Genomic DNA, 123,922 nt, shown 5'->3' with positions numbered 1-123,922 from the left:
TGTTTTATGGTCATTGATAAGCTCATTAGCATGTTAAGTAGTGCAATACATGTGTAAAATCAAATATAGTTTCTCAATTCCTAGTTCTCATAAAATTTAAACCTATTTAGGTTACTCAAACTAATAACACAATAAACACTTTACATTTCCTAGGTAATTTGGAATTTGGTTTTATTGCACATTCCTGAGTTAATTAGCACAGGGCTCAATGTTATTTTCAACTTATTTTCAAGACATTAATTTACCGTCAACAAATAGTAATTGTTACAGAGAAGTAATAATTATATTAAAAACATAACATTATTCTTGCTCCTTAAGGAGTCTTAATTTTAATGTCCACAGATTAAAAATTGCTCATGGATTTCATATATTTTTATGAATAAGTCTTTATATACAAATATATAAATACTCCTCCATTTATATGGTATGAGTTAAAGTGCAACAAACCACAGACAAAGGGAATAGATGATGTGTTTGAAGTCAGAATACTTTAGCCCTGCTTGTGGTGAGTGAAGACAGGAAATATCATGAAAAATATATTTTAGATGTAATAGATATCTATTCGTCTATATGTTACATTTTCAGTAACAGAGTTGGTAATCTTTCATAAATAAAACTAAAATTCAGTGATTTTCATAAGTTTGACTAGACATTCACAGCCATCTTTGGAAAGTTTGAGGATGGTAGAATTAGTTCAGGAGACATCAGACAATTGTATAGTCCAGGACTCTGCAATGAGGGATTCTGAACAGATATACAGCAAACCTGCTAAACTTCTCTGTTTTTTTTTTTTTTTTTTTTTTTTTCTAAAGCAGTCTAGCAGTCTACTTTATATTTTTACCAACTTGCTGGCTGAAGATTTTGTTTCATGCTCAACACCACATCTTTTTCTTTGGAAATTATACCAATTTATTCTGCATAGTTGTTGAATCTGAATAAGAACAGCTGAATTGCTGTGGAAAACAGCTGGTTACAGTCCTATTTATAGCAAGTTTAACGCACTGGAAAAAAGTGATCCTGTTTTCTTTCTGTCTTTTTAGAGTAATCAAACTTAATTTCTTCATTAATCGTGTTCTCTAAATCTCTAAGTGTTCTTGCTACTCTCATCTGGATTGTCCCAAATTGTCCACCTTTTTCTTCAAGGATTACTCTGGACTGGACCTAGCGGAGGCCTTCCTTCTTCTGCATACACTCAAATACTCATTTGTTGTGCCCTGAGTTGGATGCTCTGTTAATACAACCTAGGAAACACATGATTTTCTTTCTTTTATTTGAAAAGCTTCCGTGGGTTTACCTCAGCTCGCTGCCAGCTGCTCTCTCACTCCCCTTCCTCAGCAAGACAGAGGGAGTAAATATGATCATAGAACCATTTAGATTGGAAAAGACCTCTAAGATCATCTGGTCCAACCTTTAACCTAGTACTGACAAGTCCACCATTAAGCCATGTCACTAAGCTCTACATCTACGTGTGTTTTGAAGACCTCCAGGGATGGTGACTCAACCATTTCCATGGGCAGCCTGTTCCAATACTTCACAACCCTTTCAGTGAAGAAATCTTTCCTAATATCTAACCTAAACCTCCTCTGGCATGACTTGAGGCCATTTCCTCTTGTCTAATACCTTGGTGCTTGGGAGAAGAGCTTGATCCCCACATCGCTATAGCCTCCTTTAAGGTAATTGTAGAGTGCAATAAGGTCTACCCTGAGCCTCTTTTTCTCCAAGCTAAACAACCCCAGTCCCTCAGCTACTCCTCATAAGACAACATAAAGATGGGGAGAGCACTCACCAGTTACCATTACAGGCAAAACAGACTTGACTTGGGGAAGATTAATTTATTGCCAATTAATAACAGATTAGGGTAGTGTGAAATAAAGTAAAAAACTCCTTCCCCCCTCTGTTCCCAGGCAGGGTTGCTTCCTTCACATTTTATCATTCCTCTCTCACAGCTGTCTCACAGCATTTTTTACCCTTTCTGAAAAACACTTCCCAGAGGCACTGCCATCTTGGCTGCTAGGCCCAGCCATGCCCTGCAGTGGGGCTGTTGGAGCTCGCTGGAGCTGGCTGTGTCCTGCAAGGGGCAGCCCTGGCCTCTCCTCACAGAAACCGCATTGCAGCACCCTCCCACCAACACCTGGACACATAAACCCAATGCAACTTCATTATTACTTCTGCCTTGTTTCCTTTAGGAACCACTAAAACCTCTGGATCTTGCTCTACCAGTCTCTACCCCCTTTTTTCCCCCTCTTCTTGTGGCTTGCAGTTTATTTTTCCTTCCTGCTTATCTTGTATTGATCTTTGCAGATCATTGCTCCGTTTCAGCATTATTTTGAATTCTAATGTGGTTGCAAATCTTCCCAGTCTACTGTCACACACTCATTTTATCATTATCATTATCACTCCAAATCTAAGTTAAAAATTAAAATAATCATCGGATTGGGTGCCAACAAATTTTTGTCAAATCTTACGGGAAATGTTCTCCAATTTGATTACTACTTTTGAGAAAAATTTTCCATCATTCTATACCCATTTCTAGGTTATTCTAACTAGATCATATTTCCTTGGTCTTGTTATGAAAATTATATACTGGGCAGTGTCAAAAGTCTTATTAAAGTTGAAATGTACTGCTTTCCCCTATGCATCTAGTCATCTACGCTGCCAAAGAAGATTACACTAACTTAGGAAGACATCTTCTGGAGTAATTAATTTTGACTACTTTTTATTCCTCCTTTATTTCTGAGGAAGTTGCAATTTTATATTTATTTATATTTATTTATTTTTAATTCCAGATTCTTTCTGAAGGTAGGCTGTAATTACTCTGGCTATTGTTTTTTCATTTCTTCAAACAGTTGGATACTTTAACATTCTCTCACAGTTCTCAGGAATCTTCACTTTCCTTGGTGACTTCATAGCACAATAAAAATATTGATGGTAATATAGGGCAAATTGAAAAGATTGGATACTAAGAATAAATTAGCTTTATGAATCTCTAATGAAAAGTAGTGAAACATTAGCATCTCTACAAATTGGAACTACCAGGTGGATTATCACTTCAAAATAACATTTGCACATCCAGGAAACAACTTGAAAGAAATACTAAAAAATGACAAGAAGAATCCCAACAGAAGTGCAAAGAAATTGGCCCTTCTAGCCTAGGACATCTGTGCAACAAGGCTTGCTTATGCTGTCTCACATACTGAAGAAAAGGGAATAGGAGACAGCATTGTACTCTAATACTCTTTATGTATTAGTATGCGCATTTTCATTGTTTACTGATGGCATCCTATGCTAATATAGATTAAAATCTCTCAGATAAGGCAAAATTTGCTATGAATACCCTCAATGATGATGTCTTTTTGCACAGATTATAATTTCCCAATAATCTGCCCTTTCAGGCCTGCCAGATACAATGACAAATTCAAGACTGTAGTTTAAAGTAAAGACATGTAGTTGTTTTGTTTGCATTTGTAATCTCCAGCTTCATGGCCTTTTTGTGCCTTCTCTAACTGGATGATGGCACACTTGATTTCCCTTTAATGTTGTACAGCTGAAAATGAGGTGGTGGTGAAATATTTGCTTAATTTCTCTCATTTTTGATTAGTTCAGCATTTTTGACCTTTTTTTTTTTTTTTTTTTGTGGACTCTAGTCAGCTGCACTATTAATTCTGTACTGTAATCCTGATTCATACTACATGTTGACTAGAATAGAAGTTCTGAGAAAGTATACAAGAAATCTAAGCAAGTTATATTTGCTCGAGACTTAGTCTATGCTGTTCAACTTTGGCTGAGAATCTGGCCCTGAGCCACTGTACAGCTGTTGAGTTGTATTACAATTCTACTTTAGACCCGTAGGAAATATACAGCATTTTAAGTGTATTATCCATTTGCAAGCTTACTATTTTCCTTGAACTGGCTGTTTGTGTCTGATGTGAAGATTTTTAATCTTACAACATCAGTGAAGATGTGAGAATTATGTTCCCACTTTTCTGTTGTGTACTTTAGAAGTTACCATCTGGAAGAGAAAGAAGCTGAAGTTCATGGACAAGTCCTTTACCAGACATGATGAGGGAGGTGTTGAGAAAAGTGGCTTGAAGTTAGTGTTCTGCTTCCAGAGCTGAAAGCCAAACCTACTCCTGGCATGTCTTAGAACAGCCTGGGGGATGCACTGAACAGTTCTGGCTTTGTGCCTGCTAATGACTCATGTAAGCATTCTTATCACAAAGGGACTTCAGCAGAAGCCAAAGATCAGACCTTATTTGTGTATCTATGTGAGTGATAGCAGAAGGAAACGAAGCAATTCTTCATCTTCTTTTTCTGTAGGTAAATGCTTATCTTGTTCTTCTTTAATGAAATATCTTGTATGGGAAGCAACTAGGCATCAGCTATTCTTAAAATATCTTTGGAGTTGTAAACAACTTACATATGCAAGTCTTCTGCAAATGAATTTGTGAGAGTTGAGCAGAGCATGTCATTTTGGAAAGAATGTGGACTTTTTCTAAATGGGAATTATTAAGCTTTAAGCCATAAACCCTTAAAACTCCTTCATTTTAGCATGTGTTGGATATTGCCATACCCAAAAGAACGAGAGTTGAAAAAAATAAGCAACGTTGCTAGACATATGCAATATTTTGTGTCATCATGTTGAGTATGAAAAACCTGACACATCATCTGGAGCTAAGGAAAACTAGCAGTATATACAGAACAATTTAGCCTGTTCTCAGAACTACATTTCTGAAGCAAGATAGGACAGTATTGCCTAGAACATGGGTTTTAAAGATAGGCTTAAGGTAATATTAGTTGTGTATGGCAAAAAATATAAACATAGCTTGAATATAGTGACTTTTTGTGATTCTATTACTAATTTGAAGTTCAAAATTGGAGTCTAACAGCTTGTTTCTATATTATTTTGTTAAAGTAACTTGCTATAATCTAGACTATAAAAGAATACCTTTTTTTTTTTTTGAAACACAGGCCCCATATTTACTTTATTTTTCTTTTCATGTTGTTTTAATCAGAATAAGCTGTAAAGTCAGCTTCTTCCTATTATAATCAAGATTTTAGTTTCCGAGAGAACAATTTTCATTAAATTCTTATTTTCCTTGAAGGAAAAGGGAATGTTGAGAGTAAATATAGGTTAATGCTTCTTAATTTTAGTGGTGAATGAGAACTAAATATGGGGCTGATTGCTGTATAGATTTTTTCCAATCACTTATTTTTATACTGATTTTTTTTCCACTTGGTCTTTCAGAAGGGATGTGATACATCTGGAATTATGTTGCATTTATTTGGAAGATGAACTTCAATTTCTATTTCATATAAAATATAGACTATTTCTTTAGTTGCTTAACAAAAGCAAAGCATTTCTATTTTATTGCTATCCAGCAATGACCTCTGACTGGGATAAGTTGAATGACTCCAAGGAAGACCATGGGTCGTCATTTTCCAAGACCTTGAAGGAAGTTTTTTTTTGAGGCAGAGTTAATGCAAGTCTCAAGCTACAGAAACAGAGGGAAGGCAATGCTGTCTCATCTTTTGAGTCAGAAAGTTGCATGAGAAGAGGAGGATATTATGGAAGCCAAGACTTGGGGAGTGAAAGTCATTCCAGTCCTTGACAAGCTTCTGTGAATCTCTGGGAAGTTAACAAAGGTGAATCTGTGTGCCAGCAGACCTTTATGTCCTGGCTTAGGGTTGCAGTTCTGTCTCTATTGTCTATCTCTATAGTCTGCCAGTGTGGGTTTTAAAACTTTTTTTTTTTTTTGTAAAAATCTTTATGTGTTTTGTTTTCTATTTTTCTGCTTGCTTTTTAAACAGTCTATGAAAAGGCATCATATGCAAGCCTTATCATTTTTTTGGGGTGTGAAAGTAAGTAAATGGCTGTGAGTATATACATTACGTCAACAGAGAGCTGCCCTCAGTTTTGCACAGTCCTGTAGATTGTACTATTAAGAGAACACGAATTGGTATTAATGCTTAAGAGACCTAGACAGATGAAGATTGCCAAATGTAATTTTCAATAAATAAAAAATTGTCAGTGTGTTGATCAAGAACACTATGTATTTTCTGGAGGTAAAAGATGACCCCAATTCCACATCACATAAGACATACTGAGAAGAAAACTTCAAACTTGGACCTAAGGTCACAGTATAGACATTTGCTTTTAGGCTTTTAACATTTAAACACCTTCAAATGACACTTAAAAAAGATTTAAATCAGTCTTCAGTGCTGATTTGCAGAAACTTCTTCATACACTATGGATTCTTTGAATTGATATATTAAACTTCTGTTCCACTTTTAACCAAATGTTCTTCATGTTGTGAGCTAGTTTTAGCCAGATGCCTTACTACATTGGCAGTTTAGTTTTATGTTAGTGATGATAGGTTATAAGGAGTTTGCAATGTGAATGAGAGAAGGAATTGGCAAAACATAGTTTGGAGGTAAAAGAAGGAAAATTCTCCCCTACAGGAGTTATGTTACTTTTATTAGGATAACAAAACCAAAAAACTTTACTTGTTTGTGCATGTACAAAAGACAGTAGACTTGTCAGTTGTTGCAATATCACCTGTGGTGGTTACAGTGTTTTATCTGTAACCAGAAATAAATAAGGAGAAAGAAATAAAGAGAATGAAAAGTAAAACTGACTGTGTAAATAGGCCTCATGTAGTGATGTATAGTTATTTGGAAGCTAGCTTTGTTAGTCTTCTAATTGTGCAAGTTAAAGGACACAACATGTATGATACTGATTAATAATAAGATAGACATTTGGAACTTAAATCTCTGATAATCCTAATTTTATTTCCTATGTCCATTATATGAAATCCAAAGGTTCTGTGTAATAAAAAGAGAGAAAAGGCTTTGGCTTATAAATTAGAACATAAATTTGCTGAAGGTACAAGAAGTTCACTGTAGTTCGAATGTCATTTTACTAGATGTTTCAAGTTGGTTTTATTGGTAGTTCTGTGGTAACTTAGCCTGCCTCATACCATTATCATTCATAAGATTTTATAAATATTCTGAAACTCTTGTTTCTGGTAGGACAAAAATTTTAAATGAGAGAGCACTCTCCTTGTCTTATGTATATTATGAATCCTTTTCCTGTTTCTGCTTTTCTGCCTTTATTGTGGTTAATGGTTAAGATTGCTGTCTGAACACAGCAAAGTGATTAATTATGAGGTTTTGCTATCAAGAACAACCCCCACACACACTCAAGAGCAACAATGTAGGACCTGAGAAGTGGTCAAGGTAAGTAATGCATGTTTGATGACTTGTGTTCCTCACGAATCTGAAAATGCGTTAGTTGAATGCTAGCAAATTATATCTCATTATATCAAGTGAGTTTATGGGATTAAATGAATTTTTTTTTTTTGGAAAAGGAAGCAACTCAGACATTGCCAATAATTTTCGGATACAATATAAGAAATGCTATTAGTAACTTGAAATCTGAATCAAGTAAATTTATGATATTCATTGAAAAACTTTTCTGAACCTTCATTTTTTTTTATTATTTTTTTAGCATTTTGTTCATCTTTGTTTTCTGCTGTGCACAGAAACACACTGACTGTAAAAGGGAAGGAATCTCTGAAATTGCCTGCTAAATGGCACAGTGACCAGTAAAGTAATGCACTCAACTGCAGACATAGGTGATCTGTGCTCAGTAAAAATCCTTTTTTAGTAAGAGTTAGTAAGAGGCAAGGGCTCTAAAGGATGGCATTCTCACTGTCTGCTGCAGAGTCACTCCAGTTGGCTGAGAGATGTTCTCAGCATAAGGTCTGTGAACATTCTGTGTATCTGTGTTAAATAGCAAGTTTGTGTCTTGGTAAGTGTTAAAAATGACAGTATATTGACCTGTTAGGATAAGATTACTGTGCATTATACCCAGACACCCAGACAACATATATATATATATATATTTTAATAATTTTCCCTGAGGGACAAGGATATCTGCCAGTTTTCTGTTACTGGGATAGGGTGTTTGAAAGCAGAGCAGAAATACACTCTCAGCCAGGGGGCAGCTATTGGTGGCAATGTCTGCGATGTGGAGAGGGAGAAAGGGAGCACTGACACTTTCAGACAATTTCAGACAATGCCTTTCTCTGCTGTGGCTGTGCTGCTGCAGAGCTTGGAGGATTGCAAAAGCAGTCCTGGAACAAAGAGGTGGGGTGATGTCATCGCCAGCTGACCAGCATGGCTGCGCTACTGTCTCTCAGGGAGGGAACACTAGTGGGCTATGAACCAGGGACACTAGTACTTCTCTCATCTTTTGATGAGTGAAGCAATACAGAGAAAAGAGAAAAGGCAGCAGAGCCTCCTCTAGGAGAGTGGAATGGTAAAGGAGTCTGGGTGTGGCTAAGCTCAGTGTCTGCAGCCCTGGAGGTTCCTCTTCCAGTAGCTAGTGACTTCCAGATGGCTCTGGTCATAGTTTTCCTGCAACATTTTGACATCGCTGCAAGACTGGGCAAAAGGTGTTTGTAGTATGAATCCATACCAGGCTTCCATTTGAGTTGTTGAGTGAAGACTGAGATGTCAACAGGATAGGAGAAGGAAACAGATTAAAAAGTTATCATAAGAGATGGAGATAATCATCAACATATTCTATAAAAAAATATTTTCCAAATTAGAAAAAAAAATAATCAGAGGAAGTAATGTCTTCAGAAAATTAATTTATTGGGAAAAATGACATTTTAAAATCATTGTTGGCATTTTTAAAAAATTAAATTTAAATGCAAATAAACTTAAATACAAATATTAAAATACGAATATGTACAAAAATTTATTATTTTTGGTATAACAGAGGACAAAATTTTTGAAGGACTTTGAAAGTGTCTTAAAAGTATATCTCTGAGCTATATTAAACCCAGGTAATGATTGTTCTAATAGGTTATTCATAATTTAAACAGAAAACTGATAAATATTTTATAAATATTTTGGGAGGAAACTTGATGACACCTTGCAAGCTTATATACAAGTTTATATATAATTTCAATAACAGTCAAGAAGCATATTACCATCAGCTGCAGCCATATAGCACTCTTAGAACCAAAACATTTGAGGTAGCATAGTGCTGATTTTTTAAAGTTAGAGCTGTTGAAGAAAAAAAAAGTAATGAAACATTCTTCTAGACATGTTACACTTAGTTACAGCTAAAAACTGCTAGATAAAAATCCTTGTTTGGAGCAAGATTGTTCTGCAAATGTTATGTAAGAAAGCTGTGCAACAATAAATAGAAGAAAACTAACAAAATAAAAGGAACCAAGTTCTCCAAACTGTGAGCAGAAATACAGTTGCTTACAATTGCTTGAAGGAAAATACCTTTAATACATTAGCACGTTCGTAAAGTTTGATCAAAGCTGTTTGTCAGTAGTAGAATCAGAATCATCTACGTTGGAAAAGACCTTCAAAATGACCAAGCCCAACCATCAATGTAACCTACTGAGTACCATCACTAAACTGTGTCCTATAGTGCCACGTCCACATATCTCTTAAATACCTCTAGGGATGGGGACTCCATCACTTCCTTGGGCAGCCCGTTCCAATGCTTGACAACCCCCTCCATGAAGAAATTTTTCCTAATATCCAGTCTAAACTTCCCCAGTGCAACTTGATACCATTTCCTTGTGTCCTATCACTTGTCACCTGAGAAAAGTGACTGTCATCCTCCTCACTGCAACCTCCTTTCAGTAAGTAAGTAGTAGATACTGATTTTTAGTAAAGGAGGATTAAAATATTATAGTTCATTAACAAGCCTGCTTTGCTTTGATTTACTTCTTTGATTTGGGTTTGCTTCTGGAAGTGAAGTTTTCCATATGTATCTGTTAACTTGGTTCTCAATTTTAGCTATGGATTGTGTAAATGCTCCTTCTGGTATCCTTTGGAAAACAGTTATAAGAGCTAAAAAGCATATCTGTATAACACTCCTATAATTTTGGTGATTAAAGCTGGAAAAAATAATTATTATTCCGTGCTTTATACGTCCTCTTGAGTTATTAAATACAGTGGCTTCAACTGATTTATATATAGATTATGTGTTTTGCTGTGCATATCACAAGCATGCCATTAATTTGAAGACTGTACTTCAAAACTTCTGCCAGTACTTGGGGAACTCTGCAAGTATCCTTTTTTTATTGCAATGGCTCCCTAAGTGCCAACAAAATCTGCCAGTGAGCATGCCTGGTTGGTCCTGTGGTAATTGCTTCAAGTTGCTTGATTAATGCTGAGATGATGCTCACCAGATAGAGTGAGCTGTCTGTGCCTCATATGATTGGGCATAGATGCACTAGTTGATAGCTCATAGATACTGCCACCTTTTGGGAAACAGTATGTATCTATCCTTGGTTTTAGAGAGGGCTTACATGCCCATGGTTAATGGCTCATTCCCTTACAAGTGGAGCTTCTCGGGATGTCCTTGTCTGGAAGTTTTTCAAGACCTTAGGAGTCAAACCATAAGGTCTGAATTCAGTGCTGACCTTGCTTTGAGCAGGGGTATGGACCCCTTCCCACATCAATGAGTGTGTGATATGTAGGAGGGGACACTGAGCTGTGGGTCCTTAGAGATTGTGACAGCTCAGTTCTGGGGAGACATAGGATGCAAGATACAAGCCATGGTATACAGTCATACTTGCTAGATCCCACTGCTTCCATCTCAGCATTGAGGCTTTTATGGGTCTCATTCTTGGATGCATAAGTCATCTCTTAACATAATGAACTGGAGTAATTTATGACCAAAAACTAACTAAGTCAACATAAAAATTTTCACTTGACTAGTGAGACCCAAGAACGGAGGACTCATTAATGCAGTTTGAAAAACTCCGTGGCTAGTCTGCAAGAATTTTTATGACTGTTTTATGGTAAAGATGATATCACTGAAACTTATTTTGGATGAGTCATTCAGGTGAGGTGGGCCAACATTTGCTTTCCTTTTTTTTTTTTTGTTCATAAATTTTATTTAATGGATATTTTATCTGTCTTATTTACCTCAGGATATTTATGTAGTATTTTGGTATCTCACCATTACTTACAGATTTTATCTTTCTGTCAAGAGAGAAGAGAACAGACATCATAGTAAAGAAAAGGAACAGAAGAACATGGGTAGATTACATGACCATAGCCTCACGTGATGATCAGATGGGAAAAGTTACCTTAATCTCTGAAAAACCATTCAAAAAAAGGAGTCATAATATGAGTGAGAACCTGCCTATCTAACATCCTGTTTCTGACGATCAGTCATATCAGTTGCTTTAAAAGAAAATATGGAAATCTGATTTATAACTGTGGAAGATTGACCCAGAGAAGTTTCACCTTAATCCATAGCAGTTACATCTTTGCTTAGCCTTCTAAAATATTTTTTGGACATTGATAGTTACAGTAACTCTTAATCTATATAAATATCTGCTCACTGTTTCCTGTTAGAGAATAAGAATGTGAAATAATTATGAGGAAATCCTGAAGCCAAACAGAAGACCTTGACTCCCCCAAGTCTCATGGAAAATGACAGTGGCATTCCTTATAATATATAGATATGCACAACAACTTTCCCAGTACATACTTATTTTAAGATGCCACTAGTACCACTCTAAGCAATTTAAAGAAATACAGCTATTCACAACTTTACGTTTTTCAGTTTATGCATTTTTCTCTTGTGTAAATAGATTCAGGTGAGACCAGAGCATCTATACATACATACCTGTATACATGCACATGCACACCTTTTCCTTAAGACTAAATTTGCTGATTTTCCTGTTGGAACTGACAAGCATCTGCTAAATATTTTCTCCTCAAATAGAAAGGAATGGAGGGTGTTTTAACCTTTGCTTCTTCAGCCATTAAATAATGTTTATTCTGCATATCATTAGAACATCAAATCATGTTCTACTGCATGATTTTTGTATTGCTTTAATATGAGATATAAGAAATACTCTACCAATTAATCACTATAGTCAAATTGCTTCCCTTATTGCATTGAGTTGTTGAGCGAAGGACTGAGACAGAATAACTGTAGAGCGAAGTATTTCAAAAACAATTCAAAGAGAGACTCATGGGAAAATTTGGGATATTGTTCAGACTTGAGAAACCTGTCTCAAAATACCTCCAGTCTAATGATTTTTCCATTTGTGTCTCCCTTTTCTAAGGAGATTGTGACATCTCTAGCTCTGGGCAACAGCTTCTGAGAAAGGCAAGACTGACGCAGCTATACTTATGATGGGTGCCTGTTAATTCCTGACCTCAAGTTACCAGCATATATTGGTGCTAATAGGCAGAGTTTGGCATGCATGACGCACTATTTTTCTCCCCTCAGGGTTTTCTGTTCTTCCATCATGATGAACAGTTTTGACAAGTGCAGACTGAGATAGCAGGCATCTTGCAAATGATACTTATGAGGAATCTCCCTGAGATGGAAGAAGCAGTGTCAGAACTGGGCAGAATAATGCAAAATTTCACCTTTCCAGATTAGCCTTTCCAGTGCCTTACTGTTATACACAAAATAGTAAAACAAGTGGCAAAATGTTCTTAATACAGGCACAATTATGAAATAAATTACAGCTTTTCTACTGTAAGATTAAGAAACACACTGAAAGCAGAGTCTGTGTGAGCAGCATAACTCATCTATCTAACCTTTGCTCTGGATTTCCTGAGCTGCACTGGAATCTGGCCCTTGGTCCTGACTCATGTAAAGAGGGGGCAGACGAGATTGTGCAGCCACCCCGATCCCTGTCCCACTCTACATAAGGGCTGTATCCACTTACGTCTTCTGAACAATACACGGTTGCTTGTTTAAATACATAGCCAAAGCCTGCCCCTCTGGGATCTCTGAATTCCTTAGAAGTCCTCAATTTTTTGCTCTTTGCCTGAGGTAGAAAGAAACTAAAATGTCTTGCGAAGCTTTCTGTAGTGAGGGAAGCAACTTAACCTTCACACTTATGACAACAAGTTGCACCAACTCTGCCATTTTGCTGTAGAAAAGACAGAGCTTCTTGTCAGGGGCTGAGCAGCTTTCAGGTCAGTAATGTCTGCTCAAAGGAGGATGAAATTACACAGGTCTCTGGTCAGCACTGATCTTATCATGAATGGCTTTAATGGTGCTCAACTTGAAATTAAAAAATGGAGTCTAAGAGTAAAGCAAGACCAATAATCAGTCTCCATCCTAGGCAAAGCATCCTTCCCTGACAGGGAAGTAAGTAAGTGGGAAGTAAAGAACATAGTGAAAGGATTGTGATTGGAATTTGGGGCAACAGAGGAAGGATGTATGATGTATGAGAAAAGAATGAAATACGTTTATAATGAAAATAAAGGGGGATTAGCATATTGTATAAAATTAACTATAAAATATAGTGTATAAAAGGCTGCTCAGAAAGGGTTCAGAAATTGCAAAAGTTAAATATTTAACAAAGGCCAGCTGTCAAGTTTCAAACTGTTAAAAATATGTTAAAAAAAAAAAGACACAAAATGGTCTTTAGGCAATTTAATTAAAAAAATCAGGTCTAAGCAGTTCCTCTTGACAAATCTCCATTGTAGTGGTTTTATCCAGCTGGGCTCCACCACAACTGCTCTCTCACTCCCCATCCTCAAAGGGAAAGGGGGAGCAAATATGATGAAAAGAGCTCAAGGGTTGAGATGAGGACAGGGAGATCACTCAACAATTATTGTCATGGGTTAAACAGACTCAGAATAGCGAGAGTAATATAATTTATTACCTATTACTAACAAGCTAGAGCAGTGAGAAACTAAAAGCAAACTAAAACCACCTTCCTCCCATCCACCCTCTTCTACCTCCTGTCCCCCAGCAGCGCAGGGGAACAAGGAATGGGGGCTGCAGTCAGTCCCTAACGCTTCGTCTCTGCTGCTCCTTCACGGTCACTCTCTGCCCCTGCTCCACGTGGGGTCCCTCCCACGGGATGCCATCCTTCCCGAAGCAAGCCTGGGTGCGTGGTTTCGTACCACGGGGTCCATCCCCCAGGAGCAAACTGCTCCAGCACGGGTCCCCCACGGGCGGCAGCTCCCCCCAGACCCCCTGCTCCTGCGTGGGCTCCTCTCCACCGGCTGCAGCTCCGGCCCGGGGCCTGCTCCTGCGGGGGCTCTCCATGGGCCGCAGCCTCCTCCAGGCCACATCCACCTGCTCCACCTGGGGCTCCTCCACGGGCTGCAGCGTGGAGATCTGCTCCGTGTGGGACCCATGGGCTGCAGGGGGACAGCCTGCTCCACCTGGGGCCTCTCCACAGGCCGCAGGGGAACTTCTGCTGCATGCCTGGAGCACCTCCTGCACTGGCCTTGGGGTCTGCAGGGCTGGTTCTCACTCCTCACTCTCCCAGCTGCTGTTGGGCAGCAGTTTTTTTTTTTTTTTTTCCCCTTTCTTCAATCTGCTTGCCCAGGGGCCCACCCAGTGTCACTCCCTGGCTCAGCTCTGGCCAGCAGCAGGTCCCTTTTGGAGCCAGCTGCAGCTGGCTGTGATCTGACATGGGTCAGCTTATGGATTCTTCTCACAGAGGCCACCCCTGCAGCCTCCTGCAAACAAAACCTTGCCACACAAACCCAGTACAGTTGTGTTTCTGTTAAGCTCATCTTTTTTTCTGTCCAGCAATTCTGATCTTCTCTTCCAGGTTTAAAGTTCTCACAGGTTTAATGACCTGTGATATTACATATATATTAAGTTTTAAGCATAATATGAATCTTTCTGTCAAAAAAAATCACGTATCGATAATATATATTTTTAAAGGGTAATTATTTGGTGCATTCATGAGTTACATAGGCTAGGAAAATGGAACTGCTGACTTTGTTTAAAAACTACAAGGTGAAGGTGAATACAATACTTCTGTATAAAAAGGTGCTCTATTAAACTACATTTGAGATACTAGAAAGAAATTAAAGGCGTAATCCTTGAAGTCAACGCGATAATTTATGGCACATGATATGGCATTTTTCTGAACTGGGATGCAAAACTCAGCAGTCAGGACCTTGAACTATCTGCCTAGGAAACTACGCAGTAGACATAATTCAAAAAGTGCTTTTAGCTGCATTTTACCTTACTGAAAAAGTTAGGTTTTGGAGGTCTACTAACTTGTGTGCTGATACCTTCACTGTTTGTTCATCCTTCTTTGTTTCAACTCTTTACCTACAATTAATTGTAAGAAGAGAAGCGGAAGAAAAAAAATATGCTATACTGAGCAGTTTCTCTCAAAATACCGTACTCTACAGTACAGGAAGGTGGTGGTGAATCTGTTTAGTTTATGGACGAAATGCATTTTTTTTGGGTTACTCTGAATACATAGTAGGCAGGTCCTCCCTGCATGATGCCAGCAGCTGGGATGCCTGGTGCTGTGGAGGCATTTAAATACACAGCCAAAGCCTGATCCTCAGGGATCTTTGGATTCCTTAGAAATCCTGAATTTTTGCTCTTTGCCTGAACTCATCATGAGTCATCATAATCACATTAATGGGTCCCAAATGTCTTGCACACCAATGCCTGTGGCTTCCTGGACTCAGCATGCATATGTTAAGAGACCCCCATCTACCTTCATTACTCCTTCAGTATTCAGTCAGATGGTGGCTCCAGACCCCACCTATCGAGTTTTTTCATATATTCATAGTGAATGCTTTAAGCATCATCCTCCCAGAGCCTTTTGTGATGTTCAGACCTTGCAAACTGTTTGGCTCAACCAAGTATTAGTGTCCTTGATTTTGTGTCTGCCTCTGCTCCCATTCCCCTGCCACTTCTAAAAGCACTTGTCTACTCCCAGCAAAACAGTACATCCCTCCTGCCAACTTCAGCTTCACCATAACTGAGTTTCCTGCCATATACTTGATAGACGTGACATATGGGCAAGTCACTGCTGAGCTAGCACTGACCACAGAGATTTCACCTTAAATGTGAAACCCAAAGAGCCTTTTGCAATTAAGACTATATTTTTTTTCAATTTCCCTCAGTCTGCTTTCATCTAGTGATAAAAAAGTGAAGTCTGCAAAATATGTCCCCAATACTTCAGCTGCCTCTGGTGCTGATCATGGTGAAGTGTTTCTTTCCTCTTAATTGATTTTTGATCAGGCCTTTAGAGCAAAGGAGTAGTTTCTTAACTTGTGGAATGTTCTAATTTTTAAGCACGATTGATTTTGGTAGGGCTCACATAGAATAGCCACTCTAATGATAAACTCTGTCAACTGTTATGGTGCTGTGAATCAAATATTCTGCTGAGGAATTGAAACTCTGCCCTTTCAAAAGGTTATCATCTTGCATAGTCCACGGTTTCTCATTTTCAGGAAAATGACTTTGCTTGTATAACTGTCAAAGGTTTAAAATATGGGTTGTAAAAATGAGACATTTTCTACATTAATTAGCCTAAAGTAGAAATAAAATATTTTTGCCATTATAGCAGTTCCCCATCGTTAGCCATATTTCAACATAACTCAAAGCTTGAACAGTGTTCTTTTTTTTTTTTTTTTTTTTGGTGCTCAGCAACAGTACAACTATTTTAAAGACTCACGTAAACCACATAGCATTATTTCTCTGGCTCAGTGATCTGATTTTTACTGTTTTATATTTAGGTGAACAGTACATATGCTCAGAGCTCTTTTGGCAGGAAGAGAGCTAATGTATGTGTGGTACAGTCTTGTATAATTTCAGTGGATTTATTGTTCTTTTTCTTTTCTCTAACATTGTAACTATGATTTCAATTATTATTCTAAATTTTTACTGAGTTTTATAAAGACAGAGAAGGACAAGGTTCTTGACACAAAAAGTCTTACTTTTTTTTTTTTTTTAGAACTTGCAGTATATAAATACAGAAAAGACCTGAATCAATGTAAAGTCTTCTGAAATGCTTTTATTTCTGAAATTAAATAATGCATATCAACGCTCTTTATGTCATTCCTGTTCAGTTGTATGAACAACTAAGCTGCACAGCAAAGTTCCAGGTGTTTGTCTTTAGAAAAAGAACAGCATGCAACATCACATTTTAAAAGAGATGACAATTTAATGTAGATTTTTAAAATGTCAAAATTAGAGATAAAATGCAATTCTTTTCCTTTTGCTTTTCCTTTGCTTTTCCTTTGCCTTTGCTCTTTTCTTTCTACCACACAGATATACGTACTGTAAGAGTAGTTTCAATATAGCATTACTGTTGAAATCAAAACTACAGATCTACCAAAGTTATATCTATATTGGTAACTGGGACAAGTTGTTAGTTTATTCTCTATGTTCTTCCACAGGTGAAAAGATAGCCCTGTTAAGCTGCAGTAATCAGTTCAATGGGGTATCCACAAGGCTACCTTACAGTTTGGAACAGTCTTTCTTGATGAATTTTGTATTTGTTGATTAAACACTCATGTTTTGCAAAATATTGTATAGCTGAGATGCTCACAAGACAATTACAATGATTCAGGTTTTGGAAAAACTGGGCATACCTGACATAGAATCAGATATGCAGCTACCACAAATCATTCTGAGTGCACTAATATCAGTACTGACCTACACCCTATAAGGGCCTAATAATCACAGATTGTAAGGAGAAAGTTCTCTAAAGATGTGATTCAAAAACCAATGAAGTAATTGAGGGGTTTTCCATTAATTTCAGTGACTTTTAGATCAGACAGCAAATATTTAATGTTAATCTATTTTTAAAAATAAAATACAGGTAACCTTGGAAGCAAGTACAAACAGACATATATTTAGAAAAGGACGTACCCAAAACATTAAACTTCAAATAAAACTTCAAATGAGAAACAGATTCAGAATCTTTAATAACTTTAAGCAATGGATTCCACAGATTATCACCACTCTAACAGGCTGTGTTTTAATCTCTTGCTATCTCTCTCTTCAGTTTTTATCTTCTCTATGTGCATGTAAACACATGCACTATGCATAGGATAATACAATACAATACAGGGCAATACAATATAAATTACAATTTATAGTATTTGTGTCTGCTTCTTTTGTACAAGGCAAGAATGTAAATACCTTTCATTGTTTAGGCTAGATATTTTGGTAAACATTTTGTCAGGTCTTGGCATTTGTCTAGATGTATGATTTCCTTGCAGCCAGTCATATGGTCAGTTTTGGTACCTACAACTGAGAGTGACAGAGCTGGGGGAGCTAAGACACTTTTTACTGCTCCAGTCCCCTAATCATCTTCTAGCCCTTCTCTGAACTCTCTCCAGGAGCTCCATGTCTCTCTTGTACCGGGGAGCCGAGAACCGGAGACACTATCCCAGATGCGGCCTCACCAGGGCTGAGTAGAGGGGGAGGATCACCTCACTTAACCTGCTGGCCTGATGTCATGTCCTTGTCAAGAAAACTGAGCTGGTGCCAAGAGAAGGAGCACTAAATCATTGTTATTTAACAGGTTAAATCTCCAGTTGAACCCGTTTGTGACACCAAAGATATCGCCATGCTGCAGCAGTGATGACTTACCTGCCTTCTCTTGAGGCTTTTGTGATAGCCATGCTATATCAATACGGCTTCACTCTCCATTTCAGTCTTTCTGAGCAAGGTAATAGAAAAGCTTCAACCTAATCTAACACTGCATGGGGATTATCTACCTCCAGTATGGAGAACCTGGCATAAAAGGCATACAACAGGAATCTTATCACCTAACCTTGGGTTTTAAGAAGCTCATTGCTCAAGTTCAATCTGGTTGTCCTTAGGTGTCTGTGCAGCCATTGGACAGAGATAAGAAGCACCAAAGAAAGGTGATTTTTGTTCTCTAAAGTAGATGTCTATGACAATGAAATAAATTGCTTTCTGACAATGCCAGTTTCTGTCTACTGAAGATAAAAAAGGGTTTACAGCAAGACTTGGACCTGGACAATTAACGAAAGCAATTTTGACCATTGTGACCAGTCCTCCTTCCCCCTCCTTCCTTCCTTCCCCCACCTCCCCCGCCCCCCCATAGTTTATGGCTGACCACTGGAGACCCAAAGTGATGTTTCAAAGGAATACATGTGTTTGTGAGTATTTTGCTTGACTTCATGTACAACTATATGCATTACAACCTACATAACAGCGGACAAATGGTTATTGGAGGACAGGGGAATATATGAAGAGAAACATCATCCATTTTAGCAAAGAAAAAACACCTTTGCCAGAACAGACTGATGTTGGAACTTTAGCATAAAATAAAACAATGCTATAGACATTGACCTCATGAATAAAAATCCAGGTCACTAGGTCTTTGAGCAGATAACCCTGACAAAGGTATGAGAACTCTTGTCATTAGATTTCAGATATCCACTTTACTGTTTTTGGGGCCTATTAATTCTCCCTTTTTTCCCTCTTCTGAGAGGAGTTACTTGCAGTAACAAAGCTTGGCAGTTAGGGAAAAATGACTTTTTGTATTTGCAATAAAGATGGTCTTATGACCTTTTTGAAAAGTTAGTTTTATTAATTTTGCAAAACTTTTATAAAGAATGTACAAATTCATTAAAATCTTGACCCAGGCATGGACATTTTTCTGGGCAGGAAAAATCACTGCTTCCATTTATGACAAATAGAATCACAACACAGGAAAAAAAAAACATTATTTACTTACACATCCAAACATATACGAAGAGAGAAAAAATACTACTAGCAACCAGTTTATAAAATCATTAAAATTATGACTTCATTATAAAAAAATAGTTAACTGAAAACACTTGACAATATTTTCTAGTCTTTGTGCAGCATAGGAGAAGAACCTATATGAGTGAAACTGTTATAATAAATGATTTAAAAACAAAAATGAGGTCTGAATTTTAAAGAGACTCTCTGGGTTTGAATTATTAGAAATCCAGGGTTAATTTCAGACATGAAGAAAGAAAATTCAGCTTTGTTGAGGTTAGCAATTGCAAAAGAGGCATGAACAGTCCACCCTTCCCTCAGATTATTATTTATATTATCACTAAATAATGTCTTCTGGTTTGGAGAAAGAGTTATTCGTTTGTTGTTGTTACTGTTGTTTTTTTAATTCATTTGCACATTTAATTATTTTGAATTAAAGATCTACAGAGTTAGCATAGGAAGATGATGCACTATAAGTTTCTTTAGAAATACTCTTCCTTTACCAAATAACATATCCAGCTCCGCTGAAGTCAGCGTGGACTTTTGGCAACAATTGTATGTTGCTGTGTAAACAAATTCACATTTTCAAAGGACCTTTACCCTCTAGCTGGAGAGCAGTACAGCTGCTGGCACTTTTCCTCCTTTACATTCTTGTTGGATGATATGGAGCAGAAAGGTTACGCTGCTGACTCAGAAAATTATGTGGGAAGCAGTTCCTAAGAAAAGACACATGACAAATGGTAGGAGAAGATACCACTGATACTGCTGTGGCAGGTCAGAGTAGTCTGTCATACCCAGAGGCTACTGCTAGCTCTTATATTGCCACTGGTTGCTGGAAGTTTGCTCATAAGCTTTTTTTCCCCTCTATTTCCCATGATCCATTCCTGGATTTGCCTCTTCCCTACCTGCCACTCCCCCAGCGTGTTTCTTGTTTTTTACTGAAAACAGAGAAACTTCCTACCCCAGTAAACTTACTGAAATGTGGGTCCAAAATCCAGCATGTTCCATGTGAATCTTTCCCCGGAAATCTGTGGCTTTGGAAGATCACAATCAGAAGAAGTAGTCCAGAAAAAACAAAAACAAAAGACTAGTCTTCTGAACTTTCTTTCTTGTTTTTCTGCTGTAACATGAAAATATGCTTTTTTTTTTCTGTTTTGTTTCCTTGAGCTCCCATGTCTATGTACTATGATGATGAATCCTCTGTTGTTAAATTAAATGGAAGAATTCAATAAAATTTGGGTGTAGGATGTAACCAGCATTTTGCAGTGTTTAATTGATGCATATCTCTGCATTTATTCTGAGGAAGTAGGTGGAATGGTATCAAGTGGCAATGGATCTTTGATGTCCTGTTTGGAAAATTAAGATCATCAGCTCGGCCATAATTTTGTTTTGCAATTTTCCAGGTTCCAGATGGCTCTGACTTACTGGTAAAATTATATATAGCTTTTGACAAAATAAGCTATATTCCCAACTGGCTTCTGCTATTGAGCTGTTTTCCTTGATTTAATACCCAGCAGTGTCATAGTAAATTGCTGGAATATTTTTTTTTCTTTGCCAGTGTATGAATGGCATTGATTTCAGTTCTTAACAATGCTTTTGATGTGGTTCTTACTGTATACCTAAGGAACTGTCACAAAAATATGACAGGATAGTGTTTCAACAGGATACTTACTGTAGGAAAGCCTATCATGATCAAACACTTTGATTGTACTATCGTGGAAACATATTCTGAAATATTTGATTTTTTACCTTGAAATTATTTAATATGTTCTCAAAAGTTTAGCGCTTTGTGAAAAGGAAATCTGCATATGGAAGTTTTGGTCTCAAAAACATTCTTCCAAAAGCTGTAAAAATGAAGCTGAATGAGAAATAAATTATTCAAACCCATCTGGGGGTTATACTGTCTGTTTCTTGGCATTAAGTGTCTATTCGTGCTGGAGTGTGTCATAGTTTCTGTAAGAAAGTGTAAAAAACCTGACTGGATGATGTCAGCACAGACAAGGTGGCTCCTGGCAGCAGATATTAAATAATAGCTGGGCCTAAATGCTGTAAAATGCATTTGGCTAACTGATGGAAGGCTGTACTATGTGACCTCTCCATCTAGGTGCATTAGCCTCAGCCAGCAGAGTCCCTGGCACAGGGATGTAAGCACGAGCATGGAAACATGTACTTATTTCAGGCAACGGCACAGAGGCAGCTTCTCGCCCACTGCTGGCTCCTCTTTGTTTTTCTCTGGCAGGAAACACCCCCATGAGTGCTGCTTCCTGAATCAGTGAACTTTTTCGTCTGGAAGGAGCAAAGTGAATTAAAATAGGGGTTCTCGAGGTTTTGTTTCTGGAGGGCTATTTGATAGCTGGGAAGATCGTAATAAAAGTTTACTGCTGTCCAACACCCAGAGGCTTCCCCATTCCCTCTCTCCTTTGCTCCAGACCTCATGAGGCTGTTTATGAAGGCAGATGCCTGGTCCTTTTGTTCTTCCAGCAGCTGAAATAAATGCTAAAGTTAATATTCTGGAATAGTGCCTAGGCCTGCCAATGCACTTGGTGCAGACCTTGCTGAAGCTTTTGGGGGTTAATGTAGAGGTGTAAACTGAGCTGGGGCCTGGAGCCTGCATTGAAGTCTCCCAGGTGGCTCAACACTAGCTTCTGACCACTCAGAGACTTACCAAGGCACTGTCATGAGGACTGCAGATCTCTTTTGGGAATCTTTGTGCTAGAGGCAACCTGCCTTGCATGCTCAGCCAGGACTACTGTGATGTTACACCTTTATTTGCAGAAAAAATACACCTCTGTGCTTATGCCACAAATAAAAGAATGTGTTGTAAAACAAGGAAACAAAAGCCCACCTGTAAACCAACAGACAAAACAAACAAAAAACAACCCAAAATCAAAAAGCAACCCCCAACCCCCCAAACAAAAACAAAACGATCAAAAAAATAAACCAGACCCGAGTGCTGTGCTACCAGGTAGCCAGATCTGCCTTATGAATTTGCAGTTCGTAAGTGCTTCCAGGTATAGTTTGAACTCATTTGACAGGCTTGCTAACTGGCTCAATTTCCCTTCAGCTCTGAGATGGGGATGCCAGTCTCATTTTCTTCTAAGGAGAAAACCAAATACTGATCCATGTTTTGGGTTCTTTGCATTACCAGTTACACTTGCTTCACCTGGAACCAGGCAGCATTTATACTGTAAGATATTTGACCTCTCTCTTTGGAATTGCTCAAAAGCAATGCCTTTCACATGTCTGAAAAAGAACTAGTTAAAATATCTTCTTTCCCTTGTTCTTTGGTATCATACACTACCTCTGACGGTCTGCATGCTTTTCTGAAGAGCTCCTGTTTGTATGGATGGTGTTAACTGACTATCCTGTAACACAAGTTATGTGACCAAATTGGCCACATTACAGAGGTGAACAAATCCTTATGGAACGGGAAATGTTTTTTACCTTTTCCTCTTAAATGAATTTTTATTGCAGAAGGCTACAACTCAAATGAGCTCAGAGACTGCTAATGACGTCTACTTCCTAATGCTCATCCAAACAGCTCCTGTTGCCCTTCCAAATTCATTCATTCCCTCAAATGTCTTCTCTATCCCCTTTCTCTGGTTAGCGTGGGCTATGAGACAGTATGTGTTGTGCAGCCCAGTAGGGATAAGACGGGAGAAGAAGCAGAGGGAAGAGGCCAACCAGGAGATACAAGTACCCTGGCAGGACCAGTATGTGGCAGAACTTTCTACTAGGCCAGCCAGCAGTCAGGAGACATAAATAGGCTGACTGGCACCAGCTGGGAAGTGCATAGTAAAAAGGTGCACGTTGCCTCATCCCTGGTAGGCAGTGGGAACTGTCTTGTGGGCCAGACCTGGCCCACAGGCTGGCTGTAGTTCCTGCTTTACAATCCAACCCAGAGAATATAATTTTCCTTCTTCTAGAATAGTGAAAAAAAAAATCACTGTCTTAATTTACTGAGCTATTTTGGAATATGAGATACTATTGCTAAGTAAGTTGTTTGGATTTGTGTTGCTCCCTTATTTGAATTTTCCAGAGAATGACGTGCATACCATCAGCAAGGCATGCCTTTCCAGCCCTCTATCCTTCTCTTCTTCTTCAGCTCCACAGTGCTTTTTAATCAATTAGCATTTACTATTCCTGCTACCTGGCCTGGAATAACAGCCTCTGTCCCCTTGGGTTTATTCTCCGCTATAATGATTTGACTTAAACCAAGGACTGCATTCTAGAAAAGGGTAGTGGTGAATTTTCCAATTCGAACATATACACTGTCTTCCTGCCTTAAACTTCCTGAGATCAGTTCAGTGCTCCTATGCTGCAACCTCCTGCCACCCCCAGCTCCGTTACTTATTCAAGGTTGTCAGTCATGTGGTAGTGAGCCATTTGCCATTAATATTCTTTAGTGACCTTCACAGGGCACCATTTTCTACAGTCCCCCTCTAGAGGTGAGGATTTTTCCCAGCTGCTCAGGCAATATAAAAATCTGTTAATGAAAATTAACTCAGATTTCATCCTACAGCCCTGGTTCTTTCTTGACATACAGGTGCCCTCTGATTTTCTGCTCTTTATTTTGATTGGCTTCCATAGATTACTACTTACTGTTGTTATTTTTCTTATGGTCATATGCAAGCCTGTGGCACAGCTTCATCTACGCTAATGCCATAGACTTTTCCAGCCAGCAGACCAGTTCACCTTTGCTGTCTGGTCTGATTGTATTGCTGAAAGTTACAGGTTTGTTATTCAATATAGTATTACAATAACTCTTTGACCTGTGTTAACAATGAGGTAGTTTTTTGATTTTTTTTCTCTTTTTTTTATTGTTCTAGGCTAGCCTGGGCTGTCACGTCCCACACTCACAGATTTTTGTGGCTGGATGCCTGAGATGATTTTCTAAATCTGTGCAAGCTTTTCCAACTTATCATTCCTATATAGGTATTTTTGTACAAGAGAAAACACAGAGGGAGACTCTAGCTTCTCTCTATTCCCAAATTCTTCTGTCTAGCACTTAATGATCGTTCTTTCTAGGGTTACTTCCTAAACTAAGCATTTTTTCTGGATATTCTGATCAAGGAAATGCCTCCTGGCTAAAGCCACAGCCTTATGAGACTACCTATGGATGCACATAGAACCAAGAAGCACAGTCATTATGCTACAGGATTTACGACATACTGACCTCATTATTTTGGTAGAGCAGAGGAGAAAAGGTTAGAAGAACCAGTCTTCAGCTTCACCAACGTCAACCTCAGAACACAAAAAGAACTTCATGAATTGCTTGGGGAGTTGATAAACTAATAGTAATGGATATATTTGGACAGAAATACAGTTGTTAACACATTTCTGTTTTCTGGCAATAGGAGTGTGGGGCTGGAGTCAATTTCACTGTATCTGTTCAAGAAAAGAACAAAAGAATCTGATTTTTTTTGTTGTTAATCTGGCAGTACACAGGCTCACAGTTTCTGAGTTCTGGAAATCCAGACATTCTTCTTGACTGAAGAATATTAAAGCAAGACAGCTTGAACTCTACTTTAGACCCAAGAGTGTAAATCTGGAATAAGTTCACTGATTTTGATGAGGATACTTTGGATTTACACCAGTGACTGAGAATAGAACTTGGCTCTGTATCATCCTTCTGGTGGTATTAAAAAATGAGATACTAATACAGATGTGCAAGTGATCACAGGAGTATTCTTATACTAGTTCTACACTTAATTTTTAGGTGCAGGTTTTAAGAATGTGGAATAACATCCAACTTACAGAAGAGTACCTTTGAGCAGCCTGCTAAGGAGAATCTATAAGCAGAGTAGTAATCTAATGCTTGCTTGGCTCAGGTAGATTTCCTGTATGGGTCTCACTTGCCTCATGAGAGAAGAGTCGGAAATTTTATTTTATTTTAATTTATTTTATTTTATTTTATTTTATTTTATTTTATTTTATTTTATTTTATTTTATTTTATTTTATTTTATTTTATTTTATTTTATTTTATTTTATTTTATTTTTATTCTTGTTGTGGTTGTTCTTTATTGAAGTTTATGGGTATAACATAAAAAAGTAGTTTAGATGGCAATTAATCAGAAAAAGTAAATGTGTAGTTGGAGGAACTGAAGAAGTGTGAATATGCTTTGTTGTAATTCCTTTCCAGAGATGTTGGCTATTAGGTAGATTGTTACAGATACTGACACCATCAGCTTTTGGACTGCAGCATTTTTCTTTCTAGCCCAAACTTGTTTTATTGCAAGTAGCTAGTTTGAGATGAAAACATTGCAAACACATAAAGCTGCATAATCCTCCTGTGCTGTTTTGACAAGGTCTTCTCTTTTAATATGCATTGGAAATCTTACAGTCATAAAGCTAGAATCAGTTCTAGCCTTCAAAGTTTTTTTTTTTTTTTTTTTTTTTTTCCCCCCAGATAATCTACATCCTGCTATGACTTTCATACTATTTACTTGTTATAGGGTAAAGACTTCCTCGGCCACCCTTCTTGGCATGATACATCTACAGATACTGTGCTTTAAAGTGATACACAGATGGGAAGTTTCTAACAGGCATCAAAGCCACTAGATTTGTATTGCTTTTCCTATTGTTTGGTAATCACTGGGAGGGAGTGGATCCCTCTGTGACCTGGCTAATTTACATGAAAGCCACAGAGTATTAAAAACAAATGGGAAGATGGAAAAGAAAGTTGCAGTAGAATGTTCAAAGGAGTTTTCAATCCCATGGACATTCATTGTCACTTGAGTGCCCAATTGCCTCAGGCTGCATTGGAAGTCCCATCATGAGAGTTGGAAAAAACAAAAAACCCCAAATCTCCAAGCTAAAAAAAAAAAAAAAAGACTAGAGTCACAGATGAAATAGAGCATGATTTAGGGCCATGCTGTGCTTTTGCCTCTGACTTTGATTGGGGAAGCATGTTTATATGCTTTTATTTTTATTTTTATTTTTCTAGAGACAGAAAAGAATCGATGAAAGGGCATATTTTTGCAAAGAGCATATTTTACTCTTTATTCACTTTGATAATCCCTATCCTTAGCTGGAAACTGCTGCCAGTGTACTTAAAATGTCTTAATATCTTAATCACAAAATCCCTTAAATGCTATGAGGTGATGTTCTTTAAAGTTTAAAGAGTTGATATGAGGAAACCCAAACAATTTTGGTGATGGATGTTCGTGAAACACAAAGCATCTCTGGCTTTTCTCCCATTCTGAATGCTTAACAGTTGAAACCAAGTAATTGTGTTCAGATCCATTAAAGCACTTAGTGTTTGCATAATAGTGCATGGACATGAATAGCTTTATGGAATTCATGAAACCACTTATGAAGTTAAAATAAGTAGGTAGTGCCTACAGATACATTCTAACCTAGTTTACTCTGAAACAAAAAATAGATCAAAAATTTTTTGTTTGGTGTTTCTTTCATCCTTCATTTTCCATTGTTCTCCGGATGCACAAGAAATTAGGTTAACCCAACAGAAAGAGGCTGACTTCGCTAACATGGGCTTCTTTTGAGGCAGAGAACCATGTCAGGATAATGTAGAAGTTTCTCAGTACTACTCATTGGGCAGAATGAACAGGGCTTTTACTGATGTCATTAGAGATGGTATATTTAATGAAGTCTACTTTCTAACGAAGAGTATGTTCAGTCACACAGATGGCACATCTGTTTTATATGATATTTCTTGAAAGTTATTTACATGAAAGTCCATTACTATTCTGGATTGTGTTTATACTTGCGGTGGCTTTCCCACATGTAGTTGTTGGACAGACTTAATGCCTACAGAGCCACCAGCACCGCGCAGTTACATTACAATACATACGACTTCCTGCATGATCTAAGTGTGACATGGGTGAAACCATAAACACAAATGAGGTCAACATACCTGTCTGATTTCTTTGTTCTTCATTTGCTCTGTTCATAGCTGGAAAAGATCCACAGAGTAAATCCAAACATTGCCCAGACATTACTACTTTGTTTTTATGTTCTTAGCATTTCTGGGGGAGTATATTCAGAATTTTTGCCACTGATCACTATTTTGTACTAGTGGTAGAGCAAAAATGTTGCTAAGGTTTGAGAAGGCTCTTATCAAACTTCCTTTACTCTTCTGTAATAACAAGATTGAAGGATTTATTGATCATGTGCCTTTGGTAAAGACATGATTTTATCACTGCTGTACTGATTGACAACTATATGGCTGCACGCTAAGAAATCTGAGATAATCTAGTAGTAAGAGAATCTTAGGTCTACAAGGGAAAACTGTAATTCATTTTTCCTTGGTAACCTTCAAAACGAAATATTGTTCCTTGTTTTCAGACTATAGCTCAAGTAATTCTACTGTTTTCTTGCTTATTGGATATGTTTAGTCAATGCTTTTCTATTGGTGTAGATAATAAACATGGAAAATGCATGGGATAGTAGTTAGTGGGGTAATTAGTAGTGCTGCTTGCAATACAAGTTGCAGTATGCCAATATTCAATTAAGATCTAATGGAATCAGAATATGATCACCAGTAAAAATCGTCATGATTGTTAACTGATCATTCATCAGTTTGAGAGAGGAAAACATTAGGAAAAAAAGAGCATATATTCTATTTGCACTTAAAGTGCTGCTTCTTAACATATAAGAACTACTGGTCCTCCTCCAAAATTCTTCTTCAGTTAAATTCTTCAGTACCATTAGCCAGACAGAGTTCACGTGAAACTAGAATAGCAGCTTTTACTCCATATTCTGAAAGAATAAAATGGGATACAGTAAGGATAGGATAAATACCTTCTTTCCTTTTCAGAGGTTCCACAGGTACAAAATACTATTGGCAAGCTAATATTAAGGAGAAAAACACAAATCATACCAAATCCTTTTGTGTAGAAAATGACATCCAAGAAGAGAAGACTGAGTTTAGACATGGCAAACTTGCTTCCTTAGAAGACTGTCTTGCTAGCTACTTTTAATTTTAAAAGATTTATCACAGTATCACAGTATCACAGTATCACAGATTTCTAGGTTGGAAGAGACCTCAAGATCATCGAGTCCAACCTCTGACCTAACACTAAGTACTCCACTAAACCATATCGCTAAGCTCTACATCTAAACGTCTTTTAAAGACCTCCAGGGATGGTGACTCCACCACCTCCCTGGGCAGCCCATTCCAATGCTTAATAACCCTTTCGGTAAAGAAGTACTTCCTAACATCCAACCTAAAACTCCCCTGTCGCAACTTTCGCCCATTCCCCCTCGTCCTGTCACCAGGCACATGGGAGAACAGACCAACCCCCACCTCTTTACAGCCTCCTTTAAGGTAACTGTAGAGAGCGATAAGGTCGCCCCTGAGCCTCCTCTTCTCCAGGCTGAACAAGCCCAGCTCCCTCAGCCGCTCCTCGTAAGACTTGTTCTCCAGACCCCTCACCAGCTTGGTCGCCCTTCTCTGGACTCGCTCGAGCACGTCCATGTCCTTCCTGTAGCGAGGGGCCCAAAACTGAACACAGTACTCGAGGTGCGGCCTCACCAGAGCCGAGTACAGGGGCACAATCACTTCCCTAGACCTGCTGGCCACACTGCTTCTTATGCAGGCCAGGATGCTGTTGGCCTTCTTGGCCACCTGGGCACACTGCTGTGTTATAACAATCTTCGTATAAAGCATTTTGGAAAATCAGTAATGAAAAAGCAGCAACATTAAAAAGACTGCAAAGAGCAAGTAATTAGGTATACTTAATTAATTTTGCTGTTGATTTCCCAAGCATTTTTAATTGTCTAGGGAGACAGACAATAAAAACAGAATCTACAGGATTATGCAGATAGTCTGTCAATTAATAAACCTTCAGGTGTGGATCTATTGCTATAGATAAGGTTATGTCAGTTCTGACATACAGTTTCTGTACAGTGTTTGTGGCATCTCAAACACACAACAAAAGTGCTTTTAATATCTTACTGCTGAAAAACATTATTAATGTGAAAATCCAAACTTGTTATCTTTTTAGACTGCACAGCTGACTTCAGTCAGGGTTTTGAAATCCCTGGGTTGTCATGTGATCCTTTGAATGTCCTGGGATTGTGGAAAAAGCAGTGTGACCAAATCTTTGTCCTCTTTCAAATAAGTCTTTCAGGCTCAGTTCTGCCATTACATCAGCAAAGCCTAGGCTGACAGTCATGACCAGGCTAGTAGGAGGCTTTTCTTCTTTCTTCTCATCTTTACTGGTCCATTTGTAGGCCATTATTTCATCTCTCTCTTCCTCTCTTCTATCTCCCAAACAGTCATGACAAAACAAAGATGAGAAACAAACTTTGTAATGCATGTAACTACGAAGGCTAGTTGGACTTTTAACCTCTCCACCCTAATTTATTTGTGTTTTTACTTGGTAAGTCCTTCACAGCAGGAGCTGTCTCCTTCCCAAGTTTGTACAAGATGCAACCCTGGAGGGAGCCTTTGGGAATGGCTGCCATCAATCCTAAAATAACAAGTGCTGAGTTTGATCCAGAATGGCGTATTTGCAGATCATATGTGCAGTATATTCTAAGTTTCCAAACTTTCTGCAGTTAGCAGAGTGAAAGGGAAAATCTTTCCACCTCTTCCTTATACAACTAAACAAACATTTCTCAATGGCTTTTATTAGAACTAGTAGGCAAATTTCACCAGCTCTCAATACAATGCAACAAAACTAAACTATGTTACAACTTCCAGTCTTTACCTATATTTCTAAATTAATTTGGGAAGCCCCTTAAGCACTGGTGGTCTGAACAGTTTTCTGACATCTAGCTTATTCTTGAAGATTTTCAGATGAGTACACAAAAATCATAACAGTTTTGCAGTTTTATTTGAATATAGCCATATATAAAAACTATTATAAAATTTAGACCAATAAAGATAGTATAACTTTAATCATTGTAGTGGGTTTACATAGAAAGCTTTTGGTAGCAGGGGGCTGCAGGGTCGGCCTCTGTGAGAAGAATCCAGAAGCTGCCCCATGTTAGATAAGGGCCAGTTTCATCCAGCTCAAAAAGGGACCTGCCACTGGCCAGAGCCAAGCCAATAAGAGATGTTGTTTGCACCTCTGTGAGAGCAGGTTGAAGAAAGGGGAAAAAAAAACTGCTGTGTAACAGCAGCTGGGAGAGTGAGGAGTGAGAACCAGCCCTGCAGACCTCAAGACCAGTGCAGGAGGAGGGCAGGAGGTGCTCCAGGCATGGAGCAGAAGTTCTCCTGTGGCCTGTGGAGAGGCCCCTGGTGGAGCAGGCTGTCCCCCTGCAGCCCATGGGTCCCACATGAAGCAGATCTCCACGCTGCAGCCCGTGGAGGAGCCCCCCGTGGAGCAGGTGGATGTGGCCTGGAGGAGGCTGCGGCCCATGGAGAGCCCCCGCAGGAGCAGGTCCCGGGCTGGAGCTGCAGCCCGTGGAGAGGAGCCCACGCAGGAGCAGGGGGTCTGGGGGGAGCTGCCGCCCGTGGGGGACCCGTGCTGGAGCAGTTTGCTCCTGACAAATGGACCCTGTGGTACGGAGCCATGTGGGAGCAGTTCTTGAAGAGCTGCTGCCAGTGAGAAGCCCACACAGGCTCAGTTCGGGAAGGACGGCATCCTGTGGGAGGGACCCCACGTGGAGCAGGGGCAGAGAGTGACCATGAAGGAGCGGCGGAGACAAAGCGTTAGGGACTGACCGCAGCCCCCATTCCCGGTTCCCCTGTGCTGCTTGGGGGAGGAGGTGGAAGAGGGTGAATGGGAGGAAGGTGGTTTTTGTTTGTTTTCTTTTTTTCTTACTTCTCAAGCTTGTTAGTAATAGGTAATAAATTATATTACTCTTGCTATTCTGAGTCTGTTTAACCCATGACAATAATTGTTGAGTGATCTCCCTGTCCTCATCTCAACCCTTGAGCCCTTTTCATCATATTTTCCCCCCCTTTCCATTTGAGAAGGGGGAGTGAGAGAGTGGTTGTGGTGGAGCTCATGTGCCCACCAGAGTAAAAACACCACAATCATCATCTTTATTTTTTTTCTGTAGCTCACATATTCTTCCCTTTCAAGCTTTCTTATTGCCCCACTGATTTTGCTGTTACTGTACCCACTCATGACAAGCAATTGTAACCAGAAAGCAAAGCTACTTAACACATTACCCAAGATTTACCATGGTAAATGGTGTGGTGTTGTGAGCTACAACCTCTTCCTCACGAAGGAGAAGGTGAACTTTCTCCCATAACTTGCAGGCAGATGCAGGAGGTCTTGCAAAGGTAGCTGCTTACAGGGCATGAGACTCAGTCTGGAATGTCAAAGATAAGTGTTCAAGACTCAGTTGCTGCCTATGGTGCAGCCTGGGACCTTCTGGTCTGTGTTCTGCAACTCTGCCTCCTGCTGTGCCTGGTTTTTCCAGCTTGATCTCTTGCCTGTTGTGCTCCCTGTTTCAGTTGCCATTCTGTTATTTGGCTGCAATCGACAGGGTTTATGACTGTCTTATACGAGCCCTGAGAGACAGCCTTGCTGGTGTGAATAATTCTCTCTCTAAGTCTCCTAATTACTGCTAATATTTGTTTTGTTTTCATAACAGCTCATAGCCAGATTTTCCGTGAGGAGACTGCTAATGATGCTACATACCCTGAGGAGTTCATGTGCATGCTCTCCTGCTGTGTCAACTTTTTGCTTCATTCTTGGTAAACAGATCTTGTCTGGGACAAGTGTGGCCTGAAAGACAACACGTAGTGTGCTGATGCTCATCTGGGTTTGAGGAAAATGCACGACCAGTTGAAATCATTCCATATCTGTGACTGCTGGTGGTATCAGATTCCTCTCACACACTGTCTCCACTGTGTGAGCAGCTAAAGCCAAGCTGCTTCAAGGTACAGGCCAGATCATGGCTGTGCTGCTTAATTTCCTATCCAGCATTTAGCTCCCCACATTTTCCTCATGGATTTCTCCAAACTGCCAGTCTGACCACGTGATCCATTTTGCAGCCAGCTGGCTGGAGTACAGTCAGAACCTGGTCAATATTTGGAATGAAGTATAGCACGCTGCCTGATTTCAGCTGAAATAATGGAATATCCTTAAATACATACGAGTTTTGAAGAGGTTGCTCAGCTAGTCATTTGCCAGACTGGTTAACAATACCCCTTGCCTATCTATCAAACAAATTAAAGTGCTTCTATGAAAGCAAATCAGAAAAAAAGGTAATGCTCCAACCCTGGTCCTTTTCTCTGCAAAACTGCCTCAGGCACCTTGCCTGAGGCCCAAATCCTAAGGTTACTGACTCTCTCAAATAATTTTCTCAATAGAAACAGCAAAAGAAGTAAAAAAAAAAAAAAACGTTTCCATCTAAACATAAGGAAGCACTGTGTGGGTGATGGAGCACTGGCACAGGTTTCCCAGAGAGGTTGTGGTCTCCCTCCTTGGAAATGTTCAAAAGCCACCTGGACAAGATCCTGGGCAAGTAGCTCTAAACGGCCTTGCTTGAGGAGGGGTTGGACAAGATGACTTCCAGAAGGCCGTTCCAACATCAACCATTCTGTGATTCTCTGAGAAGGTAGGGAGAGAGGATACTATTAGGAAGTGACTGCAGGATAGCATGTATTTCCACAAAGAGGTATCTCCAGTGATTTAGCAAGACCTAGGCCCTCAATTTCCCTCTGCATTTCTACTGCAGAGATACCAGAATAGGAAAATGTGCTGACACCTGCCCTCTGTGACTTGAACAGTTTGGGCAACAGCAGCCTTGTGCTACAGGGAAAAACAGAAGCAAGGAAAAAGAAAAAAATATATATATAAAAACGATGTCTCATTTTTTTTCTGCCTGATTTCTTTTAATTCTTTTAAGAATTAGCAGAAGTACACTTTCATTTCCATTCTACTTTTCTGCTCTTGCTAAGCTTTCACTTAGTAGATCTGAGCTTTGTGAGTATGACGTTTTCAGTGTTTGTTTCCCATTCATTTGTACAGGAAGTTATAAAGGAAGCTGCAACCAACAAGATGGTATTACAAAAACACAACAGTATATTAATAAACTTGGAAGAATGCTGAAATAGCATTTCTAACACTAGGTTGGAAAGTTCTACTTAAATCAATACTAATTGCTGTAGAAAAAAATAATATTCTATCTACCTCAACCAATAAATCTAGCAAAAAAGTACTGATTGTGCATGATAGACATGTAATGATCCTAGGGTATAAATAATAACGGAACAGCTCTGAGGACTTTAAGTATCCTGGACAACATGCAATAAAGCACTGCATAATCTGCCAATGAACAGCTATATTTGGCATGAATGTACATCTCACCTGCTGTTCCACTCTGGTATTTATGAACATGTGCCTGTGCTTCACTGGGTCCTGGAGAGCAAGGGTTTAGCCCCTTTGTATGTAACAAACCACACTACCTTAACAGTGAGTAGGAGTGGATTTGCAATGTGAAAACACGGGCGATGAGGTCCTGATGTCTATACTATGTGCATTTCATAGGGATTTTACTTTGTAATTTTAGTCTGTGGTTTTGGACTGATGGACCATAGAGATTGGAACATATTAGGAGGTTTTTTTTTTTTTTTTCCCTTCTCATTTTAGTTTTAGTTTAATCTAAAAGGAATCCAGCTTTTGCCCTGATACTACCATACCACCTCACAATGTGAGCCCAAGCATATAACGGGACATGACCAAAGACCAATGCAGCAGTAGGGTGCTGTAAATTCATTCGAAATTTATGAGATCATACAAAAGGTTACACTGCACCACGGGATATGACAGGCTGATTCCAAGGAAGGCTTCACTGCTTGGACATTAGAGAAACCCTGAACACCAGATCCAGATCCAGTAACAAACAAATAAAAGCAGATAGTTTGCATGACTTTACTTTGCAGGGTAGACAACAGGATATGACAAATCTTTTTTATTGCACGTATCCTGGCACAAAAGATACACCTAGGGTAGATTATAGCAGCATTCATTCTATATAATAATTTACTTTTGTAGTTAATAAAATTAATTGCATATTTTTAAGTTCTTCTACTCATGCAAATGCAAAAATCCTAACTCCCTTATCTTTATAGACAGGAGCTTGAAGAAAGATTGGAATAATAATAATTTTATCTTTCAAATCATGAAAAAGTCAGTGACTTAGGTATTACGTGTTTCCTTAATTACAACCAGATTATGCTATTAAATTACCTCATCACTTTTATATTCATAAGTGTGGGATTTATTTGCTTATAAGGATGAATACAAGCAATAATGCTATCACACATCTGAGAAACATAGTGAAAAATAAAAGTGGGATGAATGTCTTTCAGTAAATACACTTTAATTCATGACTCAGGCCTAATTCATGCCAGGATGTTGTTATAATTAATACTAAAGAAAATAAGATTACAGTGATAAAACAACATCTCTTACCAATGAGTACCTAGCACACACATGAAAGCAGTTAGGCTGTCTACTCTGCCAGCTAAAAAACACCTCAGCTTAATCTTTCACTATTATTTCCAAAACTTTCTTTGAAGTTTGATCTGAAGCAGCTCTTCACATGAACAAAGTCTCAGATTTCCCTACTGCCCCCCCCGCCCCCCCAATTCAATTAGTAGAATAACAAACAATTCTATCATTCCCATGGTTAATACTCGATTTTGCCTGAAACCTATGTTCAGAAGATCTCTTCTGTCATAAATCCTTCGTTGATATGCATCTGCATTGCTTGAAGTAACAAGTTTCTCTATTACAGCAACACAGAAGAATTAAAAATGATTTTTTTTTGGGTCAAGAAATATCAATTCATTGAAAATATGTTGCTCATCAGGAATGAACGTGAAAATAAATGAAAGCAGTAAGATTTTACAGTTTTATGTCTTTATTTAGTCAATATTTATTTTGTAGTACTGAACTGTATCTCAGTGGTCTAGTATACCTCTAGCGACCATTGGCTGTGAAATATCTGTATGCACAGATGATGAAAGTGCAGAGATTAAGGGAAAAATCAGAAAAGCAAAAAGAAAAGAAAATGAAACTATTTGCTTTGCTTTTCCCTTGAGGCAGTAGGTAATCATGAGATGATTCCTAAAGTGCCAAAAGAGTTCATAAATGATGTGTATGTGTGCCTCTGTGGGTCTTTTTGCATGTTGTTTTGTCCTAAATCCTTGGTGATCATTTTCCATTCTTGTGAAAAGACATCACTCCAAACTTTCTAAACTAATTTCAGACTTTCTAAATTTCTACTAACCCCTGTCCATTAACAATGAAAACAAAGTTGCAGTCTTTTTTTTTTTTTATTTTTTTTTAGTGGTCTGAAAACTAGAGACTTCACAGGCCTATCTTGTGTAATTTTATAGCCATCTTATTCATCAATTAAGCAATAAACCCTAGAGGAGTGGGATCATAAAAAACACAGTTTCTCCAAAATCTGTCATGAAAAGTATACTTGAAGTATATAAGTCAATATGCCCTGTCAAACAGTGCACTTTCAATTTTTTTGTACTCTACCGTCAAATCCTTGAATGTATAAATTGTGACTAGGGGAGTATCTTTAACCAGCTGCAGTTTGCTGCTGGGATGCCATGAGAATTGAGTGCCTTTGGTCTGATTAGGAAATGAGCAGGAACTTGAATATGTAAGTGGCACTCAGTAGAGTTACACACCTTTCTTGATTATATTTTCAAAGTGGGATGTCACCTTTTGTAAAAGGTAATACCATAAATGTTTTAAAGTTTTCTGCTTAGGTGTAGCAGTGGCGGACATCTCATAAATACATATGTCAAACTAGCAGAATAGATCACATTAGAAGATACAGGGAGGCATTACTTTTTATGAATATTTGATAATTTTTTTCCAAAAAACTATAGCTTCTTGCAAAGCAGGTGCACACACATACATATTCCCACCCTTTGATGACTCAATAAACTACTAAACGTAATACATCCCCAGCAAAAATGTTGGTTTTATCTATGGTTTTGGTTATTAATTTAAGCTCACATTGTCATTTGCATGTAAATAAAGGCCAACCAAATGCTAATCATCCTTAGAGTTGGTAAACTGGGGATGAACTTTATGACTGACAAGCTTTTTCCAAAATGTTACTCTTATTTTGCCAAATAAACATGTGTAAAAATAACACTATTGTTCGAACTACTTAGTAAATGTAGTAAGATTTTCAGTTTCTAAAAATGTAGATGGGTGTATGTGTGTTAAATGTAAAACACATTTTGAAATTGTAGCATTGAATGTTCTTGCATTGTTTTTGTCTCTTGTGATTTATAGCCCTGGTGCTGGTATGTATTTGTAGCCTTGTCAGTTAGCCATGCATTCCGATACGGTAGTTTTTTAATTCCATGAACTTGCTAAGGACTTTGTAATCTTTACGTGTGACTTAACATCAACATAAGTGTAAATTGAGAGCAGCATCTTGGCCCACCAGTATGTATTTCAGATGTATTGTATTAAACCCAATAGTAGGCAAAACCAATTCTTAGGTGAAATCCAGAAGAAACTATGTTAAAAATAAGTCACCAGAAAAATAAACTGGTTAAAAAGTAGCAGTGGAAAACTGAATTGTGAGAGGTGCACTTCCTATAATGTTCATGTCTATGACTTCATGCAAACGATTCAGAACAGCATTTCCTCACATATGCTCCTTCTTTTTCTGTTGCCAAAATTTTTGGAAGAAATTATTTAAAACCACTTAAAGACTTGTATTCTCCACCCCACCCCCTCTCACCCCCCCTTAAAATAATCCTTTTTCACATTAATGTTCTATTTAAACATGACATGGTCTGTCATAACTCAAACTGCCATCTAGTCTTCCTATGATTTGTCTTAAGCTGCTGTGACTTTTTTCTTGGAAGCATAGCTTCATGGATGACACTAATTGTAAATAATAAGAAAATCATGGGAGAAAAATGCAATAGCTGGTTTTAAAAAAGGGGAAAAACAACACTCCCCTAAACCTGAACAGAAAATTTTAATTAAGGTATTTGTTCCAAGAACAAGAATAGACCAAACAAATAACCCTGATTACACATGGAAAACATTCAGACTCATATGATCATTGTAAACTAATAATTTTAAATCATTTTAGCAATTTGCACTCTTTTCTGAACTGCATCTGATATCTTACCATTCCAGTAACTCCCAGTTCACAGCTTCTTTGCTACACTTTATTGAACTGCAAAGATCCTCTGCATTCCTGTGCACTGTTTCTTTCATTTCCTTATGTATGGCTGAGTTGGCTCACTTAGCCCTGTATTTCTTTCTAAGTACAGTTGTTCCCCACCTCCCCACCCTTCCCAAACTTTCTAGCACACACTAAGGACCTTGGCATAGAGCCGTTTGCCAGAATATAGTTGCATTTTCAGTTCTTGAGATGTTTGTTCATCACATCCTGAAATTTAGTTGTTCGTGGTCATCCAGACTTCTGGTTTAAGCATGTTGAGGACAGGATACTCAGGGTGCTCAGGGTGTTTTATATTCAGGTGGAAAGTTTTAAAATTAAAATATATGGGCCTTGAGTGGATACCTATCTGTTTTCAAAAGACTGTGGGCAACCTGAAGGTGCACTCATAGATGTCACACCTCTGGTAGTGTTTAAGATCAAGGAGTTATAATTTATTTCTTTTCCCTGTGTGTGCAGGAAGCCAAGCTCTGGATGGATACCAGGTTATTTGCCTGTTCTTTGAACTCAGGCACAATAACAGTGGCAATAACTAAGACAGGATCTGATAATAGGGTTTCTGAATATGGGTCTTGCACATCACACTATTACTTTTTCTATAAATTCCGTAACAAAAGAGATTAGTTGGAAGTACCCATATCTCAGAAGAATATGAAGTGTTCTCCACCCATACGACTGCAATATTGCTACTGGTGTTGTGGAAGGATTGTATAACTCAAAGCATGTATAATGCAACAACCTTTTTTGAAACTTTTAATTATTTTTTTTGATAACATTTGTATCCTAGCAGAGTGTAATATGGCTAGCTGGGTTTGAAATAACAGCTGAGAAAGCTAACCCAGCTTTTAAGTTATATTAGCAATAAGAGTTCAGGCATGTAGGAACTGAACTCAGCTTGCTAACTTCACTTGTAAAACCCCGTAATGTTGACTTAGCTGCTGTTTTAGCCGAGATATGTTAAGAAGGTTTGCTTGTTTGTTTTTCTGATTTTGTTAAGCAGAGTGAACATACCCTGCACCTGGAGAAGAAATAGATAAGAAACAGGGAAAGAACTAGGGAAGAAGAGACAGAATTACAAACCCAGAGAGTTCAAGATTTTGTTGCTGTAGAGTAACTATGGAAATAACATCTTACCATTTTTATTGGATTTGTTAAATTGCATCTTATTGCATGCTGTTATCTCATCTCACCCCCCCCCCCCGTTAACAATGTTAAAAAATAGTAGATAATAAATAAATAAAAATAAAGAGTATACTGTTTTCTGTAAAAGGAAACTGTCACAGCAGGGATAGATGATGGAGGGAGCAGATGGTAGAAATTAAGAGACAGTTGAAATAAAAGTAGTAGATACGGCTGGATTCCTACGTATGTCTGGTACCAAAGTTGGAAATACATTTACTCTAGAGTCTTTCTATAGTCAGTAAAAAAAAGAAGAAATATTTCCAGAGTAATTAAAATATTCAGTAAACAAGAAAAGGCTCACACATCAATATATTAGCTCTACGTACATGAAAACCCCAGCAACCTTGAAAGACAGGAAAGTTGTGGTTTTAATTGTTTTGACTATTTAGTGAAAAAAAAGGGGTGAATGTGGCCTCACTCTCTGGAATATCTGTCATTAGCAGAACTCTAAACAAATTAACCCACTTCTGTAAAAACTGCTTGTATTTAGCTGCAGGAGCAAGAATAAATTAAAGGCAACCTGATAATGTAATAAAGTATCATCAGTTAGAAAACTATTAACGAATGATAGAAAGCTGCAGACACTAAGAAGATGTAAGGTAATGGTCAGTGCTCACAAATGAGTGAGTTCACAGCATATGGATTTTGGATTTCAGATGGCAGGTGTTTGAGCTGCTATGTGTTGCAGTTTTGGCAGAAATATACGCATGTCTTTCTTTCCATGTAGTCCAAATAAAGACTCTGAACAGTAGAATTAATAGTCTAGCATCAGATGTCCTGTGTACTCAGAGAATAGAAAAAGGGTCTTTGAATGCCTAACTCCTCTGAAGTACCGCTGTCTCAGAATAAGAATAATATATATATTTTTTCTATTAAACCATAAGGGGTTCAGAAACCATCTTACAGGTAGAGGTGTACATTTAGTAGGATGGATCCCACCCTGAGGGCTGAATCTCCTGCCAGGTTGTGTTTATAACTTTGGAATTGGTAAGAAAAGTAGACTTCAGGAACACTTAGCTGGAATCAGGTACTCTGGAGGGATCTGTAATATCTTGGGTTTCTGTGGGGAGAATGAGGCAGATGATTCCAGGAGGAACATCCATCACAGAGACAAAAGTGGTAATTTCCCTGACTTAGATACCCCACTTGAGTAAGAGGAAGTCAGAACTTTGTCTGCACAGAGTTTGCCGTCATTAAAATCTTAACAACTATTCAGGAGATGCCTCCACCTACTCATAAGGAAGCTTTTTGAGACTAGAATTTTCTGACTGTTTTACCATTGACATCACTGTATGGTAAAACTCCCCCAACACCCTGGAAAGAAAAAGTATTTTATAATTTTGGGGGAAGTGACAATCTCTAGCAGAGGTAAAAAACAAGGCTTTGGAGCCAGTTCCAAGACTTTAAAGGACTAACTGATGATTTTTGAATTTTGGGAGTTGTTAAGGTTGCATGCGTTGCATTCTTTTTTTTTTTCTTTTTTTTTTCTTTTTTTTTTTTTTTCTGTCTTCTGTGGTAGAATACATATGGAGGTTTGCAAGTATCCTGGATACTGGAGAATTTAATTAGCTGTTTCTTCGTATTTTAAAGGAAACCTGATGCAGAATATTTGATGGTGCCCAGAAGCAGATGAAATAATGCTGCTGTGTTGGTATTCTCCTGTTGATTTTCTGCTTTTTCTTTATGTGCTTCTTTTTGATATAGAGAAATAGACCTATGTGCTCACTGGTACTGATGTCTGTAATGTTACCTTTTTTATATGTCAAAAAAAAAAGCAACAATACATATACTATGAATTATCCATAGATGTCTCAACAAGGCAGATCAGGAGAGATTAGGCTGTTTTGGGAGTCACCTGTCAGAAATTTGTTCTTTTCTTCCTTATAGGTTGTCAGTATATTTCTATTTGCTTATCAGCTGGTTACCTATGTGACATCTACTGGTAGTTTAAACCTTGTTTCTGTTGTGCAGACATGTATCTGTATCTCATACTGCTTCAATTGATTCAGTATAAACTGAAAACTTGAAGAGTTGGGTAAAATGATCTCCTTTCTTCCCCTACAGCTAGTACTTGTCTACCAGAGGTGACTATGATTGAGAGAGCAGCTGTTTGTATCATCCTGAACAGATACTGAAGTGCAAGGCCCAGCAAAGGACATCATCTGCAGTTCTGGTACTAGACATAGAAAAATACTATATGAACATTATTTTGGAAAAACTTTTCCTGAAAGCTTAAAGAGACAAACTTATTGATGCATAACTTGTCCTACAGAAATATTAAGCTAGGTTACCAGTATTGGCACAAATGCCAGTAGAAGTCTTACAGAATGACTGAATACAGTACATAAAGCAGAGAATGATGCTTTGTCGTGAAGACAAAATATTCTTCCTTTTGAGCGTGCTGGCAGAAAACTGTGTTGAGGTAAAGATATCACTAGTAAGGAAGTGACCAAAACAGTAGGCTGATTGACATAGCAGAATAACTAATTTTTTCCAACTCATAAAGATTCCAGAGGGTTAATGATAAAGTGCAGACTTTGTGTATGGAAGACTCAAGTCTAGACATGCATGTTAGCATGGAGAAATAATTTATTTTGTTTTCTTTTATTCTGTGAAGAATGAAAACTATTATATAAGGTGTTTCAAAACATATCATTGAATGATTGAATGGAAGGAAGCTTTCATCCTTCATGTATTAAGTTAATTCCTTTGTGGCATTTCCTGAACAGGAAGAGCAAGTGTTTCAACTTCCATCTGGACTCAGTTCTGAAATACATCAAAGACATTGACTGGGCCTTGATGTAGATGGATTTAATGGAAAAGAAGTTTCATAATCATACAAATATTCTTTGTCACAGCAAAAGATTCGCAGTCTAATATACATTATATACCTTATAGTAAAATTTATATCTGATTTACTAAGACTCATTCTATGCAGATATTAAAACACTGGCTAATAGATGAAGAGTTCCTGATGTATGCATTGGTGGATATACATAAATCCCCTGCATTTTAACTTTCATTAGAAGGTTTTCCTGGGCTAATATTAAAGCTGTATATAAAGATATAAGCTGGACTCTCTCTTTTTATCATTGTGAATGCCTGTATAGGAAAATGATGTGAAGAAAATAAAAAATAATTTGATTTAGACATCTCTGAAATAATCTTGCTATGGGACTTTCTTTCCTCTTTTGGAACTCCTGGCAGCCTTTCCAAGATGAAGTTAAAAACTGTAATCCCCAAAGATGTACTCTTTTAGTCATTATCAAGGGCTGTTTCCTATACGGTAAACTTACTGCAAAATTTTCATCCACCAAAACATCTGGAAAAAAGAACAAAAATCAAAACAAAACAAACAAATGAAAAAAAAAAAGATTGACTTTTAACAAACACCTGTGTGTGTCCTCACAGCATTTATTTACTATGGCCTCATGGTAATTTTGGTACAGGATGATTATTCTTTTTGTTAATCACTGAAAGTAAACAGATGATGTGGAATGCCCCTCTCTCTCCAATCAACATGTTAGAGACATTCTCTAAGAGAATGCATGGCTACAAACAGGTCCAATAAGTCCATGGTACAACAATGGAATAATTAAATTGTCTCATATTGCCATTAAAATATTTTCTTAACTTGCTTTTCCAGCTGGCTTAGATTTTTTGTCTTAGTTCTGTTGAAATCAGATTCATCTTGACCCTGGACACACTGATGAGTTCCTGGCCCTTTTGTTATTACAAATGGTTGTTTTTTAGAGGAAAAACAGTGGCAAGAAGAGACATCACAGAAATATTATCTTAACTGTGGCAGACCATGGGAAATTCACATTTGGGTGAAATTTTAACCTTTTGTTTTCACTGCAAGGTGGGAGCATTTCAATTCTCTTGACTTCTGCTATTTTCACATTTCTTTAAAAAGCCCCTCTGTGGTCTGTAATAAATTCTTTGGGTCTCTAAAAATAACTATATGGACTATGTGTGCTGTTTTTCTTAGTATTTCATCAAGTTCATTATTAACATTGGATATATCAAAGCAAACTGTAACAGCTGTGGAGACATTTTTGTATACTGACAGGTTAATTTGTGAATTATACTTTTTAACTAACCTCATTAAAATTTGACCTTTGGAAATAAAAGCATATCTATGCTTTTTTCAAAGTTTTAAAAGATTTTTTTTCTTCCCCAGCATTCTTTAAGTGATGGAAATGTGGTGTGAAATATCATAGGCCAAAAGAATCTTGAAGGGCAGAAAAAATGTTTAAGAGATTTACAAGCTTGAAAACCACAGCCATAGTGGTTCTCCATGTACAAGAGAGTTCCTGGGAATCTGAAGCAAACACAGAAGGATGCCTAGATGGTGGTCAGGGGCTTGAAAACATGGTTTAGCCCACAGGAGAGAAGACTAATGGATCTGAAATCCTGTACTCCCTAAAGTGGAGAGATGGCAGGGCCAGACTCTCCACAGAGGTGTGCAATGAAGAGACAAGAAGCAGTGGTCACAAACTGCAACAAGGGAATTTCCTTTGAGATAAAGGGAATAAAAAGAGAAAAATATGATGGTCTAGAAGTCATCTGGTCCCATCTGCTTATAGCAGGTCTATATCTAAACTAGAACAGGGTGCCATATCCAGTCACATTTTGAAAATCTCCAAGCAGAGCATCATGATCACAGTTTATTAAATTTTTGTGTGTGCAGCTTAAATAATTTTAAAACTTAAGAATTATTTTAGAAAATATACATAAGCAGCACATTGAATAAAACTGGTTCAAATTAGCCCACCTTTGTAAAATTTAACATGTGATATCACAATGTATTTTGAACAGTCAAAATGTTTCTGAACTACAAGGACATTTAAGTTACCTTTGGATTTGCTATGGTTTCTAATTACTTCTTCTTGAAGTAATAACAGAATTGGACATGAGTATTTTCCCAAAGACATGGTATCTTACACCTGTTTGACAAAGGCTGAACATGTTCCTTTATTAGACTGTCAGGCATAAATACTTCACCACCATTATTAAAGAAAAAAACACCACCACCTACAACCAACCTAACAAAAATATTTATTGTAGGATTGGAAGAAATCCTTTAGCTGTGCAAAAGGGACACTTTAAATGACTGTTATAATAGACATTGATTTTGCTTTAGAAATCAATGCATCAAAACCAGAATGTGAATCAAAACTTCAAAGCAAGTTATCTATGTTTGATTAGAAATATAATTTTGGAAACTGCTGAATTTGAATTTTCTTGCCACTGGGCTCTCATAGTATCATAGAATGGCCTGGGTTGGAAGGGACCTCAAGGATCATCAAGTTCCAACCCCCCTGCCTTAGGCAGAGATGCCACCCACTAGATCATGTTGCTCAGGGCCTCGTCTAACCTGGTCTTGAACACCTCCAGGGATAGGGCATCCACAGCCTCTCTGGCCAACCTGTTCTAGTGCCTCACTACCCTCTGAGTGAAAAACTTCCTTCTAACCTCTAATCTACATCTCCCCTCTTTTAGTTTTAAACCATTCCCCCTTGTCCTAGTGGCTCTGTAAACAAGTGTGTTACTTTAATCACTTCCATGAATGTTCCCCATATTTCTCATCGAGTCTGGGCCTCTGGGTCTGTGGGGAACTCAGAAGAAGAAGACAGTGAACCTCTTCCTATTAGTCAGTTGAACTGAACCAAGCTAACTGATCTGATGAACTGCTTCATACTCTTGGATCTTTTGCTAAGCTCTCACATTGCAGCATTTGTGAGTAATATTTCATATCATCTCCAGTTGGCTCACAGACCGTGTCCCATTTTGGCGGATGATGACCTGGCCTTTATTATTCATGCCTTCATCACTTCTTGGCTAGTGTATAGCAGTGTGATAAAACCGGGCGTGATGCCTACAGCACTTAGGAAACTCCAACTAACAGAGAAGGCTGGAACACATCTCGGCAGGCACACTGGCTACCATGGTTCCATCAAGCCTCCCTACAGAGATTTCCCATGGAATTTCATCTCTAGTTTGAATTCATTTTCTACTATAACACATATATATACGTGTGATTGTAACCATGGGATGAAAATTGTTCATCCCACAGAAACAAAAGAAAATCACTAGTTTCTCTTCCTTGCCTCCAAAATCTTCTTTCACTTTTCCTTCTCTAATATAAATGCATAATAGCTTTGCTAATTCTAAAGCCTAAGCCCTACCAGAACACCGCTCCTTCTTGAGAAGAGGAGAAAACAGAAATCATGTGAGTGACATAGTCCTGTTGTTTACTGCAAAGTAGGAGGTCAGGGGGTGAGTGAGGACCGCAGCCAGAAGAACCTGTGTGGTGGACCAGAAGGAGCAAATGCAAGGTCAGAGTCAAAATTGTGGCCTTCTTTTGAACAGAGGCTGATAAAAGACACAGTGGCTAAATTCAGTGATGGAAAATATTTTCTGAGTTCACTGAGAAATTCCTCTTGTTTGCTACCACTAGAAACAATTGATAAAATCATATAAATATTTTAAGTCTTTAATTCATCATATTATTTACCCAAACATCTAAGTCCATTCCTATTCAGTGAGGTATGTGAATATTTTAGTGTTTTGTGTCTACTACTTTTCTCCTCATATTGGCTATGTGAGAAGTAGGACCACATGTTAATACAACAAGGAAGCAAGTTTCATAATTTTCTGTGTGCAAGTGTGGAAGCAAATACAAAATTGGACAAACTATCTACGTTTGGCTAGTCCCCCTGGAACAAGTAACTACTCCCGAGAGCAGAACTTAAGATACTTGCAATTTATGTGACTTTGAGTCCTAATAAAGAAGACATTACTGATATATTGATGACCGATACAGCAGTGCAATTCCTAGATTCACTTTAAGTGTAATAATTAAAAAAAATTGTTGTTAGGTAGAACTCCCAAAGCTGTGCCTCCTGAGTATAATCTCTGATAGAAACAAACAAACAAACAGACAAAAAAATGAGTTTTTAGATATTTAGGTGGAATCTCTCTGAGTAACTGTGGCTTGTCCTAAGGAATTCTGTAAACCTCCTTTGTAATGTTTTCTTGTTTTCTTGTTTCTTGTGAAGCAATTCCTTCTTTGTACCTCAGCTGATATACTCTACCAATTCAGTTTGAGAGAAATGCAATAAAATAGCTAAAGAATGTGCTGATGAGAACAGTTATCAAGGGAGGCTGTTAATGAGGTTTATAGCACTTTCTTAGTTTGCTTGTGCGTAGTCAGCTGATCTAGAAAAGCAGAAAACTGCAGCTGGGAATCAAAGCCAACTTTCAAAATTAAGTGTTATTGATATTGTAGAGGAATATGTCTGAAGAAGAAAGCAGGATATGCCTTGACAGCACCAGAAACCTGTCCATCATATTATTTTTCCTAGGCCTAAGCACTGTGCTCCAAGTGGGAAAGAACTTAAAGGATTACTGTGGTTAAATGGACAGGTGTAGGTCTCTATGTAGGTATATTTCAAGTTCAGAAGAACTTAAAAAATGTTCTATTGAATTCAACATGAAATAGCTGTACTTCTCTGATTATACGCAATTCAAAGGAGTTCTGTCATGAATTGGTGGCTCTGTATCATATTGGAGCTATGTGCACTCTTATTGTCAACTTTTAAGGTCTTCCATCTCACTAAAATAAGTCTGTTTCCTCCACAGATTTTTGTATTTTGTTTTTTATTTTTTTGCACATAACTTTCTAGTCAGTGTGTAAACAGGGAACTCCACCTATGGTTGACAGGCATGATTTTGTCACATTCTTTTGTATTACCTGACAAAGCAATTCCGTTACTGTTTCACATGGGTCAACTGAACAGTTCAGTTGTAAATTTGACTTTCTCACATGTCAGTGCAAAAAACACAGTAAATGAAAACAAGCCGCCTGAAGAAGCTTTGCAGATTGTTATCTGGAAGCCTTTCCATTGGCATAAATTAAATATAAGATCCCACCAATTTAGGAGTTCAATAGTTTGGGCACTGATCGCTACGCACACTTAAATGATACAAGGCAAGAAAGAGGAATAATAAGGAGATTAACACAGTAATCACAAAGATTTACCGGGAACTTTTCTAGAAATGCTAGGGACCTTCCTAGTCATTCCACAGCATGTTTGAGGTGTATCTTGAAACAGCTTCTACTACACAAAGAAAATGCAAACAGAAGAAAGAAAAAAAATTGTTTTAATACGTTCTCTTTAGTCAGTTATTCAGCAGATCATGTAGATACCTACACCTACTTTCTTCACCCAGGACAGACCATCTGTATCATCCAGTACTTGGTGAATATCGGTAATAATTAATCAGAGGTTTCATTCTGCTATATCATATTGTTATGTAGCAAGTGCATATTCCTTTTCTATTCAAAAAAGTTCTATGTATACCAAAAGGATGATTTGGATTGATGTATGAAAAGATACATGCAGCTGAAGATGTGAAATTAAATTATTAGTACATATACACATTAAGATAAATGCAATGTAGACACTGCTTGCACTGAGATGTAGACACTGCTTTCACTGACGTTATACTCTTCAGAACCATTGCACAGAACGCTTTCACTGTTTCCTTTAAAAGCAATTTATCACTCAGTAACAAATTAAAATACTAGAGGTCAGTCGATTTTTTTCTTTCTTCATTGTGCTTTATTTATAACTTCATGCATAAACTATGCAGGAATTTTCCAAACATAAAGAAATACAAAAGCTATTGCTTCATACCCTTGAGCATCTAAAATAACAAAGATACTTGGAAATGTTCTCTCTATACTAAATCCCAGATGACAGCATTAGATCATTTCTATTGCTATTTCCTTTGTTTGTGTTCCTAAGTATAAATGATGCTAAGTAGTATGACTATAAAGAATATCATGATTGTGCACTAGTCCATTGCTGGCATAAAGAATTGCAGGACTGTCTTACTAAGGTAACATCCATACTTTTCCCACTGGTTAACTTCAATTTAATGAAGATCAATGCCTATACCTGTTCTGACAAGCCCTCAGCACAGCATCCAATTGCTCTAGGAGCTTGCCTTAGGACTGGCAGGGAAGCTCTGTTATGAGCAGATTTGGTAATGCAGCTCCTGCAATGCTCTAACAAAAAATTGTCTGTGACTTTTTCAAATGACTCTAAAAAGGAAATATCAAAAACTGTCTCTAAAACAGGAGGAATGTGCCCAGACAAATGAGTGTAGAGAAAACAAGAATGAGAGAAGGAAAAACACAAGGAAAGTAAGCATGGTGAAGATAAATTGGAGTAACAAAGATAGGTGGAGTGTGTGGATGTACTTAAGAGAGAGAGAAAAAAAAACATGAGCTGAGCAAAAAATAAAATAAAATAACAAACAAAGAAATAATAATAATAATAATGATAATAAAACTAACAAACAACCAGCAATGCTAAATAGAAAGAACACCAGAGAAAATAGAGTTGGGGGAGCAATGCTCAAAGGAACAAAAACGTATGAAACATTTGAAGAACAACAGTGGACAAAAAGGCAAATATTTATTATTTCTCTTTCGTAGCTACTTGGGTCCATGACATCACCCACCATCAGACTTTGTTGTATGGTGATAAACTTAATAATTTTGAGTGCACTTTTTAAGGGTAATTGTTTCAATATCATAAATCCCAATGAATATACAATTTTTGTGGTGCTAAAAATGATAAAACCTAGAAAGTGAGAAAATGAGAGTGTTCTGAGTATCAGTATCCCTCTACCAGCACAACAAAAAATTAAAGATCATAAAGGGTCATAATTTTTGAAAGATTAATTTTGTAAGAAATTTTACACTAAAAGCATGAAAAAGCTGTAGTGTGACATGGAAAAAGACTTTTTTTTTTTTTTTTTTTTTTTCCAGATAGCCACTCAGATAGAAATAGATTGTTAATTTGAAACTTAGAGAAGAATGCCAAGGATAATCATTATGCCTAAAGTCATCTGGAACTTCATCTCATACATTTTTCTTGAAATGCCTGACATAATGATTAAGTGGATTTAAAGACTCCAAGAAACAATATTCTGAGTAAACAACCTCCTAATTTATAAATATCAGTCATCCAAGGAGTTCTCTCAGATTATAATTAGGGAGTACATTTCTTAAAGATAATCTGCTGCAGGGAGACAGCCCTGTTTATCATCAAATATTTTTGTCTTTTTCTACCAGTCACAATTGTAATTTCATGGTGGGTAGATTTTTCATATATGTATATGTGTAGAGTTAGGGGCAAGTTAGGGGAATGAGGACAGAAAGAGTAAAGTAAGCTTGACATTCTTTCTGCTGAAAAAAGTCTAATTACTTACCTAGACCTTAGACTATTCTTTTTAATTTTGCTCAACAGCTTTACTGACGTCAATGGAAATTCCAGATGCAGAATGAAGACAGAATATAGCCTATTGTCATTTTGGGGTATAACAAAATATAAAACAGGCATTTCTAAAATATTTCTATTTGCAGTGGTTGCAAAACACATCATACTTGATAAGCTTTCACAAACACGAAGCTAGAAGTCGCCCAAACTAATAAACAGAATCAATGCAAAATAATATGAATGTGTACTTTTAAGGTTTTAAAATCATTGGCTGTATCTCTCCCTCACAAATGGCAGCCAAGAATTGTCAGATGAAAGATGCATGTTATCCTGGCTGATGATGTCACCAGTTTACTTTTTTATGTGTGTGTATTAATCATTTTGTTTATAAGGTGATTTTAAAAAATAAAAGTAAAAAGGGAGGTCAAGCCACCTCATTTAAAACAACCTAAGAAGATTAAACAGCTGTACACAGCAGATAATAAATAATTATTTAAAAAAAGAAAAAAGATGTTATCATTCATTAATTAGTCTAAGTGGTTTTATCTGATTGCTGTGCCAGTTAATACGTCTGTGCCTGGAACGATTTTAAGATTAAAAAAATTGGAATGGGAGAAGGAAATCTTTTATATACGTCTGTTTCCAGCCAAACTTAATCCAAAATCCAGAATGGAGGCAGATTTTGATCTTACTGTGACCCTGACCGTAAATGCATATAAGCTGATTTCTTGGAAGTTCTTTTCAATTGCCTATTTGATATGTAGCAATGGAGTGCTGGAAGAAAAAAAATAGACAATACTGAACTGCAATTTTTGACTCATTTCCTTTACTGCAACTGTGATCTACTGTTCAGTGGCACACCATGTCTCAGGAATTTGGTAACCTCCCAGTGATCTTTTTCTGAAAATGTGATGAATGTAACCAAGGTGGGCTGGCAATTCAGTCAAATGAAATGACTTTAAGATGTGGGATTTCATAGATAATGATGATCTAGGTTGGAATATGGGACAGGAAAGGATTTTATAGATCATGTCCGTTGTTTTGCAAATGCAAGCATCTATGATGTTCATTCTACATGAATCAATGAACTGTTTCTTCAAAAGGCTTTGTCTGTCCCTCCTCCCACACAGCGAAACTGACTGTGGTTGCTATAAAACACCAGAAACCACCAGATGGACAACACAATCTGCTAAGCCACTAAGGGATTTCAAGTGGCACTATCCCACTGTCAAACAGTCCAGACACTTTGGTGGACCTGCCCAGGACCTAGTGAAGAATGGGCCCTATTTACACTAAAGGTAAAGGTAAGAATATTGAATGTTCCCTGTCAAAACAGACCAAGAAAGGATTCCTTCTTGAGCTCTGATATTTGTTACATCATAAGCAAGAGCCGTTGATTTGGCAACCGAGGAGGTTTTTGACCATCCGTAGACAATGCAAGTCCCAGCTAAGCAAAACTTACTGAAAATTAGTACTTTACTAAATTTATACTAGTTCTGTTGAGAGTGGGCTTGCCTACAAACAGATTTGCTGTTGCTGACAGTGTTTACCAGCTGCGTTCTGTGTGGATCACATGCTTTATTAGGATGAAAGTAGACCATCACTGCATCTTACTCAACATCTAGGCAATGATGATCAGGAGTACAAAGGGAAGAGATTACAAGGAACTCAAAGCTTTAAAAGCATTTACAGTGTGTTTGGATAACAAGAGGCTACTCTTGAGCTGAAGGAAAAAAATCCCAGTGTTGGGATAACATGCCACTTTCGGGGTTGTACAGTTGTTGGCAAATGCTACAGTTAAAAGAAAGAAACAAACACAGCCCCATGATACGCTGGCATAAAGGCTACTGTGGGGCACAGGTGATGAGTACCAGAGAATGTGGGGGAAAAAAACAGTGTTTAAGGAGGTGAGTACTGCAGCTCTGTGACAACATATATATATATATAAAATACAAGATGTGTGCAATTAACCCAGCACAGCAACACATTTTCTCTGCAAGCACTCCATACAAATTAGAAGAAATATCTTGTAGTTTCAAGTGAAACTACAATATGTTCTAACTACAATAAGTTCTAAGTATTTGACTACAAGATTTCACAGCAGCATGGGACTGAAGAATTAAATGATGGTAGGCTTTCATCCTTCCCTGGTATTTAGAGTTAACACAACAGTACTTACTGATGTCATGGACAGAATACATCCCTCAGGGTGGTACTATGTCTAAGAATAGAAACAATATCTCTTGCATAATTTTTTTTGTGAATCAGGGGTATTTTCCTGTATCCTTTTCCAGTTGCACAATGACACAGAAGGTATGGAGAAACATGATGAAGGATGTACAGCTTTAAGAAGCAAAAGGCAAATCTTTCTGCACAGGAAGTTGTAATACTGCTCTGGTCTGAGGGCCAGCATTAGTTCTTATCATCTTCAGATGCTCTTGCAGATATTACTTGGTTCAAAGAAATTAGAGCTAAAAGTCATTTTTGAAGAGCTCATTAGAGTTTTAGTTCCTTGTACTCAGTTATTATTAATTTTATTTTATTTTATTTTATTTTATTTTATTTATTTTATTTTATTTTATTTTATTTTATTTTATTTTATTTTATTTTATTTTATTTTATTTTATTATTTTATTTTATTTTATTATTTTATTTTATTTTATTTTATTTTATTTATTTTATTTTATTTTATTATTTTATTTTATTTTATTTTATTTTATTTTATTTTATTTTATTTTATTTTATTTTATTTTATTTTATTTTATTTTATTTTATTTTATTTTATTTTTATTTTATCTATTTTAATTTAATTTAATTTTATTTATTTAATTTAATTTAATTTTATTTTTGGACACTATTCTGAATCCACACAGAGCACCTGATTGTGTCAGGAACTTATTTTCCTGTGAACCATGTACTGAGATCCTCACACAGCTCACTATATTTTAACACAACTTCCCTGAAGTGTATCTCATTTTACTTTAACTCAGGCCTTCCAAAAAGATGGAGGTTTCTTATAGGTCTCTTTCCTTTCTGAGAGTGGCAACCCCATGATCACAGAAACCTGAAATTCTTGATGATTTTTTAAAAACACGTTATCTAGTTACAATGATTATCCTTGACTGGACAGTGTCCTGAGCAACCTGCTGTATTTTACCCTGCTTGAACAGGGGCTGGGCTAGGTGAGCTGCAGAGGTCCATCCCAACCTCAACAGTTCTGTGATCTTGTGAATCCATAATTATGAATAATTATGATAAATTATGATTACATATGTTGACTAATTATAGTTAACGAGGCATATGCAAACTTTTAGTGATTGTGGGTGTATATGTTTGTGGGTGTAGATACAGATTTGTTGGGTATGAAGCCCTGAAGAGATACCAGTCCCCCTCATCTCTTGCTAGGCTATCATGGCACTGTCACTCCTAGAAATGCAAACAGTGACATTGCCACAAAAGCGTGGGTTGCCAAAAGAGCTAATCAGGCTGCTGAGACATACCGAGAGGGGGGAACTTCAAAGCTGTAGGGTCCTATGGTCTCTGGAGCTGTGGGTGGAACCTTTCCCTGCAGTTTGTGTTCCAGAGGAGATTGAGTACCTTGGTGCTGAGAGAATCTCCTGTGCATGAGGTTGTAGGCCAGTCTCCCAGTTCTTACTGGGAGTAAATCCCTCCTTCCTTTCCAAAATGTGATGGTAATGGAAATGATGAGGCAATACATAAGTGCCAAAAGAATTTTGTTCACATCCAAATCAAAATTAGCTTAATCTAACAGCCTCCTGTCTGTGTCTCATTAAAAGTAAGCTGTATTAAACATTCAGAAATGTTAAGCAATGTCAAAATTTAATTACTATTTAGTGGGAATGAAACTACATATGTAAGTTGCACAATTTTCAGGGAGAGTCAACTGTGGATGGTGTGCAAATTAGTACTGTGTGACCTTGGCATTTAATATGGAAAGAGAAATGCATTTCAAAGTGGAAAATAAAGCCTATGTTAAGCATGTGCAAAGGTACAGCAAAGAGTAGACAGATGCGCTGGAAGAGATAATTATACTGAACTGATGTTTCTAACCACAAGGGTGAACTTTCTCTAAAACATTGCAATAACTGCAAGATCCCTAAGCCTCAACATTCCTTTGTTGTTTAGTAAATCACTAGTGAAATAATGAAGTCTATCATGAAATGTGCCCTTCATCCTTCTCTAATAGTTTGTCCTCACAGAGAAAAACTGCCTCATGGTTCCCTCTGAGCTCAAATAGTATCTGTAACCCGAAATATAAAAAAGCATAAAATACCAACTCTTTGAAAAAATCGGTAGACTTCTCATGTCAACATATAAGGATGCTCTGCATGTTTAAGCGAGGGCACCACAAATTCATAGGCATGTAAGAGTTTTGATCTGACATATATTTTTCTATCAGATTTTTACATCCCAGAACTCTAGTGAGCTCAAAAATATTCAGTCCTCACTTTTGTCTTCAAAGTGTCCATTGTCAAAGAGATGGTGGCTCAACAGTATTTAGGGAGTCCTGTGGCTGGATTCAGATAAGTCACTTTATTAGTTGCCTTCTTCAACCATTTGCCAGATTCTAAAGTACTTTCCTATTTCTCTCTTTTAACTAAGAAAGGAATTCTTCCACTAGCTCTACTGGGGAGATCTCAAAAAAATAGCTGGAAGTAGTCACCAACCTAAGAACCTACATTTAAATAAAAGCTTAAACAGATGTTTTTGGAAAATCTTGAGACAATAATGGACATAGACATTGAATTTGCATTCTAAGAAAATTATATGATTTTAAAATTTAGATTATACAGTAAGATCTTAAAATCTAGAAGCATTCCTTGAATTTGAGAAGACCTTTAATGAGGACTTCCATTTAAACTGAGAAGATAATCTGATAATTTTAAAAATAATCTGAGAAATCCCCCCATCTGGAACACTGTGGCATATTTTTCATTAATTAGAGCAAATTTGCTCTCCAGCATCGCTACATTTTAACCTGCTTTTCCAGAATTATTTCATCTTCTTTTTAAATTTCTTTCACTTTTCTGTAGTTCCTAATCACTGTCCAATAAGCACTGAAATGTTCCTTTGCAAATACAGTTCACTATAGGCATGGTTATGACAACTGCTTACACAGGGACAGTGATGCTGTTGTGATCATATGATCTACACTCAGATCTCAGTCTTGAGAATCAGACTCATAGGAGATATTTCAGTTCTACTATCATTCCTTAAACGGCTTGCGCTGTTTTGCTTCTGCTGATGACACACAGAGTGTCACAACGTTATGTCACCTCTCTGGAGGGTATTAATACACCAGTATAATACAGCATAAGTCCATATCAGTCTGGACAGAAATGATCCTGAGCTGTCTTCATACATTTTTCTATAACTGGCTCAGGGTGCTATTTTACATCTGCAGCTTGCATGCAGAAAAGGTGCAAATGCAAATGTTCTAAAGGTAGTACAAATATCAGGACAACAGTGCTTTCAGTTCAAGAATTAAATGAAAAAATAGCATCCCATTAAAGAATTCCTTTTACTGCCTGGTTGCATGAACTTAGTATCTGAACTGGCATAATACTTTCATCATGCTTCATTATGAAAGCATTTTTCAGAATTATTTTCCATAAGCAGTGCGCTATGTAGTGATATAGTGTATATAGTGACTAATCAGTGTATACAGTGACTTTTGCTTTAAATTGTGTATTATGTGCATTTCTATGTAGAAACACACACACAAAATTACTGAACAACATTCACCTATGTCTGCAGGATAGCGTCACACATCAAACAAACATCATCATTGTATTATCAGTGTCTATACCCAAAGAAACTCTTAGCCTTTCCAGAACAGTGATGCCATTCCAGCTCTCAGCTACAAAGACACACTGTGATTACCGTCTGGCTGGAGAATGCCATACAGTAAAAATTATGTTTATCTATTACAGAATAATGAAGAACCAAGTCTCCTCTACTAGAAAATGAATGAATGGATTCAGACTTCCTAGATATTTCCAATGCAGATCTTATGGGGCTTTTCTCACTCTGATTTTATTTGACAAAAACAGCTGTTACAGTCCTGGGAATTAACAAATTAATTTAGAAAGGTATAGATAAGAATTATGCAATACATGCTTACACTAAGCACAATACAATGCTCTTTAACAACAGAAAGCGGCAATAGGAAAATTTTCAAATTTTTTATTGTGTGTCTAAAATGCACCTCTCAGATTTTTCTTAGCTCCCCGAACATACTTTTCTAGAGTTTTAGCCAGCTCACAGTTACATAAATACATATTATCCTGTTCTGCCTCAAAAACAGGCATTATAAAGTGTTCTAAATGTGCTAAACTTCTGTAGCTAAAAATGTTTGAAACCAGAAAGAAATCCATTACAGAGACTCTGAAATGAAAAAAAATATGTCTAATTACACCTTGATCCAAACTATCCTAACACTAATGGAGACTATCATTGGCTCACTGAACTTTACATCCAGTCTTTGTGACTACAGTCAGCAACAAACTGAAGCAAATCTTTACCTCCTAATAGAGTTTCATTAATGTCCCCAAGTTTCTTAAAGTTAAAAAATGTGCTTACTAATTTTCTGGATCAGAGTCTCAAACCACCAGACTTTTATGTTAGGAAATGATACTATATCTTAGTAATACCATACCATATTCTGGCATTGTATAAATCTTAAAAAAATTAATAATACTGATACCTTGCAGAACAAAAGATAAACGTTGGATAACAATCTAATATTTCAAGACAAAAAAATACATTATATCTTTCACAGGTTTCATTTAAACAATTTTGTTACTTTTATTTTATTTTATTATTTTATTTTTTTCTTTTTTTTTTCAGCATTGTGATAAGCTGCTAAAGTGGAAGTGATTTAACAGAAGTCATGTAATGTCATCACAGGTCATGTAGACATCATAACGCCTCTTGTCAAAATGTTCCACAAGACTACCTATACAGCTCTTGTGCCAGTGATCAGTGTGGTTACCTTCACCTATATTTCTTGGACTCTCTGAAGTGAACTCTCAGAAGTAAAAATATTGCAGTCTTTCTGAAGTTCCCCTTCCTACTCCTATTTCCCCCATTTCTATGATGTCTAAGCAAAGAGAATGCAAACTTTAAGTTCTCTTTCAAGATCCCGTCCGTGTTTTAAAGAATGATTTTTTCCTGATAGCATTGTATGTTAAAACACCATACACGTGACAGCAAAAAATAAGCTCATAAGATAACTTTCTAGGACTACCCTAGTCCTAGCAATGGCATAAAAATAAAGTAAGAAGGCATCCTTGACAAAGAAACTATGAGTCAATGGTTCCTAGGTTATCCAAAGATAAACAAAGATGAGAATTAAAGAAACCAGATGCAAGAATTTATTTTCCATGTTAGGAAAGTGCTACAGTTTTATAGTTCCTACAGATATTCAGATGCTAATAACCGTATCATAAAGATGCCTAACACAGAGAAAGGGAAATTTTAGTGGTGCCATACATTCAATTTCCCTCTCATTATCTAAGTGGATTTGACTAATCTGGTTCTCACCAATTGAATTGGAAACCATACACTACATTTTATTTACTTTGTAAAAAAGAGGCCAAACAAAGTATGAAAAAAGTTTAGATCCAGATGAACTACAATATACTGAACTGCAAGTGGAATACTACTGGGATTTGTCCTCTGATGTGCTACTGATTTTGTATCTAGCTTCTGTTGCTTAATGGTTCTTAAATTTTATTCTTCCAGAAGTCAGATATAGACACGCAACTCTCTCACTCATGGTCCAAGCAGGGCAGAGGCAGTGCTGAGTCAGCTCAAAATATGAAAAAAAGTGAAAACAGGAATAACAAAAGACATGCCTAAGCACGCCTTACTTTTTTTTTTTTTTTCTAGTTTTTTAATAGAAGGATGGAAGAGGGAGCCTTAGGAAAAAAAAAAAAAAGGAGGAGGGAAATGCAATATGTTTTATACTGGGAACACAGAATTGTTTGCTTTACAGGCTTGTATTTAACATGACTTCCTAGTGGCATTGAACAAACCCTCTTATCTTCAACATTTTTTTTCCCACCTATCTGTTGTTGCCCATAATTCTATTGTTTGTCTTCATGGCATGCTACTTTTAAAGTGCTTTGAACTGAACCAAACTTGCATAATGGCTATATATGAAAACATAATACTCAGTCTAAAGTACATAGCAATTCCAAACAGCTATCTTGCTTTTAAAAGAATAATATTAAATAGGTTACTAACAATACTGTAGAGAACTAAGTTTAGCATTTGACATCTCTTTTACCTCTCTTATATAACAAAAGGATTTGGGAGTTTTTTCCATGTTTTTTTTTCCATAAATGTCAGTTACAAGTTATTTAGATACTGTGTGGTGAATTTAAAGTCAGAATTTCCTTATTTGCCTGAAGCAGAAAAACCCTTACATAGTAAGTTCAATAGAAAATCAGACATCTGATAATGGTTTGGGGGCATGATTTTAAGTAAAACTTTGTGTGATGATGAGAAGGAAACATTTCATTAATTTTGTAAGTGAGATGGTGTCTTGTTTAAGAATGTCATGGAACCCTAAAATCTTCTGAAGAGATGTCTGCACAGCTCCTGGATCCACTGTATTACAGAAAATATTTTAGTTAGAGCTTGTTGCACAAAATATACCTTACCTTGTCAGCAAATTAAATTAAATTAAATTATATATGTCTTCTTTTTTTTGACACTCGCACAAATGCTGATTCATTTTCAGTGTAGCAACTTGTGAACATATGGCCAATTCACCTGGGTAGATCCAGGGATGTTTTTAGAAGTTTAATATTCTAAAAACAAGAATATTCTTTGGAATAGTGGAAAGTTCAACACCGATACTTCACACACTACTAGCAAGCAAGGTGATACTCTTGCCACAGCAACCCCAAAGGTTTATAAGCACCACTGCAGAATTACCATGGACTAATATACAATTTGCATTGTTTATTTGCATTTTGGTGAACTACCTGATTCATTTCCAAAATGGGAAGTATTCACCACCACGTGGACAAAAGAAGCCTAATTCTACAACTCTGGTCTGTTGCACCTTTGCCCCATATTTAAGCTATGGAATAAGCATGTGCCTTTCTTTGGCCATCTTTGCTAGCCCAGCCAGCTCCCTAGTTCTCAAATCCTCATAAACATTTACTTATGTCGTAGAAATGCTCTATATGAAAGAAACCCACAAAAAAAATCCCTGCAATCCATTGCCAAGATTCCAGAAGGAGTTAAGAGCTGACTGTGAGGGCTTGTCTGCTTCCAGAGCCAGGAGCAAAATCTTTGCCACAGGAAATAAGATAATGCATCAACAGCTTAATTTATCTTCCAATAGTACCTTGCCCTGGGGAGGTGTACTGAATGCCAGATGCTGTCACTTGAAAATCTGAAGCAATTTCATTATTGGTCTTTCAAATAAGAAATAACCATTTATTCAACTTATTGTTCAAAGAAGCTGTGCACACTTTACTAGCATTAAGAACATACACAGGTGAATTAAAGTAAATGGCAGTTCTTAGTCCTCAACTGTTAGTATATGTTTATGTGCTTGTAAAAAGAATGCTGATATATTTCTGAGATTTTACTTTCAATTTACTCTGGGGAAAACTGCATAAATAACCTACCTTTTATTCAGGATGGCAGCCTTTGGCTGTAATCAGTGGCAAACCATTGTGGTTAAACACAGAAAACCAGCTAAGCTAGTTGGAAATTTAGATAGCATCATGATTTTCATTGGAAATTGCTTGTTCATCACAACCTGGAGATTTCATGTTCAAACAAAGCTCTGCCAGCAGCAGGATTTCCAGAAGATCTCTGTATGAGCTATGATGTATTGTCAGTATGACTGCTTTGCCCCTTATTGGAGACCTCAGAGCACAGAAGCCCTGCAGGCCCTGTCTGAAGCATCCAGTGGGGCTCTCAGACCCTGGGTTCATGGTGTTCTGTCTGATTGGCTGACAAGGGTTTGAGAACCAGACACCAAACCCTAACAGTCTCTCAGTAGACGGTCTGGGTGACAATCACTTCCTGGCTGCCTAGCTCCAAGTCTACGTAAACTACCCAGTGACTTCTGTGGGCCCATATGCCCTGCTCTTACCATGGTGTTAGATAGTGGTTTGATTATCTGGTGCGTTGCTGTAGAATATACGTTAAATATATGAATTTCCAGACTTTCTGAAGTGCCCATCCCACTGATAAGCACTCTCCTTCACTGGCATACCAACAAACTTTCGGAGTCTATATGTTGCACTGATTTTTCTCCCTCTGAGATATGTTTCAGGAATCAATTTGAGGAGTCCCTCTTAAGGACTTACAGAAGATATGGGATCCAAAGTAGTAGTTGATAGCAATCAAATGTATCAAAGGCAAGAAGGTAACATAAACCTAGACAGTCTGCCAAGGCCCTGAGAGCGCCATAACATCCGTGTCAAGCCTCCACCAGGGGTATCCTCCACCCATTCTCATTACCCAGGACCCCATTTCAGCCGCAACCAGAGACATCAACCCCTGCCCAAGTGACTCTGTAGCAGAGTCACTCTCTAGCTCCATCCACATCCCTGTCAGTATTTGGTCTCCTGGATGCCACCCCCCCCCCCCCCCAAACTTCTGATCATCTCCATCCCTGTCTCTGACCCCAACTCCTTTTTATCCTAATGGGACCACCTGGATGGACCCTGGTACTGGACTTTTGTTTGTGGCTGTAGATAGACATGGCCAAAGACTGGGCCAGACTACAAACAATAGTCATCTTTCCTCACAATTATTATTTTATCTGGTATGTTTCAGGACTCCCCTTGTGCTTATATGTGAAGTGGAAGCTTGGACAGCATTTTCTGCAGTCATAAGGTGAGGAAATTGTAGTCAAGGTAAGTCGAAGTGAAAAACCCACTAGTTAGTCATCGACTAAACTGCTGATTAACACAAGCATGGAAGAGGTTTTTAAGATGGTGGCAAAAGCTTTAATAAAAGCTGGCTGATAGTTGAATTAATCTACCTGTTAGATAGTCTTTTGACTCGGATCAACTAAGTTGGTAGCCAAACTGGCAAATATGTATTTCTGACTATTTCTCTGTGTAATTACATGGGTAAAAACCTGGCTAGTACAGAGGGAGTTAAATGTCAGTAGTAAACAAAAAAATTGGCCTGTAACTAAGTGATGAGTGGGTGGAGTTGGGACAACCTTTATTAAAAGTTTTTCAAAATTACGTCATAGCAGGAAAAAATGTCAGAGCATTAAATGAATTGATGATACGGTGATAATAGAAACTGCAATTATTGTATCACCTAAGAAAAAGGAATTGACCTAGGAAGAGAAATGGGGGCAATGGAGTAATAAATGTATCTAGTGCTACAAATTAAAAAGTAATTGTGAAGAAAATTAAGACAATCATAAGGAATTTGAATGAAATGCAGCTTGAGGGAGCTGAAGGAGACAGAAGTAACAAGCTAAATGATTAACAACATTGCTCAAGAAAAAGCAGTAAGAACAGTACTAAAGAAAGTAACAAACTGGTAGTAATTTTACTCTTAAAGGGACTAAGACAACAGCTTAGTTATTATACGTGGCACACTTCAGGCTTTACTTGAAACAGGAAATGTAGGTGTTGATCCAAAATCCAGTGAAGTCAATGGAAATATGCCTTTTGAGTAATAAAGTGCTTTGGGACAGGATCTCAACTGCTGGGGTGTTTCCAGATGACAGAGAAATGTCTCATTAAGAAAAATGGTTCAAGAACTAAAACAAATGGAAGAAAACTGCAACCTTCTCTAATTATGTATTATAGAGACTTGAGTAGTACTGCAATTATATGACGTTCCAGTGGCAAAGCCATTATATGCATCTGTGTAAGGAGATGATCTGGTTAGAGATCAGATTGCATATTTCCAACCAGAAGCATAGTTTCCATTTAGATGTGGAAAAGGACATTCAGTGACAAAGTAGAGGCCATTATTATTGTGTGTTATTTAAACCAACAGTAGTGGGAATATGAATTTATATATTCATATTTGAATATATGTGTAGAAAATCAGGTTTCCAGGGGATAGATTTTGTTTCTTTCCATCCAATTCTTTAAAATAAAAATAAAAATGCTTCTCCATTTCCTGATTATATTCCATGTGGACTTTTTAAGTTGTTAGTTAAATTCTGCATTTTTCTCCTTCTATTGGTATACTAATGGTATTTTTGATTTAACATCACTCAGTTGATTATTATTGCTCAGTTCTCTTATTTTTCCCTGTCAAAAGGATTGGAACTCTATATGTTTGCTAAGTAAAATGGCTTCCCAGTGCACACAGAAATTAATGTATTAGTTAAAGCTCTTAAGGACACTTTTGAAGCTCTCGGTATTAAACAGATAGCCTCTAGTGAATATTTTGAATCAAGTAGCTTATTCATATGTCATATTTCCAATGATCACAGTTTTATCACGTCTTGAAATATTTGTTCTTTCTGTAAGTCATCTACTGAGAGAAGTGTATGTGGAAACTACATCCTACTACATGGAGAAACTCAGCTTCTGTTTACAAAATATTCCTACCTTTCATGAATGTGGAGGATATCTTGAGCTTATGAGCTGAGATCATGTTGTTTCAGGAACATAAAAATAATTAATCACAAATTTATTATTATTGTTTTGTTGTTACAATGATATTATAAATCAGTCTAATAATTGCTGAAGTCCATTCTGTGTTTGTTTGTTTGTTGGTTTGTTGAAAACTTTGTGCATACATTTTAACACCTGGCATGGTATGATTCAGAGTGTCCTTTCTGTCTGAACTCACTTCTGCAGATGAGAATATTAGGAAAACACTAGTGAATGTACTATATTCACTCAGATGCTCTGAATTCATCTTCAAAGATGATAAGTAAAGTACAGCAAAGCAAAGATTATCCTGGGCTTGCAGACAAGGAGTGAGGTAATAGGGTTATTTGTCAAAGATGTAGTTCACGCTGCCCAGATATTCTGACTTGTGCCTTTAGCACAAGACCTTATTTGAACTTCAAATATTTCAATAAGAAGGTTGAGAGGACTTCAGAGAACAAGGATCAAAGATCAAAGTCGACCTCCACACTCTGGAAAAGTAATCCTACTCCATATTTTAAGGTTGCAACATATCTGATATCTTTAAATGAGATACTATTAACTATCTCAACATTTTCCTGACAGTTTCCTTCCTCTCCTGACACTTGCTGTTAAAGTTTTCTTCATCCTCAGTACTCTCAGTCAGAGAGAAACAAAATATAAATATGTTGGATAAATCAACACATTTTTATTGTTGGACTAGATCCCTGCTAGAAAAAAGGTACCTGATACAAATAACTGCTCTCACACTTTGATGTGCTCACATTAGTTTTCTCACAGTTAAATCAGAATACGAGCACAAAACAACCATAGAGTACATACTAAAAGAGAAGCAAACCAAAAGTAAAATGTCTTGAATTGAAGCATGGACTGTATTTTCCAAACCGTTTGTGAATACACTCCAACTCTTCACATCCACATTCTTACAGTGATGGGTACACTGTCAAAAACTACTTGATGGTTGTGATTTGGGATGATAAAGCTGCTTTGCAATGTCGTTTTTCATTTTAAAGCACAGGATGGAAATGTGCTTCCTTCCTGAGCAGTGTCATTTGCTTTAGCCATACTTACATACCAGGCTCTCAGATTGCTGAGACCAATAAACCTGCAAAACTGCCTTGACAGTGAGAAGGCATGGTTTTCATAGAATAAGGGGATAATTCAGGTGGGAGGAGACCTCAGGAGGTCTCTAGTCCAATCTCCTGCTCAGACTAGTCAGCTCAGAACTTTATCCAGTTAGATCTTGAAAACTTCCAAAGATAGAGGCTGCCAAACCTCTCTGGTAAATTTTCCACTGCTGGACCATCCTCATGGTGAAAAAGTTTTGTCTAATGCTGAAATCGAGCCTCTTTTGCTCTAGCTTATGCCCTTTGTTGTTTGTCCTCCCACCATGCACCACTTGGAATAGCTTGTTTCTCTCCTCTTGATATGCACCACACGGACACTGAGGGCTGCTCTTAGTTTTCTCCAAAGACATCTGTTCTCCAGGCTAAACAAGTCCAGTTCCCTTAGTGTCTCCTGTAAGGACAAATGAACCAGTCTTGAAAATGCTGGTGGCCTCCACTAAACTCACTCCTGTTTATTGAAGATTTTCCTTTATTGAGGACTGCAAAAGAGGCTCCAGTATACTAGATATAAGGGTGATTATCCCTTCTCCTGATGAACAGGCCATGCCCTCGTAAGATACAGCCCAGAATGGCTTCTTGCTGCCAAGGCCATTGCTGGCTCATACTCAGCCTTCTGCCTGCCAGAACCGCAGGGCTTTTCCTGCAGACCTGCTCCCCATGCAGGCAATCTCATCCTGGGGCAGGGCTTGGCACTTCTTTTTGCTGATTTTTTTTTTTTTTTTTAATGTTGGCCCATTCCTCCATCTTGTCCATGGCCCTGCCCTGCACCACCCAATTTCTTGCTATCTGCAAGCTTGCTGACACCTCATCAAGTCATTAGTAAAGATGTTGAATGACACCCCACAATACTCCCCTAACCTCCAGAATACAATCCTTTAACCATTACTCTCTGAGCCTGATTGTCGGACCAGCTTTTACCCATCTAGTTGCCTAAAGTACTAATTGTTCATGTGTTATTCATACATTTCATTTATGATCACCTATCTCAAATGGAGAGGCGAGCAAAGATGCACCAAAATCAGAAAGTTAACTTGTTATATTTTCCACTTTTCATCTTTGTGAATTCCAGAACTGCCTCTTAGGAAGTCTTTTTCAATGCCACAGGCATTACTTTGGCTAATTTTGTGAATGATGAAGGCAAAAGTTTAAAATAATCTTCTCTTACAGTCTTCAAGTCCCACACCTCTGAGAGAAAAAAAACAACTTAGGTTGCTAAAAGGGGCAACATATTTCCTATGGGGTATGTTAACACCGTGCTGAATATTAACTCAAGGCATTAATGTAGTTATTAAGATTTTTATTCAACTAGTTACTGAGTAATTGAAGTTTTCTGAAATTCACTGTGACTTCTGTTTCTCCTTTGTGTTCTTTTCCATACAACCTCCTTAAACCACATAAACCATATGCATTTCTCAGTTTTATCCCAAGAATTTCCTGCCAGAGAAAATAAACCATACAAATGTTTTACAACACTTAGATATCTTGTTGGCATTTAGAATTGTTTGCTGTGTGTTTATCTTAATATTTACATACATTTTCACAGTATGAGAGTGTTGCAGTTATGGTTCAGTCTACAGTCAGCCATTTTATTATGCTTTATGTGATCAAAAAAAAAAATATATATAACCTTTCTCGGAACATAAGTGAGCCGGGAATGTTAAGATACGGCTTCCTCACAGAAAGCTATCTGTGGTGCACAAAGTGAAAATTCAAGGTTTTTTTTTTTTTTTTTTTTTAACGTATTTTTGTCTTTGTATGAAAATAGACTGCTTTGTTTTGGAGAAAAAAATACTCTTTTGTTAGGATGTGTATTTTGGTTGCTTGTTGGAACAAGTTCTGGCAAGCGACAATAGAGCCTGTTAATTGCACTGATTCCTTTAACTAGAATTTATTCTTGAGGCAGTTACTTCCTGACAACCATTGTCTATGTGCTGTTTGTGACCAAATATGTTCCATGACTGATTTATTTGTATAAACAAAATTTATTGTGTTAAAATCTGTCAGAAGCCACAATCCAGGGAACTTGGATACAGAAGACATAGAGCTTTGCTCTTCAGAAACCTAAGGACTTCTTAAAGTAGGGGTAGCTGTTCTAGACTTGTGAGATTCAATGCCACATAGGAAGTTATGTCTGCTTCTTAATTCAAATTCTTTCAATGCCATGACTTCGTGACAATAATTTCATCTTCATTCAAAAAAAATGTCATCAGGTACAACTAGAGAGACTCTTCTGCATTGTGACAGTGCATATTCTGGTAACTACCTGTGTGGAAATAGTACATAAACACCCACTTTGGAGAGTACAAACTTAATGATTTTCTAAAAAAATAATGTTAGCATCTTTCATTGGTAATATAAATTAGACATGATCAGTCAAATGCACTACTCTTTCTTTGTGTACTTCTGGCCTTTTGATGCTTTTGCCCTTAAATTTTTTTTTTTTTTTTTTTTTTTTTGGGCTGCCAGCGTCTCTAATATCACTTTTACCAGCTCCTTATGAGCATTAGTAGATGAACATTGTCAGCATTGTCAGTCTTCCTTTTCTCTGATGCCATGTGGAATGATTAATTAAGGATTTTTCTTAAAGACATATAAACAGGTTGCTACTAAGGAAAAGCAGCTGTGGTGACTGAGTTGTCCACATACTTTTTTATTACTTGTGGTCTTTTGCACTCATATCCCTAACTTGTTCTCTGCCTTAATAACACTTGCAGTGATGATCCTTCCAGGAGTCTAGGGAACTGATGGTCTCCCCTATCATGGTATTAATTGGACTTCTCTTATTACTCCTTAGTTTTTCTTTTCCACAGACTGTGCTTTCAAAATGAAAACTGTAGCTAATAGTATCTTTGTGCAGAAGCATGTGAAGACATGCACTGAGGGCAATTTTGCTTTCTCTTCTGTTTACTTTTAGTCCAGTAACACTCCTTCCGGACTCATGAAAAGTTCACTTTCCTACAGATATTCCCAGTAACTTGCATCACATCAAAATATTGCTCTTGAGCATTGCTGTAACCATTCATTTCCTCTGACTTGTCACAATGGAGAATTAAACAATTCTCAGCTTTTATATCTGGCAACAGTTTAAGAATTGTATGTAGAAAGCTGCTCATGGGAAACAACTTGACATGTAAAACCACCAGGAATTCAGAGCCCTAGAAACAATCTAAAAATCTAATAAGTAGTGCTTTCTATTGTAGAGTGTTACTGGAATATATTCTATGTACTGTGCATATATACTGTGCATATATTTACTGTGAATATATCTATATATTCTATTTACTCTAGCTTTATTCAGAATCATGCTTTTTGAAGAGCACTTTAGCAATAAAAATTACAAACAAAATTTGCTAGCATGTTCTTTACAAACTTAGAAGTGCTTCCAAGCAAATAATAAGTGATCTATCACTGGGCAGACATAGGCAAAACTAAGACACTATATTCATCTCCATTCTCTATTATGGGATGGCTGGTCATTTTCTAAGCTGCCTTAGGTAACCTAAAGCATCTAAGGCTCCTACAGTAATTCAGAAACTGTATTTGGGTTTCTGCATTGGTGGACTTCCTTGTTATATTACACCTACCTTCATCTACCAATGATCCTTTGCTAGGAAATTGCTTGTTTCCTGTACCTGTAAGTTTAATTTGCAGCACAAATCATTACATACTAACCTCCCCAGTGGGGTAGAAGGTGTAATTGGAAAGTTAAAACTGGAAAGTAGAAAGGTAGAATTGGAAAGTTGTCTGACCACTGAAGTAACAAAGTTACTCATCTCCCCATAAGGGAGAAGACTTTATGCAGTGGATGAAGAGGAAAAAAGATGTGTGGGTAGGCTTTAATGGCATGGAGAGTTGCAATGAGGATAATCATAGAATCACGGAATCATTAAGGTTGGAAAAGACTTCCAAGATCATCTGGTCCAACCATCACCCTACCACCAACATTACCCACTAAACTGTGTCCCTAAATGACACATCCAACCTTTCCTTAAATGGCCCCAGAGACAGTGACTTCACCACCTCCCTGGGCAACCCTTTCCAGTGCCTAACTGTTCTTTCTGAGAACAAATGTCTCCTAATTTTCAACTTGAACCTCCCCAGGTGCAACTTGAGGCCATTTCCTCTTGTCCAATTGCTAGCTATCTGTGAGAAGAGGCCAACTCCCAGCTCCCCACAACTTCCTTTCAGGCAGTTGTAGAGAGTAATAAGATCTCTCCTGAGCCTCCTCTTCTCCAGACTAAACAAGCCCAGTTCCCTCAGCTGCTCCTCATAAGATTTGTGTTCCATAACACATGATAGGAAAGTCTGGAGGTGGCTGGAGAGTTGCATACAAGTTTGGAGGATATGCAGAAAGTAGGAAGCTCTGAGAACTATGCATGGCAAAATCCACAGACTACTAGGATTTGAATTGACCAAAATGGGCACCCGAACATACTCCGCCCAAAGCAAGTTTGGTTTCCTAAACATGTTGTGAACTGAGCTGTGCTGAACACTCAGAAAAGGGGCAAGTGGCCTTGAGTGGTGGGCAGGAAACAAAGTTCAGTGCAGTTGGTGGGCTTTGCCTCTGAGGTGCATCCAAATCCCTATAAGGGCATAGGCTCTAGTGTTTTAGGGGATGACCACTTTCAGCCCTGCACGCCTCATGCTTCCACTGAGAAGGTGAATGTTATTACACAGCTTTTTGTCACATTCACACAACTCACAGCCCCCCTTTTCCAACTTCCATACTTATCACACAGCTGTCCCATTCTCTCACTCAATTCTTTCTTTCTTCCTCACTCAACTCATTGGTCCTACTTCATCCCAGGGAGGATGGACAAGATGGGAACACTGGTCTTTCAGTGCCAGGTACACTCAGAAACTCTCTTGGTTCAGAGGCAGAGTCCTTAGGAGTAAATTGTAGATTTAGAGTTGGTGCTGGCTCGTCAGTGTTCATCAAGCACCAAGAAATATCAGACATACAGAAGATATTTAGCCACTGCAGCCCAGAAAAGCAGATTGAATTTCATCCTCAGAGTTTGCATGAATTGTTAATATTTGGAAACAATTTAAAACCTAGAGAAATAAGCTGTCCCAGAACAAGCTGAGACCAAGAAAACTTATTTCTTGTATAACGTGAGAAAATAGTTTGTGGGTCAATCCTCATTAAAAAAGGAGTTGTTATAATTTGTTGAGTGTCTTCCCTGGAGAGAAGCATATAACATCATTCATTCTATAATTAGCTAAAATTCAGATTTATATTTTGGCTTGTTCATACAATTTCCAGTCTTCCAGATTACTGCCTGTGAAACTTCATTTCAACACAACTCCATGGAGATTGAAAACTGAATTGCTACATGTTACTTGTCACATACTAATTAGCCTTTTCAGATCATTTATCCTAGTGTCTGTGCATCCTGTATCTGTGAATCAAACACATGTAAGTGAGTTCAGTGTTTAGCTGCTGCAAACTACCTTTGGAGGAGCTATGTTGAAATAAAGCAACTGATGATTTGTTTTATCATGTGGAAAAGGGATCTAGAGACAGATGAAGTAAGCTGATGATTGCTTTATGTCGGTAAATACCAGTATGGTATTTACTTGGTAAAGACATGCTAAAAGGGAAAAGTGTAAAGCTCACAACAAACTTTGATTGCTTGACTGAGGATATTTGGTAGAACTTGGTGGAGCATAAAGTCTAGAATAAAGGATCCAGAAATACTATATGAAAATTGTATTAGCCTGTAAAAATATAAAAAAAACTGAAAAAAGGAACACTGTCATTAATAATTTCATATCCTATTAATGAGTTTGTTAGAAAAATAGAGAATTAGCTGGGTCAAGCATTTAGAATAACTGCTGTTAGCTTCAAGCCAAGTTGATATATACTGTTTTCACAAATAATTGACACATGCTCCCACTTTTTTTTTTTTTTTTTAAAGTGGCATTTTTTTTAAGAGTCAAGTTGGGCTGTACCGAATTATGCCAGGTGTCAGAATTTAGGATGTAACCTCATCTAATATTTAAGAAACAAACTTTATATTTCATATGAAATGCAATATTAAGAAACAAGTTTTTAGGAATAGAGCTAATTTCTTCCTACCAGTGACAAGAGGTAATACTTGGATAAGGCGTAGTAAAAACTAGGCCTACGCAATTAGACAAATTGAAACATGAGAAGTCCTGCCTGCGTGTAGTTAGTTGGCTGGATTGTCATTTCCAGGGGTTGCCAAAATACCTATGCAGGCAGCTGGAGAGGACTGGTTAGTATTGAGGATGAAATCCCAGGGTAGCTGAGGTTATTAGAACTTTGGTGTGATCCACAGGTGGTGTAGGCAAGTGATCATTTCAAGTAACCCCCAAAGGAGAAATAATAAAACCTACAGCTGAAAAATCAATCTTCTTTCATTATCTCATCTCTACCCAACTCATAACACAAAGGCTACAGAACTACCTTGTCAAATATAATAGCTACTCAGTCAGAACTCATAACACAGGGCAGGCATTAGGGAAAATTTTCTGACTACTTTGCAAGTGTCTTTAGAGCTTGTAATAGATCACTGAGGCAGCTGGTAACATCTCCATCACAGGAAATATCCAAGGACAAGGAGGATGAATATTTCTCAGGGAATCTATGGATGAAATTAATCCTGACTTAGTGTGGATAAAGGGAAGTTAAATTTCCATTTTGCTCTGCTTATTATTATTATTATATTTTAATTCTGTTTTGGCTGGCAAGAAAAGCTGTTCTTTGTTGGTAAAGATGTGGGTGTCTTTCACTTAGGTGGTGAAGCAGGACCAAATTTCCACTACTAAATGTTGCCAAACATTTCCATAGGTTCATTATACACTATATCCATCGCACTCTAATATGTGAATGTGTTATCTGAGATCTCCTTGGACCTTAAAGGTATTCACAAAAGGAATGTGATCACTGACTCTTTATATTCATCTGTCATTTAGCTACCATCTTTCATATTTTTACTTACTGTTCCACTTTTGTTTCCATCTACCTCGCTCTCTTCTGCTCACCCATCCTTCAGTATGTGGATGTACACACATACTTACTATGGTGATGCTCTGACTGATGCATATGACTGACGGCATTTCAGATACTTCTCTTGCAGAAAACAATTACTGTGTTTGACAGATCTAGCCACATAGAGTGGGGTTCACATATGTTATAAAAGCACAGTACAAAGGCAGAGGTGATGCAGCCCAAATGTTTGTCACCACAGGGCCATTATTAGACAAGAACTATCAGCACTCATAACTAGGGACAAGACTTGTACTTTTAATATTAGAAGTAAAACAGTTGCTCCTAGGAGATAGAAGGTATTATAAAAACTACAGCCTGCTTTATTTATTTATTTTTATTTTTTTTTTATTTTTTTGTGGGTTTATTTATTTATTTATGTATTTATTTTGAATATGTGTCCTACTCCTCAGGATTAGAAACACTAATGCTTGCATCAGGGATCAGATAAAACTTCTCAAAAATTTTCAGAAGACTTCTGAGTTTTCTGAATGTGAACTCTAAAAACAATCACCTCCTTAGACCTGCTGGCCACACTGCTTCTTATACAAGCCAGGATGCTGTTGGCCTTCTTGGCCACCTGAGCACACTGCTGGCTCATATTCAGCTGCCTATCAACCAGTACTCCCAGGTCCTTCTCCGCCAGGCAGCTTTCCAGCCACTCATCTCCCAGCCTGTAGCGCTGCTTGGGGTTGTTACGCCCCAGGTGCAGGACCCGGCACTTGGCCTTGTTGAACTTCATACAGTTGACCTCAGCCCATCGGTCCAGCCTATCCAGATCCTCCTGCAGAGCCTTCCTTCCCTCGAGCAGATCGACACACGCACCTAACTTGGTGTCATCTGCAAACTTAATGAGGGTGCACTCGATCCCCTCATCCAGGTCATTGATAAAGATATTAAAGAGGACCAGCCCCAGCACTGAGCCCTGGGGGACTCCACTAGTAACCGGCCTCCAACTGGATTTGGCTCCATTCACCACAGCTCTTTGGGCCCGGCCATCCAGCCAGTTTTTAACCCGACAAAGCGTATGCCAGTCCAAGCCACGAGCAGCCAGTTTCTTGAGGAGAATGTTGTGGGAAACGGTGTCAAAAGCCTTACTGAAGTCAAGGTAGACCACATCCACAGCCTTCCCCTCATCCACCAAGCGCGTCACTTGGTCATAGAAGGAGATCTGGTTCGTCAAGCAGGACCTACCTTTCATAAACCCATGCTGACTGGGCCTGATCGCCTGGTTGCCCTGCAAGTGCCGCGTGATGACACTCAAGATAATCTGCTCCATGAGCTTCCCTGGCACTGAGGTCAAACTAACAGGCCTATAGTTCCCCGGGTCTACCCTCCGGCCCTTCTTGTAGATGGGCGTCACGTTTGCTAGCCGCCAGCTGACTGGAACCTCCCCTGATAGCCAGGACTGCCGATAAATAATGGAAAGCGGCTTGGCCAGCTCCTCCGCCAGTTCGCTCAGTACCCTCAGGTGGATCCCATCCGGCCCCATCAACTTGCGTACATCCAAGTGTCGTAGCAGGTCGCCAATCATTTCCTCATGGATAGCGAGGGCCACATCCTGCTCTCTATCCCCTTCCACCAGCTCAGGGTACCAGGTATCCAGAGAACAACCGGTATTGCCGCTAAAGACTGAGGCAAAGAAAGCATTGAGCACCTCAGCTTTTTCCTCATCTTTTGTAACTAAGTTTCCGCCCGCATCCAGTAAAGGATGGAGATTCTCCTTAGTCCTCCTTTTTGCGTTGATGTATTTGTAAAAACGTTTTTTGTTATCTTTAACGGCAGTAGCCAGATTGAGCTCCAGATGAGCTTTGGCCTTTCTAATTTTGTCCCTGCACAACCTCGCAACATCCTTATAGTCCTCCTGTGTAGCCCGCCCTCTTTTCCAAAGATTATAAACCCTCCTTTTTCTCCTAAGCTCGAGCCACAACTCTCTGCTCAGCCAGGCCGGTCTAGTTCCGCCACCGGCCACACCACCACCCCTTCTGTGCTGCTTGTCCCTTCTGAGGAGCCTATAGCCAGACATTGCAGCACTCCAGTCATGAGAGTGGTCCCACCACGTTTCCATGATGGCAACCAAGTCATAGCCTTCCTGCTGCACGATGGCTTCCAGCTCCTCCTGTTTGTTGCCCATCCTGCGTGCATTAGTGTAGATGCACTTCAGCCGGGCCATTGCCATCTTCCCTGGCTCTGCCATTGTTCCCCCCGGCACACCTCCAACAGGCCTTCTTTCAGCCCCATCCCCCTTCTTTCCTAGTTTAAAGCCCTCTCAACGAGCCCTGCCAGCTCCTGGGCTAGGATCCGTTTTCCCCTTAGATATAGGGACCCGACTGCGGCCATCAGGCCGGGTGCTGAGTAAAGCGCCCCATGGTCAAAAAACCCAAAATTTCTGTGTTGGCACCAGCCTCTGAGCCACGTGTTAATCAGGTGGGCTTCCCGTGTCCTCTCGGTACCCCTCCCTGCTACTGCAGGGATGGATGAAAACACCACCTGTACTCCCGGTCCATCCACTAGTGGACCGTCCCAGTCCCCTAAAGTCCCGTTTGATAGCCTTCAGGCTTCTCTCATCAATATCATCACTGCCATCCTGGACTATCAAAAGAGGGTAGTAGTCAGAGGGGCGGACCCTGTAGGTGGGCATCACGTTTGCTAGCTAAGGTACTCTTGACTATATCTGATATGTCTTGACTATATCTGTCTTGACTATATCTGATATGTCTTGACTATATCTGATATGTCACACAATTTTTTTAAAGGGAAATGAGGTGACTTATGGAATCTTATAAGATTGGAGATTACAGTAATATTCATCTTAGAGATCAATAAATTAAGTCAAAATTAAATGACTCATCACAGACTGAACTAGAAATGATTTGCAGACTGAGTTAATAGAGTGTTAATGGTATCTCCATCTACAGTTTCTATTGAAATAAATGTGAATGGATGAAAGTTGTGTAATATTTAATTTAATTCCACGTGTTCAAAGTTTTATATTCATAGTTATTTTCAGTAATATTTCCAAGCAAACTTAAGTTACTTATTTAGCAAGGCCCCCAAGGAATACCATGTCAGCTGTCTGCAGATTTTTCCTTTGAAAGAAAAAGGTGATGTGGGCAATGCTTTATCAAGGATGCATGCACCTGAGTCTCTAAATGTCATTTTCTGCTCACCATAATTTAAGCTATACTGAAAGATTTTTTTTTTTTTAAACTGACAACAGAAAGAGATGAAATCATTGATGATAAAAAATCGGTTGTCTTCACTGAAATTACATGAGAAATTATTTAGGTTTAGAAATTACTTAGTTTTTGTTGTTTCTGAGCAGTTGCTATATGCTATCAAAAGTTATTTCATAGCACTGAACCACATTACTTATCAGTTCTGGGCCTTGTGCTATGCAACTGTAAGGCCCAACTCATGAAGGCTTGAGGCAGCCTTCTTGAAAGTTCCCAGGTGGGAAACCTGATACCCACATCTCATGTTAATTCTTTGTGAACACATCTAAAAGCAGACTCTAACTAAAAAATGAGATACCATTTTTTTGATAAACAAATGTGTTCTAACAAGTTAGGTTTCTCGTTTGTTTTTCTCTACATTTGCTCTGGCAACATGGACAAGTAATCTCTCTCACTCTTTCTCTCTCTCTCTCTCTCTTAAGAAGTGGATAAAGTGCCATTTAGCAATTTTCCTTACATTAGATTTTTTTCCATATATCAAGCCTAAAACATCTTTTTGAATGATAAGCACATTAGCATTTTGTTATAATGTCTCTTTTTGTTGTATAATGTCTCTTTTTTGTTGTAATGTCTCTGGTAGAAGCTTTTCATGACAGTACTCTTGTTCTCAGTCTTTTGATACTTCACATTTGATGTTTTAAATCTGTCTGAATAAGTTATATTTCCTGTAACTCAGTGTATTCCTGTGGCTCTCCTCTGTGTTGTTCTCTCATGACTGTGGTGTGCTGCTCACGGAATTGGTTTCATGTTCTCTACAGAGAACTGTAGCCATGGTACCACAAATGGTGGGTATAACACAGCATCATGTCCTTCACATGCCCTGCAGCCTTCACCCTTTTAATCAGATCCAGATAATGATTATTTTTCTCCATCTTGGTGTTGTGAGTCATTGCCAATTTGGAATCTATAATAATCCATCTGTCACCCCTTGGCCAGATGGGAAGTACCTTAATTTGTCACCTGTTTGTCTTGGTCCTGGTCTAAAGCCATTCTCAAAAGCCACCAATTTATTTTACAGCATTCTTAGAATTGTCAGTGAAGGAGTAGAGCTGTGATCACACTGAAGGAAGCATTCACTTAGGGAGCAATACAGACTGTATTATTAGCAGTTAGAATGGTGCAAGTTTGTAGGCCTTCAGCTGTCTAAAAACACCAGTGTTTGAAACCAATGTAAATAAATAGCAGGCAATTTGGATTTTACTAGCCGATTGTTTTACTGCTCAAATCCTTGTCAGATGTTAATTGAACTATTAAAGAACAGCCCTTGGATGTTTTGTAAATAGTATACTAATCTAACTAGGATTTCCTGCTTATCACTGTTACAGCAAATAAATGTTTCAAACTTAAAACACTGTAATTCAGGATGTTTTAAAATCTAGGCTTAGAAAAAGCTTAATAGCCTTAAGAGGAGGGTTTATCTCCCTGTTTGGTTTCAATTATGAGGTGGTGTGGGCTGAAGTCTAAGAGTTGCAGAACTTATGTTTTTCAGGTAGAGGTTGAATGTTTTTGCCATCAGTAAGATCTTCTTATGTTCTTTACATTAAATTGCTGCCCTATTCTTCTTGAAAGGGCTAGTTTGCTGCTAGGACACAGGGATGCCAAACTTGATTACTTCAAAGAGGATTATTTTTCACTTTACAAAGATTAATTGGGACTCCCTAAAGCCTAAATTGCTTGGGGAAAAAAGGAAACAATTCTTCATCAATAATCATAATGTCTTCCAGGCACATGGAAAAATGTGGTTCTGGGCAGATCTTAAACGCAAATTACTGAGCTTAAGTAGCATGTAGACTGGAAAAAGAAAGAAGCTGGGTGCAGTGTCACTCACATATTTTTTGTATATGAATTTTCTCCAGTAACCAGTCCCAGTAACATCATAGAGCATCACTCTGGGAAGCTGATTATAAACTAAAATTTCTCTGGTGTGTGTTATAGTTCAGCTCTAATAACTTTCTACCTTTAAAATAACCTTTGAATAGCTTGTTTCTTAACTCCTGAAACAGTTACATGCTGCAGAAAGGCTGTCATCTTCCCTGTCCAGCCAGATTCTGCAAATGAGCGCACAGAAAGTTTTTTAGCCCTTTTGCTAGTATTGCTTACAGAAAAATGTGTTTACTTGAAAGAAAGCAAATTCATAAGAGAAAATCCCAGCTGTGCATACTGACATATACTGTTGTTTCCAAGTAAAACATAGAGTGGTGGGATATTTATTCATTGCAGAACATAACATAAAATTGAACTTGTCTGAGGTAAGTGTAAGATCTTTTTCCATAGGAAACAATGACTATAGGAAGTGTTTAGTTATATTATTAAAAATAAGATTATATTACTTTTTCTCAGCTGCAGATCCTACAGCAAAATAAAATGTTTTCCAGATAGATAGATGAAGATCCAACGTCAGTCATCTTCAACTGTTTCTTTTTTTTTTATAGGAACCTGCTCCAGTTTCCCATTATTTGCCAAATTTCTATCATTTGTATTTCTTTGTTGCCAAGAACAAGATAATAGATAACTTTAAAAATCCATAAAAGAGTGATACATTCCTCTTTGATGAGTTTTTTCCTTTAGAAAAAATATATCCCTTAGTTACAGGGAAGATGGAATTTTCAGGAGAAGGAAATGTTTTGGTTTATATGTAACATTTCTTATTTGAAACGTGATTATTAGAGATATGTGTGCATGTTTTCCTGTCACATAGTGACAGACCTATTTCTCTGAAATTCAGTGGAAGTGTTATTTTTGATATCTGTGTTAGCAGGTCTGTTTCTGCTACAAGCAAAGAAGTTAGTGCTGCCAAGTTCTTCCTTTATTAGACCCTATGATATTTTGTTCATGCTGTCTTTGAAAACCTGAAGTGAGTGGGATTGAAATTGTCCCAGGTTGAATACTAAAGGGAAAAAAAAATACATGTGAGACCTGTGCAAGATTTGAACTAACTTGTCAAAGAGGCTGAGGCTGTGATCTAGGATAAAAGACAGGGACAGAGACTGGGGGTAAAAATAGGAAAGCTCACTGGGTTTGGTGGGTGGGAGAAGCTTAAACAGTTTGGACAAGATGAGGAGGACCTGAAGAGAGGTATTAGAAAAATGGAAGTCAACAAGCATTCAGGGGGAGACATGGGCCGGAAGGATGTGGACACTGAGACTGTCTGGGAAAGAACAAACCAAGAATCATGAAGCCATCTGATAAATAAATTTGAAGAGGCGCTGCAGGAATGGCAGGGGAATCAAATATGGCTTGGGAAAGGAAACCAAGTGGAGCCAAGGACACGTAGTCAGTGTTGACAGAGCAAGAGAGAGAAAATGGAAATGGAAGAGAGTGGGTAGGAAGTGGGTACAAATAGAGTCTAAAGATTGAAATACAGCAAGGTGCTGAGGAGGAGTATGTGTATTTACTAAGTGAAGGCATGCAAAGTAATTTCTGGATTTCTCTTTCACAACTCTCTGCTTTGTCAGTACTTCCAAAAAAGACTTTCTCTTCCTACGACCTTTTGGTTGCTGACCTGAGGTGTCTGTTGTTCACCGCAAACTCTAGTTGTAGTGTTTCCATTTCAAAAAATTTGTCATTTTTCTTTTTTCAGAGAAATTGCTCCATTCAGTTCTTATTGGGCCATTCCATACTATCCAGACATGTACAGAAACCTAGTATTGCATTCTCTTTGGTTTGTTGCTGAGATAATTTAAAGTTTGAGTCTGTGGTCTCTTAGTAATCTCCTGGCAGTTGCTGTCCACTTCTCATCCCCCAACCATTTGTTACCATTTTTTCCTGACTTTTCTATGCACACACTAAGCTCCTGTACAGAGAAGTTTGTTTATTAACATGGTGCACAATCTGCATGTGTTTTTCCACTGCTGAGGAACAGCTGGTGACTCCAGTTCTTTTAATTTAATCTGAAATTATGAAGGTTGGAATTATTTTACTTGAAGTAATGGGTAACTAATCAATTCCATCAGCTGACAGCAATTATATTTCACTTAGGCACTTTACTTAGTTACAAGAAGCTGAACTGAGCTGAACTCTTGTTCTTTTAAATATGATGACTTGTTAGTTAAAGGAAAGATTTGTTTTTATCTTTATGTTGCATTATTCATTTATTTAAGTAGAATTTTTAAGTAGCTCATAATAGAATATATCATCTAAATTTTGAATTCACTGTCCCCTGTATTTATGGGGTTAGTGAAAAAAAATATATATATATAAACAAAATAAGAATGCCTAACAAAGAGTGCTGCCAGGGATTTGAAAGAAGCATTGTTTCTTTCCTTCTACTTAGCATTTTTGAGGATGTATCATTCATTTCTGTGTTTCACAATTTGAGAAAGAGACTGGTAGAGATAGTTAGGAGTCTGGAGTAGATAATATATAAGGGTTTGCTTTGCATGGACCAGGGTACCCAGAGAGGTGGTAGATTTTCCATACATGAAGGTTTTGAGACCTTGACAGGACATTGCCCTGCTCAACCTGGTCTAAATTTGAAGCCGTCCTTGATTTGAACAGTGGGTTGAACTTCTGGGGATCCTTTCCAAACTTAACTATTCTATCACAATATAATCATAGAATCACAGAATCGTACAATATTACGAGCTGGAAGGGACCCACAAAGATCACTGAATCCAACTGATGGCTCTCCACAGGACTACACAAAAATTAAACCTGGGGAGCCTGTCCCAGTGCCCAACCACCCTCTCAGCGAAGAATATTTTCCTAACACCCATCCTGATCCTCCCCTCTCGCAGCTCCATGCTGTTCCCATGGAGCTGTTTCCATGTTGCTGTCACCAGAGAGGAGATCTCAGCGCCTCCCGTCCTGGTTCTCCCTCGTGAGGAAGCTGTAGGCTGCCATGAGTTGCCCCTCAGTGTTTTCTTCTTTAGGCTGGACCAAGTGACTTCAGCTGCTTCTCATATGTCTTACCCCTTAAAACTTTCACCATCTTTGTTGCCCTCCTTTGGACACTCTCTAATATAGTTTTATATTTTTCTTATGTTGTGCTCCCCAAACCTGCAACAATGTTGTAAAGTATAGTTACATCAGCAGTAATATGATATAAATCAGACTTATTATCACACATTTCTTGTCTGAAAAAATATCTTTCTATCTTGCCTAGAGAGAAAAGAAAAAAAAAATCTTCTATTTGTCTTTAACAGAGATCACATTGCCACTTAAATGAATTGAGATGCATGGTGCATATGTTCTTGACTGCATAGTTAACTTACTGCTTCCTGAAGCTTTCTTTTTATAGTCTCAGCTTTCTAGACATAACCGAAGAAATTTTAAAGACAGAAGAGACTATCTGATTATAATATTTCACTTCTATACTCTTCTACCTACTTATTTATTTTAACTTATTACCCTATGTGCAGTCAGTAGTAACTTGAGCTTGAATAAAGCGTGTATTTCAAAAAATATCCAGTTTTCATTTCAAGTCTTCAATAGACAGAAAATCCATCAGTCTTATTTTTCATATGTTTTCATGATTAATTATCCTTTCTGCTTAAATTGTGAGCATCACTTTTAATTGGAAGCTTTTGTCTTGTTTTGGGTGAAAACAACAGGGTTTTGGTGCCGGGGCTGCAGGATGCCCTGTGTGGAAAGTGGTGTGAGCTGCCCTGGGCTGGTCACAGATAGATATGAAATGCATGTAGATGACCCATCACACTCCAAGACTGTAGCCAGGTATGGCAGTGCAAAGAGCCATGGCTCAGAAATATTTAAGAAGGAGCAGCAGCCCCCAGAGGAGGAAACCTATGAAGAAAACTTGTTTGGAGAAATGTGGGGTGATGGTCTTGGCAGGACGCATGGAGGAGATGCATTTGGAGATGCACAGAGAGACAAGCTTCTGAGGAGATATGCAGCTGGAGGCATTCCCTTGGAGATAATACTCCATGCCAAAGCGGGAATCACCTGAGGTACTGCAGCTGTGGGTAACCTATGCTGGGGTGGAGACATCCTTGAGGGGGATGCAGCCCTGGGTGACCCACGGCAGTTCAGGATCATCCATGAGGGACTGTGGCCTGTGGAGGAATCCAGACTGGCAGAAGCAGGGAGAATTGGAGGAACATACAAAGAAAAACTTAATTGTAGAAATAAACCTTTGTGTTTATGATCCAAGCCTACTGCATAACATTTTGCTTCACCAAAATGCTGGCACTGAGTGAAACCAACAGCCAAAAGAAAGGGAGTTGAGAATAGGAAGAGGGTGAGGACAAATGTTTGACTTGAGTCTGGGAAAATGGTGGATAGGTGTTTACTTAAGCGTTTGCTTAGCTCTTTGTGTTTATGCTTCACCATTCACAGGTATAACTCCTGTCTGCCTCTGTCCCCCATGAATAGATGTGTTCTACATTCAGTTTCTCAGAACTTTACACTTACCTACATTTTTAAAAAATAAACAAATGTTCCAAAATAATCCAAACCACTTGGTATGACTGCCTTACTCTCATTCAGAAACAGAAACTTGTCTCGTCTCGTCTTGTCTCGTCTCGTCTCCTCTCCTCTTCTCTCCTCTTCTCTTTTCCTCTCCTCTTTTATTCAACTTGCTCTTCTCTACCTTCTTCCCCTGAATATGTTTCCACCTGACTTATGGCTATCAGTTTCCATAAAGAATTGATTATGATAGGAAAAGTGACTGGAGTGCAACAGGACAAGCATAATCCTAAATTTGAAAAAAAAAAAAAAAGTCCATCAAGAACTACACACATTTAATTTAATTTGGCCTCAGAAACAATGACTTAAGAAGTTATATATCTATCTCTACAAAAGATAAAGCAGTAAGAATGCAAATAGCCAAAAGGCAAGGCAAAAACTAGCCAGTATTCTTTATCTAGGACAGGTCATATCAAATAAATCTAATTTTCTTCTGAATAAATCTAATTTTCTTCTTTGACAGGTTAAGTGGCTAAATTGATAATGGGAAGGTACGTGCATGATGTGATATATTCTGAGCTTAATAAGGTTTCTCATACTTTATTGCATGATATTCTCTTAAGCAACCTAAGGAAATATGATGCAGTTAGAGTGACCATAAGGCAAGTGCAGATTTGGTAGAAAAATTTGTCTCAGAAAGCAGCTATCATTGTCAAACTGAGAAAGATGAAGTCATATTTACAGATGACGGCATGTAAGAAGAAAATAGATTTTAAGGCTTGCAATGGAACATGAAAAAGTTACCTTTTAACCATAGTATTGTAAAGTTTTATCCTTATCATTGTAAAGTTCTTTTTTTTTTTTTCTTTTATTTTCTTTTAAATGTAAGAGAGTAGAAATATGTCACAGGAAAAAGCATTGCTTAGGACCAGAACACGTGAATGTCTGTCATTTCAATTTTCTCTTATTTATCAGATTTTATCAAAGTATTTTTTGAACTTTCATCTAGCATACAGAAGTGTCTGGAAATGAAAGAAAGGAAATCTTAAGGTATAAAACTGTCGATAAAATGTCAGTGAAGAAAAAGAAGATGCATGATTTAGATTTTTAGTTTTGGTTGAATTAAATGAAATCAAGAACTCAAGAAAAATATGTTGTAATCTTTAGTAATCATTATCCATGTAATCATTCTTAATACAGAAAAAATTGCATTTCTTGTTTCTTATGGGGACTCAAGTACACTTCTCACAAGAAAGGGATGAAAAAGATTATTGTTCTTCCCTAGAAAAAGAAGGGATATACTTACTGTGGTAAGCAAAATCTTTCATTCCTAATGGCATGGTAGACATCTGCATTTCATTAGGGGTGAAAGCCTTTCGGAGTTTTTAGGATGGGGAAAAGAACCTTCTTTCCAAACAAATATTGCAACAAGTTTTGTTTATACACTGACCCTTTTCTGACAGGGCAACAAATGAAGGTATACGAAGAGCCTGTTCTGCAGTCAGAGTACTGTTTTCATATAGTATGTTATGAATTGGAGGACCATGAAGACATTGGTATCAGGAGAGCATCTGGAATGAAATCCTATTTGCTGCTTATAACTGTATAATAGTCTGCAACATTATGCCCTTAAAGCTGACCCCTCCTTAGCTGCCTGTTCCAATGCTTAAGCACCCTATCTGTGAAGAAATTCTTCATGTTATCAAGTCTAAGCCTCCCCTGGTGCAACTTGAAGCTATTGCCTCGTGTCCCATCACTTGTCACTTGAGAAGAGATCCTGAAAATTTCTTCATTGCAACCTCCTTTCAGATAGTTGTAGAGAGTGATGAGGTCTCCCCTCAGCCTCCTCTTCTCCAGACTAACCAGGCCCAGTTCCTTCTGCTGTCCTGCTGTCGCTAATGTCTTTTTTTTTTTTTTTTCCTAGTCCTTTCACCATCTTTGTTGTTTTTATCTGGACATGCTTGAGCACCTCAATATCTTTCTTGTAGCGAGGGGCCAAAACTGAACACAGTGCTCAAGGTGTGGTCTCAAAAGTGCCAAGTACAGAGGGACAATCACTTCCCTAGTCCTGCTGGCCACACTGTTTCTGATACAAGCCAGGATGTTATTGGCCTTCTTGGCCATCTTAACTAGCTGTTGGCTCATGTTCAGATGGCTGTTGACCAGTACCCCCAGGTCCTTTTCTGCTGGGCAACTTTCCAGTTACTCTTCCCCAGGCCTGTATATTACTTCATGGGGTTGTTATCACTCAAGTGCAGGACCCAGCACTTGCTAAATGTCATGTGATTGGACACAGCCCATTGATCCAGCCTATTCAGATCTCTCTGCAGAACCTATCCTCAAGCAGATCAACGTTCCCACCCAACTTGGTGACATCTGCACACTTACTGAGGGTGTACTAAATCCCTTCATCAACATAATTGATAAAGTTATGAAATAACACTAGCCCCGATAATGAGCCCTAGGAAACACCACTTGTAACTGTCCACCAAACAGATATAACTGCTTTCACAATGACCTTTTGTGCCTGGCCATCTAGCTAGCTTTTACACATATTTAACAGCACATCTGTACAAGCCATAAGCAGCCAGTTTTTCCAGGAGAAAGCTGCGGGAAACAGTGTCAAATACCTTGCTAAAGTCCAAGTAAACAACATCCGCAGCCTTTCACTTGTCCACCAGACAGGTCATCTTGTCATGTAAGGAAATCACATTAGTCAGGCATGATCTGCCTTTCATAAACCCACGATGACTGTGTCTGATCATCTGTTTGTCTCGTATGTGTTATGTGAAGGCACCCAAGATGAGTTGCTCCATGACCTTCCCTGGCACCGAGTTCAGACTAATAATAGGCCTGTAAGTCCATGGATCCTCCTTCCTGCCCTTCTTATAGATGGACCTCACATTCACCAACCCCCAGTCAACTGGGACCTCCCTGGTTTGCCAGAACTGCTGGTAAATTATTGAAAATTGCTTGGCAAACACATCCACCAGCTCCTTCAGCACTCTTGGGTGGATCCCATCTGGCCCCATAGATTTATGGGTGTCCAAGTGGTATAGTAGGCTCCTAACCATTTTGTGTTGGATCATAAGGGTTTCATATATATATTTATATAGTATAGTAATACACAAGAAGATAAAATTATTTTTCAGGAAAGCAGTTGCCCAAAGTATAGGAAGTATTGCTATAGATGTTTATAAATGTTAACAAAGGGAAAATTTGGAAAGTGTCTCAAGGTCAGTGGATATTGATTCTATTTCCAAGGCTCTTTTCCATTACCAGTTAATATCCACTCCTGGAGAGAGTCGTGAAACCAGATGAAACACAGAATAAATCAGGCATGGGTATTCATATTCTTTTCTCTAAATTTATAACAATTTTCTAAGCTGAGCTGTGTGACACAGACAGACAGATTCACACACACACACACACACACACACCATTATTTCATGCTACCAGTGTGGGAAAAGTATTTTCCTGCCTTTAAATATTTTATTCCATCTACATACTTAATATGGATTAGCCTACTCTGTGATGATGGTCACTGCTTCAGCATATGTCTCTTGTTCCAGACCTGTTCTGAGCACCTCTGACACAGTCACTGTTGATGTCTTTAAATATCTGTGGTGTAGACTACTGACCTTTCTTCATCTCTCTGTGGGTTCCCCTCCAGGTTTTAATGTTTCCCTCCAATTGCTTACTTGTTTACCTCTATGTCAATGGGCCCCAGATATTTTTTTGTCCCAACATATGATCAATCACTTTGCAGTTTCCACAGGATAATCTGCTCTAAATCAGCCTTTTTGGTGCTAATTATACAACTACTCACTGTCTTTAGCTAGAGCCTGTCCCATGCAGTATGATGGTCCCAGGATTATGGGGTGAAGCTCTAGCAGTCTGCTGTGCTAGCCCCACTCTCCTTATGAGCCAATTACTCTCTTGCCATGGACAGTAACATAAAAAGTTTTTAATTTGTCTGCAGTCCCCCTTCAAGGGTCTATTTTAAAATGATGGATGTAGGTTACTGATATACTTGCATTCACTCCTTAAAGGGAAAAAAGGGTAAAGCATTGTTCCATTTTATGACTGTAAACATTTAGATACTTTATCAGCATTCATGAGTGTGCAGAGACTGCAGCAAGAATTCTGTCACAATTCAGATCATGGAAGCCAAGTCCCTGGAAAAGAAAGACAAAAGAATGGAAACAAAATCAAATCCAGAAGCTGCAGTTTTGGATCCCAGTTAGTATCCAAGGTCAGACCAGCATGCTTGTATGCAGGAGTTCCAACCTCTAAAAGCATAACTGGCCTGTTCTTTTAAAAGACACTTTTAGTGTACAGGCAGTCAGGATAGTTAGGAATCAGCCCTAACTGAAATTTCTTATCAGAAAGGATGTGAAATTCATAGCAATCAATTGGAAGAACATTTCTCTTTGAGCAGATGTCATATCACTGCAAACCAGCAACAAAGCACTTAATCCCAGGAAGAAAACCAAATTTATAACTGACTGACATGAAAACCAAATTCATAGCTGACTGACACATAAATTGAAAAATGGTGAAATGCAGTATATGCTATAGGAAAAAAATAAAAAAGAAAAAAAGAAAAAAGAAAAAAAATAGAAGCTTTCTCCTACCTGTGTACACAAGGTTAGTGTTAGTACTAGTAACGTGGTTTATAAACCAGAGAGGCCCAGACCCTGGCCTGTAAAACAAGGGCAACAGGGGCTGATGAAGGCAATGGCCTGGACAGAAAGGCCTGTTTTATGTCGTGTACCAGGAGTTACGTCAGCCGCCAATGAGAGCTGTTTGAATAGCGGTCTGTATCTTTCTGAATTCGCGGTTATTAATAAGAACGTAGTACTGAGTGTCCAGAAGTGGGCCTCACAACAATCTCATGGTCTTTTCATAGCCCTCCAGGCTGTCTGCTTCACAGAGTTCCTGTTAATGTCTGTGGAAACCCCCCTGTCATTAACTGTGATATTACATTCTGGGTGCTTTCTCTTATCACTGTGCATACATGAGCCTTCTTCTCCAGTCCACTGTAAAAAGCCACATTTCCCCTGTTTTGGTCTCAGGAGCAGCACAGCGGAGCATTTTGCGTGATATATGAGAACAACAGTTGAAGGAAAAGCATTTAGCAGCTTAAGGAAACAAAGCAAAACAAGCTTACAAGTTAAAATCACAGAGCACACCTGCCCTTTTTTTTTTTTTAAGATTTTGTTGTGAAAAAAAAAGGGGGGGGGGGGAGGGAGTCATCTGAGACTTTTCCATATAAACCAGCATGGGGCAGTATTATCCAAGCAAACTCAGACTACAACTTCTGGCAGATACATCAGCACCAATGTTTGCAAAGTTTAGAGATAAACACCTGAACAGATTTGGAGCCTCTTGTAAGTAACAGGCTTGAGCAAATAAAGCTACATAAAATGGAAAAACATACTGTCAGTAACAGTATTAAACCTTATGTTTTGAGTTATATATTTTAGGAATTTCATAGTGCACCATAACGGCTAGACACAAGTATCTCTGATGATGGTGAAGATGGTAATTACCATTGTGTCCAGTAATTGAAGATCAGGATACAGTAAAGCTAATTCTGTGAAAAATCATTAAAACTGGTAAGGTGCAGGCAGATGGAGGAGCCAGAAAAGACAAAAGACATTATACTCCAGAGTAAGAATAAGTCACAGATTCAGTAGATTAAAAATCAAATTTTATCAGATTAGTTTGTATGTATCTTCACGAAAGAGAGATTTGTGGATAAATGACAAGATTTTTAAAGGTAGCAAAGGGGATGTATAAGGATAGCATTAAAAAACACCAGTGTGCTCAACTCCTGTTGCTTCTTACTGATATTAGGGATCTGTCTAATATAGCTAAATTCTATCCCTGACTTCAGAAAAATCTATTTATTTCATTATTAACAGGTAAAAGGTAAGGGCTGGATTTAACCCATTACTACTTCTGTATTGGTAAGGCTACCTTTCACAATAATACATTTTCTTGAAAAACAGACACAAAAATCCTATTTTAAAGCTCTTTGGACATTCATGCAGTAATTTACATGCTTGCCATAATACTTTTTTGACAATCAGGATCACATCAACAGTGCTAGAAAATGCTTTCACTAAGCCTTTTTGGTCTTTTTGGTGTGGCAAGTAGGCAGTGGTTCATCAGTAGCATACAATCAATCAAACATGGACTATTTTAAGAAGGAGTGTGACACACAAAGACAAATCTTTCAGCAGCTCCAAGAACATGCTAAAATACACAGCCACAAATCGTTACTTGGATGGAGTAAGAGTTACCACTTCACAATCACTGCTGATCAGCAGGATACAACAAAAGAGGACGCCTTCTGTGTTGGTGATGAGGAGCTCCTGAACCCTCCTGCAATCCTGTTAGAGGACACTGGTAGAACAGAGGAGATTACCCAAAGGAATAGTATAACCTATGTGAATAATGGTAAAACACTTGAAAAATAAGTTGCTTTATTTGACTGCTGTCTGCAAAGAGATATGTGGCCTATAAAAATAACCATGTAGATCTTTGAAGCCCTAGATAAAGATTCAAAGACTAGGAAATGAACTCTGTTGCTGCAGAATTTACCAGGGATGACAGGGTCTTAATATAGTAGCAATTGCACTGTTCATCAAGTAATTTGCAGAGGGACACATTCAATGCATTGGTGTTGTTCTGGGTGTCAAGAACAATTTTTTTTATTTTTCCACTGGTGAAGTTTTGGCAGTTTACTGCACTGTACCAGGTCTGCTTTACATCCTTGGTAAGCTCAGAATCTGTTGAGTCTGCATTTATACTTGTACAGGCGCAATGGAGACTGTGTCTTGGTAGGGTCTCTAGAGGTTTGTTATAAAGCATCATTATAATGATGAACTGAGTAAGTGGGCCTGAACTTGTTATTGTTCAGGAGTGGAATATACAAACTTGTATTCTGTTTTTGACCTCCTCTCCACCTGTGGCAGATTTTCCATTCTCACACATTACTTTTTTTTTTCTTTTTTTTTCTCCTGAAGTAATTTTTTCTGAATCATGGACAACATATATGCTTCTACAGTACAGATGAATTTTTGGCCTTAAAAACTTCAGTGTAGTATCCCTGAAGTACAGATTTGCGATGTGCTTAGTTATTAACCATTGTGTTTTGTTTTAATTTCTTACTGAAATTTCCTTAGTATTTGTTGCAGCTGATACTAAATATATTTTAAATCCAATTCCCACTAAATGTACGTCTGAATTTTTCTGTCTCTGTGTGGAAATACAAAGTATTGCAGATGCAGAACTGTCTGATACAACAGTAGTTATACTTTTATACTTGCTACTGATAGAGCTTTCCCTAATGCTTATACAGTGTATTGTCTCAGACTGGAAGCCTTCAAGATGAAAAAACAAAATGTGATAGATTAAATTATGTACAGCTGTTACATTCCAAGTCATATCACATAGAAGTGTGAAAGAATCTTTATTTAGTTGCATGTATTAAAAATTGGTTTAAAATTAGGAGGAAGCATAAACAGATTTTTTTTTCTGTCACAAAAAGAAGCAATCTAGATGGAGTCAAGGACTTCCATTTCTTCTATTCCTATCGTTCTTTTTGTTCCCTTTTAAGACTGGATTCCACTCTTGCCAATGACTTCAGTTAATGTGTCATGTGTTTTCTTGTTTGCTCCTAACAGCTCAAAAAAAAAAAAAAAAAAAAAGGTTTCTTTTGTAGAAATTGAATGCTAAATGGGGACCATCAGGTATATCATCACATTTCATTTATCACACATGAAGAAGGTCGTGTTTGCCTGGAAGATCTGATAGTAGATTTAGAACAGTGCTATTTTGTGGACTGCTGACAAGTTGGCAAAACAATACAATTATAAAAAAAAAAATAAAAATCTAAGCAAGTTTTTCTTCAAATAAACTGTGGATATTACTGCTGGGTCTGTTTTATATTCTTAAAAATTAAACAGGAATGAAAAGTCAGGAAAAAGAGAATTATTAAAATTGATACCAAAACATGTTTAGCATGACTTTCCTGTATAAAAATAAATAACAAGATGGCTCTATGATTCATCCTATAATTTTCAAAGACATTTACAAATAGAACTAGAAACCAAATACTTTTTAATAATAGCCAGATTTCTGCGATATAATATCCCTGAGATGGAGTTATGTGACTCTGGGAGCAAGTACACTGTGGGGAGAAACAATTCAATTTAAATATTTTGAGAAGAAACTAAGAAATGAGATTTGAGAATAGGAAAAAACGACTTCAGAGTTAACAGTACATTTTCTGTAATGTGATACAGAACACAGTAAAACAGACACTTTCTGTCTTGTTCTATCCCCAAATCAAATGGCAGTGTTAACATTTATTTCCAAGTAACAAAGCTGTGAAAAGGCACTTGTAGTTCTTGAGATAGTTAAGTTTTGTACATTTTCAACACATCATTTTTTAATAGAAAATTAGTCCACTTTGTGAAACTTTTTTATTTATTTATCTGGAACCAGTGTTGTAGTGCTGGGAAAATAAGAAATAATTGAACGCCCATATTAAATGTCTTGAAAATGCCTCAGACAGAATTGTTTATAAAAATTAAAGGGAGGTAAACTTTTGAGAAAGAATTTCCTATCTTAAAAACCAGGGCATGGTTGGAACCAGGGCATATGAGAGGAACATGGGTCAGAGCAACAAAGAGATGCAGCAAAACCCATTCTGCCCTGAAACCCCTGAGGAACGAGACCCTGGCAAATTTGCACTTGTGGTTTGAACACAACAAAGATTATGGAACAAAAAGAATACAGTACCATAAGATTCCAACCTAATTGACCCAGACAGTGAAAAAAAAGAGTGTGTGTGTGTGGGGGGGATGGACGGACAGGGGGATGAGAGAGAGAGAGAGAGAGAGAGAAAGAGAGAGGGGAGAGAGAGAAACTCTGCATTGTCAGGGAGGAAAAATTTGTAGCTCAGTCTCCCAGGTTGGATCGTTTGTGCCATGTCTGTGGTACATATTTTCAGCTCAGCCTGAATTACTTTTGCAGAATTGCCCTGGACAATCCATTTGTTTAAACGTACGAAGTCTTAAGTGTTCTTTAGAAGAATGAACAGAGAGTGCAGTTTGGAGGAATGTTATTTAAAAATGCTCTTGGCTGGGCCTGGTGCTGCAGTCTTTAGTCACAGTGAGTTATTCTTGTGTTGCACTGACATTATGCTCAGAAAATTCTGGTGAGGAGGCGGCTGCCTTACTTGGGGAGAAACACTGGGTAAAACTGGATATGTGACCACCATTTTGCCTTCAGTCTTTCTTGCCCTTGGAAATGAATGATTTGGTACTGCTCTTTATTAAAATCCAAGGCAGACATGAGAGGGTCGGAAGGTGGGACGTTTCAATAACCTCCTATTGCTCCCCACCTTCTCTCTGCCCTGTGGCCCTGGCAGAAGCTGTGTGTGTTTTGCCTGGCAGAAGTTGTGTGTGTTTTGCTATCCTCTTCTTTAGGTAACAGAGGTCCATGTCTTGCAAGAACTGCTTCATGTTGGCACAGGGCACTGGAAGGGCCCAACACTGGGGGCACACTGACAATATCTACTGGTTGACTAAACAGGGCCAGGAAAAAGGTCTTAGCACAGTTGTATGCTCATCTGTGATTTTTAATTGTTCAAATTTGTTCAAATTTTCTTTAATTTTTTCAAGTAGGGTGTATTAGAGAAGATAATTCATAAATAATGAATTACATAAATAATGAATTACATAAAATAAATGAGTACAGAAAAATTAAAGGGACACAAGTAGATGCCATTTATATATTAATCAGTACCAGTCTTTTTGGTAATAATCCACTTTCTGGATGTCTAAATTTCATGCCTAAATGTACAGCTTTTCATTCTCAAGATAGAATGAGATCAACTATCATATCCATAATATCTGAGAAATTGTGACAGTCTGGTGAAGTTCCCACTGACTGGAAGAGGGGAAAAATAACCCCCATTTTTAAAAAAGGGAAAAAAGAAAGATCAGGGGAACTCCAGGACAGTCAGTCTTACCTCTGTGCCCAACAAGATCATGGAAAAGATCTTCCTGGAAATTAAGCTAAGTCACATGGAAAATAAGGAGGTGTTTGGTGACAGCCAACATGGCTTCACTAAGAGTAGATTGTACCTGACAAATCTGGTGGCCTTCTACCATGGGGTTACAGCACTCGTGGATAGGGAAAGAGCAACTGACATCATCTACCTGGACTTGCGCAAAGCATTTGACGCTGTCCCCTATGACATCCTTGTCTCTAAATTGGAGAGATCATGGATCTGATGAATGGACCACTCAGTGGGTGAGGAGTTCACACTCTTTAAAAGAGTTGTGGTCAACAGTTCTATGTCCAGATGGAGATCAGTAGCAAGTATAATATTTCAGGTAATAACTTAGTACATGAGGAAGGAAAGAATGATGGAGACAGCAGAGGTGGCTAAACAAGAGTTTAGGATTTTTCCACCAAATTTGTCACACCAGGATTTTGATGATACGGATAGTAAATTTCATAACATTCCAAAATAATGCTTTTCATCTTTGAAACATACGAAATATGGTGTGAAATCCTCCTAGATGGCCAAAACTTCAGGATAGAACTCCGTTAATGATATATAATAAGTATTATCAAACCATGAACACATAACTTTTTATAACAGGGAAAACTCAGAATTAGAAAGGACATAAATTAGAGGGAATTTTAAAAATATTCCCTCTCTGGTTTTGTGCTCTATATTCTCGTTCCACAACAGTTACCAGCTTCCTGAATTGCAGTGAACTGTTCTCAGTCGCTGTGGGCCCGTTGGACAGGTCTTGCAGGACTGAAACCTCACTACATATCAGCTCCCTACCCAGGCTCTGCTTGTGTTGATAGTTTCACCTTGCTGACTGTCTTCCCTCCATTGGCTCACCTTGCTTGCTGGCGAGGCCTCCCTCGACATGCTCGCTGTCTCCCAGGGAAGGACTAATCCCAATTTTCTCATAGAAGGGTCTGCCTCACCCAACGAGCAGCACCATTTTAAAGGGATATAAACAACAAAGAAAGAAAAAGCACATGCATGTAACAAGTAGCATTACTCATAATCTCCCACGACTTTCCCAAGTCTCATTTCAGATCACCTGATGTGAAATAAGAGTATATTAAGCAAAATCAGTGATAGATAACTGCAGTATGAGGTTCTAACAATGTTATCACTGACCAGAAAATGATTTTATTAGATCAGTGGAAAAGGTATTTTAGTCAAAATCAAACTGAGAGAAATACAATTAATATTTCTCAGCTCTTCAGAAACTTGTAATTTTCTGACCTGTTCAGCTACAGCTGCCACCCTAAGATAGACAAATCACTTAGCCAACAACATGTAGATGATTAATAGAATGGAAAATTCTATTTTATATATATATCTATTTTATAAAGTTTTATACTCAGCAAGCTTCTTATAATGTAATGCCGATTCTTTTCTGTCCTGTCCATTGAGGGGGACAGATCATTCATTACCTTTCTCTGCACCATGTTACATGATTAGAAGTAGATTTGTATTACAGGAAGCAACCTCAGTTAATTCAGTCTCTTTTTGTATATTGTGTTTACTAGCTTGCTAATCATTTATCATTTATAAATTCTGTTCTCTGGACTCTTCACAGGCTGTCCAGATTCTTCTTAAAGTGAAGTGCCTTAAGCACAACAAAAGATATATATATATATATATATATATGTATAATTTCTATAATATATTTTTTTCGTATTTGGGAAAGCAGATTATCTTGAGTGTCTTCACGTGGCACCTACAGGGCAACCAGGCAATCAGACTGAGTCAGCATCAGTTTATCAAAGGCAGGTCCTGCTTGATGCACCTGATCTCTTTCTACAACAGGGTGATGCATTCAGTGGATGACAGAAAGACTGTGAATGTGGTCTACCTAGACTTCAGAAAGGCTTTTGACACCAAGTACAGGTTTGTAAGAAGCTGTTGAAGTAAAGCCAGTGCAGTGAAAGGCATGAGGCCGAGAGACCTTTGTGGGTGGTGGTCCACTCAAGTTGAATCAACCAACAATGGAACCAAAAAGACTAGTCTTTGAGTTTTACTCAGAGTTGTAAGACTTGCATGTATCTTTCTTTCAATACTTAGACCTTTATTACTCTGTGACCAACAGACAAATAACTTTCCTAAACATTGTTAACACATCTCCTATTCTTTTAAGAGGTAAATATCTTTTATCTGTGTAATATTTTGTTGTCTGTCAGGTAAACTATGGCATATTGATTTAATCTATTTTTTTGCATAGAAGTAACAAGTCAGGAATGGACAGCTAGACAAGCATGTCCAGCTGGTGCACTTCATTCCAGATGGAGGAGTTGGAGGTTAACAAGCCCAGATGAACTCTTTTCCTTTAATTCTATTTACGTAAAGGAAAAACATTTTATTTTCCGATTTTATCTTTATTAAAAAAGAAAAAAAAAGAAAAAGAAGATGTAGACTTTATAATAGATTTGTTCTTCATTTAAAACCAGGCTAAAACAGTGCTAAAAGTGTACTTTAATAATTTTAGATTTGGTCTCCAGAACTCTAAAACCTTGTTTTATCTGATAGTAATCTAAAACAGACATTAAGAGAAACAGATGTTGGCTTTTTTTCTCTCTGCATGGTAGGAGTAGAATTTCGTCAGAATTAAAGATATAGAAGCCAAGAGGAAACATATTTTCTTGGCGCATATTTTCTATACCTGGCCTACTGAGCTGGGATTTTATGATCCTGGTATATATGGAATCAAATACCCATGGTAGGAAAACGTTTGAAGGTGACATCAAATACAACCTGATTTTTTGAAAATCCACAGAAATCTGAATGACATAGACAACTCTTTTGCTTTGTGGTATAAATAGGCTGTGTTTTAAAGGTATCCATTTGGAAATTTGTAAATAAGTACTTATTGTAAAAAATATGTAACTGTGTAAATTAAAAAAAAAATGGAATAAGAGAAAAAAGATCAAGAAATAGGCTAATTGGGAAAATAATGCTTCACAAGTATTTTCATTTCCACTCAAGATTAATAAGAAAAAAGGAAAAAGGGCCTACTGGCACAGAGCTTGCAAAAGAGAAAAGGAGTACAGTAACAGGTACTGTACTTTAAGACTTAGGTCTCCTTCATAGTTGTAAAGGATTCCCTTTGGCTGTATTTAAATTTAGTAGACAGCTATAAACCAAAAGGATACCAATAGTGTTGGACTGTGTGTTATGACCAAAAGGCTAAAAATATGAGCAGAAGATGGTTCATTCCATTGGAAACATACAAACAAAATATTTGTTGTAACTGAGGCAAAAGATGCATAGTCAGTGACTTGTAACACAGAGATGCCAAAAAGAAATGTCAGTATGAATGGCTAGCTCTAAGGATTAGCTCTCAATGGAATGTGGCAGCAAACAAGGCCAGCAATATTTTGGCCTAACACATTAAAAAAAACATGTCATAGTCCGGGGAGATGTAACTGCAACAGCAGTCAGTTAATGTTAACCTGTTAACACCTAGGTCACATCTGGAATGTTCCACTTAAACCTCAACATCTCACTACTGGAAATACATTAGCAAACTGGATGCATTTCAGGGATGGGTCAAAAATAAAAATAAAAAATTGGATTAATGAGAAAATTTTAAAATAGTGAGATAAAACATAACTTTGCTAACACACAGGCAATTGAGACAGACATGCTAACTGAAAAGAGCCTAAGGATGTTTTCTTCAATTATAAGTGACTATGAACAACAACAGGAAAGACAAATTTAGTCTGTTTGGAGAAAAATTGTTTCAAGAATATGTAATTGGTACATGGAAACCATATGGGAGTAGTCTAGCACACTTAAAATAATAAAACAATTACCAAATATAGAAAACAAATTCATAATCGAGGAAGGATTAATTGGATTATTATTATTAATTATAATATTATTATTATTTTTACTTCTAGCTTTATGACACTCTTGCTTGTCTCTGGAAAGGACGCTTTAGCATTATTCAGGAAAATAAAATGTCTTATCTATTGTTCCTTTTGTTTTAAGCTAGGGCTAGCTACATAAAATTCTTATTAGCTCTCCAGAAAGAGAGATCCAGTATTCTTTTCTAGGTTTTTGTATAAACACTCATCTGGATGAGGCCTATGTTAGGAGCGCAGAATAGTCAATAGGAAAACAAAATCTGTCTTCATTAGAATAGGTTGGTCAATGTTCCCAGAAAACATACGTGGCAAACATGTACAGATGACCTAAAAGCAAAAATATAAGGATGATCAAAAGAGGGAAATGTTTTTTCAAGGTTTACATGACAAACGTTCTGTATGTGTAAGTCCATAATCAATACGTCCATACTATAGGCCTTTTCCTTCTGGGAATCCTACAGTTCCTGGGGGATCAAAATCATTCAGAAATATCCTTCAGGTATGTCAGTGACTCTTCTGAAACCGTGGTTCCATGGACCATGTGCTCCATGGAACATTTTTGTGATGTTCTTGTGTGGGACGTTCTTGTGTGGTGTCTGACTTGGAGGCATAAAATGAGCTCTCCAGAAGTGTGAGGGGGACCAAAATATATGATATTCATGCTGTGATCTCCAGTGTCACTCTGGACTAACATTAGTCTCCTAATTTGCTCATTGCTTTCTCTATGTTTTGTGTGTATGTTCTGGCCTACAACATAATTATGATGTGGCTTGAGATAAAAAGGATATAGTACTGCAAAGGCACCTGATCCTTTATCTTAGTAAAACAACAGAAAAGATAAATTAGTATTTACACATCCTTGCTACACATCCTTGCTGCAGCTGCTGTGGAAGATGAGTTATAGTTAACATGATCTGACTGTATCTGTATTATGAGTGATTTTCAGGAGGTTTATCAGACTTGTTTCCTAGACACTAGCAGGTAGATAAACTTATGTAAAAACATCTAAATCCAGGCCACCCAACTGTTCTAATTTGCCATTGAAATCGATTGTTAAGTTTGCATTTGTGCAACTGTTTGCAAGGAGTTCTTTACGGAATACAGAATATTTAATCTTTTTGTCCTTTCTCACTCTCTTTTTTTCTCCACACGCTTGCTCTCACACATGATACCTGAAAAATGCAGTGGCTGTGTGCTGTAGTGCTCCTCCGACTATTGATTCCCTAATTGTCCAAGGCAGGTGCCTTACATGTTTGTTTTTTTTGCAGCTCCCTGTGGCCCACAGCCTTGGGTTATATGCAGTGGCAGGGCAGGTGTAATGCAGGATACAAGGTTTGCCTGTGGTCACAGGGAGAACTGGTCATGGAGCCTGGGAAACCATCCTTGGTCCTTCAGTTCAAACAGGACAACAGACTACGACATTTACTTGGAAGGAAAGAGTTCAGGCTTGCCTTTGGGCCTTTATTTATTCCTGTTCATCTCAGTCAATAGTTTGATTGAGAGGAATGGTGAAGATGTTTCGCTGATCATTACTTTGCATATTTGCAAGGCGCAGCGTGTCAGCTCTGCAGTATTTACAGCACATTTACAGCTGCTGCTAGACTGGTGTTCTCATTCAGGTTGTTTCTGAATTCAAAAGGACAGAGTTAAAAGACTGTCTCTTCTCTTCTCCCCCCCCCCCCCCATCTTTATGAAGCTTCTTTATGCATATTTTTATGTATATATTTAGGATAAAAATTCACTTTTTTTCAAAGGTAATCTTGACACTGTATCTAATTTCAAATCCAATATAAAATTATAAGTGAACTATATACAACCTGTTTTTACACATCAACCTTATTCTAATTAAATTTTTAAAGTGCTAGTATCTGAAAACAGCTATTAATATTTTATCTAAAAGTAAATTCATATTTTAAGTAAAAAATCTGCTCACTCTAAAGCATTAGGCTATTTTATCTTGAATTTATGCTTTGTTTAAATAATATAAAGAGAAAATATGAATTTCTTCTCCCACAGGCAGAAGTCAAATAGATCTACACTTATTATAATCCCTAGATTTGTTTCCAAAAATGCATGAAGGATCTGTGATCAGAAATCAAAAAGATTAGGCCTCACACAACGAATGAACTTTGATTTAGAAATGGACTGCAAGTTCAATTGAGATAAGATTGTTTGTACTAGTGCATTTTATATTTTGTTGAATGCTGAGGACTTATGAAGAAATATTTAAAGAAAGTATTATTGCTATGTCTCACTAGTGCAGTGCATTTCCTCCTAAATTCCCAGGTCAAAGCATTTTTTTTCTAATCTCATACAGAAAAACGAAACCAAAAACAATCAAAAAACCCAACACCCAGTACATTTAATCTTTGTAGATTTGCAGCGTAATTGTTAGCTGAAGTTTGCCTTCTTCAATTTACATTTATACATTTATACATTTATAATTGTCTCATTTAAAACTATCTGTGGAAATTCTCTGGCACTGACTATACCAAAATGGAGGTAAACAGTAGGTGAGGTAAAGCAAGTGAGAGTAGTTCGAAGAGGAGATATCACCTCTCAAAGCATGATAGTAATTCAACTGAAGATTCCATGTTTCACAGTATTGCTAATAAACATTTGGTAAGAGTATTCATAATGAATTAGTAAAATTAAGGCATAACTTTAACCTCTATCTAAAATAAAATTCACAGATGATGACTGTTGCTATAAACCACATAAACTAGACCCAAACACTCAGAGTATTTTCTCTGCTATTTGAGGTTTTGGTGCAGGAGCCATAAATTGATCTCAGCAATAGCAGCAATAGGCTCTAACTTGTGGCCTTTATGGTCTGACAAATTCATCAAAATTATGCTAAGGAAGTCTGATCTTTTAATTATATATATATATACACATATATATGAAATTAATATGTATATCTATATATATGGTGGTAGGAGGGATGGTTGGCCAGATGATCTTGGAGGTCTTTCCCAACCTTAATGATTCTGTGATTCTGTACATTCTATGATTCTATACATGGTCCTTTGTTATCTGCTTCATTTTTATATGGAGAAATCACCTTTTTTTTGGATTAATTTATAAGACATTTATTGCAACAACTTTATTTCACTTAGGCTGAAAATATCCAAATTATAGTGATATCTTCCTGAAATATTTGAGAGAAATTTATTGAACATAAAACTCCATCCCAAAACCAAAGAAATAAATTCTCATCCCTAAAGTCAGTTGCAATCCTTGCATTTATTTCAAAAAAGAAAAGTCCCTCATGGGAATCCTTGAGTACCTGCAACTGGCCTGAGAAAGAAACTGAGTATCACTTGGATAGAACTAAAAGCCATGAATAAAGCTTTGGGAGAGCTCAGCATTTCTGAGGAGGTACATTTCAAAACAAAATCAAAAAGAGCCTTGAACTCCAGCACCTACCTATTAAGTTCTGTGACGTGCAGTGTTAGACCTTGAATGTATGAGAATCTGTATGAAATTGTTCTTATTGATTTTATAGCTGTTTGAATGTTATTGGAATAGAATTATTCTGAATTTTACTAAATTTGGAAAAAGGATGACATAACTTTTAAAAGAGTGAAGGTGCATAGGAGATGTGCTTTGATATATATGAACTACACTATCTGATTTTTTTCTCTCAGTTATTTACACATTCTCTGAATTAATCAGTGTAATTTTTGCCCTGAATAAAAGCCAGAAGAAAGACATTTTAAGGCATTTCTTTTATTTTGGGAACATTATTACTTTAGTAAAGAGGAAGTTCTAGAGAACATAACAATTGTTCTAAGTATGGGCAAAAATCAATATTGGAAGTTCCCTTGTACTGTAGTTTAAAATAAAGGCAATATTTGCATCTTATTTTCAACACCTGTCATATCATGTCTCAGAGAAATTATTTCAGTGTTATATAATTTCATTTTATGTGTAAGATAAATCTCACAACTGAAAATGTCAATTCAGTGCTTGTAATTTTAAGTTTCCAGAAGATGATGCTAAAGCTGGTTACAATCATCACTGCAGATATTCAACAGTTCTGCTTGGGGTGCTTTTATTTATAAGCCAAGCTATCTAATTGGTTGACCAGTTTAGGCACCTAAATCAGAATATATGGCTTTGAGTCTGAAGTTTTTCTTCAGTGATTGGTAGGTTTCTTTTAAAAATGATATATACTGGTATTAATCATACAATACTTCTCATAGAACCATTACTCAGACTGTGGAGGTAATGACAGTGAGCATTTCTAATGAATGTGGTTGGTGTCAAGGCATTTGACACAGTTGGTTTGCCAATGTTAGCTTATTCTGCCAGCCATGGTGCAGATGCTTAATAAGGGAGTTGAAAAGCTCCTCCAGTGGCTGGACTTGTTAGACTTCATTCTCTGTATGAACATATCAAGAGGCAAAAGAAGAGGCAAGCAAGGTTCAGGAGGTATATTTTAGACATCTATTCTGGGATGTGCCTAGTTGAAGGAGTCCATCACTCCCTATTGACTATATGGAAAATACTTAGGGTAAATACCTTCCTCCTCTGGAATCAGGAAAGATTCAAGCCAGCCATAAATTTCTATATGTACATCCATTAAAAACCTCTGAATGAGATACCTGAACTTCAGATAAACACAAACCATTCTTAGAAACAATTTTTTTTTCTTCTGGATTTATAATGTTAAGTACATGTTTCAGAGTTTAAAATCTCCCTTCCTAAATAATTTGTACTAAAACAAGGTTTTAAATCAGGAGGAATTTTACAAATCTAGATATTTATAATATCTTTAATTAAGAAGCAACAACAACATGATCTGAAGGAAATTTTTGCTTGAGAATTGTTAAATGTTTGTAATTTTTTATTTTTATCTTGATTTAAGAAATAGTCTTAAAAAATCTTTGAGATATCTATGAAGTAATAAAACAGCTTTCCACCTAGTTCTAAAATCAATATATTGTTAAAGATGTATGTACAAAACTTATAGTATTTAACATCTCAATTTGCTTAGAACTGAAAACTATGCACTATGCCAAGCTGTGATATGGCTTTGTTAAAGAAATAAATCTACAGTAGGAATTTTTCACTAAAATGAAACCCAAAAAGAAAAACTGGAATTAAAAAATAAAATAGACTAAATATTAAAAATCAAAAAATTCCCAGCAATTTAAAAAAAAATATATTATCACTTTGATACTTCGATCCTTTTTCTTACAAATGCTCTCCTGCTTGATGATCTCATGCTACTAGTTACTACTGTCTATATTCTTGCTGGATTTGTCATAACAGTATGTCACAAGATGAATGTGTTTTGATGAGAGAAAATGCACTTTTCCTCTTGGTGCACATCAGACCCATGTGAGACAAAGAACTATCACTGCAGTGTGTTCAGTGGACTGGAAGAAGGGACCACATGTGGAAGATCTGTATTACCAGCTTGTACACCACAACATCTGTCTTTAGTGGCAAATATTTGGATAGTTTATAGGGGAACAGATCTGGTCGTTGGTTCCATAATGAGACAGTATAATATACCCGATCTTCTCAGATACCCCATTATTGGCTCATTTCCCAGTTCTTGGTGTTCACCATCTGCCTTCTTATCTGATCATTGTGGAAGTCCAATCCCTCTGTCGTTTCCTTTTGGTGTGGCAAGGCTCAGCTTTGACCTCCTTGTGGCCTCAAACCCCAGTTTTCAGAGCTAATAATGGATAATGAATGGCAGTTAGATATGAGGTAAGTACCAAAATCTCAGTTAGTCCATAAATTATATGCTAGAAGTTATAGTTTCAATTCAAGCATCTATTTGTATTGTTGAGGAACTTCCTGAGGACTGCCAAAGTACTGATTCATCCTCTGACTATGTAACACAATATATCTACTCATTCTTTCCACGTCCTTTGGAGACACTAAGTCATAAAGCATTCCAGTAACCAAGTATCCAAGGCAGTAAGGCCTCTTTGTGCTGCTACAGTTTGTAAGAGTGTAGGGTGAAAAAGAGTCAGGGCGTGTTGGAGACAGGACCATATGTGCAAATCTGTGATGCTTGCTCACACCCCAGGGCACAGATGCCAGGCTTCCTGGCCTCCAGGGCAAATTCCTCAAAGGCAGTATGGATATAATGGCAAGAAATAGTTACAGTTGTTTTGAGAACCACGGAGTAGTTTTCTGCTTACCAGGGGGCCTGCTATTCCTGGTGTTGGTACAGCAAGTCCTCTGGCTATAACAACAGCTATGCTAGGAAACTTCACAAGAAAGATAACCTGCGGTCTACTGTGGCTGCAGGTTTTGCTGCTAGGCACAACTAACTGGCTCTCTAGTGCACATGCTCGTCTGAACAAAATCTGTTTTGGATTGTAGCTGGCCTGTATGTTTGAGGAAGTTTCTTCTTCAGCAGATGGTAATAATATTTTTTTTTTAACCAAACATTGCAAAAAGTCAGACGTTTTCTGAAAGACACATGCTCACTGCATGGTAACCATGTGCATCTCTCTTGCTTGCATAGTGCTGCCAAAATCTTCCACTGGCCTGGTTTGCATTTGCATAACTAAGTTAACCTTGGGTCCAGAGTGCAACACAGAACGGGACTTGCACAGATTTCTCCCAGCACATCCTAGTAAACTTGACATTGCACAGATTTAAAAGCCTGGATACTCAAGTGTTAGCAGTAAGTGCTGTAAAATCTTTCCTCAGATCTGCTCACTACCTAGTGGTCTGTCAGCCAAATTGCTGGTTCTGCAACTGGGAGATGTCACTGTGCTTAATGCAGAAAGCCCTATGAACCTCTGAAATTTCAGTGATTTCTGTCGCTGTAGGATTTTTGAATCCTTTCCAAGTTCTGATATCAAGTGAAGTGTTGATGTCAGACACACACAAGGAAACAATCTATATGCATTCTGCACACTACATACATAATTAATATGTAAAGCATTTTGCATGCCTCAAAAACAGCCTAGGAATTCAAGCTATAGTCAAATAGAAATTACAAGAACAAAATAGCATGGTCTTTAAGGAGCAAATATTTGCTGATGTGGAAAACTGTTATATCTTATGTCAGAGGAAAAAAATGAAAGAAAGCACTAAATAAAAAATCCTGTTTTGAGTTCTATAACATTGATAGTAAAAAAAAAGAATAAGCAAAGCTCATGGCTTTAAATGTTCTGCTTCTTCTCCTCTAAATTATTTTTCATATTAGAAAAATGAAGGAAATTTAAGAAATGAAGTAGAAAGCTGCCAGATGAAGAAAATAAAAAGAAACATCAGCAGATGAGCTCAGATTTTCAGCTGAAACTTTCCTTCCCTTATACCTAGAAATGAATGGAATGTTTCTTTTGCAGAAAGATCTATACAGTATTTAGGTCATATTAAATGATAACAATTGTGCTCTGTACACTTTGTACTTCTTTAGCAGAAAAATGTTAATTCCCATTGTCAGCAATAAGGTGATGAATGAGACTGAATCTTAAAATATAAAAATCAAAATCTGGAGATGAAAACCATGATATAAAAATGATAGCCATGCAAATACTTATATGCTAACAGCATAGATTTACATAGATTTACACAGAACTTTGGCATCTGCTTATTGAAGAAATGGACAGGAGTGTCATTCCTTTCCACTTTAGGGTCCATGTGGAGTCAGAACTTAGACTGGGGGGGGGGGGGGGGGGGAGGAGGCGAAGGGAAGGGGGTGGCACAAAAAAGAGCATTCTAGAGAGGAGCCAACTATGGAGATCAAAGAAATATGTGCTGGGAAGGTCATAGAATCATAGAATCACAGAATGGTTTGGGTTGGAAGGGACCTCAAAGATCACCTAGTTCCAATCCCCCTGCCATGGGCAGGGACACCTCCCACCAGACCAGGTTGCCCAAAGCCCCATCCAGCCTGGCCTTGAACACCTCCAGGGATGGGGCATCCACAGCTTCTCTGGGCAACTTGCGCCAGTGCCTCACCACCCTCTGAGTAAAGAATTTCTTCCAAATATCTAAACTACCTTCTTTTAGTTAAAAGCCATTACCCCTTGTCCTATCATTGTACTCCCTGACAGAGTCCCTCCTCAGCCTTCCTGTAGGCCCCCTTTAGGTACTGGAAGGCCACTATAATGTCTCCTTGGAACCTTCTCTTCTCCAGGCTGAACAAACTCAGTTCTCTCAGCCTGTCTTCATAGGAGAGGTGTTCTAGCCCCTTGATCATCTTTGTGGCCCTCTTTTGGATTCGTTCCAATACTTCCATGAAGTATCACAAGATCCAAGAGAGCAGCATCAGCAGGTCTAAAAGCAGAGATTGATACTGATGAAGTTAGTAGAGGCTTTTCCACAGATTACTGCCTCACTCTATGGTGTATGAGGCATGTTTGTTCATTATTTCCCATGGCTATATTAAGAAGGAACAAAGGGAGTCACCAGGTGGCTGTAAGGAACTTGAGGCTCCCTGCCTGTTGCTGTCTCGGGCGGATAGTTGAGAGAACTTTGTGTAAATACTATAACTGCAAAATTTGATAACCCACCTGTCCTATCTGAAGACAAAACAGCATGACCGGCTACGGAGGGAAAACATCACGTACCAAGCGGAGGAAGACTACAGCCTTCATCTGTGCGACCACCAGAGGGACCAGAGACAACCCCCTAGCAACAGTCGACGCAGCCGCAGTAGCAGGAAGGGGGGCTACGTAACCCCGGAAGAACTCGGTGATATAAGGACTGTGAAAAGGGGGGGGGTGCGGGCCGTTTGGAGGAGCATGTACTCCCAGGCCGCCCAGCGCTGTTTTGCTTGCTGATCGCTTACTCAATAAAGTAATTCTTTCTGGCTAAAAGAGTAATTTATAACAACTCCACTCAATGTGTACATTCAGAGTTTGTTTCTGCCTCTTGCCTTACAGACCAAATAATGTGTGTGAGCTTCCAAAAGAAAATGGAACATGAAGATGGATCTGTTAAGCCTTGCAGATGTGGACTTACATAAACAAAAGTTTCTGCAGGATATTAATGCAAGATTAGCACCTTTGTATTCTCATAAAGGTTTTGTACTTTGAGATAAATAAATTGATTATGAACTAAGCCACTAATGTATTCAGGGGAATGGTCAAACACTACAATTATGGACATCTTATTAACAACAACACACACAAAATTGGAGCAGTGCATGAGAAAAGGACCCTACATCTAAGCAAATAAACCACAAGTGTGAGAGTGTATTTGAAAGGGCGGAAATAGGCTGCTTAGCCTTTGAAAGGAGGTATCCTGCCTCAATGAGTGAGTCTGGTGCATCTCCCTCAGGGTGGGAATTCCTCACATGGAGACCCAGAAGCAAGAACACCCTGATCCAGATGGAAAGCTGGGACAGAGAACAAAGGTAACCTTGCCAATCCGAACTGCCTTTGAGGGAACATTGGTTGCTCAAACAGTGCGGGCTTAAGGCTGAATGCTGAATGAATAGGAAAAAATAATAATCATTCAGTCATGTTTTACCTTACTTTTTAATAAAAACAAAGTTCTCATTTATTTGAATGGATTTTCTTTATTTGAAGGAATAAGTAAATAAAACTCAGGAAAAATATTCAAATCTGTTGGGGGAAACAGACTTTAACATTTCCACATGTTTCTTAAGTTATTGCTAAAAGATGCTGAATCTGCTCAAATATGGTATAACATTTTTGTGTTGTGTTGCTCAACACTTCAGCTAATTCAGCGTATTCTGGCATTCTAATGACAAACAGACTTTATTAAATGAGAAAAGGATGGAAATGCCACTGTCAGCTACTTATAATCTCTTAAAATACACAAACCAACACAACAAAAGTAAAATCTTCTTATTTTGTTCTGTTTTAAACTGATATCCTATACTGATTTATGTGAGCAGGCATCTTGGGAACAATATACAGCATCAATATTTATATCACTAGTTTGGCTAAAAATTATCAGAATGATAGATGTTTAGTGTATTTGAAAACCAAACACTTTTTTGTCCCTAACTTCAGAAAGTGATGTTTGGGCATTTTAGTTGTTATTTCATTTAACTGTAAGTTAAAGGAATAAAAAGTCCGCATTACAATTACAAAAATTCAATATATGATATGCCTCCTTGAGCCTTCATTCCTGCAAATATTTCTCTTACACTCATCTGATCTTTCCTGTGGATTTCAGTACTTAACATCTTAATACCTAACCATTTTGTTATAACCCAGCAATCACTGGAAAGAGTGTACTATTTTCTTGGCTCTAATAAACCAATACAATTAAAAAATATAGATATGCATATATAAATTGCTACACTAAACTAGAACACATTTTTTCCTACCTAGGTCCATCACTTTTCTCAGTCATGTGATTTCTCATTGAATTCTGCATAGTTCCATTCACAAGCCTAGAGAGAAATGTACTTACAAATAATCATTCCAACATAGAAAGTAATAATTTGGATCTGCTAAGGGAAAAGAAAGAAAGAAAGAAAGAAAGAAAGAAAGAAAGAAAGAAAGAAAGAAAGAAAGAAAGAAAGAAAGAAAGAAAGAAAGAAAGAAAGAAAGAAAGAAAGAAAGAAAGAAAGAAAGAAAGAAAGAAAGAAAGAAAGAAAGAAAGAAAGAAGAAAGAAAAAAGAAAAAAGAAAGAAAGAAAGAAAAAGAAAGAAAGAAAAAGAAAGAAAGAAAGAAAGAGCTTTTGACACTGTGTAGTGCAAATGGTAAAAAATTATGACTGATGAAGCTTGTTGCATCGTGAAATGTGTAATGAAGAGACTCAACTTGCAACAGCTAACTGGCACAATTTGGACTTAGCCTGATCTGTAGTTAATTGACCTCTGGAATGCATGACCCTTCACAGAGGATTCTCTGTCCTAATTAAAAGGTTTTCAACAGTCTCTAGCACTGCATCCAAACACTACGATGGCCACACAGTCAGCAGAAATGCTTATTTAGGCCACCTCAAATCTTACTATTCACAACAACAATAAGAAATTTGTAAATGCAAAGTTTTCAAAATTTTCAAAGCAGCTTTCTAGACAGCAAGCTATTTACAAAACACTTTAGCTCTGGAAAAGGCAGTAAGTATATTACTCTGTAACAAGTTTAATATATTTATAAAGTTTGTCTTCATGAACAAAACTGAAACCTGTGAAAATTACAGGATTGGTCACCTTTAAAAGATGCACTGGATTCTCAGCTGACCATTCAGGGGGACATATGGGTCAAATAAAATATTTAAAAAATCTTTTTAAATGAGTTTCTCCCAAGTTCATGATCCTTTTATACTGAGATAAGCACTAAAAACAATGGTAGATCAGATGGGGAATTTCTAGTGAGACAGTGTTAATGGATTGTGATATCCATTGGAGAACGTCTGGTCTTCTTGTGTTCGTGGAACAGTGTGTGGAAAGCTAACTGCCTGTTTATTTGCAGAACTTTATTCACCTTCTCCTCTAACCATGATTTTGGATGGAGTTAATATAAATATATAAGCATAGAAGTCCTATCCAATAGTTCTTACCCTGCTGAATGCTCAAGTATACCCCAAAGTAGATATGTCTACTCAATAAGTATAGCAGAATTGCAACCAGCAAAAGCTGAGGTAGAATCTCTTAGTTATGTTTTTTCCTTCTTTGATATTATAAAAATGTGTTTTCACCCACTCACATTCTGTGTGACAGTGCACCATGCTGAGCATAGGAGTTATCCTTAGATTCATACTGTCAAAGGAAAACAACATTTAGAGCATTTTGCACATTCTAATGATGACTGATAGTTTCTTTAATATTCTTAAGTGATTCTGCATATTGACAGAGGGATTATTCATCTGAACAGTAAGTAGGTGATATTGGCAATATATCTGTTGAGGAAGTTATGTGCTGAAAAGCATTGGGAGTATAGACCATGTGTCTACATCTGCAAATCAGAGATATGGGATAAATGAAGGCAATTAGCATCGCACAAAGGAAAGCAGAATGTAGTAGGCAAACAGCATGCACAAAGAAAGAGTAAATAAGTAGCAGAATAGAGGAAGAAGGCTTTAAATCCTACTGCACACCTAGGGTCTGTTTGAACACTCTCCTGAAACCCTTTGGAAAGACTCCTGTTGACTTTTGGATGCTCTTTTTTATGATTGCTTTTGAAAACAATTGGGAACTGTGGCTTTCATAGTAGGAGGACTCTTAAATCCAGCTGTAGAGGCTCCATATGCCTTACTGCAAGAGTTTGAATCATCTGGGCATTTCATGTAGTTTATTTCTCAGGACAGTGGGGAGCTCCAGGTTACCAGGCTAGAGCTAGCTGCCAGGTTAATGTTTGTGGGGTACTTCTGTGCTTACCATTCTTCCTTTTGACTGCAAAATATATCAGATGGAAGGTTAATGTTTGATCTGGGGCTTTCCCCACTTGCATAATGGAAAAAAAAAAAAAAAAGGTGAATACTTTTAACTACTATCTAGAAAATGGGATAAAAGTGTGGTGTTCAGTCATTCGTTGAAGTGTGACTTCAACTTGGGAGAGCTTTTTTCAGTCAGTGGGAGCAGACTGTCACACAGCACAGATGGCTTCAGGAGGCATTCTCTTCCTCATTAAAGACAGACAGCACTTAACTTGAAAAGCCTGTGCCAATGGGCTTAAAAATACACACATGTTTAAGTGATTTAAAATGAGAATTGTAATACAATATTTGCATGGAAATTGCTCTAAAGACATTAAAAGACCTAATTGTCATTAATTCCCAGGATCTGGAAATTAAACCAGACTTTCTCTGATGCAAAAGTATTCTGAGCATTTTGGCTTCTGTTGGCCTTGTAAAGTCCCTAAAATATGTGGCTATAGACTGTTTTTGTTTCAGTGAACCTATGCTACCTAGCTGTGCTGTGTTTTAGCTGTTCCTAAAAAAACACTGAAGGAAAAGCTTCAAACAGTTTATTAGAAAAACTATACCTTTTTTTTTTTTCTTGGAACTATCCATTACAATTTTATCCTTGCCACAACAGTTTAATGTTGTTAATTAAATATTATTTGCATTTTTTTTTCCGCTGAAGAAGTAACCTTGTTCATTCTGTTTGTAACTTCTACTGGATTTTGTTTCAAGGTATCTTGTCTGTAGTTAGTCCAGTGATAAGGCAGGAGGCAGTAAATGTACAAGGAAAAAGAAATATGTTGGAAGTATAAAAAAAAAATAAAAAAAGTACTGCTAAGTGGGGATCTGCTGGAGAGCTCTAATATGACCAGGAAAAACACTGCTGTAAAAAATCCAGGGACGGAGAAGTAGGGACTGGTTCCAGGTACTGTAAGTGCAAAGGCTTGGGATAGGTGTTCAGCCAGCGAAGTGTCAGTGCCATTGGTGTGGAAAGCAGCCACTTAAAGCTGTGATGTGGCAGGGGATCAGAGGCTACTGCTGCTGCGGCTCTGCATGGGGAAGAAGCAACATCACATAACAGTTGGACTTTGTCACACAGGCTTGAAGACTTGCCCAGGCTGTCAATCAATCTTTTAAAAAAAGTACTGTGGTGCGTGGTGACTCGGCTCTGCTATCTTTAAAATCCACAGGCATTATTGAGAGAGAACTCTGTCTCCTTTCCTTTCTCCCCTGAAATGAAAAGCAGGAATTTGTATTTTGTTTTTCACAACAATTTAAATGTATTTTGATTGGGTAATAAAAGAAGAGATATTGTTTATGCCTGCTTTACAAAGTGTGTAATTTCACGTGGATTAGTAGAAACCAGATGACTTAAATATTCATTTGCATAGGCTTCCAAAATCAGGACATTTGGCCAGATTTGTTTATGGTAATCATTTCCGCTGACCTGTGGATTTGTGTGCTTGTGCTTTGGTTTTAAAAGCCAAAGGCAGAAGGTGACCTTGTTGTCTTGGAGAGCTGACTGAAATGACTGAAATCTTGAAATCTGTTTTCATAGTCAAACATAGTCAAAAAGAGAAGTGCCTTCTCTTATCATCATTTGCGACTCAGTTTTTTTCTTCTTTCATTAAATGTCATGGAGAGGACTGGAGGGGGTGGTGGTGGTGGTGGTTGTACATGACTACACCCAGCATTTTATTGCTTTGTTTATGAAATTGTTCAAGACTGATTCAGATTATTAATGTTTTAAGGGCCTGAACATACAAGATCATTAGTTCTTATTTTCCACTGAGGTCTATGGAAGTTACAAAACTTGCCAGATTTCAGCTTTTACCCTTACCAAGGATGACTACACAATTTTAAACTCACTCATCAGTATAAAATAAAATAAAAGAAGTATGCTAAATATATCTCTTATTAGTATTGTAGAGAAATAAATATTTAAGTGCATAGATAAGACTGAGAGACTGCAAAACTTGTGTGTAAATTCAGGGACATATTGGGAAGCAGCACAATTTTGGAAACACTGGAAATAAGTGAGAAAACTACTTTGATGCTATAATCACTTTTGTGAAAAAGTTCATTAAAATTGACAGGACTTAGAGAAGACCTGCAGCTTTTGGAAAGCCTGACTGAAAAAAATAACTGACCAGAAATTTCATTATTTAGTTTATCCAGAGCATGGTTGAAAAGTTCAGAAGGAATGTCTTGGAAAAAAAAAAAACAACAAAAAAACCCAAAAAAAAGATACGTGACTCATGAATCTAAGTGAAAAAGGAAAACCAAGCCCTAAGGGGCCTATTCACCAATGTGGAAGCAAATATTAATAAATGCCTAAATATATTCTTAATTGTTAATATAAATTTAAACTAACTCTCACACACAGAAGAAGCTCTCACATGCAGATAAACTTTTACACATATGCCACTTTTAAAATTTAACAGTCCACTATCACATTTTGTTGGTCAAATGTTTAAACTGGGTGCTATTTAGACATTAAAGAAGATAAGAATTTTTACATAGTCAGGAAAAGGAATAATGGAATATATATATATAAAATATATAACTGTCCTGGTTCCAGTTAGGACAGAGTTAAGTAGCTCATAGTAGCTGGTAGGGTGCTATGTTTTGGATTAGGATGAGAAGAGCGCTGATAACATGCTGATGTTTTAATTGTTGCAGAGCAGTGTTTACACCAGGCCAAGGACTTTTCGGCTTCTTGCTCTGTCCTGCCAGCGAGCAGGCTGGGGGTGCAGCAGGAGCTGGGAGGGGACAGACCCAGGACAGCTGACCCAAACTGGCCAAAGGGGTATTCCATACCATCTGACGTCATGCTAAACAATATATAGGGGTGGCTGGCCGGGGTGGGGGGGCCGGCTGCTCGGGAATAGGCTGGGCATCGGTCAGCGGGTGGTGAGCAATTGCATTGTGCATCACTTGTTTTCTTACACATTATTATTGTTAATACTATTACCATTATCACTATTATTATTATTATTGTTATTATTATTTTCCTATCTTAATAAACTGTCTTTATCCCAACTCACAGGCTTCACTTTCCCGTTTCTCTCCCCCATCCCAGAGAGGGAGGGGGGAGGGTGAGCGAACGGCTGTGTGGTGTTTAGCTGCCAGCCGGGTTAAACCACAACAATAACTTATGTACATTAGTGTACGTATGTATATATAGAGAGACTTTTATTGATCATACCATGAAATTGTGGTGTTTAGGTGACATTATATCTGGAAAACATATAGCTCTACATTGTCTTCAAAGTTTGTTCTATTGAAGAAGTAGGGATACACATATAGGTGGGTTACAATTAAGTTTAGGACAATAAATACAAATGTTAATGAGAAAAAACTTTTACAACTTAGGACTGCAGAAGTTATCTACATATAATGACAGCTGAGAAGTTTCCACTATTAATGCCAGTTATTCTATTTATACTTTGCTTTATAAGATCAAAAACTGTCTGTGGAACACACAATGTTTTTACATTATATACTGTTTTTTAATTTTTATTTTTTGAATCTTAATTATTGATTGCCATCTTATTTTACCCCATATTTACCAAGTTTCACCCCAATGACAAAGGGAAACATCGATCACCTGGTGCATATGGCAAAAGTCAGTTAATTTTCAGTTCAGTATAAACCTATGGAGACCTTACTGAAGGAAACTATTGATTTCTGAAGGTTTTCCCTATATTTTCAGTGCCAGACAATTGTAAGGGGACTCCATACACTTTTCTTGATATTTTGACTTTAGAGTTCAGAGCTGGTTGCATACTTGAACACCAAGAGCCAATAAAAACAGCTAAATCTGGGGTACATTAAGTCTCTAAAGGCACAGGAACTGGAAAAGTTACAATCATTGTGCATGACCATGATTTAGCATAGCTTCAGGTTTTGTTGTAAAATATTATGCTTATCATGCAGGGTATTATGTTATTCAGTATAATCCTGATAATTTATCAGAAGAATTGAATGAATTGAGAAGTTATTCATTACCTCTTCTGAAGAAAAGGGCCTTTGTAAAGTGTTTTTATTTTTATTTTTTTCATTAGGTCTGAACCAGTTCAGTTCATTTTTTTGGATATTGATGTACCTGCTGGTAGATGACATACTGTTTCACGCTTCAGAAGAATTTTTTTTTATTCTACTTTCCATAGAATTTCAGAAATATTTTATTAATTTCGTTAATATCCATCACTGGCAGATGGATTTCTATCAAAGAGAGTTTTTCATTAAGGTTTTATTTGTTTTTACTGCAATACCACAGAAAGTGGAGAAAAGGTTAAGCACTTCTATGTAACATGACTACATTAACAGAGCTTGGGATACAGGTTTAATAGCATTCTCCAAATACCTCTTTTACTTATTGGAATATATAGAAAGGCATTTGTGTACTGTGTACATATGACTTCAATATGCAATTAGCCCAATTTTCAAACCTAAATAATTATTGTATTCCAAATAAATAAATTACTAAATAATTACTGTATTTGCAAATTAACTTTAAAATGTTGTGTTTACAGCATCAGAAAATAGATGTCTGATACAGAAATACATACCACATTCTGAGTAACTAATTTGATTACAATATCTATTAACACCTTCATCTAGTTAAATTTGAAAAAAATGCACTATGTTCTCAGTATCTGCTATGTATTGGATTTCATATTTTATTGGAAGATCAAAAGTTTCAGTAAATGAAATATTATTACATATAAGTATAAATTCAAATACTGAAAGATACGTACTTTCACTTAGATAGATATGCACTCTACCTCAGATACTATAAAATACTGAGACCTAGACCTCTTCTATTGTATGTAGCTACTTTAGGCTGTGTTCAACCTGCTTTATTTTTATTAGATTTAGGAAGTAATGAGAAATTATCTCTGCCTTATTTCTTGCAAAAACAAGGAAAAATAAATCCAGTAATAGAAATCTCATATTACAGGCTATTACTCAGTTGTGCAGTCCACTGAAGTCTGAAAGTGTTTTTTTAAAGCAATCAATGAATCATAGACTTATTTTCAAATGTCTAATAAAAAGTTAAATTAAGAAATTGACAGCTTATTATGCAAATTAGATTAGGTGTATTGCAAAAGTGTTTTCATTTTTTAGAGTGCTTATTTGTTCTGTATGGCCTCCTTATGCCAAATATGTTGTGTTGGATATTCCAGCAGACTGAACAAATAGCAGTTCTTCAATATTCCAAGTATAAAAAATAAGACACAGAGTTACGTAATAAAAAGTAAATTCTATGTGTTTTGTTACTGAGGATTTGAGCTTTGTATCTTCCTTCCAAATCTGTATTTCCAAATGAATTTAAAAATGTTGTGTTTACAGCATCAGAAAATAGATGTCTGATACAGAAATACATACCACAAGTTTTATGAACCATCAAATTCTTAATATTTCACTTTCAAATAGCTGTCTTCAGTTGTAGGATAGCAGTGCCACTTCAACGGGTCATTTACATTTTGCTAAACCCTGTACAATAGTACTCACCAGTCCAATTCATTTTCCACTTAGCAAGTTCCAGTTCTGAAGATATGAGTAAGAAAACATTTCTGACTGTCTGTGGGCAAGGACATGTTGTCTTTGACAATGGAACAAATCAAACGATCAACACCAAAATAATAATAATAAAAAAGCTAGCATTCTGTTCTCAAACCAAAGAACACAAATTTTTAGTTCTAGCCTTACTTTTTTTTTTTCCAGTAAAAATTAGTATTATAAAATATTTAGATGTTTCTACTGATTTCTTTAAAACACTTGAATAATTTATCCTAAACACATTAAGGACTTGTAGATAAATATATACGTAAATTGTCATTCTTCAGATATCTTTTAAAATAAATATGTACATGGTAGCAGATCTGTCAATATTTCAGCTCTTCCTCCACTATGCTTGCATCAGAACTCCTCTCTTTGATCCACAGTGCACATCATACATTGGCCTTTGCTGCATGTGTGTACCTCTGATTTAATTTATCCTTAAGAATATAAAACGACTAGTGTGAAACATAGAATTTATCTTCTATAAAATCTATTTAAAATAGAGTTAATTAGTAGTAAAATATTCTGCTAAGCATGAGAATAAAACAAATGCATGTAAAACAATAACACTGTAAAAAAGGATGCTAATTTATATAAAATGTGAGAAAAAACAACAAGCCGATGATTAGTTTCCGCAGAGGTAGGTAGAACCAGTCTCATTTTCTTGTGCCTGTTGTTGGCCTGGTTCTGAACTCACACTGAAGACAGCATTCCTACCATGTTTGCTGGTGCTGCTTGGGTTACTGCAACGACCCATCTCAGGAGAGTAGATTGCTGAGGTTGGAAATGGTTCAAAAGAGAAAACTTCTGTCATGTTGTATAGTCACAAGTGACCAGCAAAGTGCAACCTCAGCTTAGGCATGGTAAAAGAGAAAATGCCCAACATACAGGACTTGGATTTTTCTGTTTGGAAAAAATAAAAATAAAAATGAATGTTCCTCTTTCTTTCCAAGATCTGCCCAGACACTTTTCCCAAGCACAACTGTATCTGTACTTACTAAAAACATCTATTTCCATGTTGGGCAACAAGGTGTCTTCAGATCAAACAAGCATGTAATGAACTGAAGGATTTGCTTCTTAAATTTTCATACAGAAATGGAAGACATTTAGTTCTGCTTCAGGAACTGATCTTCCTCCCTTGTCTCGGTGTATGTGACCTAACTGAAAGAAGGAAGGGCAGGCTGACCTTGACTTTGTGCTTTATTTGAGTTTTATTTATATTTCCTCATAACAGAAGAAATGCTCTTTAAGCAATTTAGTTATGTCTTTTATGGGATATAAAGCAGGAAAGTGTTGCAATATTGAAGAAGGAAACAAAATTTTCATATGAACTATTGCACCAGTATTAGATACGTGCTATTATATCTGCAAATCTTTTAGAACCGCAGATGATATAAACATCCACCACACCACATTTCATAATGTTTTATTAGTATGCTTGGTGCCTTAAGAGCACTTAAGGTTACCAGAGAAGACCTACAGTCCATTAACTGGGTCTGAAAATAATTTAAGCCCATTTCCATTGGCCTGCCTCATGCAAGATGTTACAGATTCTGTCTGGGCCTTTCACTAACTCCTTTCTGAAATTGTATGGCCCAAGGTGTCTGCAGATTGAAAGGTGTTTTAAGATATAAACCATGTTAATGATTTCTGACCATGATAACAGTAATATTTAAAAAAATAAAATTACTGGTACACCTCTGATCAGACAATGAATTACTTTATTGGTTGGTAGGTCCTTTAAAGCATTAAAGAGCAAATTCAAATTAAAGAAGTGAACAACAAAGAAAAGGGAACTCCCACTCTCCTTCCTGGACTCCTTGACAAAAATAACTACTCTCTGCAACAGTGTCTCAGGTTCATTACTAGCATGAAGGCTAAGCATTCAAAAACAACAAAAGAGGAATTCATTTTTAGAATTGTATGTGTTGTACTCTGTGCAAAACCATAAGGCACATAGTTTATAGGTCACAACTTCCTTGTACATATCCTGTGCTGAAAAAATTAAGTGAGAAAGAAAAAGTGAACTATCCCCCAGGATCAGGAGGGTCAAGTCACTGAGGCTAGCAGCTGTCTGACACAGCCTCTCATAAGGAATTCATGGAACAACTTTCACCTCTTATCACCGAGTGACCTCTGAAACTCACCCGGTCCAAACCTCCTGCTCAAGCAGTGCCACCTCAAGACGGCTGCCCAGGACCATGTCCAGACAGCTTTTGAACTTCTGCAAGGAGGGAGGCTCCACCTCAACAAGATCCTTACAGCAGCTGAAGTATGGTCCAGATCAGCAGACAGCGTGATGGGTCGAAAAGCACTTGAAAGGCAATGCATTTACTGGTCACAGACAACACAGGTCCACAAGGTGAAAGTCCTGCTTAAGTAACTTAATTTCCTTTTAGGGCACGGTTACCCACCTAACTGATTAAGGGAAGCCAGCGGATGTGATAGTTTTTGAATTTCAGCAAAGCTTACAATAATGTTTCTCTTAGTATCCATGTTGACAAAATGCCCAGCGTACATCCTGACAAATAGACTATACTATGGGTGAAGAGTGGGCTGATGAGTCAAGCTCAAAGGATTTTAGGAAATGGAGTTACATCAGGTTGGCAGCCGGTCCCTAATGGGGTTCTCCAGGGCTCCATTTTAGGGGCATTGCTCTTCAAGGTTTTTGTAAATGATCTGGATGCAGGACTCAAGCACATACTAGGTAAGTTTGCAGGTGATACTAAGTTAGGAGGAACTGTTGACTTTGTCAAGGGTAGAGAGGTCTTGCCGAAAGACCTTAACAAATTAGAGGGCTGAGCAATCACCAACCACATAAAATACAATTAGAGCCGGATTGTGCTCCTGAGATGGGGCAGTTCTGGATATATGTACTGAGTGGAGAGCAGCCCCAAGGGAAAGGATCTGGGGTTTTTGGTCAATGGCAAGTTGAATATGAGTCAACAGTGTGCTCTGGCACCAAAATGGCCAACTGTACCCTGGGGTGCTTTAAGCACAGCGTGGCTAGGCCATCATGAGAGGTCAGTAACTAGAAGCAGAATTTACATCATTGATCACCATCCTCAGGGCCTGTTCAGGGTCATCATTCAGCCGGTTTTCAACCCACCTCACTGTCTTTCCATCTAGCCTCTGTATTAACATCTCATCCATGAGGATCTTATGGGATACAGTGTTGAAAGGCTTTACTGAATTCCAGGAATACAATATCCACTGCTCTCCACCCATCCATTATGCTGGTCATTTCATCATAGAAGCTTATTTGACTACTCCTTATGACTTTCCTGTGTTCACATGCCTGGAAATTGTTTACAGGATTAACTGTTCTATCACCTTCCCAGGGATTAAGGCAAGAATTTCTGGCCTGTAGTTCCTTGTGTCCTCCTGGCCTTTTTCAAAGATAAGAGTGACATTTACTTTTCATCTCTCAGAAAAATAATAAAACTGAATTGCTTTCCACTACCACTTCTGATTATTAAAAGACGACATATTTTTCACAACATGAAGATGATCTGATAATTTCATCCAAAATTCTGATCAAACTGGTAAACTCAATCTATCAAAAAACAGTTGTGCAGTTCATTTGGTTTACTATGCTATTTCTACATCATAATTTCAGTGAATTAAATTAAATTTAGTGATCAGGGATACAACTTTGAAGGAAATCTTCCAAATATCTTCAAAGAGTGCAGAGTGGTCTTAGAACAAGCAAACTTGATTCTTTTTGGCTGAAACTAAACTGGAAAACACACTCCAGGAGAGCAGTTAATGAACTTCCACTCTTGAAGGACATCTCATCCACTAGACTGAACTAGGACTAGTCTGAAATAATATCTCCTGAAACATGTATAGTGTGGACATCAGTCTTAAGTACCAGCTATTTCCACCTGAATTTCCATGCTTAATGCCTGTATTAATGGTCATGCAAATGTTTGCAGTAACTGCTACATCTCTCCAGAAATATGCAGATATTTCAATAATGAGCTACAATTACAAACTGTAATAGGAAGTTGCTAAATTAGTGTAAAGTCTATGTTCACGTAGGACAGAATATACATAACAAAATATTATTTATAATGGCCCCATTTTGAGATACTGAAAAATTACATGTAAATTTCTCAAAACATATTAATAATTTTAATTCTTGTTTCTTGCTCAGTAAAAGCATTATTTATCCTGATACAAAGTATGAACTATATCCAAGTTGCAAAAATTTGTATCAAATTTTACTACCACTTCACAATAAGTTCTTCTTCTAGAAAAGAAATTCTATACTAAATCCATCAGAAACTTGACTGTATTTTTGTTTCAACTAAATTTATTTTTCTTTAAATATCATGTGTTAAAAATTATCTTCTTTTTGCACTTACATGGATTTTTCTACCCCATTCTGAAATTAACTATGCTTTGGGTTTCCTTTAGCACTTATTCCCATTAATTTACATTACTGTAGGATTTGAGTTTTGGTTTATTTAAAGATGTGGAATTCTGTAGATTATTCTCTTTTCATTTAATAAATAAATAAACTTTTCATTAAGGCAATAAAGTCCTCCATATTTGTAGATAAATGTAATGATAAAACTGTGCCATATAACAAAAATAAAGATAAAAAAGAGCTTGATACACTATATTCTTTATAGTTTAGTTATGCACTTTATTCTAAATGTGAGCCATTATATTCAGCAGAAAGTTCTCACTAAGTAACAGGTGTATGAGAAATCTTCTTTCTGTTTATAAAGTTGGCTTCATCAAAAATAACAAACCAAAATACATACTTGCCCAAGGTCTAATCCTGCTGGAAGTTTGTTTAGATATTATATATAAAGTAATAGCTGATATCTTTTATGTTGTACTTACTAAGAATTTATATCATGCAAATTATGTAAGCTTATTCTTCTGTCCATATTGTTCATGAGTTTAGCTTCCTTAAGGTGCTTACCTAAAGGAAGTAGACCACTACTGTTCCAATTCTTTAGTAAGTATAATTTTATCTGCTCAAATTCCACTATATCACAGAGATTTCAGTTCATTGTTACGTTGCTCTATTGCTCAGAATATATATATATATATATATACACATTATATTTATATATAAATCTGTCATCATGGTTTTGGCTGAGACAAAGTTAATTTTCTTCATAGACACTACCACAATGCTGTGTTTTGGAATTGTGATGAAAATAGTGGTGATAACATACTGATGTTTTAGTTGTTGCAGAGCAGTGCTTGCACAGAGCCAAGGTCTTTCCTGCTTATTGTGCTACCCTGCCAGTGAGAGGGCTGGAGGTGCACCAGGATCTGGAAGGGGACACAACCAGGGCAGCTGGCCCAGGCTGGCCAAAGGGACATCCGTTACCATATAGCATTATGCTCAGCAATAAAAGTTGGGAGAAAAGGGGGGGGGGGGGGGGGCGTGTCACAACTGATCAAAGTGGTGTCATGTCTTCCCAAGAAACCATTACCTGTGATGAGCCCTGCTGTCCTGGAAGTGGCTGAATTCCTGCTTGCTGATGGGGAGTAGTGAATTCCTTGCTTTGCTTTTTTTGTGCACACAGCTTTTATTTTACCTAGTAAACTGTCTGTACCTCAACCCATGAGTTTTCAAACATTTACTTCTCTGATTCTCTCCCCTATCTCACCTGGAGAGAGTGAGCGAGCAGCTGTGTGGCACTTAGCTGCCTGCTGGGGCTAAACCACAACAAAACCACTGTTTGTAGAATTAAATTTATTTTAAAACACATTTACACATTAGTAAGAAGACACACTTGCATTTTCTACCCAGTAAACCTGGTGTTGCTTTTGATATGGGTTTTGCAAAGCTTATGATGGCAAGACCTGTCTCATATGTGAATCTACTCCATGACTTATGAAAGAACTAATATATTTAAATAATTTTTTCTGAATTTATCAAAATTAAAATAAACACCAATATTCACATCTTATCATGCAGTCTTCCACTTAAAAATAGGTAAATATTTGCATATATATATATATATGTTATCAAGATATTATATATTATGGATCCTCAGCTTGCTTGAGTGGGCCTTCATAAAATCACATATATATACCTACATAGAATTATAACAGTTGAGGAGCTAGACTTTTTTTAAAACTTTTTCCATTGCTTATTAGGGGTTTAATTTTCATATAATTTAGAACCCCTTGGCAGCGCTCGGGCCACATGAAAACATCTTGATCTTCACCATTTATCTCATTTAAAATAGAATCATAGAATGGCCTGGGTTGGAAGGGACCTCAAGGATCATCTAGTTCCAACCCCCCTGACATTGGTAGGGACACCACCCACTAGATCAGGTTGCTCAGGGCCTCATCTAACCTGGTCTTGAACACTTCCAGGGTTGGGGCATCCACAACTTCTCTGGCCAACCTGTTCCAGTCCCTCATCACTCTCAGAGTAAAGAATTTCTTCCTAATATCTAATCTAAATCTACCCAATTTGAGTTTAAAACAATCCCCCCTTGTTCTGTCATTATCTGACTGACCAAAGAGTCACTCTCCATCTTTTTTATAAGTCCGTTTTTAGTACTGAAAAGCCGCAATGTGGTCACTCCGAAGCTTTCTCTTCTGTAGACTGAACAGCCCCAGCTCTCTCAGCCTTTCTTCATAGGAGAGATGCTCCAGCCCCTTGATCATCTTCATTCCCCTCTTCTGGACCTGTTCTAACAGATCTACATCCTTCTTGTGCTGGGGGCTCCAGACCTGGACACAGTACTCCAGTCAGGGGCCACACAAGGACAGAACAGAGGGGGACAGTCTCCTCCCTTGACCTGCTAGCCACCCCTCTTTTGATGAAGCCTAGGATGCAGTTGGTCTTCTGGGCTGCAGGCATGCACTCCTGTCTCATGTCAAGCTTTTCATCCACCAGAACCACTAGGTACTTCTCTGCAGGGCTGCTCTCAATGAGTTCTTTTCCCTGTCTGTACTCATATCCTGATTGCCCCCGCCCAGGTGCAGCACTTTGCACTTGGCCTTGTTGAACCTCATTAGGTTCACGTGGGCCCAGTTCTAAAGTTTGTCCAAGTCCCTTTGGATGGCTTTACAGAATCACAGAATCACAGAATTGTAGGGGTTGGAAGGGACCATGAAAAATCACCGGGTCCAACCCCTCTGCCAAAGCAGGTTCCTTAGAGCAGGCTGCCCAGGTAGGTGTCCAGATGGGCCTTGAATATCTCCAGAGAAGGAGACTCCACAACCTCCCTGGGTAGCCTGTTCCAGTGCTCCGTCACCACCACCATGAAGAATTTCTTTCGCATGTTGGTGCAGAACTTCCTGTGCTCAATTTTGTGGCCATTACCTCTTGTCCTGTCCCCACAAACCACTGAAAAGAGGTTAGTCAAATCCCTCTGTCTCCCACACCTCAGGTATTTATAAACTTTGATAAGATCCCCTTTCAGTCTTCTTTTCTCCAGGCTGAACAGACCAAGGTCTCTCAGCCTTTCTCCATAGGGAAGATTCTTTCCTTCTATTGTATTCCTTCCTTCTATTGTATCTACCATATCAACTGCACCATTCAGCTTGGTGTCATCTGCAAACTTGCTGAGGGTGTACTTGATCCCACTGTCTATGTCACTGATAAAGATATTAAACAGTCCCAGTCCCAGGAGAGACTCCTGAGAGATACCACTTGTCACTGGCCTCCACTTGGACATAGAACCATTGACCACCACTCTCTGGGTGCTACCTTCAAGCCAACTCCTTATCCACTGAATGGTCCATCCATCAAATCCATAGCTCTCCAATATGGAGACCAGGATGTCATGTGGGACCGTGTCAAAGGCCTTACAGAAGTCCAGGTAGATGACTTCAATTGGTCTTCCCTTGTCAACTGATGCACTCTATTGTAGGTCACCAGATTGGTCAAGCACGATTTACCATTGGTGAAGCCCTGCTGGCTGTCTCAGATCTCGGATTTTTGTCTTGCATGTGCCTTGGCATTGCTTCCAGAAGGATCTTTTCCATGATCTTGCCAGGCACAGAGCTGAGGCTCATCAGTTTGTAATATCAGAGGAATTTGTAGGGGCCTTCCTCACAGGCAAAAGTCTGGTGCATGGGGTGGAATCTTGGCTCCATAAAAGTCAGTCCTATTGAATTTACTGGACTTATGATTTTCCCTGGAGTAGTAGAACAAAACTCTATGAACAAAATATGATTATATATTGCTATATATACTTAATAAATGATGACAGTGCAGTGAGGCATCTTTTTCTGGTTAGTTGTGGAGGAGAAAATAGCAAAGTATTCTCTCTTTGAAAGTCTGGGTAAATCTGCTGATTATGTCTGTTTCCTGACATCTTGAAACACAGCCTTCAATGACAGCTATAGGACTTAGCAAGTAACCTCCAAGAGAACTGTGCTTTCCAGCAATGCTTTTTGCATTACTATTCCTAGCGTAAGTACAAGAGCAAGTTTTGTTGACAGAGTACATATATTTACATTGGATTATTTTTTTTGGCCATGTGATTACACAGCTTTCTTTATGTTCCCCAGGTTTATGAGGAAAAAACACATCTTAGAACAATTATAAGAATAACTACAACACAGTTGAGACCAAGAAATTATTTATTTTCATTTTTGGCTTTTCCTTAGCTAATGGCAATGGTTAAGCTCCTTCTGGATATAAAACATTTTGAAAGAAATAGACAGCATGGCTGAGCAAAGAAAAACAAAGAAAGTAGATTTGCCATGTGCCATGGCTGTGTAACATACAGTCAGGTCATAAACTTACACTGGAAAAAAATAGATGGAGAGTAAGCAGCTCTGAGTGCATTCAGGCTGGCAGTCCAGCCTCTTATTAATTTGCACTTAAAAAATATTATTATTATTATTATTATTATTATTATTTAACTGCAAAGTGAATTAATAGTGAAATCATGCAGCTCTTTCACTAGTCTTCTTTACCTTTTCCAGCAGCTAGGGGATTTATGTGGTATTTCCTATACATAGCTCAGTAATACTGAAATACTGGGGAAGAAAGAAAGAAGAAAAAAAAAAAGAGAGAGAGAGAAATCAATTAGGGAAAAGAGATTTTTTTGTACTTTCATGTCCTTGAGACCTGGTCTAAACTCCTCCAAAGGCAATCAATATTGATGTAACTTAAGGATGTAGTCAAGGATACTTCTGAAAATATAATGACTTTATGTAAACTGTTTTCTTGGTCATTCTGACTCAGTTTTGATTCCTGATCTCAGAAAGATGTAAAAAATGTAGAAGAGGTTCATAGGTGTGTGTTAAAGAAAAAAGCATGAAGTTGAATATTTAAAACAGTAAATTACTCTTTTTGGTAGAAAGACAAATATAAGGGACATAAACATAAAGACATAAATCAAATTTTCATTTTCAAAAACTAGGAAGAAATCACCTATATACTAAGAAAAAAGATTTACAAATAATTAAAAGAAATACTTTGAGCCATAACCAACTACAGAATTCACTACCAAAGGCAAGAATTTAATGAGATACAAATAAATAAATAAATAAATACACATATGTAACAGTGTCTCTTTTTAGGACATAGCAGGATCACAGAATCACAGAACCGTCTAGGTTGGAAGAGACCTCCAAGATCACCCAGTCCAACCTCTGACCTAACACTAACAAGTCCTACACTAAACCATATCACTAAGCTCAACATCTAAACGTCTCTTAAAGACCTCCAGGGATGGTGACTCAACCACTTCCCTGGGCAGCCTATTCCAATACCTAACAACCCTTTCAGTAAAGAAGTTCTTCCTAATATCGAACCTAAACCTCCCCTGGCACAACTTTAGCCCATTCCCCCTCGTCCTGTCACCAGGCACGTGGGAGAACAGACCAACCCCCACCTCGCTACAGCTTCCTTTAAGGTACCTGTAGAGTGCGATAAGGTCGCCCCTGAGCCTCCTCTTCTCCAGGCTGAACAATCCCAGCTCCCTCAGCCGCTCCTCGTAAGACTTGTTAAAAAAGCAGAAAGACAAAGTTGCTGGATCTTCAGGAGGCACAGACCCTCCCCCCAAAATATGGAACGCTTCATGAATTTGTGTGTTATCCTTGCGCAGGGGCCATGCTAATCTTCTCTGTATTGTTCCAATTTTAGTATATGTGTAACGAAAGACTTCTTTAGAGAATCTATAGCTGGAACAAGGAGATTCAATCACAGACATTGGCAGATTTAGACTCTTCATCCGCTTTGTCATGACAAAATAATAGAAGGCTGAACATAAACTCTGAATGTTGCCTGTGGGAAGAAGTGCCTTGAGTTCTGGGGTATCACTTAAGTTCATGTGTCATCACAGATCACTGTTTAATCTTCTACAGAGACTGAACCAAGTCATTTTAATCAGAATTTTTATTTCATTAAAGTAGAAGATCTTGAGTGAGAAATATTTTTCACTCCTAAGAGAGTATTCATGGAAGCATCATTCTCTGTTTGCACCATTCTTGTCTCTTCTAGGCAGGAAGACTAGATACTGATGCTGGAGACCAGATAATGGGCTAAATGGATACTTCTTCTTATCCAGTAAGGGCTTATTTATGTTTTTAAGTGCCAGATACCCTAATGTAGGAGATCATTCCCAAAGCCTAATTATTGTGTAGTGGTTACTCCCAGAAGGTAATCCAGAACAAAGTCCCAGCTTTAAATTCTCTTCTTTCAAAGAGTTTAATTCTCTCTATTGACTGCAAAGGGAAACAAATGTTTACTTTTGTGAACACCTTGTCAATATTGTATCAAAGTAGGTATTTTGACTATATTCCAGCATAATAAAAGCACTAATTGAGGAGAATTTGAGATTCAACATCCTATTTGGGAAAGTTATTGCACAAATAACTCTGCTGCCTTCTCTGTTTTCTTGGATACCTCTAGACTGATGAATAAATACTCTTTTAAACAGGACAGAGATGGATATTAGGTATGATAGTCACATCGGTTTGATTGCTGTTAGTCTAGTGACTGAATTTGAATGTGAAACAAGTAAATGTGCAGCTCTTTTCAGTTACAACAATCTTCATTCTGAAATGTTTACTTACCCCTCAAGAACGGAACTTCCCTGTAAGGAGTGAAGAAATTACATCAACTTTTCTCAATACTTCATACTTTTAATTGTCTATATAAATCCAGAGCAACAGCATGCATTTTATTGCAGCTGGTTCAAATACTTCTTTCCTGTTGAGAACAATAAAATGACAGGATTGTTAATCAAAATCACCTGAATGTTGAAATTGTTTCTGTAGAGAAGAGCATAGGATCAGGTGAAATACGTCACACAGAACTTCAGGTGAGGAGATTCAATGATGAAGAAAGGACTGCTGTGGTCACTGAAAATCAGTTAGTTAAAACAAATATCAGTCTGTGTGGAAATGCAACATTTTCTCTTTGCTAGGATATTCCTGAGACTGCCATAGACACAGCCAAAAAGGTGGCTTCTTGGGCCTGTTGAATGAACATTTGGACAGACAAAGACAAATCTGTTAATTGCCATCTCCGAGGTTTATCTGAATTTAGAAGAGATTCCCATTGCAATACAGCAGAAAATACAATATAATTATGGGGTTTTGGAATCACTAAGCAATAAATTAGTATAAGAAAGACAAAAACAAAACAAAACATGGCTCTTTTGTGGATAAGATATTCTTCTCATGATAATGCAGAATAATTAAACTCATCATTAAACTAAGAACAGGGAGAAAAGAATGATTTTCATTAGTTTTCTGTTATCAACGGCATAAGGACAACAGCCTTCTTTCCAGAACAACCACATAGTATACATGACAATATAATACTTAATGGTATAGGGGAAACTACTTTATAAAGTTCTTTTCAAGAGGAAGCAATCATGTCCTTTTTAACAAATCACATACTTCACATTCTAGTAAATATGGGAATCATCTGCAATGATTCTTAAAACAGCATATAATGTGTGCTTCTCTATTCCTTTGGCTGTGTTAGCACCACACCCATGGAAAATATTACATTCTAATGATTCCAGAATTTGGTTTTACACTGATGGAACTCTGAAAGCCACATTAAACTAGCCAACAGTGATTTATAGCTAGTTTGTCTTCTGTCTGGAAAATGTACAAGTGAACTATTTAAAACAGTAGCTGTTTTCCTCATTCATCTGTTTTGGATCACACTAATCCTAGGTTTGGATGAATGATAACAAGTTGATGTTCATGGTGTTCCCAAGTATTTGCTAAGTATTACACAACTGCAGTGCCGCAATGACATGAAACATTTCTGCTCATTAACAGGAATTGTCTTTAGTGCATTCTGGATAATAAATCACAAGAACACATTTTAAAGTTTCTATGTAGTGAGAGCCACTTCTTTAGAGACCTTTGATTCATTAGAAACATGATTAATTAATATTCAGAAAGGAATAGCTACAATACTTTCCAAATTATCATTTCCAAAGCAATTTCAAGCATGTTTGTCTGTCTGTTTGTCTTTCTACGAGATCTCCATAGAACAGACAATGAGAAAAAACCTTTTTGTTGTTTCCATGCTTGTCATTTTACTGTAATCTGAGTAGAACTCAGGAAAGCATTATCGACAAGTAATACTTTATTAGATCGTGAAACCACAAAAGATTTAAAAGCCTAGA

At 37.6% G+C, this 123,922-nt stretch overlaps 2 long non-coding RNA genes across 4 annotated transcripts; one reads left to right on the top strand and one right to left on the bottom strand.

The window, feature by feature from the left end:
* The first annotated feature begins 4,070 nt into the window (after positions 1–4,070).
* LOC308192398 lies at positions 4,071–102,657 on the top strand. Of its 2 annotated transcripts, none has more exons than XR_013948776.1 (6): positions 4,071–4,317; positions 5,380–5,643; positions 40,869–40,977; positions 50,233–50,406; positions 59,936–59,995; positions 101,951–102,657. It is a non-coding gene; the product is annotated as an uncharacterized lncRNA (long non-coding RNA). The 2 variants fall into 2 exon arrangements; XR_013948777.1 differs by having other exon boundaries at positions 5,246–5,643.
* A 6,301-nt stretch (positions 102,658–108,958) lies between these two features.
* On the bottom strand, positions 108,959–116,978 carry LOC308193434. Of its 2 annotated transcripts, XR_013949628.1 has the most exons (4): positions 116,783–116,978; positions 113,468–113,634; positions 112,319–112,481; positions 108,959–112,223 (listed from the first exon to the last, which is right to left on the bottom strand). It is a non-coding gene; the product is annotated as an uncharacterized lncRNA (long non-coding RNA). The 2 variants fall into 2 exon arrangements; XR_013949629.1 differs by lacking the exon at positions 113,468–113,634.
* Between the last annotated feature and the right edge of the window lie 6,944 nt (positions 116,979–123,922).

Source organism: Anser brachyrhynchus, assembly GCF_964034855.1.
Source record: "Anser brachyrhynchus genome assembly, chromosome: 3".
NCBI classification, from domain to species: domain Eukaryota; kingdom Metazoa; phylum Chordata; class Aves; order Anseriformes; family Anatidae; genus Anser; species Anser brachyrhynchus.
This window is presented reverse-complemented; position numbering and strand designations above follow the sequence as displayed.